At 34.6% G+C, this 129341-nt stretch overlaps 1 long non-coding RNA gene across 1 annotated transcript; it reads left to right on the top strand.

Annotated features, from left to right (window-relative positions):
• Window positions 1-7686: 7686 nt before the first annotated feature.
• On the top strand, window positions 7687-88153 carry LOC149132943 (uncharacterized). Its single transcript, XR_016243789.1, has 2 exons — window positions 7687-8179; window positions 87871-88153. It is a non-coding gene; the product is annotated as an uncharacterized LOC149132943 (long non-coding RNA).
• Window positions 88154-129341: the final 41188 nt, after the last annotated feature.

Raw genomic sequence — 129341 nt, 5'->3', positions numbered from 1 at the left:
GGCTTTACTTAAAGAGATTAATTAGTATATAGCTGCGAAAACTGCGGAGACCTTGTTTTTTGGTTTTTCTAAAACTATCCTTATATGTAGAATTTCTCATTGAGCAATTCATCAGTCGTTCTCTTTATTCCCAGGTGCTTTTTTTTAAATTTCTTTACAACTTATTTCTTCTTTAGTTTATTTATTGTTCTCTCTATTCCTTTTAATAACGCCATTTGTATCCTGTTTCGCAGAAGTTGTCTCTCTTTCAGGTGTTATCTATATTTCAAGTTGCTAAATAGAATTTTGGAATATTCATTAGTTGCTTTATTTAGAGTTATCCGTATTATGTTATATGTTCTGCTGCATATGACGCATGTCCATGAGTTTAGTTATGTAAGTAGCGATAGTTTTATAGCCTAGTTTATATTATTTTCGGTTGCGTTAAAAATTTGTTTCGGTAGAGACCTTGCGTTTTAGAAACGAATGTTAACTGAATATATTCTATAAATTTGGCCTTGAACATTTCACTTGATAGTCTTTTATGATTTACTGCTTTGTCACTCTGGCAACACTGTTTTATTGCAAGCTACGTCATTGCGTAGGTAGTTAAAATATATATACATATATATGATATAATATAACATAAAATAACATACATACATATATACGTATATATACATATACATGCGTACATATATATATAAGTGTACGTGCCTATTTCGTATATGGATATTGTGAATGCATGATATATTTCTTTTTATACAGTTCTATATTTGAAAATATACATGTGGACAAATATGTGTGCATACAATATTTATTTTGTAAAACGATGTTGTTTTCTGCTACGTTACTATCAAACTATTCTTGCATCAATGCATAAACAACACAACATGAAGCAGCTCTATTTTAATAAATTTGGAGTTTATAAGAAAGTCTGCGTTTGATTTACATCCATACAACCACAGTGTGTTCAAACGAACACCAATTAGTCAGGCATTTTCTTATAAATTGGGCAATATTCTAATTAAAACAAAGTAAATATTAGCCTAAACACTCACACACGCACGCACAAACACAGCTACAACACACACAAACACAGCTACAACACACACAAACACACACGCAACATAATCTTAGAAAATTAGATATAAAAACGGCTAATGACGGAGCTTAATTAGATGTTATCTATTAGAATTTCCGATGAGTGAAGCCATAGAAGGATCACTTCCTTTCTGTCTTAGGACTTTGGAATTGAAATAGCGAATGAGTGAAATAAACAAGAAATTTCAGAATGACACATTGATGTTTGGCTCTTTTTAACGAATTTACTGAGAAGTTATATATTGAATGAAGAGGCTGTGTTAGTGTTTATTGTGTCGGTTCCATCTACGAGCAAAGCGAAGTTGGATCCTTTGGCATTTTGATATAGAATTTAGGTGTTCGGTTTGGATAAAAGGTAAGGAGGAGAAATACTGTCAGATCATTGATGTAGCCATACCAAATGACATATTTCCAAGATGTCGCCAGCATCGTCATATTTTGTATCTGTTGTTGTCTTTCTATTAACAAAGGTATGTCATCAGTAAAATCTATGTTCTTGAGTGGAGTGAAAGATGTCTACAGAGAGATTCTGAGTGTCGGAGAATATTTTCTTAATGATCCAGTCTACACTTCTATCACCCATGCTTTATTTTCAAAGTTATTGCTTGTCTAGCTTCTATGATATAATTCTGCTAAACCAGTGCTCCTTTATGAGGCAGACTTCTAGGCCACTGTTAAAACCACACTCTGGCAGTGGAGTTATCCATAACCAGCTAAATACCTCAGAAGAAACCTTTGTATTCGCTAGCCAACGAAGGGCAGCAACACAGATCTGTACCTAAGAATCCGAACAAGAGATAACGGGGAGGTTAGGATGGATTGGATACACACTGTAGAAATCAATAACGAGCTCTACCAGATCGACCTTTCAATGGAACAGCAGAGGGAAATAGAGAAACAGTCTGATAAGTATTAGAGGTGGATGACGCTATAGACCAATATGAAGGTTACCAGAAACATTTGGAGTGAAATCAAAAAGCATTATTCAAGACAGGAAAAGATTAAGAATTATTGTCAATGATCTAAATCTCAGCTAGACAATACACAAATATAAAATCACAATAACTTGTGGTGGGTGTAGCTGTTCTGTGAAACTGATATCCACATAAGATTTGTTGAGTAAATAAGAGAATTAGTTGTAGTTGAACTGAATCCTGTTATTCTCTGCCCTCCAGACGAAAAACTTTCTCTTGTATTTCAATCCTGAGTAAATTGAGTTGCTAAGAATATGAAATTCATTTCAGATATTCCACAATGCGTTTTTGCTGATATTATGTTGACACAACTGCATTGCTGTTTAGCAAATATTAGTCTGTAAAGAATGTGGAAGGGTATTCCAAAAATAACAACTTCAAACTTTTTAACTGTGTATGATGATCAAATACAGGAAAAGTCTGCTAAAAGATTCAATTTGGAGATTTGAAAGTTATCAAAGTTTAGTTACATTGCTTGAAAGTGATAAAGTGAAGGGAAAAGTTTTCAATGAGTTTAACAGGTTTTTATTGCTATAGTTGAGAAGAGTGACAGAGAAACGGGAATGTAACAGATCAGAATGTTCTGCTTGTTTTTGCTTGGAAGAAAGATTAGCTGCGAGAAGGAAAAATCAAATTTTCTTTTCTACTCTAGGCACAAGGCCCGAAATTTTGGGGAGGGGGTCAGTCGATTAGATCGACCACAGTACGTAACTGGTACTTAATTTATCGACCCCGAAAGGATAAAAAGCAAAGTCGACCTCGGTGGAATTTGAACTCAGAACGTAAAGACAGACTAAATACCGCTAAGCATATCGCCTGGCGTGCTATCGCTTCTGCCAGCTCGCCGTTTTGGGAAAATCAAATATTGTCGTTAATATGGTCTTGATCCTTATAAGTAGCTCATCTTGTAAGCTTCTTTCTATTGTGTGCTCATTCAAGCGGGATTTAGACGATAAGGTGTTATGTGATGGGTGATAAGTGAGGCCTTCAAAAGATTTACAGACTGGTTCAACTTAGACATTTTTTGCAATCAGCTCACGAATGAAATGTAACGGAAATCGTTGGGAGATATTTGTGTATGATGGTGTAAGTTGTTCGGCATGGAAAGGAATTTAGCTGTTGTGCTGTTTTATCACCAGTCCTGTTATCTGTATTTTCTGTATAACTAAATATTGTGTGAGCATGAAAAATATTCCGAATATTGGTTAGTCTTTGAGACTGCGTTAATGGATTGTAGTTTGACTGTGTGACCTGGTGAGAATGTTGGTAGATGTATGATAGATGTATTATGTTAGTATGAGGCGCTGTATTATGTTAGTATGATGTGTGTTGCTGATGTTTATGTTATATATTTGCCTTTCCAGTGTGTTACTGTGTTCACTTAACGATTGAGTATCACCTGCAGTACGCTTGTACCGAATATGTTTTATGACGCCTCCGACACATATTGGACGCTTTCTTCTCTTCCAGTGTATTTAGAATGAAGATGCTACAATGGCAAGAGTTAGCTGTTACTGCTGCGTTGTAATAATTATTCTAATGTTTTTGTCTTATCTTTTTTATATTGGTTGTTGCTTGTTCTACGTGTGAATAGTACATTTTATTACTTACTACAGAGTCTAAGAAGGGTGATAATCGCAACATTTTCATCTCTATTTGTTATGTTCTATGATTTCGGATGTATTTATTCAAGTCTTCGATATTTTGTGTTGTCTGTTTAGTGTGGCTGCATCTTTGCTCTTATTCTTTGAAGTATTTTGTTTCTCATTTCCGTAATTTTCAGATTATTACAATCTTGATACTTAATCGCATGGTTTTCATGTTAAATATTTGTCGTCCGACTGCGTTCTAACAACAATCATGACGTCTTGTTTTTGGTTGATTGATTTAAGTATAGTCAGTCTTAAGACGCTAGATTAATCTCATTCAAAATAACCCAACACCACAAACAACAGAGACAAAATCAGAGTCAGTTAAGTAAACAGTCAAAATTACATATATCCGACATAAAATACAAAAACAAGTAAATGTAGAGTATTTACCATTAACGAATGGTATAATCACTCGTCAAAATAATAACTTCAGACAACATAGCCAATTACGTAATATATATCAAACGTTCTTATCGCAAAATATTTCGAAAATCAGTAAATACGAACATTTCTATCATTTAAGTTTGATTTCTAGGATTAGTGTTGTAAAGAACTCCTCTTTACCTAGGTTGTTATCATTTTCAGGGGTTCTGACTTATTTCTTTTTGCCAAAATGGAATTTTCCCTCCTCTGCCCTTCGTACACTTTACATAATAAATTACTGTTTTAACTTTTTAAACATTGACCAAAATATAGAGTCTCCATTAGTCTTGTCTATTGATTTTGGGGTACCTTGACTTTTTTACTTGATACCTTTATTAACAAGGCCAATTGTTTCTTAAGGGAATATGGTTGTTCTCATATTAAAAACTTCATGTGTTTAAAAATAAGAGGCATAGTGGTACTAATAGTATTTTCAGTCAAATAATAAAATATACTGATGAATCCGGCGGCGAAGAGTTTACGTTTTAGTGGTGTAGAAGGGAAAATGCCTGGAGAGAAAATGACTTCTGCTTTCATTATTTACATTTGACGGATATTTGTCCTCATCTTGTTTGTTGTTAAGACAACGTTTCGGCTGATATACCCTCCAGCCTTCATCAGGTGTCTTGGGGAAATTTCGAACCTGGGTTCTCATTCCTAAGATATTTTTCGATGTTATTATTATTATTATTAAGGTTACTCGGAATCTTGGGGTTAGTAGCCCGCGTTCTTAAACCACTACGCCATATTCCCGGGGGCAATTATGGAGTGAATTTTGGGGTTTTTAAATCTAATATTCTCTTATCCTTCCTTAATACCGGTTCCCATATGCTGTTCATATCTGCATTCGATCTGCTTAGGAGGTGATTGTTTTGTCCTAGCATATGTGATGCTTATTTTAGTTTCCATATTTTCCAGTGGTGTTCTCTGTCTATTATTTTAACTTCATCCCACAGGGGGAGGTGGTCTCCATTTTTCCATACATGACCAACTATACCCGATTTATCAATATCTTCCCGTGTCACAGCTTTGCAATGTTCCTCTACCCTTATTTTGAGGGGTCGACATGTTTCGCCTTTGTTTTAACCTACCACAGCTGCATGGGATGAAGTACACGCAGTTCTTGGTCATATTCTCTTCTGTTGGTGGTTTTTACCCGAAGGATATATTTGCGAAGTGTTGTATTGCTTTTGAATAGTGTCCTGATGTCATATGGGCCGGCAACAGAGACCGATAGAATAAGTACTAGGCTTACAAAGAATAAGTTCTGGGGTCGATTTGTTCGACTAAAGGTGGTTCTCCAGCATGGCCGCAGTCAAATGACTGAAAGAAATAAAAGAATATAAAAGAATAAAAGAATTCAATTTTTCCAAAATTGAATTATTTTCCATACTTACAGTTGAAAAAGTCTCAATGACCGAAACCGGTACTGAAATGTTTTTATAAAATTATTTTAGCATTTTCCACCTTGACTTTTTTCCATATATATATCAACTCGTGTGTTCCTTTTCAACCTTCTACACACAAACAGACACACATGCACACACACGCACACACAAGCACACATACACACACACACACACACACACACACACACACACACACACACACACACACACACACACACACACACACACACACACAGATATATTCTTGTGAAATTAACATCTTTGGTTTTTCACTGAAGCACTGGATATAACCAGGAAACTTGGATGGTAACACCCCTTTCAGAGGATTTAATATGTGTTCCCAGTATTCGACAATCTGTAAAATATCATATCACTGAATAAGTATTTATTCACAAACATGAAACAAGGGAAGAAGATTTTTCCGAATTAAAAACTTTTAAAATCTTTTAAAACAGTTCTTGAATATATTCGCTTATATAAATTAATGGATATGAGAAAAAACTGTGTCGTTAAGCAATTTAATTATATGTACGTCGAAATATCTATATTCCTCGGTCAAAAACATTGCAATTCACGAGTTCCATTCATCCTTAATATCCAAATTCAAACTTGAAAGAAATATATTATGTTACTGCTTTTAACGTACGCCGATAATAAAGAAACGGAATACATACATACATGTGTGTGTTCTCTGTGTGTATTTATGTGTGTTTGTTTGTGTATGCTATACGTATGAATTCCAGGAACTATTTAGTAGGAATATTTTCAAATTCTGCATTGACAATAACCATTTTGAAAGAAAACGACGTACATGTGTGTATATGTTAGATGGTATATATATATATATATATATATATATATATATATATATATATATATATATTACACACACACACACACACACATATACGTATACATAAACGTATACATATGTGTGTATATATATGTATATATATATATATATTATATATGTATATATATATATATATATATATATATATTATATATGTATATGTATATATATATATATATATATATATATATATATATATATATGCATGTATATGTACTCTGTTACGCTTATATGCACAAACAGATACATGAATATACCTGCATATATTCACAGAAGCATACGCGCACACACACATTTTTATACATTAATTTTTAGTCTTCTGGAAACCCGTCAAAGAAACTCATGTATAGAATACCTTTTGTACCGAAATACACCGAAGATCAGTCATATAAAACAGCAGACATTAAACCGTGTGTTCGAAAATGTACCATTATCGTTAGTTATTTTTGTGTTGATTTGGTTCTTTCAATATTCCTCATATATTTTGCATCTTTTATTCTTACCAATGCTTAGGTTTTCTTCATACTTTTTCGTTTCTTTGTTTATGCATAACTTCAACAATGAGCAATAATTGCAGAAAGCTAAACCAAGTAAAACCTAAAAAAAAAAATTCGGTTTTCTTATTTTTGCGCTCAAACAATTTCGACTTTTTAATCGACTAATAGCACACGGAATACATATGCACTTAACAACATACAAATGTGTATGTGTATATCTATTTCTGTCTGTCTGTCCGTCTATCTGTCTGTCTATTTGTTTGTCAGTCTCACTGTCTCTTTGTCTCTCTGCATGTGTGTGTGTGTGTGTGTGTTTATGTATGTATGTCTTGTTTTTGGATTATTTTTCAAAATTCTCACCTACGGTTTCTTATTCTTTTAATCTTTTGCTTGTTTCAGTCATCTAACTGTGGCCATGCTGGAGCACCGCATTAACGGGTGTTAGTCAAAGAAATCGACCCCAGGGCTTATTCTTTGCAAGCCTAGTACTTATTCTATCAGTCCCTTTGGTCGAGTCGCTGGGTTACGGGGACATTAACACACCAGCACCGGTTTTCAAGCGATGGTGGGGGGGGGGGACAAACACAAACACACATGTATATATATATATATATATATATATATATATATACACACAACGAGCTTCTTCCAGTTTCCGTTTACCAAATCCACTCACAAGGCTTTGGCCTGCCCGAGGCTATAGTAGAAGACACTTGTCCAAGGTGCCATGCAGTGGGACTGAACCCAGAACCATGAGGTTGATAAGCAAGCTGTGTAGATAAGAAATTCTTTTTCATTAATATTTAATAAACAGGTGTGTAGTTAAGAAGCACTCCTTCCAACCATGTGGTTATGGGTTCAGTCCCACTGCGTGGCATCTTGGCTTAGTGTCTTTTGTTATAGTCGCGACTTAATTTTTTTATTAACCACACAGGGTCGAAACACAGGGGGAACAACGCATGGACAGAAAAAAACACAAAAGTGGAGGAAAAATAAAATCGAACGAAAAGAATGGTAATGATAAATCAAAAGGTGAAATGACGTCTACTCGAACCCCACACTCCAGTTAACGTCATTGAACGTTTTTAGAAAAAAAAAAAATTGACACGTGTTATTTTTGTCTCTTTCTCCTTGTTATGTGTTGCTAGTTCTGTATACTTTGTGGACGACTGACATGAGTGAAGTGTGAGTTGGCCAATGTCAATACAAAATTTTATATTCATTTCCTTTAAAACAATACATATTTACGGATCCATTACCGGATGAAAATTATCGCAGAAGTTGCAAGGTAAGACATAAAATTCTTTGTCTCTCTGTAATAATTACTGTGGCATTTACCGTTAAATTAGCAGTTCCATACATGTGCTATTTCGTTCATTTTGCTTATATTTCATAACTTTACACAGCATACAAAAATACGGACATAATTAAACCTAATTAACCTATTAATATTTTTTAAAACTTTTATCACCCTATTTTGGCCACCCCATTATCATCCCACTTTTCTTCAACGCCCACCTGGCTCTTTCCACCGTCCCCAAGGGGGCAGTACTGCCCACTTTCTGAACCTCTGATCTGAGCTGTATTTTAATGCGTATGGCTTCAATGTCTGAGACGTTGCAGTTTGTTAGTAGCTTACTGTTACGAATATGGCCGCTCGGTTTATGTTAGAGACATAATACTGCAGTCAATGGCTTTGATGATAGCTTATATAACTTGCACACCCCAATCACCATATATCGGTTCTGATAAGGTCTGAGCATGTCTTCTAATTTTCTCTTTCTAAGGGATTTTTGAATTCGAAATGATGAAATATAATCTAAAGGTGATAGTCTTGTTTTCGGAGTTTTATCCCAATTTGTTTGTGTAAGCTTGTAAAACAAATTCAATTTTATTTTACAATTTTTCATATGAGCTATAACACACACACACAAACGCAACTTATTGGGTTGGTGCATAATTATTGCAGCTTTTTTTTTCAACAAATTTTATTCAACAAAAATAATAACAATATTTAACAAAAACCTCTTTAAATGACGGTCTGACCGTCTGCCAAGCAAATGGGGAGCAGTAATTGAAGTAGATGGTGAATATGCTCCGGAATAATAATTTAAAGATGTGTTTGTTACATGTTGTTATTGTTTTTGTTGAAAAAAAAAAAGCCGCCGTAATAATTATGCACCAACCCAATACAAGAGGATATGAAACCTTACAGGTGTGTGTATTTCAGCAAACTTATGCTTTTAATTTCTGAGTGAACAGCATATTTTTATGATTAAAACACATCATGTTTTCTCTCTGTAGCTTCAGAAATTTTCAGAAGAATTAAATGTCTAACCAGTCTATGATGAAGCCGTTAAAATGCTAAATCCTGGCTTGTCGATCTTTCTTTTTTTCCTCCCCAAATTATGGGATTTTACACCAGATCTAATTATCATGGCGAGGTTAAAGCGTGCTTACTTATCACAGCACTTTTCACTTTATATCTGTCTTTATCCGCGCGCGCATGCGCAATTGTGTGGTGGGTGAGTGTGTAAATATATACATATCTGTATACGTAAGTGTGCACGCGTCTGTATGTGTGTGCGCGTGTGTTTGCACGTGTGTGTGTGTATGGGCGGTGTACACACACACACACACACACACACACATATACATGCCTGTGCACATATGTGTGTGTGTGTGTATGAGTAGTTGTGTTTGCGTGAGTGTGTATACATATATACACACCTGCATACATGTTTGTGTGTGTACTCTTCTGTGTATGTGCCTGTGTGCGTGTGTGCATGAGTATATGTCGTTGTGTTTATAAAACCTCAGCTTTTTATTGCGCTTAAGAATAACGGTATAAAATGCAAAACTCCATTGCTTATGCATTTGAAATTCTACAAAGTCGATTTTGGAGAGGATATAATACATTACGTAAAAATAATAGGCACAGCCTTTTTTTACTTTATGAATGATACTTTCCCAAACTTTCTGCATCGTTTTGCTTTTGTTTCATCTAATAAATTCAACCGAGTTATAGAACATTTTTTCTTTGTACTTCGAGTTTCAGTAGACCAGCTCGACAGGATATACAGCTATAGTATGAAGAAAAATATGTTTGCATAACCTCACCGATGCTTTGTTTTCATATGCAAAGCATTTAACCGTGACTAGTTCAATTTTCCTATCTGAGACACAACGATATCAACCCTTCTGTTTATATAAGAATGGGAATAACAATAATATTTTGTTCTTTTATTTCTTGAAGCCAAATTCATCGTTCAATGCTTGTTGTGAGTTACGGAGCTATGTCTAGAATTGATGGAGGCTGCATTAATTTGGTCGTAGAATTTTGTAAATGATGGAGCTGTTAAGGTATCCTATTCTTGGAGAAGATTACTGTAATCATGACATTTGTAGGCTTTATAAACTGGTAAGAATTATGGTGGTAATGTTCCTCGTCATCTCGCGTGATCAGTCGCAGAATGTTGAAACTTACACTAGCTGCCGACTTTGACTTTGTGTGTGAAACTTCAAATAGTGGTCGATTGAATTGCTAACAATTTTCTGATATATTCCTATGTATGAAGGACTCCACTGTCTAGACCAACGTTTGAATGCTTTGTAAGAAAAACAAAAGTATTGTTATTTAAAGGCCTGCACAAAAGTGAAGCGAGTTTCTGGAGAACTTACCACATTCTCAACTTCTAGCTGAGTAACCTGAACTGGTGCCAGACAGAACAGAAAGTCAGCCGGAGATAACAAAGATGTAATATCCAAACAGATTGATGCGATCTCCTTTAACGTTGGTGTCCACATCACAAAGTTCACCTTGCCGAAATATTGTATAATAACACGTCGCGTACACGTAACTTGATCGTAAGCACAAACCGAGATATATAAAATAACACATGTAACCGAAATGTGGCACACCAGAACACATGCTGCTATACTGAATATTCTTAGAGCCTATCTCTCCAAAGCTGCTCTTACATCCTGCGCATTCAATATCTTTAAGAATATCTCACTCCACGCTCTATTGCTAGATTTCTTTCACTCTGTGTTTCGCATGTACATAGCCATACACACGTATCTACACATAAACACACACGTATAAACACTTTTAAACACACACATATATATATCAATTATGAATATATATTTGTGTATGCCTATATACATATATACCTATACGGTGTTAAAATAAACATATTGTCACACGTGAATGCACGTTTACATACTTAATGCACTCATACACAAGTACTCACGCCTAAATGTACAGACATATACAAGAACACATATTCACGCACATAAACACGCACACATTTAAGTACGTATATGTATGAATACGTGTATTTAGGTATCCATGTGTTTGTTCCATCCACCATTTCAGATATAGGAAAAAAAAACAACCTACAACCCAAAATTGAAAACTAATAAAGAAAACAGATACAGAAGCAAGATATATATCTGCCTCTCCATCGCCAACCCTTCTCTGACATATCATCTTTCGTCAATAATATTAACCAGAACAGCTAAGTCTCTACTTCTCCTTCACCGTATCATCTTTAATATACAACATCATCCCGCCACACACACACGCGCTGACACACACACACACACACACACACACGCGCTGACACACACACGCGCTGACACACACACACACACACATTACAAATGAAACAATTACAACACAAAACTCAGCTGTTGTGGAGAAAACTGATACGCAAAAATAAATTCAATTTATGAAACAAGAAACAATAACGACAATAAAACGCGATATAAAAAACAAGTTATTCTATAAATATTTTCATTCTATGCTGAGTCCATCTCTAAAGCACTTTTAAAAATAAATGACCAAGGTATAACGATTTTCATAAAACGTTTTAGTTGATATTTATTTTATTTTAAAATTCTATTAATTTCGTTTAATTTAAGAAAATTATATCATTTTCAATTTCGCTATATTCTATTCGCGCACTTTTTTATTTTTATCGAAAACGTATTTTCGAAAAAAAAAAAAAAAAGTGAAGCTGTAGAGTTTTTCATCTTGTATAAGCACATACACACGTATTCACACACACACACACACACATACACACATTAACACTCACACACGCATACACACACACGCACGCACACTCACACACACAAACACACACACATATATACATATATAAATGCACACTCTCTCGCGTTATACACATGTAGATATGTGTGTGTTTGTGTATGTATAAATGTTTATCTATCTATGTATCTATCTATGTATCTATCTATGTATCTATCTATGTATCTATCTATGTATCTATCTATGTATCTATCTATGTATCTATCTATGTATCTATCTATGTATCTATCTATGTATCTATCTATGTATCTATCTATGAATAATATATAATATATATGTATATATACACACATGTTCCAATATATAATAGAAATACATAGATAAATAGACAAATACGTCTAGATATAGAGATAGTGAAAGATTTTGACATAGATAATGATTCCATTACGTTTCGCTTGCCATGTGTGTTTATGAAAATGCGACTGACGTAAATAATCACGTGTTTAGCAGAAATATTTCCTTTTTAAATGTTCACTTTCATCAATAGCTATAGCTGTAATTAATACAATCAAACTATCACCTGCTGCTTGTCTATAAAAATATTGTTCTGTGGTCATAAATTTACATTAACAAGAAAACGTGATTCCAGTGCATATTATATGTATTATATTAGAACAACTAGAGACATCTGAACATCTATATTTTATGTTATTTCCTTCTAATTTATTTTAGCACAAATAAATGTTAAACCAGGCTTCGCCATTTTCTAGCATACAACGTAGCAGTTCTTTCCTATTATTATCATTTAGTGAGAGAGCAGTGCATGCCATCAAACTGACTCTGGGGTACAAATATAAGAAGCCCAGTATACCCATCATGACTACTGGTCTGGTCAGGGTACGCCAGGCACATGCATCACAACCATATGTGCACGACATGGTGACATGGTGATCTCGTATCAAGATAAAAGCAATAATATCGGCTGAACACAAACGCCACCAAGAGCAACAAAAGCAAGGCTTTTTTCGCTGGAGTGTCCTACCGAAGAGAGTTGTATAGTCTCTGTCTAAAAGATAACCGAGCGAAATGACAGGACACCATTCAATATAGGGAAAGGATGGGGAGAAGGAGAAAGTGTGAACCTCTCCCAAATCTTTAGATGCAAATGCTAGAAAGGCTGTTCTATAGTTCTGCATGAGTTTAACAACTCATAGATCGCGATATATAGCAAGGGCATTCATTATATATCTAGGGCAAGTTAGTTCTGCAGACTGGAAGTCCTATTTAAGATTGAGACACTCGCAATATAGAATTCAGTGGTCGCACGCCGCAGCGAGGATTTCGCTCTCTTCATTACTTATTTGGGACCAGCGCTAAAAATAACAACACTGTAGTTCTAATCAGTGTTGGATCTCTGGTGGAGGCTGGCATGCATAATGTTGGAGGGGAGCGAAACATTACTAGAAGGGAACAGAACGAGTCGGGAAAACTAGATTGAGATCTTATTTTGGAAATCTTTCTCCATGTAGACAGCCTGTGCATATGGAAAAGATCCTGGATCTCTTCTCACTGCCGAATGGGATGCAACTACAAGTAATTGTAGAGAGCACTGAAAGAGATAATGGCTGACATTCAGCATATCTCGAGAGCCAAGAAGTCTGCGGCTATTATAGGGTTCTTCAAGATTGAAACTCTGGCTGCCAACAGTGTCTCCAAGTTTTAAAGGACAAGGAAAGGGAGGGTGGAGAGAAAAGTACTGCACCCTCCTGGATTTCTGCTGAAAGGTGGGGGAATGTGGTGAAGATTGCCGCGTGAACGGAACTACTCTGCACTTATACGCGTAAGCCGGATGGGTTGAGGAGAGAGGTATCCGCTAAGGTCCCCTTCGCAGTCAGTATGACCAGGATGTGTGGGTTTCCTTGTTATTCATTGTTATTGTTTTATTGTATACACGAACTTTTATGCTAATCCCCACTTGTCCCTTGTTTTATATTGTCCCTTTTGATTTGTGTTCGGTCCTTGTGGCCGTTGAAGAAAAAATTATTGTTGTTGTTCCTTTGTCTTTCCTATCTTCGGGGTCGGTAAATTGTGCACCAGTTGAGCAGTGGGGGTTCAATGTAATCGAATATACCCCCCACCCACCGTGTGCTTATTGCAGACATGATTATTATTTTATTGCTATGCAAGGTGGTGATCTGGCATAAACGTTAGCATGTCGGACAAAATGTTTAACAGCATTTCGTCCGTCTTTACGTTCTGAGTTCAAAGTCCACCGAGTTTGACTTTGCCTTTCATCCTTTCGGGATCGATAAAATAAGTATCAGTTCAGTTACTAGTGTCGATGTAGTCATCTTGCCCTCATTTCTCCAAAATTTCAGGCTTCATACTTAAAGTAGAAAGGATTATTTTATTGCTGGTGAGCTGGCAGAGAAAAAGGTTAGTGGCATTTTTTCCCTCTTCTTTAAGATCTCCGTTCAAATATTGCCGAGGTCAAATTTGCCTTTCATCTTTTCGGAACCAATAAAGTAAAGTAACTACGAAGTTGTGGGGTCGATGTAATCGATTTACCCGCTCTCCTGCTGGCCTTTTGCCAATATTTGAAATGATTCTTATTATTGCTTTTGGAAAATATATTATTATTATTATTATTATTATTACTATTATTATTATTATTGTTGTTGTTGTTGCTGTTGGTTTAGTTTATTGATTCTCTAAGTTTTTTTTTATATATATATATATATATATTGGGACATTTTTGTGTTTTCGAATTCCGTTGGGAATAAAATTCCCTTTGCTTAGAGATTTCTTGAAAAATATTTTTATCAAATAAATACTACAAACGAAATAGCTGTAAATATTGTTTTCTTTTTATATCTTCTCATTTTATTTTACATTTACTGTCTTAAATTTACGTTCGAAATTTCTTTAAACAACAAGTGTATCTGTAAAGCTTCAAGATTCTTGCTAAATTCACACAATGTTGACACTGAGTAAGAAATGAAAATCAAATATTAGTTTTGCATATTTATTTCTCTCCTCCACTATGTGTAACCTGCCTCTTTCAATTCCTTTCTCTTTCTTTCTCGTTTCTACCAACCCTTCAAAAGTAATTCTACTGTTAAACTCTCCTTTAGTTCATTTGTCGGTCTTACGCTCACCTTTTGGTTCTCTTGCTTTTCCATACCCCTCTCTCACTATAATAGTCTCTCTCTCTCTCTCTCTCTCTCTCTCTCTCTCTCTATGTAGGCTTCTACGTTTTTGGATTTAGTTTTTACTAGAAGTTGTAACAATTATTTCGATATAAAATTAGCAAAGTTAAAACCTCTCAAAAATTTGTGAAATGAAGCAAATAGAAAATACAAAGAAGAAGTTGACATTAATAGAGGGTAATAAATCTGTTGGTGCCTGGCAAGCATGGTCATTTAGAGAATATATTTTTCTTTTTTATTCTCGTGATAGAATTTCCACTTAACAGTTAAGATAATAGCTGCTGGAACAATTTGTCCATTAAATAACGGTGAACAGCATCTGGTCTCAAATAAATAATTTTATGTATTTTTATTAAATGTAAACTAAAAAGTATTTAAACTCAATTTATAAATAGTCATTGGCTTATTTACATGAAATTTTTGTTCTGCTTATTGTTGTTGCGGTTTTGTTGCTACCATGGCATTTCTGTCGTGTAATTCCTGTTCATGGAATTGCTATGCTTCTACTTTACTACAGAAATTATTTTTATTGTGAGACTTTGCTATGCATTTGTTTTCTACTTGTAACAGCTACTGCAGTTAGTGGAGTTGTTTTTCGCTCCTGGAGTAGATTTTTTCTTCTAAATATGCTGGCTAATTTCCAGTCGTCGTCATCGTCATCGTCATCATTTAAAGCGGCGAACCATTAGAATCGTTAGCACGTCGGATAAAATGCTTTTCGGTATTTCGTCCGTCTCCACGTTCTAAGTTCAAATTTCGCCGAGGTCGACTTTGTCTTTCATCACTTTGAGAACGGCAAAATAAATACCAGTTGAATACTGGGGTAAATATATTCAACTAGCATCCCCCCTCCAAAATTTCAGGTCTTGTGCTTATAGTAGAAAGGATTATTATTATTATTATTATTATTTTTGCCGTGTTTTTTTCTTCTTGTTCTTCTTTAACACGGCGCATGTAACAAAGTGTCAGTTACCCACAGTCAGTTTGCGGAGACAGGAAAAATTGTGCCCGTTGAGATACAAACTGGAACGCAATGATTATAGTTACTTGTGTTTCTAATGATTTAAAAGAAGGCAACATTACATTTCTGGTTGTTACCAAAGTCTGTTAACCTCAGTTTATAGAATGCAAAATATTATCTAAATACGTCTTAAAGATTGACATGTGGATCTACCTCTTCAGGCACTTCCATTACAAGTCAAAAACTTTAGTTTATCATATTAGTAGTACGAGCATCGTATTACTGATTTTCTCTAAAACGAAGTCAACATTTTCGTAGGGGAAAACTGTTCCGTTGGATAGAAATCAATAATTCTTTTTATGTTTTATTGATACTATATCAATGAAACACAAATTTGTCCTGACTGGATGTGAAATTATACAATGTGAAAATGTTTAAAATTCTGAAAAATGTTGTGAGCTTGTATTTTCTTTGAAAAAAGAATGTTCGTTGGTTTATCTGAAATGACCACTTTCAGATGTTATAGTCCACTTACATTAAATTGCTCTTTTGATAAGATCGCCAGATGTATGTTAAGGTACATCAGTATCTACTACAGATTAGTAGATTTGGTGTGTTATATGGTTAGCTGTCGCTGCTCTCATGAGATTGTGCAAATTAATTGCCAAATAGAGAGACAGATTACCTGGTCACAAATTCTCTTGATCTCGATAAATACTATTATCGTAATCTAATTATCATATTGTTCAGATTAGTCAGTAAAAATATATTATTGTATAAAAAGAAAAATGTATCTATGATCTACCGTTTAATCCTTTTAAATCCTACGCATAAACATATTTCTTGACACATACTCACAGACATAAATGTCTGATACACTTACAACATACATAATCATAAATAATAACATATCTCAACATTAAATCTACATTTAATTCCACCACAAAAATAAAATAAAATGTCATACCCGGATACATACTTAAATATACAAACAGATATGGCAGCGCATGCGCTTTCATGCAAGAGCATAAAAAAAACCTCATAAAGACTTTCATATATAACAAACGATGAAACAATAGCATGATAATTCTCTTGAATAATTTTCATAAAAATTTGAATATTCTTTTCATAATATACTTGTATGATTCGTTTTAACCGCTGATATGTTCTCCGAGATAACCAGTTGCCATGCCGACTGTTCAAAAGCTTTTCTGTCATTCTAATAATGACATTATTTTTATATTTTTATCGCGCATGGTGCACTGTGTGCAGACACATATTTCCTGTTATTGTTATTTACTTCTTTGATTTTAATAAATATTCATTTAATTCTTTTTCCTTTTTATATAATGGCACTTCATATTATTTAAAAGTTTGCTATCAACTTGCCCATGTAGTGGAGTTCGCAAGAGATATCGAGAATGATAACTAAACTTCTAATGTTCGGCATTGCGCATAACAATTCTATTTTAGTGATACACGCCTCTGATACGAGTGAATAGTTTTGCAAATGGGTGATTTCGTTGTTCTCGATAAGAAATTAGTCTCATTTCTACTCTAAAGGGAAAAGGATTTACGGAGATGAGAAATGTCTATACAAAACAAAAATATGCTTCATCAGTAAACGACCTTTAGGAAACAAAGCTAATTTTCGAGACCTATTATATGTGAGACTCATTGTTTTTGTATTAAGTTTATTAGACGGAAGTTCTGTGTGTGTGTGTGTGGATATTTACACACACGCACACACACACACACAGTCATCAGCAATCTTTCGGGTATCGAAAATAGGTGTCCACCAAATCATCAAATTCCAATTCTGTGGATCTGTCGCAAACTCTTAGAATAACGACTGATCCAACTGCTCACTAGAACGTCCAGGTGTGTGCGTGTGTGGGGGTACGGTACAAATCTCTGAATGTATTGGAGGATGACAAACCTCTCCGTGTTTTCAGATGGATACTCAAACTGCGCGATTATCTTCTTTAAAGGTTTCTCTGTTCTCGCTGTGAAGCACCTTGAACTAAATGTTATTTCGCCATTGGCGGCAGACGGAATTCTCGACTCACTTCGATTATATTGCGTAACGTGAAGAATTGTTCACTACATGATCTTCCACAAGTGAACCTCTCATGTCTTGTTCTTCGATACTTGTTAACCGCCGGGTCAGTTGGAAACTGCAGAACACTTTATCCGGAATAGATTGCAGGGCTATTCAACGCCACTGGTTGTAGTCAGAGATCGTTTCTCGGCCAATGCTATTACTATTGCGTATCTCTAGGCCTTGAAAAGTTTCCTCTTTAAGCTGTATTCATTTACGAAGATGACCCAGTTCTTCAGTTGACGTATCTTAATGTTTAGCAATTCGCAGTTATCCTGTCTAACCCAACTACTTTTTTTTTTATTATCGTCTGTTGATGAATATATTTGGTGATATTTTCTGTTGAGATGTAATCATCTGTGAACTTCAAGTAATTCCTCAAATACCTCTGTACTGGATAGGGGTCAAAGAGGTCGACTGGATCCGACCATTTCAGCACACATTCTATTCAAGTCGTTGATTATTCATCAGTCGTTATCAATGCCCGGAAATCCTTACTTTTAGTTGACCCGTTTCTTGCTGGTGTCAGTTCTTTCACGTTTCTGCACGGACAACTACGTATTTCAGAATTTTATCTCGTATTATTTATGCATCATAAATATATTTTAAAGTCATAAAGTATGAAATAATTGATAAAATAATTACGTTTGCAAGGTCAACAGAAATTCATGTCTTACGATTTTTATACGTTACACATCGTATATATTCCTGTATAATGTGAATGAATGCCTTTATTAAGAGTAATAACAATTTAGTCTGAATCAATAAAGAGATAAAATATGTAATACTGAGTTCAATGGGTGGTAACTTTAAAAGGATGAGATATTAAGAGTTCACTGAAAGAGTAACTTTGTCTCTTGCCGTTAGTTTTTCCACCTCTTCCCGACAGATTGTCAGGGATAGAAACGTTGAATAAAATGTGCAGAGAGGAAACGTCTGATATCTGACAGACGTTAATAATCTTACATGATAATAACTATATTGTCACTACAATACTGTAGATCAAACGAGATATGTGTTTTAATGGAACGTCTTCTTGACGCAAAGCAAGTCATAAAATTCAATCCTAACGTTGATTACTAGTGCCATTTAAACATAAATAATTTATTTTGTTGTAACAGAGACCCTAGTGGTAGATAAGTGATGCTTATTTTATCAGTATAAGAGGGAAGATATGATCATATCAGAAATTAAATTTGGATAGAAGCGATAGTCTAATATAATATTTCAGCTGCTGAGCTACGCCTTTGAAACGTAAAACTAAAATAATCAAATCTCTGAATGTACAAGGTATCAAAACAATATAGGGAGATGAACTCCAAGTTTATTACCGATATAACTCTACTTTCATTATCCGTAAGAATTACAGTCGAGAGAGAGAGAGAGAGTCGTCAAACACATCTTGGAATATCTCTCAGTGACGTTGATTGAAAAAGTGGCACCATCATAAACGGTGAGGTACTAAAAGACCTCAGATTCGCAACGATGCCGTGACCATCGCAAAAAATTCAGATTATCTGCAGAGCTTGATACCTAGAACTCAGTAGTAAGCTTCAAAATAAACAGCATGGAAACAAAATACATACGTTTCGAAAACAACAGAAAGCCGAATCGTTGGGGAAGCGATGAAACTGAGGAGGTGAAGGAGTTGGTCAACTTGAGAAAGGTAGTTTATATGCCAGGACATGAACGCTGAAATATTGGCGCAGAATACGAGCAAGGTGGAAAATTTAGCATCGAACAAATACATACCCAAATCACAACTGGATAAGACTATCTTTTCAGTAGAACAGTCCTGCCTGTACTATTAAACGCAAGTGAGATGTAGGATATTAACAAAGAAAGAAGAAAAATGATTAGCTACAAAGCAGAGGGCCTCTAAGAGATCCATGCTAGGAATACCATTTCAGGAATCTGACAAAATATTCTGAGAACCTAGTTGCGTGGCCGATGTGATTACAGAATATCGAAAGCATTAAGTAGAACATGTCACAAGGTTCACATGCAAGAGACAGGGTCGTGCAATTGGTGAGTGTTCAGCAAGAAATCGGAAGAAACCACTCCAAAGACATCCGAGAGGGTGGAATGATGATACAGTGAAAAAAAAAATCAGGAATAAGTGGAAGAGCAGGACGCAGTCAGAGTAAAAATGGAAACCCATTCCGAGAAGAGATGTATAAGAACTTTTGATAATTTGGTCGATAGAACCAATATTATCATGTTATTTAATTTATTATCCTTATTCCTGTTTCTACATTTTGAAGACTTCACAGCTCTCAAAGAATGATATCCGAATTTAAGGGAATGCTGAAGCAGCTGATCCAAAAGTAATAAATTTATCTCAAGGAAAGCTCATAAAAAATGAAATAAGACTTTTTGAATATGGACTTAAATTCTCACCAATTCCAAAACCTGACACATCAGATTTTATAAAAGATACTGAGAAACTTTGTCGAAATTTTAGATTTCTTCTAAATGAAATTTTACGAAGATCTATTTCTTGTATAAAAAACAAAAACAAACAGACAAAGTAGGATTAAAGCCTCCGAGGAAAAGAAATAAACAGAAGAATATATGGCGCCTGTAAAAAGATCAGCAAACTCAAACATTCCAACAAAGCGCACACTTTCAAACATTACAAATGAAGAACAAAAATGATAGGAATGTTTATAGAAAGATTCTCACTAAAGAGGCTGACAAAATCCATAGCAGGGAAACGGACATAGAAGAAATGAATGAACAACATTTCTATGAAAATATTAGAAACAAATGCACATAAACAGCTAATGAACAAGATTGGTAATTTACAGACAAATTTAAAAAAAAATAATGGGAAAGATGTTCGATTGTCAAATTAACTTTCAGGAAGAATGAGAAACTTTTATGAATTACAAATGACTCATCAATCTAAAGAGTAATAAAACAGCTTAATGAACTTCCTTACACCATCTGTAATGATTGTCAAACCGTCTGATTTAAAATCACGTCCGATCGTTTCGGGACCAACATCGAACAACCAACAATTAAAAGATTTACTTGGCATCATATTAAAACCATTATACAAATAAATCCGTTGTTTAATCAGAGATGGCATGAACTTACTAAATCACGTTCTAGAAAGATTCAGCAGAGAGATGATCCTGGTTATTGTTGACGTGACAAATTTCGACACAATACCTATGGATTAGATCTGGAGGCAGTGGAATTCTGGACAGACAAAAATCCAAATACAATTCAGGAAAGATTTATAGAAGAATTCATACTTGAAAGATTAAGACTGGTGCTAGAAAACGACTATTTTTTTGATAACCAATTTACCTGCAAATAAAAGTGCTTGCAACACTAATGCTTGGATTTTTAGAAGAATAGTTTATGTCCGATCCTGGATTATTTTGATCAGCATTTCTAATCCTATTCAAAGAAAACATGCAAAAGATTTCTGGATGACTACTTCATGAAATCTGGAACAGGAGTAAGAAAGAACTTGCATATTATTTAATATGGTAAGGGAATAACTAAGGACTTTTAAATATTCCTTCAGAGAAAAATATCGGAGAAACTTAGCAAATTATGTCTCAACTAAAACTAAAGAAATCCATGTCTCTGAAATCTGAAGAAATACTCACAATGATAGGGAAAACGAAAACAGAAACATTTCCTTTGTAGTCACCCATAGTTCCTGAAACCACAATATTTTACATTCGGTAAATTATATTAAGGGATTGTACACGAATCCTTAAATCAAAGAAAAAGAAGTAAAGATTAAAGAAAAATAATGAAAATACATTATCAAAATCCGAAGGCAACCTCAAATCTTAAAAATCTGTCAACAAAAGCAAAATTCACATCAGAAGAAACAATGCAGATAAGAATGTGGAAGACACCGGTTGTGAATTAATTGAATAGAGTGAACCAACAAATTCAAGAATAGGAAGGAATTAAAAGATAATGTAAATATTAACTGCAAAGCAAAAAAAGTCTCATTTACTGCATCACATACTCCCACTGCAATGGAAATTATATCGGACAAACAGGTTGAAAATGAATAGACTGGACAAGTATGCATCAGAAACAAATCAAAGATACGTATGTTAGAAATGTTTCATGCAGTGGACATTTGTGCAACTGGAAAATTCAAAATATTTTATTTCATTTTCAAAATAAAGGAAAATATCAATTACGACATGCAAAAGAATACTGTACGAGAATTCTAAATCCATTACTAGACCGAATTAATCAACGCTACTACTAAAATAGCTACCTTTCTACGGATTATCTTATAATATTTGTGTTCGAAGAACTGAAAATAGTGAAAGCAAAGACTTCCTTTCATAAGGTTTGTACCATTATTTTTTTTCAAAGAAAAATTTACAGAATTCATATTTTTAAATTTAATAATCTTTTTAGCAAATATTGTGACAGTATCGACATTTTTTTTCAAAAAGCCTTTTAAAACTTGTTTATATATATATATATATATATATATATATATATATATATATATAATGAGTGTGTGTGTGCGTGTGTGAATACGTATGTATATGCATAATATACATATGTATATAGGTGTGTATGTATGTGTGCGTGGGTGTGGATGTGGGCGTATGTGTATGTATATATGTATATATATATGAATATGTATGTATGTATGTATGTATGTATGTATGTGAATATATATATATATATATATATATACACACACATATATGTATATATACATATACCTACATATCAACATACTCATACACACCCTGACATGCACATATACTCGTACATAATAGACACACACATACACACATATCCATCCATACGTACACACATACTCACACACAACCATATACATGCCTATATATATATATTCGCATTTTCTCCTTATCAGTTTCTCAGAAATATTCTCCGCTGATAAATTTGAAGTATAGAAGATACGACGTCTCTCAAAAGAATTTCAAAATACAAAGAGAGACAATGGGTTTGTTTCGTTTTAAAAAAATTCCTTTTACTTTAAAAAAATAATTTTGAATCTTTCATATTATTCCCAATTTCCTTCCTCTCTTCATTCAATCATTCAATTTCTAACTTTGTTTGATGTATGCAGTGGTGATCTTTGATATTCTCTGAAACGTTCACTTATCACACACTTCAGTATCTAGTCTATCAATCTTTCCTCTTATTACCATGAGAATATTTTTGCTTTGCTACTTTGAATATTTTGAAACTACTTTGAAATATCTGTCAACGTAATATTCATTACGGCGACATACCAAAAGTCTTTAAAACTCAACACATTGAATTGATCTCCATCTATTTTACGTATCTCTCGCCTTTACAATCAAGGTCTACCCATATTACTATCATCCACCCCCGCACACCTCTATAATCTCTATTTTATTCAACATATGTAATATTGGGATCATTCAAATGACGCAACTTAAGCCAAATTTCAAAAGCTTCGGTCCTATCCATACAAGCATACATGCATTCATATAGACGTACACTACACACAAAAATGCATGTATACATTCATGCACACACACACACACATGTACAAACACACGCATATATGCATATATATTTATACATAATACATATACATTATATGTGTGTGCGTGTATGTGTATGGGAATCGTATGATTGTTACTAATTTCATTCCGTGTGTTATGGTTGTTTCAAATATCTTGACATCTCAAGAAATATATTAGATTAGAAATTCACACCTTATTTTCTTGAATTTATTTTATTTTCCTTGTATATATTTTCGTTTGTTTCTGTGGTGTGTTTAATAGCTAACACCTATATGAAAGCAACGCCATTGCGCACTCTTTTATGTGATATATAAAACAGAAGCTGAAATGTTTACTGAACCTAAAATATTTTCAACTTAACAGAAATTAGATCAGTTAAAGATGTGTATAAATCTTTTAGCAAATGAAAATATTACATTAATCTCCATTAATAAGAAATGTGTGTTTTGTATATGTGACAAGTGAAATGATAACAAAATACACATGCACACATTTCTCTCTCTCTCTCTACACACACACGCACACGCACACGCACATATATATATATATATATATATATATATATATATATATATATATATACACACAGAACACTCATACTCCGAAGGGCATTGAATTAGAGTTTGACAATCGAAAGCGTCGCCTATAAAAACACGAATGTTCACTTTTGTATATGAATAAGAACATGCAGGTGAAGACTGCGTAAGTCTAAACCACCTAAACATATTCCTAAAGTATTCAGAAACATGTATTCAGTATCCAGAATTCAGAAACAGGCAAAACTAAAACAACTCTATAAATGTGTTTGATTAATCGTACAATACAGATGCAAGAGCTGAAAAATTTGTAAGGTAATTTCTTCTCATAGGATATTTTCATACCCAGGAAAATGCAATCATATATACATGCTAAGTCAATCATGCAAACGACCCACTATCTGCTTTGTTTGAATATGCATATATGTCTTACACTCATTCACTGAGATACACACACATACGTACAGACATACACACGCATTAAATTTTATATACGAGCCGAAGCTGTCGTTTGATTAAAATAGCTGACTACTATCGTGAGAATGGAAAGACACATAAGACAATATAATGTCATATATAAGAAAACTGGTTGGTCACTGTAGGAGTAGATTTGATTGGTCAAAGTTGATCGAGGCCTGAATACAAAACAGCTACATATATAAATTCAAGCAAATTGTTATGTGAGGGTGCTACCTGAAGCTGTGATTTATCACTCACATTTGAATTTGTCATTGATGTTTTCGTTTATGGTGTATTAACATTTACACATACACAAACACACACACAAACATACATACATATGTACATACATGTGTACATAAATGCACATTTATAAACACAAACAAACACACCCATATGTAAAATAAGTTAAGAGCGAAGTTTATGGCGTTGTATTTATTCCATTGTTTGCAATTGACTCAACAGCTTGCAAGAATTGTCATGGGTGATAATGACAATTTAGTCATGCGTATTATGCAATTTGTATTACATACTAATATTAGGAGTCAGTTAACCACGGCTGATGAGAGAAACACAATACACAGAACGATTTGGTTGCTCAACTTAAATGTGAAAACTTTTACATATATGAAACAAATATAACAATAATAGCACGTAAATATTCGTTTAAAAAAAACTTTTCTGACAGAAAAATTCGAAAACTGTTCAAGGGACTCGCTTGCATATGACAGGCGCTCCTGTGCATATGATAGGCGCTCTACCACTGGACTGAAGCAGTCTTTCGAATGGTTCCTGCATTTTAGAAGCCTAATTCTTGCCAGCAAGAATTGAATGTTGTTCACATCATAAGAATTTATAAACTTTCTGGAGAATGTGAATTCATTTTTGGGATTCGATCTTGAAACACATATAAAGCTATAAATAACGTTCTCTCGAAATTTTAAAAATTGTCTTGACATCAACAACATGCAACTTTTGCCGGTAGGAATAATGTTTGTTTCGAAAATGACCAGAGGATTTCAAAGCATTACCTTGATCCAGTGGTAGAACGCCTGTCATGTGTCCAGGGGTTGTGGGTTCAAGACACACAGGTAGCCGTCGATTTTTTTTTCTAAAATTCAAAACGGTTTTTCTACCGAATATTTACATTCTCTTATTTAGAGCTTTATCATCCGCTTCGAAATCCAATTCTCCAAAAAGTTATTTTGCCTTCTCTCGAAAGCTTATAAATTCTTACACATTTGTATGTGTGTATGTTTCTGTATATATAGGTGTGTTTGTGTCGTGTACAAAAAGACATTTACACAAACACACACACACACACACATCTATATACCTCATGAATGTTAGAAAATTATGCTCTTAAATCAAATTGTTAATTTTTATAATGTTCGAATATATTTCTATATTTGAAATTTTATCTAAATTTACAATGTTATTCATAGAGCAGATTGCCTGAATATTTTACAAGTAGGAACCATCTTAAATGAGAAGAAATGGGAGAATAAGTTATTTTCTATCTTCCGTAGTATTTGCTACCACATACTAACTTATCGAAAATATGAATTTAAATGAAGAATTTTAATAACAGCAGCATTCCAATGTATATTGTCCTTCTTTTCATATTGTGTGAAGAATCCTTGTGTGTGAATGTTGTTAGAAATACTGATGCAGTATTTGATATAAATCTATACAAATACAAGTATGAATCAACAGAAGATTAAATTGCTTACTACTTTATATGTTATTTGAAACAACCGGTTAAGTTTTTGAAGATAAGATATTTATTAAATTCCCATATTTGAAAATCACACCTTCGGAACGTTAGTAGGGTGTTTCAATCTAGTAATAGGTAGTGGGCTCCTGTGCAATATTTATTGTCTAACCTTATCAATATATATATATATATATATATATATATATATATATATATATATGTGTGTGTAACATGCAATGGAACCTGCTACAGAAAATATCTATTCGAAGATGATGTATGTTGGTATAATACTTTGGAAGTGACTGCTGTTTCATTCTTCGAACAGTATGAGAAGCCTGTTTATTATTATTTTCTGTGCCTGTACACGTTCCAACACTCAGCAACTTTGAATTAATGTCTAAGAAAGCAATGACAGAAGACATTTTATCCAGCATAACGATTGTAAAAAAAGTAGAAGCTCCAGTTAGAGTTACTTCTGACTTCTACAATCAAACACTGATACTTATTGAATATAATATTCGGTTTATGACTAGCAAGGATCACGAACAATGGACTACAAGCTCCTATACGAACTTCAGCCACAGTAAATCATTGGATTAGGAAGAAAGCTGTTTAATGATGGTGGCATCAATATATAGAATAATGTCGTTTTGGGTATCAGGCACGTTCACATAACAATTCGTAGCTTCTGTAATTCAGCGTGAGGCAGGGAACAAACTTGCAGCAACATTTCTTGGAAGTTAGCTCACAAGCGACAGGGCAGCTCACTTTGCTTTATAGTTGCCGTCCAAGCATATGAATGATTGCAGTTCTCTGTGCAATGTTGACAAATGATCTGAAGTGGCAGAGGTTTCGAAATAAGGCAAGAAGAAAGAATGAGATGAGGGCACAATGACTTGCATTTCAGGATCTCGATCTCCCCTTAAAAGATCCCTGGTTTGAATCAATCGTTTGAATCTATCTATCTATCTATCTATCTATCTATCTATCTATCTATCTATCTATCTATCTATCTATCTATCTATCATGCAGGAAGGATTATAATCTCACTCTGTATCTGCCTCTCTCTCTCCATCCCCGTCTCTCTATATATAAGTATATGTATGTCAGTGTGTGTGTAGTGTGTATATATATATATATATATATGTGTGTGTGTGTGTGTGTGTGTGTGTGTGTGTATGCGTGTGTCTGTGTGTGTGCACGTGTGCGTATAGTAAAATTTTCACTTGGCAAAAAAAATGATGAATACAACGAACCTCAAGCGCTCGGAATATCACAGAAACCTCGGAATATTCATCATTGGACTACGTTACACTGAAAATATATATGTAAATATAATTAGAAAGTGTGCAAGACATTTTGTAATAATTATATTTACGTACAACACGTTAAAAGTTGGTCTGTTTATGTCACGGTAAAATAGCGGTTCGGCAAAAGTGACCGATAGAATATAAGGGTTAAAAAAATGTACAGGGGGTCGTTTTATTAGGCTAAAATTTTTTAATGCGATGCCCCAGCATGGCCGCAGTCTAATGACTGAAACAAATAGAAGATAAAAGATACGTCCTCATATCTGTGCTGAAAATTCAAGTGGATTTCGAAAGCACTCTCACCTGTTTTACATTCGGAGTCAATGTTAATCTCACTTTTGAACATTACGCGATTAATTCCATCAACACTTTTGGTCTGTAGTATCCTAAATTTAATGTTGGATGTTGGAGGATCAAACAAACAACAAAAACGATCGTTATTTGATCTTCTTTAATTTAATCTAACTCAAAACTTAGGACCATTCTATTATCGATAGCAAATATTTCCAGTTATTCTAAATTCCAGAAAATTGTGTTACGTCAAAATTGCTTTGATACATGATTCATTCCATTCCAATCCCGCTCCAGATGCAATATTTTCTCCATGTATAAAATTTTATCTATTACCGGTAATTTTCTATCCTTTTTATTGTTCTTCAGAAAGTTATTACAACTGCTGAAACTTTCTACAACACCATAAGCCTGTCAAAGGTCTTCAATGCAGTGACTTGTCGTTGTCTATAATGACAATTGTTGATATATTTAACCAGGAACCCATAACACTGTCGTTTCCCATGTCTTCAATTTCTTGACAGTACACCCTGTGGAAACCCTTTTATGCTTTATCTGATCCTGTTATTTTCCAATAAAGCATTTCTCCTTTATTGGTATCACTTTTAGTGGATCTGGAGGTTCTAAATATTTTGCTTATTTCTCACTTTTACACTCTGTCTATTTAACTTGATTGGACAAACACACACTCTCTCTCCCACTCTCTCTATTTCTCTCATTCTCTCTATATTCTTCTCTTCTCCATATTGATCTTAGTCCTCCTACAGTTGATTGTCACACACTTGATGTTAATGTATGTTCCTAGGTAACCAGGTAAAAGCTGTCTTTTTTTCTTTCTTTAAGGTTGTACATTCCTATCACGCCTTTTGTTTTAATACTAATTCCTAACATATAGATGCCTTTAGTGAAACTCACTCTGTTGAAAGCATTTAGGACCAGGTTCCTGAGCGAGTTATCAGGATGTCACAATAATATACGCTGATGTCCCCTATACATTCTTTAAATGTCCCACACAAAATAACACTAAATCCTCGACAGTTCCTCCCAACCTTTCTCTCAAATGTCATTACATTCCCTTCCAACGCAAAGCCCACACATTCAATATTACCAACATCTGAGCCGCATGGCCTGTTCTAGAAATAAATTCCTCAGTTCTTATAAATACATACGTGCATATATATACACAGCATATATATACATATACACACACAAACACACACAGCCTATGAACTATTCAGTCGACCCTCGAAGAGTTCCATTTTCTCTACAACTCTACTTTCTCTCCTGGATATCAACAACACAATAACGTATCTAGATTACAAGAGCGGTGTGGTGGGATGAAATTTTAACTGCACTACACCCACTACCACCCTCATACGACCACTAGCTCTGGCCTATACGTTGTTATCGGTAGTGATGGCGATACTGACACAACTTCCTCTAGCATCATCTAGAAAACTAGCATTTTCATCGTAAATGTAACAGGTAAGAGAACTAAACAGAAACAAAAGAAAGTCCACCATCGGCAACAAAATTATCGCTACCACAGTAACGCTAGAAGTATGTCTTTCTCTGCACTTCCCCGCAACGGTTATAAGCGCACAACAGCTCTGATGCTAATAGTATTATTAAGAAAAATATAACAATTCCACAACTAACATTAACGCATTGAGCATCCTTCTCTCCATCATCGCCACCAGCAACGACATCGTCACCACTTCCCCAACCAACATATTCACCGTCACCCCAAGAACCAAAAACAACAGCAACGACAACAGCTACAATAAGAACTACGTCTCTATGTCAGACATATTAAGCAAAGTGTAAGCAGCGGACAGCAAAACTCCCTTTGTAACATGGACGGCAAACTGAAAGAAACAAAAGGTACTCCTGAAAGATAACAAAAGGTACTCCATAGCAATTATCTCGAATTTAAAAAGCTTAAGGGTACAGGGAATGTTATAGCGGTGAAATTCTCGAGTGTAGAGAAGCTGACACATGTCTCAGCAGAAAAATTCCTGATGTGCATCTACTGTGACGTAGACGCCCGGTGCGCGAGTGATATTTCATCTAGAAGTGAAGGCAAAGATACACATTAATGTTACGTTTAGGGGCGATGCTTTCACCTAATATCTCCTGGTATATAAATCGACGGGCGGACATATTGGCTACAAAGAGGCATCAGGTAACTGCTGTGGTGAACAAACGGAGAAAGATTAGTTTAAGTAAAGGTTGCGCCAAATAAACTTCTCATAGGCTTCGAAACCTTGTCCAGATCGCAACAGAAAACCACAAGAAGATAGTCGATCCGATAAACCTAAATGTCAAATAGTATTCAATTAGCGGTTATGGTGGCTGGTAAAAACCTTGCAAAACCCCGCTAAGGCTACATGCTTGCAAAAGCAGGTAACTAAAATTTGAAAAATACCTATAATGTAGAAGAATCCCAACCATCAAGATAGAATTACGAAAGGTTATATCCCGACGCCATCACCAAAGGAAACCTTATAGAAGCAGCGCCCTTCCCCCATAAGAAAACTAATACAAATACTGTAGAAGCAAACACAGACAATATATCGCCTGCTCCGACTTTTCTGACACGAACCATCCTCGACAGACTGCACCTGTTCTCTATGGTTACCGTCCAATTACATTGAGCAGCAGAAAGATTGACAAGTTGCCAAATATCCCGCCACAATACACTGCATCACCACCAAAAGAGCATTTCCAACATCATAAACAACAGCAGCAGCAACAACAATAGCAACAACAAAACATATAAGCACAAAAACAAGATCAACAAATGCAATAACAAAACTTACAAGTAGACCAACATCCCCAAGAATAATAACACACAAAGAACACAAAAAACATCAGCCCAACACAAAATAACATTAAATTTTGTTGTTTTAGTGACATTTTAAGAATATATTTTATAGGAAGGTATCTGTTTTGTGTCAGTTAGAGTTGCTGTTGTAATAGTGATAATGTATTTACTTCATCAATAATGTTTCTTTTTTTTTTTCTAAGTGCAGTAAAATAACAGAAATTTATTATTTAATTTAATTAATGTCAGACATTTGCCTAAACATACTTATTTACTTTCCTTTTCTTTGAAATATATTGAAATACATCTTTTCATTCCTATCTCTAACATTTACACCAGACATATATATATGTACTGTTGCGGAGTGAAACGGCAACATTAGGAATGCTCCTGGAATTGAACCTCTGTATTAAATAATTATCATCAATTTTGTATTTGTTACTGCTGCTGCAGCTGTTCAAGTAATTACTTTCAGCTTACATTTAAATGAGAATCAGTTTTGTTCTACTTTATGTTAATGAAAAGTAATTAATAATAATTCTATAACAATCAGTTATGTAGAAGTAAAAAAAGCTTAGACACAAACGTTAGAACGTCGGGTAAATTGCTTAACGGTATTTCGCCGAGGTCGACTTTGCCGAGGTGACCAGCCTTTACCGATAGCGGTTCAGTTTTCGGTAGCCATCTTGGACTTCATTCATCTCTCCATTCGGTTAAATGAGCCCGACGAGGTAGGTTTCTGTAAGATCCCTACGAAACATTAAGTTATATAGATGCATATACATGTGTATGTTTGTGAGTGTGATTATTGAAGTATATATATATATATATATATATATATATATATATATAATATATGTATGTGTGTGTTTGTGTGTGTGTGTGTGTGTGTATCTGTGCGTTTGAGTATGCACACATTAAACGGCTGTAAAATTATACAAGTCATAAGTAACTTAAGTTGATTAAAACACTCGGTTCTCCAATAACGTTTAAAACTTTACAGCTAATGAAAATAACTATGCACACGCGCACGCATGCATACACACAAACACATGCGTGCGCGCTCTTATGTGTGTATATATGTATATATATATATATAAATATGTGTGTGTGTATGTATGTATGTATGTCAGAGTTACAAAATAATGATAAGCAACAAATTAAGCAAAAATCAAAATCAGATAGTAACAATATGCAATGTAAAATATGGAAAACACAAAATAAAATAAGACATAATTACAAAAAAAAAAATGTTAGATGTTAAAAATGTTGAAAGACTAAAAATTATATATGTATATACATATAAATATATATGTATACATGTATATATATATATATATATATATATATATATATATATATATATATATATATATATATATATATATATATATATATATATATATATACGTATATATATATATATATATATATATACGTATATATATATATATATATATATATATATATATATATATATACGTATATATATATATATATATATATATACGTATATATATATATATATATATATATATATATATACGTATATATATATATATATATATATATATATATATACGTATATATATATATATATACGTATATATATATATATATACGTATATATATATATATATACGTATATATATATATATATACGTATATATATATATATATACGTATATATATATATATATACGTATATATATATATATATACGTATATATATATATATATACGTATATATATATATATATACGTATATATATATATATATACGTATATATATATATATATACGTATATATATATATATATACGTATATATAAATATATATACGTATATATAAATATATATACGTATATATAAATATATATACGTATATATATATATATATACGTATATATATATATATATACGTATATATATATATATATACGTATATATATATATATATACGTATATATAAATATATATACGTATATATAAATATATATACGTATATATATATACGTATATATAAATATATATACGTTTATATATATACGTTTATATATATACGTATATATAAATATATATACGTTTATATATATACGTATATATAAATATATATACGTTTATATATATACGTATATATAAATATATATACGTTTATATATATACGTATATATAAATATATATACGTTTATATATATACGTATATATAAATATATATACGTTTATATATATACGTATATATAAATATATATACGTTTATATATATACGTATATATAAATATATATACGTTTATATATATACGTATATATAAATATATATACGTTTATATATATACGTATATATAAATATATATACGTTTATATATATACGTATATATAAATATATATACGTTTATATATATACGTATATATAAATATATATACGTTTATATATATACGTATATATAAATATATATACGTTTATATATATACGTATATATAAATATATATACGTTTATATATATACATATACTTATATATATATATATAAATAAATATATATACGTTTATATATATACATATACTTATATATATATATATAAATAAATATATATACGTTTATATATATACATATACTTATATATATATATAAATATATATATACATATACTTATATATATATATAAATATATATACACGTGTATATATATATATATATACATATGTATATATATTATCTATATATATATATATATATACATATGTATATATATTTATGTATATATATATACATATGTATATATATTATCTACATATATATATATATATACATATATACATCATATATAATATATATACATATAATATATATGTGTGTGTATATTCATACACACACACCCATACACATATACACACACATGTATACACACATCTAGATGACTGTTGACTCACTTGCGACAGACAGAGAAGCATGGAGATTTACGATTTGGAACGTGTTAAAGATTTTGAGTTCGACAAAGTTAAGCACGCTGAAATGAAAAGAAAATTTCGTAACAAAGAGATGAATACCAATAGCGTTGTGAGAGTTTCTCATTCCTTCTTTAAATGTTCATCATGCACAAAAATATGTATGTCTCATGCTGGTATGAGATCGCACCAGCTTGCCCATGTCGCTAAGGCATACACGTCGCATTTAATAATATGTTACTGTGTACAGATGTTGATATGACACAATCTCTGTGATTCCTGATCCCCCATTCTGTCTATTAGCCGTGGTTGTAATCTACGCGATCCTTCTTTCAGTTACTATACAGTGTGTCATATGCAACTGAGTACGACCCCTTGCTTTGCAACCCGTGGTACAATGGCTCTTAAATCTTTAGCATCATATGTTCGAACGGTCTTAAATTTAGCTTCAAACTTACCAGTCATTAATGTTATTTATTACCCAAGTAACAACTCTGCAATTCTTTACGCAGATGAAAAGAGGCATTGTTTGGCAACTTTATTCAAAGAGCATCAACTTTAAGTACGCCACAACAATTCCGAAACCCGTTATCCTTTGTACATCATTTGAAGTTCGTGGGTTACTCCACCCACTCTCTTCATGAGTTTAGTTTACACCAACGCTATAAGGCTCCTTTCATTAGATTCCTTCGCAAAGGAGTACTGATCTTTTTAAACTGAGCACTTCCTTTCTTTTTCCTATCAACGCTATAGATTTCCTCTGTTCGCTTCTCATCTCCTTTTACCATCTCTCATGCATACCGATGCTCGGACATGCGCACTGCCCGACCTCTTCGCTAACACACACACACGCATTGCTGTGTAGGATTCACTTACATTCATGCTAATCAATGCGTACACCGACTCCACTGTTGTCTACTCTTCACTTGAGCGCACTTCCAGCATTTTCCTACCACCTACCCAACGCACTTCTACTCAGTAGCAACATACCTAAATACTTCATTTATTATGATAAATGACAGCACACATTTTCCTTTCCTATCTTCTCTCTTTCCGGTTTTTATAAGGAAAATTAACTGCCATCATACATTTATATTAGGTAATTAGTTTTAAATTACAGTATCTTAAGACAGAGGAAATTCACCACTTTTTCATAATTCAAGACTTAATTAGTATCTTCTATACTTTCGTTTATATACTTTATATATACTTTCGTTTTTATATAATTTGGGCAAGAAAGCCAGTCCATATAACTCTTACTAGCTCTTTGTTTTATGAGAATACTGCGCATGCACAGGTCGCAAGGGAGACGATTCTGGTAAACGGAGTAAATGTCTAGAACTTTAGTAACAGTCAACGCGAGTGGAGGGAGGGGAGACAAATAAAGTGAAGAGGCTCAGAGTTTGTTAATTTAAGCGAGATTAGGGCTTCGTATTCTCACAAGAACGAGAGAAGAATTCTCGCCTTTTGAGAAAATACATGTCAGTAATTGTAGGTTGTATTGGATGTAAGCTGGATGAACTTATATATTTATGCGCGTGTCATTGTGTCTGTGTTTGTCGTTTCCCACCTCACTATCATTTGACAACCGCTGTTGGTGTGTTTATGTCCCCGTAACTTAGCGATAGAATAAGTACCGAGTTTACAAAGAATTGGCCCCGGGGTCGATTTCTTCGACAAAAAGGCGGTGCTCCAGCATAGCCGTAGTCAGATGACAGAAACGAATAAAAGAATAAAATGGTTTAATTAGAGGATACTAATTCCAGAAGATCGATAGAAAATATTTTGCAATATGTTAGAAATGTCAGATTTACCATAATTTTTGAAAGCCTCTCCGTTTGTAACAACAACGAAATATTAATTTCAAATTTTAGTACAAGGCCAGCACTTTCAGAGGAGTGAGTAAGACGATTGCATCGACTCCAGTGTTCAACTGGTACTCACTTTATCGACGCCGATATGATGAACGGTAAAGTCGACCTCGGTGGAAGTTGAATTCTGAACGTTCAAAAAGGGACGTATTTTACCCGATGCGCTAACGATTCTGAGAGTTCACAGCCTTAAACATCAACTAACTATTATAAGCAATATATAGAATCTATGCTGATGTATAATTAGATGTAATGTTTCTAGTCGTAACTTTGTTATAATTCCTGGAGACGACTATATGAATTTAAAATCGAATGCGTCCTAAAACCTGTAGCAAAACGTTAAAATCGAATGCGTCCTAAAACCTGTGGCAAAACGTTAAAATCGAATGCGTCCTAAAACCTGTAGCAAAACGTTAAAATCGAATGCGTCCTAAAACCTGTAGCAAAACGTTAAAATCGAATGCGTCCTAAAACCTGTAGCAAAACGTTAAAATCGAATTCGTCCTAAAACCTGTAGCAAAACGTTAAAATCGAATGCGTCCTAAAACCTGTAGCAAAACGTTATTGAAACACACAACGCTTAATGTACAAGCTCAGAAAACATACAAGGTCACCCAGCTAACTGACCGATGTCCATATATGTCTGGAATCATTAAATGTTGAATGGATGTTGTTACTAAGCAAAGCCGTTCAAATAAGATAGAGATGTGTTTATTTTCTCAATATTTTACTGGTTCCTGCTGAGAAACTGCTATTAGAACAATAGCGGATAATTTAAAAAATAATTTGGTTAAATTATATTTATACTCTCTCCTTTCGACAATAATTTATATAATTGTTATTTAGTGTGAGCTGGTGTGGAGATACGTGATGAATCTTCTGCAAACTGATTGTGCGTTAAAGTGGAGAGATTTACTTCGCAGACGATATGTTTGCAATGCAGCCTTCCTCCATAAAGCTTTCCTTTGTACACAATACACCATTTTAACAAATTATTCAAAGATCTGAATGTATATTTACTAAGATATAATCAAGTTGATGAATCTCAAGAAAAATCTACGATTAATTGTAAATGGAGACACTATTATAAAACAAAACGAGTCAGTGTACATGCTGTGTGGTATAACTGTGTTTGTATAGATGGTGTTGGTATTTGCAGTGGTGACCCGCAGAGTTTCATGTTTAAAGAAATAATGCATTTATTATAAGAAGTAATTATATTTAACATTCCCATTTATCCATGAAATTACCCGAAGAGCTGAACATTTTATTTCTCATTCTACACATGGCTTTTGTTCCTCTTTTGATATTATTGAAGTAAAAAAAAATTCTTTCAAAAATTTGTGAGGGGATTTTATTAGAAACTTAATATGTTGCAGCATATTTTTGGAAAATTGTCTACAAATCGTGATTTCTAAAAAGAATAGAATTCTAAATTTATAAAGTGAATGGTAAAAGAGTTCAAGTGTTACAAGATTTGGAATTGTTAAAAATTACACACTTACCAAACTGCTTTCATTCATTTATTCTTTCTTTCTTTCTTTGTCTCTCTCTGTAAATGTACAAGTTAAACATTTATATACATATATACACATATATATATATATATATATATATATATATATATATATACACACACACATGTATTTGTATGCATGCATGTATGTATGTATGTCATTATTCAGTTTTATTTCAAGATTTCTTGCCAATGAGAAAGAACCGGTTTCTAACCTAGATTCAAAGCTCCTTCATTGGAATTTCAACATCAATAACAGTGTGTGTATATATGTATGTATGTATGTATGTATGTATGTATGTATCTATCTATCTATGTATAACACTTTCAATTAAAATTTTCACATGAAACATTAGAAAGCTGAGGTGTTCTCTTGAGGCTTGCCAACAACAAGTTTTCTCAAATCTTAAGGCTCTTTCTGTAGTGTCCGTGTTGAGAATTACTGTCGTTCTTCATGACTAGAATTGAAAATGTTCTTGATTGTTATTGAAATTTTGAGTATCTCTACGCATTTCTCTATAAAGCTGTGGGCAAGACTGTTAAAAACTAAAGTCTATCCAGGCCATTGAAAGATTTTGCTGTCTTTTGTGACAATCATCAAGAATCCTCATGTTAATTAACAGTTGATCCCTACATCTATATGACCTCATTTCCACTATCTTTGTTCATCAGGGAAAATTGTGTAGTTAATGAACAAAGTATACGTGCGTTTCATTAGGACGGATGTAAGAATATCGTGCATTGTTGTAAGGCATGTTATGGATCCGTCGTTTTTAGGGATTTTTGTTTCATCATGTTTGTAGAACGAGAAAGTGTTACCATTGGTCAGCCCCTCCGGGATCATTTGTATTTTCTTCCTAATTATGTCGTAACAGTCGGTTAACCTTTTAAGCAAATGAAGATTTGCTACTTTACTAAGTTTCCCCTGTGGTGACTTTATATCAGGCTTCCCGACTCCTTGACTGATTGCCTTCGCTACGACTGTCTTGCACGACGAGAATCTCATTCACTCCAATTATTATTATTGCTGCTGCTGCTACTATCATTATTACCATTATTATTGCCTTTCCCCACCGAAGGCGGTGAGCTGGCAGAATCACTAGCACGCCGGGCAAAATGCTTAGCGGAATTTTGTCCGTCTTTATGTTCTGAGATCGAATACTACCAAGGTCCACGTTGCCTTTCATCCTCTCGGGATCGATAAATTAAGTACCAGTAGAGCACTAAGGTCGATGTAATCGATTTACGTCCTCCCCCGAAAATTGCTGGCCTTGTGCTATAATTTGAAACTATTATTACCATCCTCACCAATATTACCATCATGACTTCTATTACTGAGACCACTGCATTGATACCGGAAGCAAATAGACACAGATGGGCAGAGAAATATGGAAGCAAGTGGGGATTACGAGTGAGTGTAACGATGAGTTGGCAGTGTTGTAAATAGGGGACGTGAGGGTAGTGATATAATTAGTAGCAATTACTATTGCTACTAATTATATTATATAATAGTGCTAATAGCGATGATGCGTGACAATAACAATGTAGATGGTCTCATTGCCATCAGTAAACGTCTTCAGTAAGAGTAAATCTGGCCTCTGCTGCTGCTGCTGTTAGAATTTGGCAACATTCCTTAACAGCTGATCAAGAATTAATTATACATTTATTAATAGTAAATAGAAAATTAAGAAATGTAAAACAGCGATGAATGACTAAAAAAATAAATACAAGATTAAACGAAAAAAGGTCAGGAAGCGGTCAGATGTGAACCTGTACGTGTAAATGAATTTAGTGATGTAGTTAAATGAGAATGTTAAACTGCGTAAGTTGAATTATATGTGGAGATATATACGCTAAAGCAAACTATTAAAATATACATTTTCAAACGGTTCATATGACTGTAAAGATCGCTTAATAGGACAAAGTAATAGCTAATGGAGCAGGCGGCGAAGAAGAATGTGCCAAGACGTAAGCTGAAGACCAGAAAGATTTTGATGCTCAGCTCTTCAGGTGAACTCTGGAAACGTGGCATTATAAAGGTAATATTAAATGCTTTGTAAGGCGGCGAGCTGGCAGAAACGTTAGCACGCCGGGCGAAATGCTTAGCGGTATTTCGTCTACTGCTACGTTCTGAGTTCAAATTCCGCCGAGGTCTACTTTGCCTTTCATCCTTTCAGGGTCGATTAAATAAGTACCAGTTACGTACTGAGGTCGATCTAATCGAATTAATCCCTTTGTCTGTCCTTGTTTGTCCCCTCTATGTTTAGCCCCTTGTGGGCAATAAAGAAATAAGAAACGTTAGCACGACGGGCGGAATGCTTAGCGGTATTTCGTCTGTCTTTACGTTCTGAGTTAAAATTCCGTCGAGGTCGACTTTACCTTTCATCCTTTCAGGGTCGATAAATTAAGTAACAGTTGCATACTGGGGTCGGCTTAATCGAATAGCTCCCTCCCAACAAATTTCGGGCCTTGTGGTTTGAGTAGAAAAGAATATTAAACGCCTTGTGAGATAATGTTAAACGATTCTACTGATACAAACAAACTAAAGAATTATTAAATCAAACCCAGTCTTTATTAAAACATTGCGCTGTATTTATTTCCTATTTGCCTGAAGTTAGCACCTTTAAATAACGAGTTAAACTAGACTGGAAGTAATTATAGATATTGTTGCTGGACATACAAACATCTTATTTATAAGGATGACATGAAGTTGTAAACTAGGAATAATGAACAAACAAGCGTTGATGTCATAAAATCAGCTAATCCATTCCGTCTATCCAACTCTGTCTCAACCTCACTTGTTCTCTTGCCTTTTTCATTCTCCGCTCTCTTTCTCTCTCGCTCTGTCTTAGTCTCTGTCTTATCTTTTTCTTTATCCTTCTTACCGTTGCTAACAATATCGCACGTCAACAGATGTAGTCAACTCAACGGTTTTTCTTCATACACACACACATACATATAGTATTACACACACATACATATAGACATTACACAGATCCATTTAGAAAACAGGATGTCAAATCCAGATTGGAAAAACTGCACCAAAGCAAATTGAAGCGTAGAAAATGAATTAAGAATTCAGCTAAATTCTCAAATTAAGAACGTAGTGAATTATACGCCAAATGTCGCGATAATGAATTATAATCTTGCTTTTGCTTGGATGCTGAATTAAATATCGAGATTAGAGAGAAACGTCCACGTGATAAATGACTGTTAAGAATCATAAAATATGGCTGTCACTCGGAATCGTGGAGGATTTGGTTGAATGCTCCATTGTTTGACACTTTCAAGTGTTTATGTAATCGCCAGAAGAAATAGACGCACACTCGGTCCTCGTAAACTTGACTTATCGGGAACACCAAGGATATTATCACTGCAGAGAGAGAGAGAGAGAGAGAGAGAGAGAGAGAGAGATCCCTATGTTGCTCATTTTTTTCCGATTTCCTTTGTATTGACTCTGCTATCATAGGGAATTGCAGAATCTATGATATTACATTGTTTGTTTATTTTGTCTTCTATGATCATATCTGGTCTTCTTGCTTCAACGATATGGTCAGCTTTTACGGGGAAATCCCACAAAGTCTTGTAATTATCATTTTCTGGTTAGTGCTCATGTCACTTTTCTGTTGTTTTGAAGCCAAACTCTCGGTTAACATCCCAATCCTCATCATCATCATCATCATCATCATCATCATACTTGTTGCCGTCAAGACGACGAGCTGGCAGAAACATTAGTACTTTGGCTAAAATGCTTGGCAGTACATTCTGAGTTCAGATTTCCCCCGGGGTCAACACTGCCTTCATCTTATCGGTGTCAATCAAATAAGTACCTCTCTCCCAAAATTTTAAACCTTGTGCCTATAATAGAAATGATGATCATTACTCTAATTGTGTCTCTTTATAATGTTCTCAATGATAACTTTATCCGGTAAATTTTGGCTTAATCTCCCACTTTGTGAGGATTCACCTAACCCAGAGTATATCGCTTTGTCATTCATTGAAATCATTTGAAAAGCAAGTTTATTCTATTACATATCTGACGGTATTCAATTATACGTTTAACCGTTTCTCCTTCCAATAATAATAATACTTGATATTATTTCCTGACCAAATTCGTCTGGATCTCTCGACCTACAAATGTTCAAAAAGAACTTCAAGTACATCAAACGTCATGCAACCGCCTCCTCTTATTAACTCATATATAAAATATACAAGAATCTGAAATAGACGCGTTGGTTTAACTTAGACACAGAGAGTTATTTTTCATGTAACTAACACGTTTAATTATCCGCTGCTTTCAAGCATCTACATAGAAAAAAAAACCCTAAAAAACATTTGTTCTTTGAATGCAAGCATTGAGGATAATGACATATGCTAACTATCATCGATATTCAACCCCAGTTTCAAAAAATAAATAATTCTGTTAGAAGATATGAAATTATCGTGTCATTTTATTTTTTACTTATTCACTAATCAATTTAAAGAAAAACTCAATTTATATCGATAAGTGTTTCATAAACTTGAGACTTACATTTACACATTTACAACAATAAAGACTTCATTAAGATCGCAATGTATTCCTCATATCCAAGCAAAATATACCATGTGAACTGAATGAAGTAAATTTATTTCAGTAATTTAGGTAGAAGGGAATGTACTGAAGATGTACGCAAAAAAAAAAAAAAAAAAAAAAAAATTAATGAATCACATTTATTCGTTTTAGCACATTCAAGAAAATTTATACAACGAAATGTTCATTCACATTAAAAAGACGATATTATTTGGCTGAGCATATCGTTACATTTAATATGCAGCAGATTACCTCCCCTCACCCAGGCCGACTGTTTATAACTCTTATGCTCTGTCTCTACCAATCGCCATGACTAGCAAATATCTGCTTTTAAACACACACACACATTGACGATAACTGAAGTTTCGGCCAGCTAAGCCATCTTCGGACCGTCCGAAGATGGCTAAGCTGGCCGAAACTTCGAAGTCAATACTATTCTCCTTAAAGATTAACTTGTATGTATATATATATATAACTGCAACTACAATATCTTTATATATCTTATTTCTAATTTCATTCTCTTATTTCCCTCTATATTCTATATCTCCTCCTTTTCCACAATAATTCGAACTCAAATATTTTCTCACACCGTCTCAGCTGTATTACTATTTCATTATAAATGTCCTGAAAACTCCTCGCAGCCTTGTTTTTGTTATCTCATTCTAATATATATATGCATGATACTAATACAAGACCCGCATTAGACCACTCACTCGTATCATTATCGAACCAAGAGTTTACGAAGAAGTAAACTTGTAGAATCGATAGATCATTGACTAAAATGCCTTTCGATACTCGTTCTGTTCGCTGCGTTCTGAGTTAAAGTGTTACCACAATCTAACTATGCATATCATTTCGAAACATATCATTTTGAAATACATTGTTGAAATTTTGACGACATAGGTCCAATCCAGGAAGAAAGAGATCGTGAAGAATTGTTCCCTAGTTCTTGTAGTATTAGGGGCAAAAGTTTTCTCCGGGTTTTACCGATAATTCAAAGGTTCACTTTCATTCCGGTATTGTGCTGATCGTGGAATGATAATTACTTTAATTGTCCAAGTCTGTAAAATACTCATTTCGTTATGGATTAATTTCTTGAGTAGCAATTTAGTCGGTCAAACAACCAGATACTCATCGTCGAGACCGACGAAATATCCATCACTAAAACTTACAACAAAACCTGTTTAAAATAGAAATGGGAAACGTTAATATAACACGATATCTGGGACAGTTATAATTTGTTACAAGACAATGTCGTTTCTATGTACCAGCGCAAAAATGTCAAAAGACGCGTTAAACGAAGCCACTTTCTTACTTTGGGAGATTACTGCCAAATGCTTGGAATGTTCTTAATTGATTTTTGCAAATTTCAAGCTCGTAACTTTTATCTTTATAAGAAGTTTAAAAAAATGTTTTCTTTGATCTACAAAAATGCTAATTGGAGAAACGGAAAGATCAGAAGTAAATGTTTTGTTTAGTTCTAAGAAATAGGTAGAAATGTATTCAATAGATCTCTGCTTAGAAGTTCTGTCAAATGAGGAAAGCGTAACTAATACACAGAAGATTTACCATAAATTCGGACCAAATTGGATTGATATTATCAGGCGGCTATAAAATTTTTGTATTGTTGTTGCGAAAATTTGATACACTTGTCTGATTTCTTTTCTTTTATCGGTCATATATGAACTTTCAAAGACTTACAAATTTGTTGATAAAGATGATCATAAACTATAGGTGGGAGTAAAATTTTAATGATTTTCTATACAAGTAGAATTTTCATTGCCAAATATATATCTATTTCCAGAGAAAGGCAGACTCACCCACACTTTGATATACGTATATGAATGTATATATATATATATATATATATATATATATATATATATACACACACACACACACATACATATAAGGGAGACTATCTATTTCTTTCTCTCCCCCCTCTCTCCATATACCAGGGGTGCTGAAAAGTTCCTGGCTTTAAAGATATCGCGGAAGGCCCGGTAGAGGCCCAACCTTCTGTATTCTTTTACAGGGCTTAGAAAAACTGGAGGACCGCTGCAATAAGTGAGTGAGTCTGAGAGGGAAACATGTTGAATAAAACCCTAAATAACTGGTACCCCTGTATTTTCTAAGTCAGAAGAGCCAAATCAGAAGAGTACGGCGGGGGGGGGGGGGGTGACAGTACTTCCCAGCCATGCGTTTGAATGGCTTCCTTGGTCATATTGGCGATATGAGAGCGGGCGTTGTCGTGCAGCAGAAAAACTCCTTGCTGGCGATTAGGTCTTTTCTCTTGAATAGCCGTGTTGAGTCATTTCATCTGTTGAACATAGTTCTACATTGACCCTCTGGTTCCGTTCAAGCAATTCGTATTGGATAATCCTTTCCCAGTCCCACCATACACACAACATCGTTTTACGCGGATGAAGATCTTGTTTCACGCGCGGTGTCGCTTGTTTACCGGGGCTAAGCCATTCCTTACGCTGCTTCATATTGATGTACAGGCACCATTTTTCGTCGCCAGTAACGATTCGGTAAAGAAATCGTTGCTTGTGTCCATGAGTTGAGCGGTGACGAGCAAGCAAACCAGCGGAGATTGTGGCTCGTTGATTTTTGTTGTTGTCACTTAAAGCATACGGAACCCATGCTCCATACGTCTGAACCTTTCCCATCGAGTGAAGATGTTTCTCTACAGCAGTGTGAGAACATTCCCTTTTCTCTGGCAGTTCCTTTGTCGTTTGACGAGAATTTTCGTGCAAAAGTTGGTTTAATCGATCTTCATCGAACTCAACTCGACGGCCAGAACTCGGTGCGTCTTTGAGGTCAAAATTTCCATTTTTGATCTTGGCATACCAATCACGAGCGGTTCTTTCAGCTATGGCACCCTCTCTATACACAGCACAAATGTGGCGAGCAGCTTTTTTGGCCTTAGAGCCTTGATTAAAAGCAAAAAGAAGGTGTCGAAAATGCTCGTTTGACATTCCATTATAATGATCTGAAAATAAACAAAAATTAACTAAAATTAACTAGAAAAAAACCAAAACAAAATAGATTCCAAAATGATTCCAAAATAGAATTCTCGAAAAAAATAAATTCCAAAATTTAAAAAAAACGGCGGGAAATTAGTTGCTAACCCAATATATATATATATGTATGTATGTATGTATGTGTGTGTATATACACATACACACAAATATAATGAGTAGAGCACTAATTGGGATTCGGTTATCGAATTTTTATTTGTTTTAACATCATAAATCTTTTCCGACATTTCACTTGCTTATACTAGTATGTTATGACAGATGGTCCCATAATCCTTCTATTACGCCAGATCATCAAGAGAATATAGTAATTTATTCCACTTTTGGTTATCAACATCAATCTGTAGGCAGGCGTTAACTGAGAACTGTGCATTTATTCATTAATCTTTTTTTTATATATATAAACGGTCGCTTTAAACAATAATTTTACTATTTCGTTTTATCGATGAGATAAAGAGAGAAAGGGCAAGAGAGGTTGGTTCTCATTGCAGCCAGGGTACCTGCGGGAAGAAAATAGATCCGGATCATGAATTTACCTTATCAAAGGAATTCACAAGTTACCGGTGATGCGATGTTTGTTTTAGAAGCTACTTCCTGTAAAATGTGACGTACATACTTTTATTTACGCATACACTTATACAAATATATAAGTAGAGTTATTTCAAGTACTTCTTCATATGTTTACATACACAGTTCGCTTCGACCGTTAATGAATTTTTCGTTTGATATGTGTGTATGTATGTATATATATATATATATATATATATATATATATATATATATATATATATACGGTATATTCTGTTAAGAACATGGTAGAATACAGTATAAAGCTCGCCCACCTTCAGATTTCACCCTGTTCCTATCCAGCAGTAGTATTGTACGTACTTCCAGGTTCGCATTTGGGCTTCTGTCGTGTGTGAACAGATAATTGGAAACGTTTTGAGTCGACAAAAAGGTGTACGGTTGGACATTTATTTTTCAATCACTACAATTGTTTCTACGCAACGTAGTTCTCCAGGTGTGCAGGTGCTTCATTATGCAAACGTTTCCCTGCATTATGAGATCTTGTTGTGTTTCCGCATTTGATATGTAAATGTTGTCTCCGTAAGTTCAAATTCCCGACTTCGAGAACATCCTCTCTGTCGTGGCCTGGAGCTCGTAGTAATCACTGAGTAAACCGAGGTGTGTTGTTGCTGAAGGACCGCTGGCAGTATATATATGCATATATATATATATATATATATATATATATATATATATATATATATATATAAACACATACACACACACACACACATATATATATTTCTGTCTCTCGTTTCAAGCTCCCGTCCATCAACCGGATCCAGCGATCTGCAACACTTTTCTAATTGTTCCCGCTCTGCCAAGCAAACAATCTTTTGTAGAGCCAGAAATTTCATTTCGCTATCGAACAATTTAAACTCTGTGATTCTGCACCAAGGAATCTTCAGAATTGTGATGAAAATGGTTTCATCGCATTTCTAGATTCTGTGAAAATCCGGTATTTGGGATTTTGACGTTGGTTTTCTATCATTTTTGTATTAAACAGACAAGGAACAGTTTCCTTCCTCTTTATTGATTAGGACATCATATAACTTTGAATGTTCTTTTTGCCAATCTTTTTGGATTTTCATATCCTATCATATTTTTTCGCGGTCGTTTTCAAAGACGTTTTTTTTTATGGTCATACCATTTTCCCACTTGTATAAATACATTTATTCACTGATTCGCCAATGTATGGGTCACGTTTTCAGTTCTTATAAACCCTCTCATGAAGCATTTTCATTCAGAAACCACAAGAGCAACTATTTTCTCTTAGTTTGCTCAAACTCTTTTCTTTCAGTCTAACACACAGCCGATATATCTTTCTATGTCTATATTCATCCTGTTGTATCGTATTCAAATTACTCCATCCTGCGTGGCTAGGATCAGGTTCCATGTCTTTCATCACAATCCTCTTGATTTAGCCATTAAAATGGCTTTTGATCTCGATATTCTTCAGTACTATGACAAAATTTCCGTGTAAACTTTTATGTATGTAACGTTCCTGTCTAGTTCCGAAAACTTCACTTTTTTCTCTCTTTCTTCAGCAAATCCCTCTTCTCTTACTGCTATCAAAAATATTGCATCACTCTTCGCAAAGGGCTTCCTTAAACTCCTTCCCTTTACTTCTACACAGTTTTCAACCCATATCGATCAACTTCCTCTATTTTTGGTATAGGAATACAATATCCTGTGGCTGTAAGGCTCCGTAGACTATTGGCAGTTTCTTTATTTTTCGCTTTATTCCGGATCATCCTTTGTTTGTTTGATAATTTTGTTGCTATATCTAATGATGGATACGGCCCTTGAGTTTATGGCAGGGCAAGTGTCAGGGCAAATTTCTCTCCCCGGAATTTGATCCTCCTCTAAAACATACAATAAATTTCAAAGATATTCCTATAGAATAGAGAACAGAAGAAATTTCTTCCCATACATATGCAATATATTTTTGATACAGTTCTTCCAATTTAAATTAGTATTCATGTACATTTACCACCTGCATCCCCCAGACGTATTCAACACCAACTTTTCCTTATGAAAAAGTCTAAAACCTTTATCTACCACACAATAGTGAACAACTTAGTCTGTGGGGGAAACTCTGGGGACACTATCAACTTTTAACATATATATATATATATATATATATATATATATATATATATATATATATATATATATATATGTGTCTATTATATATTTAGTACACATATATAATACATACTATATAAGATCAAAAATTAATATTGAGATATACACATAATTATGTCAGTTCGCATTTGTATGTATTGTACACAAATACATAGATATGTATAATGATATGATGTCTAAGTGAATTTATGAATATATATTCTGAAATGTATCTATGTGTGTATATGTTTATGTCTGTGTTTCTATATATGCACACGTGTCTGTGTACGTACGTCTTTGTGTGTAGACTCAGAAATATGTTTATTTGAATAGGCATATATATATATATATATATATATATATATACCTCTAATGCGTGCTTATTATCATAAATAATACATTTACATATCATACACATGCAGATACGCAAGCGGTGCTTCCTTCCGGTAAAATTTTTAGTTCAATAGATTATCAATTTAATATTGATTTTAAAATATGATAGTATTATATTTTTTGCTTCTTTTAAATTTTATAATGTTTGGCAAATTTCCAGACATCTAAAGATTTTTGCAATGAGCCAGGAAAGAAAATTTACATACAAACACAGGAAAGCAAATAAATATACACACACACACACACACACACACACACACACACACACACACACACACACACACATGTACATGCACATGCACACAGAAACACAAGCACACTCATAGATATAAATTTACAAGTACATGTGTATTGAAATAGTGAAATATAGTCAAAGCCAGAAAGCTAGATACAAAATAAGTATATAACTGTGCGTATATAAGTCGTCTGTTTTAGTGTATGTGTGTATTTTCCACAAGAAAATTAATATTAACGCATACACAACCCGATTACAAATATATTCAGCATACAGTTGAGAATACTATTCATATTACAATTTACATCTTTATAATTAAATTAAAAACTCGCAAGAAACCGGTAAGTAATATGGTGTGGGAACTTGAAAGAAACTGCAAAAATATAAAGCAGACGTTCGGTTGAGTGGAGATGTCATGTCGTTGCGTAGGTACATCAACAAAGCGCTACCTCTCAGGCGTTAAACTTGGGGAAAATAATACATCAGTGATTTACAAAGTGGAGAGAAAAGGCCTTTAGAGTATATATATATATATATATATATATATATATATATATATATACATATATATATACAGGAGAGAATCACAAACGGTGAAGGTAAGTAATATATCCCTCAAAAGCAGCTTCCTCTAGTTGTTATGGTAGCTGCAAGATGAGAGAACAGGAAAATACATCAAAATGTGAGCCTAAATAACTTGATAGCGTCACTGATTGGAAAATCGGTGGCACTGAAGTAAGAAGTTTGTTGTAAGATACGGAAATTATTGTTATTATGTTGATAGCTAAGAAGTGAATGGCCTTCAGTGTAAAGTGTAAGTAAAGTACACATAAATATTTATGTATAAAACTTTATTCACACACATGTATGTATATAGGTGTCAGTGTGTATGTATGAATGTATGTATATGTGTTCCTTTGTGTTTGTTCCTATCTTCCTTACCGCTTGACTACTGGTGTTGGTTTCCTTACGTCCCCTTAATGTGGCGGTTTCGCAAATGAGCCAAATAGTATAAGTACCAGCTTTAAAAATATTAGTACTGGGGCGATTTGTTCGACTAAAATCCTTCAAGCCAGTGCCTCCACGTGGATGCTCTCCAATGACTGAAATAAGTGAAAGATAAGAATAGTATATACATACATACATACATACATACATACACACACAAATATTTGTGTGTGTGTATACATACATACATACATACATACATATATATTTATATTTTGTTCACATCACTTTCCGTTATTGTTATTTCAAAGCCACACACTCTGTTAATATCCCAATGCACTTTTTGCTTACACAGTCATAATTGCGATTATACTCTTTTTGTGCTAGCTTAGTGCACTCATTCAAGGGATGATTGATAGTTTCGTCCCTTTTCCTGCAGATTCTATATCTGCTGTCTGACTGAGTTGTGCCGATCTTTGCCTTTATCAGATTTGGTATGTTCCTGATGGTATGTTCCTTGTTTTTGTTTAGTAATCCCCTGCAGACTTAACTTTTTCACAGTAAGAGTCTGTTTTATTACTTTAGGGTGGTGTGCGTTGTGTATTGCGAGCAGTTTTCAAGATCGTTTGTCCAAGTACTGTCGCTCGATCTTTGTTGATTTTCAGAAAGGGAGCAGAATATCTCAGTACTGGCTCAGCTCACGTATTTATTACTTTAATGATATTCCCTCCATTTAATTTTGTTTCGAATACCGTCTTAATTCTCTTCTTGTGCTCTTTAGAGATGTCCCTTCTTATTTCTCCTATTTTCCTATTGTCTTCCAGCATTCCTAGGTATTTTTTTTACCCCTTTTACCCCACATTATTCCACAACGATTTAATGATTTTAACTGGCGGTAATTTTATGTTAACAATATTTTATCTTACGGTCTCTCTTCATAATCAGCACAGCGCGCATTTATTTACCTTAAACTGCATTTCGATATTCTTGCTGAATACTCTCACAGCCTGGATGAGAAAATCCAAGTCTTTCTCATTTTCTGCATATATAAGGCAAGTGATCTGTTTCCATTTTGGTTTCGGTAAACTCATAAGCAGGCCTGGATTTTCTCAGCATATTTATCAGAGAGATTAAAGCTTGTTTTCATATTTCCTAGCCATTCATTTACACATGTCATCTCTACTTCCCGCACTCACATTGCTTTTTCCAAAAAGCTATTTATCTTCTCATTGACTCCGAGTGTCCTCAGGCATCCCAAGAGCCAGCAGTGTGGAACATTGTCGTAAGCCTTCCTGTAATCTATCCAGCCAACATCTAAATTCTTCTTTGTTACTCGTACATCATTTAATATCCTGCTGTCTCTATACAGCTGATCAGCAGTTTTCCTTTTTCTGCTTCGCTTTTGCTCCTCTGGCAATAAATTCTCCTTTTCCTGAAAATAGTAATATATCTATCAGATATCAGAATAGTTAATAACTTCCCGAGTAATGGTAAACGTGTAATATATCTATAATTAGTGACCATCATCATCATCATCAGCATCGTCGTCGTCGTCGAGCAGCGAGCTAGCAGAATCGTTAGCACGGTGGGCGAAATGCTTAGCGGTATTTCGTCTGCCGTTACGTTCTAAGTTCAAATTTCGCCGACGTCGACTTTGCCTTTCATCCTTTAGGGGTCGATAAACTAAGTACCAGTGAAAAACTGAGGTCAATATAATCGACTAGTCTCCTCCACCAAAATTTCAGGCCTTGTGCTTTTAGTAGAAAGGATAATAATAATGTTTTCCGTTAGATCTATTTAATTATATAATACAGGAACGCTTTGTATTTTAAAATATTTGGCCAATCAAATTGTTTTGACTTTAGTTGATCGATGCTAATTTTCGTTAGGTGTGTGTGTGTGTGTGTGTATGTGTGTGTGTGTGTGTGTGTGTGTGTGTGTGTGTATTTGTAATTCTTGATTATATGTATGTATACAAGGGTGCAAAAGCTTTACGTAAAAATGTGTTATGTATACTTGTTTACATATGTGTATGAGTGAGTATGTATAAGCGTGGGTATATGAATGCGCATGTATGTTTATGTATACACATATATGTATGGTTATTTATGTGCATTCATTCACGTCAACAGATGCACATGTCAGTATTTTCATGTGAGTGTACTTTAGACATACATAATTGTATCCATTATCTGTGTACGTGTTTTGTGTGTATATGTGTATGTAAATTTACATATATGCAAATATTGTTACTTAGATGTGTATACCTATGAATATGTACGTGCGCACACACACACACGCACACATGCACTGTATTAATAGATGAACGTTTTTTGGCCTGTGCTAATATATGTTTTATCTATTTTTCACATTAGTTTCGCTCAATTTTATAAACAAATTTCAAAAGTATTTTTTTTATTTATCTCTCATTCATATGATACTATTATTTACTGTAAGTCACTATATAGCCTTTATCTATTTACTAATTATTACTCTGATTATATTCACATTATCCATTACCAACTAAAACAGCCTATAACCCCCTGGCTCAGGTTTTACCAATATTAGTCATAAAATAATATTCAGTCTGCTTAGATGATTTGAAAATACAACACCTAACAACCTAACGGTATATCTTTTTCTACCCGTCTGATGAGATTTTGCCTAATATAATGATTTAATTATTGCTATTTAATCTTTTAGGCTTAATTGAAACAGCTGTAAGAGTATATGTTGGATTTTTGCTGATAATAAATTATATTAGCGCTCTATCTCGATTTTTCTTGATTTCATTTTGAATATTTATAAAGCAAGATTTATATTTAGACCTATTATTTTATGAATATTATTATTCACAAAAGATATTACGTAATGAACCAGTAATTCATTGGATATTACTATCCCTTAATGAAGCTAATTTAACTTCTAATTTTAATTATTAATAATAATAGTAATAATAATAATTGTTCCCTAGACCATCACAGAATAGCTGCCATGTTTCATTGTTGACTGCAATCTTTTCACGTCAAATTCTTGATCACAGTGTCTCTAGACTCACACTCGACCACTGCCAGGAAATACAGCAAATCTGAACTCATCAGAGAATATGACAGTGTCCCCAAATGCTAGTGGCTCCTCCATCATCTCACTGTTCAGTGTTTTCTCCGCTTGATGTTGGCTGGTCGAAGAAGTGGCTTCCTTCTTCCTGCCCTGCCATAGTAACCAAATTTGTGGAGATGCCTGACAGATGTTTTGGGTCTGACATCAAGTTGTTCTATGTCAGAAGCCTTTTTACGAGAATTATCCTACACACTTCTCTTAGCAAAGAGAAGGGTCCTGCCAGAGGACTCTGGTTGATCTGAGCGAGATGATGTGAACTCGTTCCCCTCTCTGTTGGATTGCACAATCACTCTATTAACTGTAGAAAGCAGGATCGCGAAGTTTTCTGTGATTTTACGCTGACTATATCCACCTTCAGAATGACTCACAATACAGCCTCTTTGAAATTCAGACAATTCCAAGTCTTCTTTTTGTACACGACATGATTAAACAGTCACATAGAACCTGAAACATAAAAATGTCAATTAACAAAAAAATATAAACCGTTACAAGTTAGAATAAACATGAAACGATGTTTTATGGTGCATATATTTACGCCTGTCATGTGTGCGCGCGCGCGTGTGTATATATACATATATATATTTATACACACACACACACACACACACACACACACACACACACACACACACACACACACACACACACACACACACACACATATATATATATACGTTTTGACTATATATACATACACGCACATATATATTAATGTTTGCCTTTATGTTATAATAAAAACAATTTTACATTGAACTGTAGGATAACTCAATACTTCTGGTAGAGTACAAGTGTTTTATTCTTTAAACAAGAATGATATTAACAAACACTTTGAAGTTTCCCCTGGCAAGCCGATCATCGGACACTCCGATGTTGAGTCAACTGGCAGAAACTTCGAAGTCACTGTCAATACTATTTTAGTACAAGACTAATATATATGTATATATGTATGTATGTGTCTGTGTGTGAGTGTGTGTGTCTATATATATATATATACACACACATACACATACACCAATGCTTCAACTCTAACATTGGTGTAACCATGATGTTCTAACGATCTGAAGATCTAACCTCCAATATTTACATCGATTTGTAATTGTGCAATTGCATTGTGCAATATGTAGCATGCATAGTGGTGCAGGCGTGTGAAATAATTTATTATGCACTGGAATTATTATTAAATGATGACGATTGCGAAACGGCCGTAATCCTCCGGATATCAAGTGAGTATATTCACTTTTCACACCCACTGTCCTTTCATGGTGCATATGCTCTTAATGAAATAACGTCGTAGGTTGGACCTCCCAGATTTCGGCTGCAGAGATCTCTACATTTTACTCCCCTCTATTGGACTACTATGTGCTATGGTTACCGGGTCTACTAGAGGAGCATTCTTTGATTGCTACAAGATTCTATATGAATCCATATATTTCACTACAAATCTCTCTCTCTCTCTCTCTCTCTCTCTCTCTCTCTCTCTCTCTCTCTCTCCTCTCTCTCTCTCTCTCTCTCTCTCTCTCTCTCTCTCTCTCTCTCTCACTCTCTCTCTCTCTCTCTCTCACTCTCTCTCTCTCTCTCTCTCTCTCTCTATATATATATATATATATATATAATATATATATTGTGTGTGTGTGCATGCAGAAGAAAAAGGGTTAAAAACTCCTGGCCGATATCAATAAAGCACTTATGTATGCATGCATGCATTTATGTATGTCTGTACACACACACACACACACACATAAATGCCTATGTATATTAACTGCACACACTTGGTTGCTGTCTGGCAATTCTTTGTCTGTACATTATTCCAACCATAGTGTTTATGACAATGAAGAGTACAAACATATTTGAATAGTATTTTTATATCTTATCTTTATTTTATTTTCGTTATATTGTGTAGTCTTGTATTTATTACAAAATTTATGCTTCAATTATTTTCTTTGAAATTTTTGGTAGTTTGGTAAAAATTATCCTATATTGCAAACTTGTAAGGTAATTTTTTCTTTATTTCATGATTTTTTCCCCCAATTCCCATTTCGTTATATTCTCTATCTTCTTATTTCTTAAATTTCCAATCTTCCCACTTCGTAATTTTATTATTTCCGTTTGTTGTTACTTCGTAATTTGATGATTTTTTGTCATCTCGTCGCATATATTGTTATTATATCTTCTTATTGTTGTATATATATTGTTATTGTTGTATATATTGTTATATATCGTTGTTATTGTTGTATATATTGTTATATCTTGTTATTGTTGTATATATTGTTATATATCGTTGTTATTGTTGTATATATTGCTGTTGTTATTGTTTCGGCGTATCTGATACCCTGTTGTTGTTGTTGTTGTTTTCTTTGTTGATATTTAATGACGTTTATAACATAAAAATATCAACACGAAGCGGTTCTTTTGTTGTTTTCGGTCTCGTTTTCTGGCGATGTGAGTTTAGAAGTTAAACAAAATATGCAAAACACGTATGTAGATATTTCGTCACAAATCGAGTAAATATAAAAGTAGTCTTTGTTGTGTAATGAAAACTTCCCCCCCCCCATCATCATCATCATCATCATCAGCAGCAGCAGCACTTGTCAAGAGGATTAACAATAATGTCATATATTAAGTATTGATAATAATAATGATAATGAAAAAAACGGATTTATTGTTTCTAGCATAGTAAGTTAGCAATAAAATTGCTCGATGGCGGTTATTTTATTATGAACAACGGAGGAATGAGTTGTAACTCCCACTTCAGCAGTATTTCTTCTCCGAAACGCAAATTGTCGAATGTAAAAACTATAAAGTTTCCTTTTTTTTTTTTTTTTTCCAAGCGTTATATTACTAAACGTGTTTCTTTTACCTTTTACTTGTTTCAGTCATTAGACTGCGGCCATGCTGGAAGAATTTTTAGTTGGGTGAATCGACTTCTGGGCTTATTTTTTAAAGCCTAATTCTTATTCTATCGGCCACTTTTTGCCGAACCTTTAAGTTACGGAAACGTAAACAAACCAACTCCAGGACATATATATATATGTGTGTGGCGGTATAGAAATTAAAGCTTTGCCGCTCTGAGAGGTCGACAACAATAACTCACTATGTAGATTGTACACTTTCTATTGTTTACGACCAGTGTATCAATAAAGTTATATTTGCCAGCGAGAATTGGTTTCGTGGCTTTCACTTATTTCCATCTTTTTTAGTTAAATTATCTCTATGGTCACTTATTTTATGGTTTATATATATATATATATATATATGGGTATATAATTGTGAATGTGTATATATATGGACAGTTACACACATTCTTTGATGAACATATAGAGATTGTACGTACATACAGGATGTGATGAATAAACTGTCGTCTAAATTACGCAACAATGAAAATAACACTGATATCTCATTTTAACAGAAATGTTTACCAAAATTACATTAAAATATCTTGAAATACTAAAGAGTAAATTTGTTCAATAAAATCGCCATTGGCTTCAACCACAGCCTCCAGACGACTTCGGAATCTCCTGCAACTCTTCTGGACGGTCTCCTTCTTTAAGGTGGTGAATGCTGCCATTATCCTTGCCTTCAGGTCATCTTTGGTGTTACGAGGAGCATTGTTGGTCACTCGCTCAACTGCGCCCCACACATAATAATCAAAAGGGTTGTAGTCTGGGATGTTAGGTGGCCAAATGTTAGGGGTGATCTGGTCGCAGAAATTGTCTGACAGCCATGACTGGGTTCTGCTTGTGTGGCAGGGTGCAGAGACCTGTTGCCAAACAGTCTTCCAGCAGCCACCCTCTTGACCCAGGGTAGCACTACCTTCTCCAGACACTTGACGTAGGCGTCTGTGTTGAGTGTGAGGCCGTGTAGGAAAATGAATGGAGGTATAACGTCGCCATCACAAGTGATTACTCCAAACACCATGCTGTTGACTGGATGTTCGATTTTTATCATTCTCGGTACATGTTTTGGGGACAGGGCAAGTCAACGGTTGTTCTGTGTGTACACCATCTGTTTGTATTGGAGCTTCCGGCGAGTATGCCAAACGGTACAGCATGTCGGTTCCAAATATCTGGCAAAGTGAACTGCGTCATGGTGCTGTTTTTCTCACAGACAATACCCAACTGACCCTACTATACTTTGTAGTTGGCAAAATCAAAAACAAACAACGTACATGCGCGAAATTTAAAATATAAGATAGTGAGGATTTATCCATCGCATTCTGCATATATATATATATATATATATATATATATATATATATATATATGCAATATATATGTATTCCTTTATTCTTTCTGTTACATATGTTTCAGTGTTATTAAAGTAATTAACAATAAGGAGCGAAAACCTGAAATGTAAAATTGTCTTGCATTGAGCGAATAGATTCCTACTTGTGTGTGTGTATGATTGTGTGAGAGAGAGAGTGCGACTTATACATAGATGAGAACACACACGTACACTTACTCACTCTCTCTCACATCAAGAAATAATAAACAAAAATTGTGTTTAATCGTTTTCCTTAATAAATAGAGGTCCAAATATCACAAAACTTTGTACTCCACTGCCGGAGGTAAGTATGAAAATAACTATGCAAACAAAAACTTAAGATAAAATATACTATTTGTTAGATATTTCGGGTGCACACAAACATCTCGAAAGTTTTAGTATTAAGAAATATACGTGGTTGATTGACTGTGAACACAGCTGCTACTGCTTATTATTGCTTATGGCGTACAAGGGAGAGAGAGGGGGAGGGAGAGAGTAAGTGACTACAAAATGAAAATTATTAAGGGAACTGCTTCAGGGTTTCTATCTTATCTTTTATTTTTTGTTTTTCCTCACCTTGAGGGGTCTTTTACCTATTAGTGAATGATTATATGGTGCTTCCATATTTCCATAAAATCTATTTATTGGACATTCTTGTTGTTGTACTTCACCCTTATCCCAGGCTCGTCAATAGAGAGAAAGAAAGAAAGAGAGAGAGAGAGAGAGAGAGAGAGAGAGAGAGAAGGATTTACTTAAGGTGCATCAGCAAAATGACTTAGTATGTCGGAGCTAATACTAAACTATGAAAATTTGTTCAAATCGAAGAGAATGAAACGAGAACTGCTTATAAGTAATGTGTGCTTATAGAAACTATTACATTACGAGTACTCTATGGCTATTTTCGTAATCTTTCCGTTAAATACTTATTCTAAGTAAAAAAGTGGATAAAAGACATAAATGTTAATTGACAGTAAATTGTTGCAATTGCATACGTTACGGGTTAGTTTTTAGCATCATTTTCCATTCGTTTTCTTTAGACGTTGTGTGTGTATGTGTGTGTGTGTATGTGTGTGTGTGTATGTGTGTGTGTGTATATTTGCAGGTTAGTACGTGATGTCACTATAGACACATATACACACTACAAATACAATATATATATATATATATATATATATATATATATATATATATATATATATATATATATATATGCTGTTATACGTATGTAGACACACGTATGCAGGTGTATATTGTGTGTCTATATGTACATTACGTGCATAAAATTTTGTGTGTACACAGGCGAAATTTCTTTCATTGTTATACAGCCTGAAGGGGAGAAGCGTATAGAAGTAGATACTAGAAGAAAAATGAGAAATAATTAAGAAAAAAGCAGAGATAAAAAAAGAGAATAAGATGAAAGAAAGAAAGAAGGAAAGGAATAAGTGAAGAAATGAGTGAGGGTGGAGGTGAAGAAATGAGTGGGGGTGGAGGAGAAACGAGCAGGAAAGTTACGCAAAGCACCGTGAAGAAGATGAAAGACGTGTAATCAAGAGATGAAATCGAAATAAAAGCAATAGAAAAACTAGTATTTACTTCAGCTAGAAGCAAACGTTGAAGAAGTTTGAAGAGATGTTGGGAATAAAAAGGGTAAGATGGAAAAATATATAAACACGATTGAGATGGATAGGCAGATAAAAAATACACAATGCGATTCAGAGATAGTGTATACACACTCACGCACATACCAGCATACAGGCACACACACATACACACACACACAAATTAGAGATGTATATAATTGTATATAAGTACTGTTTATATGTAAGTACATACTGTTGTTGTGTACACAGACATACATATATGTATATATATATATATACACGTGTATATATATATATATATATATATATATATATATATATATATATATATATATGCATACACACACACATATATATAAATGACTTCCTACACACACATGTATTGAGAAAGAAAGACGGACAGACAGGCAAACAGACAGCTGAAGAAAGAATGAAAAAGAGCAGAAGAATGAGAATAATAAAGAATTTAATACAATCTGAAAGAGAATGAAAATGTTTTACCTGAACTGTTTGGAGAATATTCATTCAGTCATTGAATCATTAGCCGTGCCACATGAACAAGAAAAAGCGACTTGAACACAACTTTGTTACAAAAGGAAGCCATCTTAACTGACAAAATGTCGTTCGTTGATAATAAGCCATCATGACATGCCTAAAAATGTCGGCTGTTGAAATGCTAAATAGTGAGTTCAAGTCTCTATCTTGGTATTGTCAGTTGTTTGACCATAACCATTTGAGTCTATCCTTTGGTGGCAGACGATGATATGTGCATCTCTGACCACGAGCAGAAGTAGTGGGGGGGGGGAGCATCATAACCATGTGTTGAGAGGAATTCTTTGAGGTTTGAATAATTCACCTCTGGAAACATGGGTGTTTAGTTCATAATCCTGAAACAAAGCTTATTCAGGGACTTTTAAATAGGATGGGCTACTCGACCTGAAGAAAACTTTAACTGGGTCCCACCTACAAGGTCATGTACTGTTTATCTTGATATAAGATCACTATGTCACGCACACAGGGTTGTGATGCATGTGCTTGGTGCGCCCTTATCAGACAGGTAGTCCAACATTATAGGCAGGTGTGCATATTTAGGTGTGTTCCTTTTTGGAAAGTGTTCATAGGATAAGTTAGTTGTATATACGTGTATCTGTATTTGTGCATAGCTAAAACGGATCCCTGTCAACTGCGACGGTGAGTATGTAGCCTTAACGAAATTCTTTAGTAGAGTCAGTGTGGAGTGGTGTATGACAATTACAGGTACAATACATGTGTTGAGAGAAAAAGAGGGGAGAGAGAGAAAGAAGGAAGGACAAAGAAAGGGCGGGAGAGAAAGAGAAGTGAGAGAGAGGGGGAGAGAGCGTGCAAAATTTTTGTAGCAATATTAACTTTATATGGCGACAGTTTCAAATATTGTCGTGTATTCGTTTTCAATGATTTAATCAAAAGTTTCCTCCTTCGAAGATGTCTGCATTATGGTTCATCTTTGACGGTTGTTTAGTTTAATGCAACGATGAATTCACATATGATAAATGCTTTCACAGAATCTTTCAGTAAACATGATCATTCGAAATGTTGGCGGTTTTGGCGATTTCAGTATTCTTCTAAATTTATGTACGAAGAGAATACGAAAATTAGAAAATCTCAACATTAAACTAATCAACTGGACATATGGTAATTAGTCCAGACTATCTCATGTGTGTGTGTGTGTGTGTGTGTGTGTGTGTGTGTGTGTGTGTGATATATTTATGAAGTCAGATAAACTTAGATATGTTTGAACAAGTCCTTGTATATTCACATAAGTATGTATATAATGTATTTATGTATGTATATACATACACATACATATATGTACGTTTATATGTACATAAATAGAAGCGTTTGTTTCAAACAGTCTGTTCTAATTTCACGTGAACTTCAATTATCGATTAAAGGATTAGTGGTGAGGCTATTCGGTGTTTCCACCAACAGAAATTAGAATAATAGCAGACCATTTTATTATCAGTCACTGATTTAGTAGACAAGAATGACAGACCGAAGCCAAAGAAAAGCTATATTGATTGAGAATATTATTCTTCCAGATGACCCAAGGGCCAGGAAAATATATTTGGAAAATGGACTGATGTTGATATTAGTCTTTTTTTATAGTTTGCTTGTTATATACTTTTGTATTATTTACATTAATGAAAAATTACATCAACATTATAAACTGAATTGTGGAGATTATGTCTAAGGCCCATCAAAATATCTGCCATATTCTAAATACGTTGCGCTCTCTGAATATTTCCCTTTCTTGCTGTATTTGCAACTGTTTATCTCTTTCTCTCTCTCTCTCTCTCTCTCTCTCTCTCTCTCTCTCTCTCTCTCTCTCTTTCTCTCTCTCTCTCTCTCATTCCCTCTCATTCCCTCTCAGGCAGAATCGGCATGAGTCAATGTGTGTGACAAGGCCGAACCTTCTGATTATAATCTGCCTTACAGGCTTTCATATATTCAGCCAATACCACTCAATGTATGGGTCGACCCGAGACAGCAGAAAATTATGTTCGCTCACAATGCCACACAGTAATACCAAACCTGACGCCTTGTGGCGGATGTGCCATTCAAATGACCAATTTTGGAGAATTTCTTTATTCTTGTGATTGTTTCGCCCTTCTCATTTCGAGTTGGTACCAGTTGCCACCAGACAATTAGACTCCCTTTTTCTCGAGCAAAGATAATTTCAATAAAAGAATATCTTTTGTATATTATTTAACATATGCTATGCATTGCTTCGACAATACATATACTGAAAAATTAGAACGACCCAGAGAAGATTTAACATATCCTATACATAGCGTTTTTGTTGTCATTGACGATGTGATGGCGGTAAGATTTTGACCGTGGGTGGGGCTGAAAGAGCCCTCTGACCCTGACTTTACTCCAATTTGTCCAAGCATTGATTTGTCTGCTGCTGGTCAACATCTGATTCACGAAACCTTTCTGGGCATTTGCCATTGCTATCTGCTATCTGTTAGATATTTCACCCCTCAGATTGCGGTCACCCTGGGGAAGAATTTTCGTCGAACGAATCGACCCTGGGACAAATTTTTTTTAAAGTTTGGTACTTATTCTATCTATATCTTTTGCCGAACCGCTCAGTTTCCGTCTACCAAATCCACTCACAGGCTTTTGCCGTTGTCCTGGAGTTCTCTGGCATGAAACTCTTGGTCCTTGTGTTACCAATGTCATTTGTTCTTCATAAATGCCATAACACACGCAGAAATATATACATGAGTATGCACTTATACATGCACGTACGTACAATACATGTAGGTGTGTGTCATTATGTGCGTGGGTGTACGGGCACTGAACCTGTTGTGATTTTGGATTCTGATATAGTTCAGATATTTTTTAATATATTGTTGCTATTGTGGTATAAATTATGTTAGGAATGTTTGAGCAGTCTTATGACACCTGGGCTGAACTATAAGGGCATCGCCCACAAAATCACAGTGTACACAGTTTTGTTGATGAGTGAGATGGCTGCTTATATTTGTTCTCTGCTCTTGCTGGTACAAAGTGATACAGTAGAATTACTACTGAAATACCATCTTCCTGTCTAACTTAACGTGGATGTTGTTGAAACACCGAATACTTAGTTATTTACATTGAAAGGGCCTCTCATATGGAAGAATGGAGCATAAAAGCACTTATATTTATATCATTGGCAGACGAGAATTGTCTAGTAAGGGCGCCGGAAAAACTAGATCACGTGAAACAAAACCACTTCCCTCAGCATTTGTGAACACTCAGAATAAATTAATTTTGTTGCTTTTATTATTTTTGTAACTAATTGTAATTTCACATATTGAGATTTCAAACACCATTATTGTTGCTGTTGCTGTTGGAGAGTCGCTTTATTCTATTGTTCATATTTTAGCCAACTGAGACTATCTACTTGGTTGAAGATTCACTCAAATGAATTATTTCCGTTTTGTCTTATATTTGTTTGCGTCAAAACAATCATATTTGGCAATATAAAATTCAATACGCTTTCCTTTACAAACAATATGATTCACTTTTCTAAAGCATTTTAAAAATAAAAATACCAACAAATTGAACATAAAGTATTAAATAAAAGCTGATTATCAAGCGAAAACAAACAAATGAAGAGTTGGCACTATATCTGTTTCATTTTGACGCACCGGTGGGAAGAGTTCTATATTTCTAAAGGACACAGAAATACGGCGTAAAGTTTAAAAGCGATTTTCAAATTATTTGACCCGATGCTGTATTAGATTTTTCTAGTCTAATTAATTTTGCCACCAACGGAAAGCTAGTGATTATTGCAATCGAACGGTGGCTGGTTTCTGTAATGAAAAGCATCAAAGTGCCAAAACATCAAAGAAGCAAACAGTTTATGCTTACCTAAAAAAGGAAAGACTTACTGTTGATGTTTTATTGCATTTGCTAAGGTCTAAACATTCATTAAACGAGATAGCCCTGAGTTGTTCAGCTACTTTTGGTATTGTTAGCTGGTTTGCTTTAATTGGTTTAACTAGTGATTTGCCAACTCATTTAGTGACCGTTTGTATTGGTTGGTGCCATTATGGCTAATAGCAAAGAAACAGCATTGACTACTTCAACAAATGTTGCTTCAACTCGTTTCTTATTTGGTGTCGCAGGATTAACAAGCTGCAAAATATAGTAGCGTTTTGATGCTGTGGAAAAATTAGTTCTTCGAAATACGACTGTCTTGTTTATGACTTCGGCTTAAATACATGAGGAGATAGCTTCATATATTACATTTTTATCAGCTGATGACTTAACAGCGTAATTATAGACTACATGGTACCTTTGTAATCTTGGAATAAAATTTTGGAACTCCAGTTTACGATGGCAAACTCCATATGCTTTGAAAACGCGAAACACTTTTATCTCTATAATTAAAGTAGCAATTAATGTGGCTTAACAAGAAGCTCAAAGATGCTTAATTTTGTCAGCTCTGATGAGTTCTATAGATGTCTTAATTAGTAAGTTAAAACTAGCATAAAACAAGAGCTACTCGAAGCAGACTGGCTACCATAACAACACCAATCTGCGCATGTTACTACCTTCTCTCACATATCTGAGCAACGGCAGTAGCTTTATTCCCTCTCCCATTTCTCCACATGTCCTGACGAAGGGGTCCTAACTCCGAAATATTGAAGAAATACTTGGTGGAAACTTCGACATTTGTTCTGTATTCACTTTTTGTTCACTTTTATATTTCATTTCGCATTGTTTCAGCATTAACAATTATAATTTGTCTGTCTGTCTCTATCGCTCTCTCTATTTTTCTATCCTTCCATCCTTCAATGTGTCTGTCTGTCTATCTGTTTATATATGTGTGTGTGTGTACACAGAGAGAGAGAGGGGGGCAGAAATGGAGACACAAAAAAGAGAGAGAATGAGTGTGTATGTGTGTGTGTGTGTGTGTGTGTGTGTTTGTTCGTGTGCGTGCGTAAGCGCGTGAGTGCATGTGTGAAAAAGAGATGTGAGAAGAAAATGCAGAACTTCGAAGCCATGTTGTCTGGATTCAGTTGAATAAGTCTCCCGGATCTGTCAATTTTGACAAATTATTAAGTTCCTTGTTGTTTTACAAACAGATAACACGGATTAACAGTCTATATGTTTATATAATAAGAGTAGGAAAGCTGGATGAATTGTGTTAAAAATACAATAAAATGAAGATTTATTAGGATAAAACCTGTCATTTCTATAGAGTCCCCTATGTACAACATGGTTTTATGTGAATATTATATTTGTCGTTACGATATATATATATATATATATACATATATATATATATATATGTATATATATATAAAGACAAAGAAAGGGAGAAAGAGCAGTTAAAGCTGAACTACAACGCGTTGAATGGCCGTTGTTTTTTTTTTTTTTAAATAAAAGTAAAATAAAAAACAAACGGACTTTTCTTCTTGGTACGTAAATGGTGTAAGGCGGGCAAAACAAATGAAGTCTATTTTATTAGTCCCTGTGGTCAATACAAAACTTGTTTCACGATTAATGTACAAGCTAATAAATCAATTTTAAAAAATTAATTTAATGTTGTAAGCACATTTTTCGATCTTCAGTTGTATATACCATATTTTAAGAAAAGTATAAACAACTATAAAATGAATTTACCTTCATTTATTCACATCAGTCCGTAACCCAAGGTATTTAGTACTGAAAAATGTAAGAGAGGGAGAAGAAACACTCCTTCATCGACATTCAAACACACTTCTAATCTGTCGCTGGGCCGATAGCGGCAAATTATATATATATATATATATATATATATATATATATATATATGATGTCTATATATTTGTTTTGCAAGATTCCTGATATGAAATCGTGTGTTGAAACAGTTATTGTTATATTTCAGGTGGTAATTTTTCTTTACAAATAACCACACACAAAACGTACTCGTTTTCCACTTCAGTTTTTATTATTGTCCTTGTTTTAGTGTCCTTCCTCTGAAATCTTTCGTCACACATCCTAGGACATCTTCAGTCGCTCTCTATCCCACGTGTCTCCTGTTCAGGAGGAGACACATGAGAGGGAGAGTTACTGAAGAGGTCACACGATTCCAAAAAAAAAAAAAATAATAAAAAAAGGTTAAAAAAAATAGCCATCCCCAAATATAACAGTATATTTTAGTGCTTCGCTGATTATTTTCAAAATCTTATTTTTGGTACGTTGGGAAAAGCAAATGCAGGGAAAAGCAAATGCAAAATTGAGGCTTTTTTCGTGAACCATCAAATAATTTTTCCTGAGTTCACAATTTGAAAAATTCCAACAAAAACACCTTGAAGCATTATGCTGAATTTATTTTCGTGCGTTGTAATCTAAATTCAAATCTTTTACGATCCTGATAAACTGCACCAGTCTTCTTTTTCAGTTTCCCTCCTTATTTTTATTCTAGACGTTTAGTCCCAAGTTAACAGCAACGCAATGTTTTCTCTTTGCTCTTGCAGGTGTTCTCACAACAATCAATATGCTACACTTTGAATAGAACAATTATCACATTAACCTTATAGATTTGTGTATATACACACTAGATAAAGATAGACTATCATGATATAAACATTGCTACTTCTTTACAGACTGTTACACGCCATTTTGTGGGAAGAAGTTCTATTGACTTTTCGACTCAGTTACGTCGTTCACTACACGTTAATTATCCGTCAGTATTTCCAGTTTAAGTTTACTTGACACATGAATACCTTTCACCAGAAGATTCCAAACTGAAAATGACTTTAGATAACTGATTTAGAACCTAGAATGGAACACTGAATACTTTTATCGACATAGAAAACACTTAATGTGTCTAGATATATGATCAGATGTATTAGAATAATTTTGCCTCAGTGTATCTATCCTACAATTATGTCAAGTTAATAACTGTAACAATGTATTTGTCAATCACTCTTACTTTTACCAATTGTACGGAATATATTTCCCTGGGGAGGTTTAATAGAACTACGCTAGTTTCTTGCGCAAGCTCACTTTAAGGACCATGTCCATTCCCATCTGTATTATCAATATTTACCCAAAACTACAATTAACTGTTATTGGAATTATCATCCACTCACTTCCCCTCACTTTCCTCTATCTCTTCCCTCTCTCTCTCTCTTTCTCTCCCCACATACACAGATATATGTATACACACACATACATATGTATGTATGTATCTGTCTGTCTGTCTATCTATCTATCTTTGTATGTATGTATGTATGCATGTATATAGATAGGAATAATTGGTGAAATTGTGCATCAGAAATGCTTATCTTGAGATGCGAAGGGATTTATAGATCAGTATTTATTCCTGGCTCGAAGCAGTTGTAAATGTAATCTCTGTGCATTGAATACCGGTCAACTCCAAGAAACATTTCCTGATAAATAGACAATTCTGATATCAAGAAAAGCACATCAAAACGCCTGCAGTAGTTTTGAAATTCCAGCATGTATAAGGAGACTTCAGAAACCTTCCATACGTAAATATTCATAACCATCACGCTACTGATGGTTAATTTGCAATACTTGCACGTGTATTCTTTTATAAGCGATTTTCTGTGATTTTAAGGGGCCGAAGTGATAGAATCGTTTATGCGTCGGAAAAAAGATTTTATGAAAACAAAGGACTGGGTATCATAGTTAGTTCAAGATCGGAAGGGCCAGACGTAACAAAGTGATGAGAGGTGGAAAGACGTGTGAGTCAGGGCGCCTAAGTAGAGGTGGTACGAAACCAGCGAGCTCTGAGGATCAGGGACCAGTATATTAGCGATAGAAAAAGAAGAGAACATGCTTGTGAGTTAGAAACTGAAACGTGTTTGATAGTGATTTAATGTCAGTGGTTCGAGTGGCTCAGCAGGTTTGTAAACGTTTTAGCTGCATTGTCACAAATGGCGGAACCAATTTTCCAATACGTGCCTCACTGAGCTTTGTAGATTGTCAGAAAATTGTTGGGGGCTAAAATGTTCCCAAGAGGAAGAGTTAATTCTTTAGGATATAGTCATGGCTATATTAAGGATGCACTTTTCGCTAGGAGGAATCCTCGGTGATAGCGAGTGCTAGAATTTAGATTGAAAGACCGAGTAGCGCTCATCTTTATGGGGAGAGTGGAAGCAGTGAGCTGCTTCTACGTCTTCCTGTCGATATCCCCAGTTTGTTCTTCCCACACTCAGTAACTTCTGCTTCATACCTTAGTTAGCAATACTGCTATCATGTTGCCTTCTTGCTTGATGTTTTCAGTACTTAGTTTTGATTTTAAATCTTCATTCTTCGAAAATGTTTTCTAGGAACATTCGTTATCTTATGATTTTATTACCTTTACGGTATCACAAGAACCTCATTTGCTTTTCCTGCATTTAAAAAGTTCTATATTTTTGCCATCAGCTTCATGATTTCCTTCCATTTCATCTCCATGAGAATATATTTCTCGATTCCAAATGGCGTCCCGATGTCATAAATCACCATTCTAACCGTTAACACCATTGTAGTCCAGTTGTTTCGTGCCTCTTCCACAGACCTTTAAATTGTCTATAAATAGAGAGTTCGCTTTTCCCCTAATCTTCATCAGAGAATACCTCTTCTTATCTTTGATGAGTAAAAGTGACAAGGAACCGATTCTATTTCAAACACGATATCAAAGGGAGAGAGAGAGAGAGAGCGCCCCTTGGAAGATTTCTCTTCTAATCTGTTAATGTTTCCTCTCCAGATGCTAACTCTTATCTCCAATGATTCATTGTATTTTGTTTCAGACATCTAACCTTCTTCGTGATATTTCTAGTTATCGCTCTATCCACGTGTGCCATATGCCCTTCGGTAATCGATCAACACGATTCATATATATGAGAATAGTAGCTTTAAAGATTAACTACAACCGGTGTCTTAATCAATATACCACCCTTACGAAGATTGTCAGCTTTAGCTAAAATAGGCCACCTGCACATGTCGGTCGATTGAAAGGATCATTTGTTGTTACACTGTTGTTAGTGTTATTGTTACCCTGTCGACGAACAACCTTGTAAAGTATACATATATATATATATATATATATATATATATATATATATATATATATATAATATATATATAGGAATATGTGGGCACATGATGTCAAAAAACGTGTACAACAAAAAATTACGAAGCACGAGTGCATGGAACATGAAATATTCTTTCGAACAACGAAAAGCACAAATGGAAACCAAAACAAACAACATAAAGAACGATCTTTCATCAGTTGTTGGCAGTTTATCTAGTCTCGTAATTCCAGCATATATATATATATATATATATATATATATATATATATATATGTGCACTATAATTTTCTCTTTCGTTAAACGTTTTCATTGGCTGGTATCTAGAATTACTTTATAGTTGCCATCGTTTAATTTCGATGGTATGCTTTCAATGGTTGACACCGAAATGTTTATCTGTATATCGTTTCCAGAAGTCAGTTCCGAACAACTTCTATGCCTTTGTATTGCAGATTCGCATCTTGCTTTTCTAACCTGTGGTGCAATATTCTAAATTCCCCCCCCCGCGCGCACACACACACACACACACACACACACACACACACACACACACACACACACACACACACACACACACACACACACACACACACACACACACACACACACACACACACACACACACACACACACACACACACACACACACACACACACACACACACACACACACACACACACACACACACACACACACACACACACACACACACACACACACACACACACACACACACACACACACACACACACACACACACACACACACACACACACACACACACACACACACACACACACACACACACACACACACACACACACACACACACACACACACACACACACACACACACGCACACACACACACACACTTATATATATTTATATTGACATACATAAGTGTATGTACATATATATATGTGTGTGAGTATTTGTGTGTATATCTTTACGCAATCCCCAAATCTACCTAACACACACACACAAACACACATACACACACGCATATGCACACATATGAATACCCTCGTTCATACGAATACACACACCAAATATGAAACGAGCATAACTGTGCCATATTATTTTATCCAATCACAAATGTTATGTATATTAAGTAGGTCATATATTTCGTTAAGTTTCGTGCAACTGTCTTCCATTTCAAGTGGAAACCATAACGTTATCCTCTTTGTCACTAATAGCTTCTTCAGTCAAGAAATACAAGTTGTTTTTCTCTTATGCACGCAATTTCCGTGAGAAAAGAATATAATACACATTATTATGAAAACAAAAGGAAAATAATATGACTGAAGAGAAAAACACTCGCTGTCATCGATTTATCAATTGCTGCTGTATTTGAGAAGAAAAGGAAGACCAACAATTACAAACTCATCAGTATACATATATTTGCATATATATATATATATATAGATGATTGTATACATACGTACATACATACACACATATTTATACATATGTATTATATATGTACATATATATATATGTATATATTTATGTATATATACATGCATATATCTACATATCTATGCATGTATATACACATATATATATATATATGTGCATGTATATATGCGTATACACACACATACCATGTATCAAGATGCTGAGCTGAAATACTTAAACATTAGTGAAATATTAGACGGATGTAAGGGACACAGATGTGTGTACGGGTACGCATCGCACGAGTGTGCATCGCACGAGTGTGCATGTGGTTATTGCACTTTAAGCGTCATATTTTGTGATTTGTATATTGGTGTATCGAGATATATATGTCAAGATATATGTACATACATATACTTATATACATATATGTACATATATATATATACTTATATGCATATATGTACATATACGTATATAACGAACATTCTTGACTTTACATATATTTATGTACATATTTATGTGTGTGTTTCATTCCAAACAGACACAGTCCTCTAGCCTTAGATTTGGCAGTTGATAAAAAGACAAATAAATTAGAAATGATCCACAATCGTTTACAAGGTATGACTCCAGTCGGCTTCATCCCTGTCTTGGAAGTGTAGTCTATTCTTAGATATAATAGTGACAACATGAATTTCTTTCATCTTCTGGCTCTGTTAAAGCGTTTGAGAAAAATTATATTAATGTGTCCAACTGATTAAAATTCTATTTATTTGTGCAGCTGATAATAGCTCTGCATTTAAATTGATGTAATGACTGCATTGTTCAATTAAATGGAGCCGCTTGAAACGGTCGTACTGCATCACTTCTTGATATATATAAAGCTATGGTGCGGCTTCACCTAGAATTTGCATCACTGGTCTGGAACCCCTATCTTGCCCAGGATATATATATATGACTGAAATTTGTAAAAGAGTATATATATATATATTGTCGTTCAATGCTCGAAATGAGTAGATAGACAACCGACAACTAATGAAAGGTCGTTCTTTATGTTACTTGCCCTGTTTTCCATTTGTTCCTCCCCTTGTTTGCGTATCGAACTCATTTGTTTTCGTATATATATATATATATATATATATATGTATTTTTATTTTTATTTATATTTTGATTTCAATTTTATTTTTTATTTTTATTTCTATCTTATTTTTGCTGTTGTTTTTCTTCTGGTCTCTACCACACCTCTGTTTTTACCTCTTGCTCTACATTTGTATGTAACCCTTTGTGAATCTCTGAAGAGGCCTAGAGGTTCGGGCATGTAACCCCATTTCAAAATGTCATCCGATAATCATTCCGGAAAGGAATATTCGGATAGAATGGGGCTTGCTAAAACTAGGCCGAAACAGCTGTAAGATTAAACTTCTGTTCATCCTCTAATTCCTTATGTACTTTGTACTTCTATATGTAAACCATGTTGGCAAAATAACATAGTCTACCATGGACACCTGTGCTTTGGTTCTTTCTTTCTTTCTTTCTCTTTTCTTCCTTTTTGTCACTTTTGCTATGAATTAAATTAATGAATTCAACGGGATACACCGTCTGCAAGTAGTTGGGTTCAGCATATTATCCTCCATTTTCTAATTGTTACACACACATATATATATATATATATATATGTATGTACACGATATATAGAGTAATGTGCATTCCAGAAGTTTTGAAACTTTTTTTTAGGAGAGACAGATATCAATTTTAAAGGAGTACAGTGATCTATTCTCTTTCAATGTGGGATCCTCTAACGTCAATGCACTTGTTGTATCACTCCAATCACTTCGTAAAGGCCCCATGGAGGTCTAACTATTAACGACTCTTGTCATATCCTCCTTCATCTCTTCTTTCAGCTTGGTGTGTGTGTGTGTGGGGGGGCTACTACAAGTTACATGGAACAAGGTCTGGGCTGAGAGGGAACGTGAAAGACAGCTTTGGTGCCCATTTGTGTGAAGAAGTTGGTTAAGTGGATGGAATTGTGGACCGGAACATTGTCTTGGTGTCGCTGCTCAGGCTTTTGAGACGAAATCTCTTCCTGATCTCTCTCAAAACGTCCACAATATATACTAGAATTATGAGCTTAATAAACTGTCTGATGAATTATACGTACCACCTGAGCCTATCTCTCTATGTATGTATGTATGTATGTATGTATATATATATCTATCTATCTATGTATACACGCACATTCTTTCTCTCTGTCTCTGTCTGTCTGTCTGTCTGTCTCTCTCTGTCTGTCTCTCTCTCTCTCTCTCACATATATATATATTTCACCGTATAAAAGAAAATTGTTTTATATTCAAGTTTCCATGGATACATCTGTAGATTATTAGATATGTATGTTAAAAACAAACAAGCAAAAAAACAACAACAACAAAACAAACAAACAAAGAATTCATTACAGTAAGATTAATCACTTAATATTAATTGTAGTATCTGTTCTCATTTGAAAAATGATGATCTAGAATCTTTTCCAAAGTTATCTAGTTTAATAATCTCGCTACATTACTCTCTCTCTCTCCTCCTCCTCCTCTTTCTCTCTCTCCCTCTCTTTCTCTCTCTTCCTCTCTTTCTTTCTCTTTCTCTCTCTCTCTTCATTACACACACGCACGCCCTTCTACAGATAAACACATACACACATGCAAACACACACACATTTATATTTATACACTCGAAAAACTGTCATATATAAAAAGATTTATTCGTAAACGCCCTGCAGGCAGCTATATATGTATATTAAACATGTGTTTATGCGATTATGGGTTCATTAACGATTATGTTGATTTAATTGAACATCACTAATTAATTAGACGATATTTTATTAATATTTGTAAAAATTATTTTTTTTTCATTCGTTGTGGAATTTCAGAAAATACTTAAACCAAATTTATCTAAAGATACAATTTTCATTAAAACAATTAAACTTCCGGAAAATCTCTCAACTAAATATTTCGCTAAAAGAAAAATTGTATTTTCTTCATTTACATTATTAGCGTAGCAACAACAACAACAACAACAATTACAATTGTAATAATCATAATAATAACAACAATAATAACAATAATAACATAATAACAATAACAGTAATAGTAATAACAATAATAATAATATAATTATCATTACTACTACTTCTACTACTACTACTACTACTACATTGTTTAAACGTATATTTTAACTTTTTTTAGTATCAAACATAATTGACAAACACCCGCACCGCGCGCGTACTCACACAATGTATATATGTGTATATACGCACATGCACATATATAATGTACACATACATATGTATATAGTACATACATACATATGATACATACAGACACCTTTCATACACGCTTTCTTTCGCTCTCTCTCTCTCTCACTCTGTCTCTCTCTCTCTTTCTCTCACTTACACACAATATATTCTGTGTGTATATGTGTACATTATGCAGAAAAATTTCTCCGTATTTATGAAGCCATTAGCTTTAAAAATGCTTGAAGATATTCTAAGCCTTTAAAAGCATTGAAATAACTTTTTAAATTTAAATTTACAAAGTAATAAACTTAACAATAACTACAACAACAATGGACCTGGAAGAGTAGCCTTCAGGAATATTTCTAGTTTTGAAGTCCCGTGAATTAGAGAAAAATACAAAAATTCAAAGATTCGATATAAGGCAAACATTAATTTAAAGAAATATAAACATGCACGTATCAATAAACATACTCATACAGACATGCGTGCATGCATATATGTATATATATATATATATATATATATATATATATATATATATATATATGCGCGGATGTAGGCGTTATGTTTATTCTCATATATGCATCATTTACTCTGAAAAGCTTCAGGATCAATTGGAACACATTCGATATAATCGATCTTTGGTTAAAGAACTACGAATAATAACGAAATGGAAACGATGATAGTTATTTAGTGGAGACAGCGTTTTCTACATTAGAAATATGCTCAACAAAGAGAGAATGTTACATAAAACTATAGAAGAGCAAACCTCTATATTATTATACAATACGAGTCCTAGAACGTAACGAAAGAGATAGATCCACATCAACACACACACGCACGCACGCACGCACGCACGCACGCGCTCACACACACACACACACACACACACACACACACACACACACGCACGCACGCACGCACGCACGCACGCACGCACGCACGCACGCACGCACGCACGCACGCACGCACGCACGCACGCACGCACGCACGCACGCACGCACGCACGCACGCACGCACGCACGCACGCACGCACGCACGCACGCACGCACGCACGCACGCACGCACGCACGCACGCACGCACGCACGCACGCACGCACGCACGCACGCACGCACGCACGCACGCACGCACGCACGCACGCACGCACGCACGCACGCACGCACGCACGCACGCACGCACGCACGCACGCACGCACGCACGCACGCACGCACGCACGCACGCACGCACGCACGCACGCACGCACGCACGCACGCACGCACGCACGCACGCACGCACGCACGCACGCACGCACGCACGCACGCACGCACGCACGCACGCACGCACGCACGCACGCACGCGGACGGACGGACGGACGTTAAATTAACAGTTATTTATTAATTACAGAATTGGACATCATCTCTCACAGCTGTTTCTATTCAGGACTTAAGAAATTAATTAGCATAAGTAAAAGCATTTTAAAGTTGGATCTCATCAAGGGTGGGAAAAGATATAGCCTTACATTTTCATATTATTGTGTGTTCAGTGTAGGGAGTTAGTGGATTTACTCCCTATACAATCAACACACAATAACATGAAATGGTAACGGTATATCTTTTCCCACCTCCGATGAGATTCAACCTTTAAATGTTTTTAATTATAATAATTAATTTCTTAAAACTTGAATCGAAACAGCTGTCAGAGATGATGTCCAAATTTGTAATTAATAAATAATTATTAATTTAATTATCTCTCTTTTCTTATTTTCTTAAAAATATATATAAATCCCGGTTTATCCAATTGCAGTTGAATATTAAATGTAATATTCAGTACTTTATGTAATAAGTAATAAACCAATATATTCTTTGGATTTTATTAGACCTTAATGACGTTTGCAACCTTTAATTGAACTTATATACACACACACACATTTATATTTCTGACTTTCATGACTTTCATATCCTAGACACCAAAAGCAATCCTTACAGAGCATCAGCAACAAAGAACACACCCACGCACTTAGCAAGGAATCAGGACAAATACCATCTATGACTTCCACGTGTCTCAGGAGTGGGAAAATTATGGAAGTAGTTGTTCCGACTGCCACAGACGAACGTGATGCCCAAAGAACACGAACAAAAATTTACCTAATATTTCTGGCTCGTATAATTTCGAATCATGACTTATGTATGACTTAGATAATAGTGGAGGAGGACTACAGCGGATCCTCCATTAATTTTTAGCAAGGAATTCCGAGGCAACAAGGCATGCAGTAGCCTGATCAAACGAGTCTATGGTGTTGTTTTTATTGCTTTAAAGCATGCATCACAGAGCAATGTTGCTGCATATTGATTTTCTGCTAGTTGAAGCTTAATCACTAATGCTCGGATCCGTATCGCATAATATTCCAGAAGTTCAGTCTTTATACGCTTACGGTAAAACAATCTTTATGTATTTCACTAAGAGTTGAAGACTCATCAGTTATCTTCAGACTCACTTAGCCAGCTAATGCGTTGCCTAGGAAGCAGCGCCACACATGGAATATATGAGTGTATATTTAGTTTATTGACTGATTGTATATTCAACAAGTAAAATAATGGAGGTATTGGTATTACATTTATTCTTTGGTTACGACCGTTTCAAAAACAGATGGCTCAGATAAACTATTTAGCGTAGTGGAATACATAACCATTTATACAAACAATGATTATATATTCTTAAGCTATATTACATGCAACCCATCTTTCATCTCAATACCGAATGAACAAATCAATAAATATCCATCTACACACACACATACACACGTAATCAGTGGGAGGAGCTTATACTGTTGTAGCGATAAGGAAATAACTTTGAGATTAAATATACGGAGAGGACAACGTATTTGCGTACCAATTGATAAAATTGACTGTGACCTCTGTCTTTGGCTTTTGTACATTTGAACCACACACATACACACACACACAATTACTGTGTGTGTGTGTGTGTGTGTGTGTGTGTGTGTGTGTGTGCAAACAATATTTAGCAAAGAAACAAGAGTAAATCAATTCCACAAAGCGAGCGAGCAAAACGAGGTAAAAAGTAATGCGTTCTTATCATCTCAGCTTGTTCAGTGCTATATTGAGGGAGTATGATATGTTACTGTTTACGCAGTGTTGCTTATTCTCTTATTGTAAACAACTGTAAGTTAATGAAGGAAATAATTAGTATTCCTTTGTTATTTATTCTTAACGTCTAGTTCTATATTTCGTTGTCGTCTGTATGAGCATCCGGAAGACAGTGTTATTTCGTTACTTCTGACTACCCAAAGGAAGTAACCTTTTAACCAAACGGCAATACCGGAAACTCTACATAACAAATTCCAATATATGAGGCAGATAATTTAGAAACGGATTTAGTCTGTCGTCTGAAGATCTCTTTACTTAGACTGAATATTGTAACTTGCAAGTTGCTAATATATTATCACTAACGAAATAAAATAATATTCATGTATGTAAATATGTGTGTATAAAGACATATCTATCTATCTATCTATCTATCTATCTATCTATCTATCTATCTATCTATCTATCTATCTACCTCTCTGTCTGTCTGTCTGTCTGTCTGTCTATGTGATCATCAAAAACAGAGCTTCATCCAGCGAGAGATAAATATAATTTAATATACACCATATTTAAAATAAGAGTTACTTATATTTTCTGGCTATAGAAACACTGAGATTAGGCAAGGTTTATATAAAGTGCCTTGTGTCTCTAAGCAATCTTCAGGCTCAGGGCCTAACTATGTGTGCTGAGCCTCAAGACTGTTTGGAGATACAAGGCACGTTGTATAAGTCTGTCAAATCTCTGTGCCTCTATGGCAAGAAACTAGAGGTAGCTTTTAAATACGAAGTTGGGCTGAAAAGTTGACAAGGTGACTGAGAAGATAAAATTCTCAATAGTGGCAATAGTGGAGATTGCGGGGGTGTATATGAGAACGGATTCTGTTAAGCAAACGCATAAAATTGTTGATGTCAAGTTTCCGATTAAGGGTTTATTGGCAAAAGGAACGATACAGATATTGGTTAAGAAGTGGCGCGCTATGAAGTCAGTGCACAATGCCTCAAAACAAAGAGACCCTGTAGTTCGAATGGCGAAGTTATTTAGGATATTCGCCAAAGGATTACAAGAAATCCAAAGAAATCAACACGTAAAATGGCGCAGCAGTCTCGCATATAAGCAGGAGGTCATGCCTATGAATGTTGAAAAGTCTAAAGCTGAAGTCATATTAACAATTAAAAGTGGATGACAAAGGCAAACAAATAAATTAATGGACATAGCTTCTGAATAGCAGTTAGAAGCAGTTGAAATAACACAATGACACATGCAAATGAAAGGCTGGGCGCTTTGTCGTGTAAGTAAATTTATTTCTTTATTTACACCATGCTATGAAATCAGGGCTACTTTCATGCTCCACCCTGTATATGTGCACATATACGTGCTTAAATGTATATATGTATATATATATAGATATAAATATACATATATACACATACATATACATTCCTAAATATGTTTATAAAAAATATAGTCTTTCATTGCCATTTCAAGGAAAATTTTAGATACTTAAGAAATATTCTGTTCTACTCTGGGAACAAAGCCCGAAATGTTATGGGGAGGGGAGCCAGTCGATTAGATCGACCCAGTACGCAACTGGTACTTAATTTATTGACCCCGGAAGGACGAAAGGCAAAGTCGACCTCGGCGGAATTTGAACTCAGAGCGTAAAGACAAACGAAATACCGCTAAGCTTTTCGCCTGGCGTGCTATCGATTCTGCCAGCTCGTCGCGTTTAAAAGATTCTTTTCCACTCTAGGCACAAGGCCCGAAGTTTTTGGGGAGGGCCCCAGTCGATTAGATCTAATCCAGTACACAACTGGTACGTAATTTATCAACCCTGAAAGGGCGAAAGGCAAAGTTAACCTCGGCGGAATTTGAACTCAGAACATAAAGACAGACGAAATACCGCTAAGCATTTCGCCCAGCGTGCTAACGTTTCTGGTAGTTCGCCGCCTTGATGTTTAAGCTATATTGCAAAGATACTATTAAATTTGAGTTGGACAGAGTGCGTCTCTAACGTGATGAATAAGGGGAAAATGTAGTGGGAAATCAGTTGAGAAGGAAATATTTTGTTAGTGAGTTCGTAGAACTTTGAATATGGATCGTTAATTTTATATTTAAAGAAACAGCATTTAGTTAAACACTATTAAAAAACATTTCCACTCAGTTAAAGTCCGGCAGACAATATGGATAATAGTTTCACAGTGAGTACCTCCTATATAACCAAAAGTCAAAGAGAAATTATAATTAATAGAATAATTAAGTTGTATTAATTTAAATTAAATTATTAGTTTAAATATTATTTTAAACGAATTAATCCGTTTTGACTTTCAACTACGTAGGCGGAGCACCATTTCGAAACAATTATCTGCGTTTACATTTTCAACTCAACTTATGGTCCATGATGTGCAAATTAATTGAATCTCTTAAAATGTTTAATTAATCCGTTGTTGCCAGTCAAGAGACTTAGCTACGACATCCATAAATTCTACAGCACTCTGTCTTAAATTCGCCTCTTCTGCATATCATTATGCACGTATTCTTTCGAACCTAGAATAATTTTAAAAAATCTTTTTCTTGTTTCATTCATTAGAATGTGGCCATGCTGGAGCACCGCCTTGAAGGATTTTAGACGAACGAACCGACCCTTGTAGGTTTTTGTCTGATATTTATTCTAGTGGTCTCTTTTGCCGAACTGCTACGTTACGGGTCGGTAAACACACTAACACCGGTTGCCAAGCGGTGGTGAGGCACACACACACACACACACACACACACACACACGTATAAGATGGGTTTCTATATGTATGTCGTCGGCACCCACTCATGTCCGAGTTTGGTTCATCTGGGGCTTCCATGATATATATATATATATATATATATATACATGCGTTACATGGTTGTTAAAGTCCCTTGGACCTGGTACAGTTCTAGAAGCATACATCGAGGCCAAAGTCAACCCGACTTTATCATGGGCTATCATTGTGAAGTTAAATACAAGAGGTGATTTTATTCTTACACATCGGAAACAATGATGTATTTCAACGAGGGAATCTCTCTGTAATGCCGCTTATACTTTCACTAACACCTTACCCTGTCCGTTTTTGCAGAAACACATCTACTTTACACATTGTTTCTTTGTGAACAACTTGGAAATATATACAAATATATCAACAGTATAAAGAAAAGCTTTGATTTAGTTATGACATTGTCAAGAAATAAACGGGCAGAGTTTGAAAAAGAAGAAAGTTGTTATAAAGCGAGTGACAAAAAGAACGAACATACAGTTAGAGTTTTCTGTAAGAAGTTCAACATAATGGATGCTACGCATAGCATAAGTGAGTCATAAGACGAAGTGAAACCCCCAACTGTGAATGGTGTGTGAAGAAATATGGCCAAACTGTGTCCATGACTTTACAACTTTTGCAGAAGTAGAACGTCTACATCGAATTCAGAAAGATATTACGACACTTGCAAATGATATAGGTATAAGAAGTCCTATAAATTCATGTAGTTGAGTTATTAGTGTTCCACAGAGAACGTTTATCTGACAAGAAGCTGATATAGCTTGGAAAAAAAAACAAGCTTAGAATTCCGATAAGAATATGGAAATTACACCAATTCTACCTAAGTTTACTACAAAAACATTGCTGAAGGGATGGCACCTATATGCTAATAACAACGCTAATCGTGAGTGTATCATAAAAATTACAAGAGAAGTTTATGATGAGCTCGGTTTTTATGCTGAGGTGCACACACTGATAATGCGCGTTAAACATCAAACGATTTTGAAGTTCTTTGCCCCTCAAGCAGTTGTTGATGATGATGAACTAACTATAAGATGGAAGATAGCATCCCTCATCTTCCCAGTAACTCTCAGTTCACCACCACTCTCACATAGTAGTCACAGTCTTTTGTGGTAAGAACGTACCCTGTTACGATATTACACTTCTTATTTATTCCCTGACGAATTACTTTTCAAATGTTTTTTTTTTATATATTTATATATATTGCACAGTGTATGTTGAGAAATTGTTATTTTCGTGAACGAAAGTGGTTGTGCTCATTGTTTGCTGTTGTTGTTGTTGTTATGAGGGAAAAAAAGAAATCAGTCGGAACGCATTATCGCTTTATAACATGAAAATCATCGGGGGAAGTTAATTTCCCGTTACGGGAATTTGCGTTACGATAAGTTTTCAGAAACGAATTATTTCCGTAATGCTGTAGGTCCTTGTACATACATACATACATACATACATACATACATACTCGTGTATATATATATATATATATATATATATATATATATATATGTATATATAAAATACATACATATTTATACATGTATGTATATGTTTATATCTATTCATTCATTCATTATTTATTTATAGGAATCATCTATATATATATATATATATATATATATATTACAAGTATACAATATATATATATATATTACAATATATATATATATATATATATATATATATATATATATATATTACAAGTATACAATATATATATATATATATATATATATTACAAGTATACAATATATATATATATATATATATATTACAAGTATACAATATATATATATATATATTACAAGTATACAATATATATATATATATATATATTACAAGTATACAATATATATATATATATATATATATATTACAAGTATACAAAATATATATATATATATATTTCTTTTTATTCTTTCTTTTGTCAAACTGTTTTTCTCAGTTATTTTTTCTAGTCAATTATATTTCCACTCGTATTTTTTTTTGTACTAATTTATCTATACTTTTATTTAGATCTTGTATTCTTTCTGTTTATTTTTTTTTTCCAATTATTCTTCTCACATTTTCTATATCTTTCTTCCTCTTTCATTTTCGTACACATTCGCGGTGCACATTTCGCTCGTTCATACGAGGTATTCTACAAATAATATACATTTAAAATGAATAAATTTGGAATTATTAATTTCTGTCACCAGTATTAACATCGTCAAAATACCTCGTAATTCAGATGAATGAGAGTTAGAAATACCTAATGATTGCTTACGCACCCAATTTAATACACTGGAAATAACATCTAAAATTACTTGCCACTCTCCATACAAGTGTACATCAACACATTTTGTAATAGATCAGTGCATCGTACCGTTCTTCATTTATAGAATGGTAACTCTTTTTCCTAATTATTATCATTCTAGTCGCGTTGTGACTGTCCTCGGCGCGTTTCTAAAATGCTTCTGTTTCTATAACGTTGTTTCGTTTACTTCCTCATTCATTCATAAATTGTCAATCATATTCATCATTTTACACCCTCGTGGCTGTGTGGTAAGAAGTTTGCTTCCCATCCACATAGTTCCGAGTTCTGTCTCACTACTTGGCATTTTGAGCAATGTCTTCTACTATAGACTCGTGGCAATAACCAACGGGAAACGTTACTTATTGGAAGCGCTAACAAAAAAACAAACAAACTCAAAACAAAAAAAATAAAACTAGACAAAGAAGGATAGGATGGAAGGAAAAAGAAAAAGATGAGAAGAGAAGAAGCAATGCATATTCGGAGGTATCAATATGGAAAAGTATCGATACATGATGAGACCAAGTGTGGTATGTGGTAAAGATATTTCAAATTTCGGCACAAAGCCAGCAAGTGTGGGGGATAGTATGAGTCGATTACATCGACACCAATATTTAACTAGTACTTATCGATTCCGAAAGGATGAAAGGCAAAGTCGACCTTCACGGAATTTGAACTCAAAACGTGAAGACGGGCGAATTACTCCTAAGCAATTTGCCTGCTTAGCCTTGGAAATTTCAAATATTAACAGTAGTATATAACCCTTGATTGACAGCCTTGTTTCCCAACCACATGGTTCCGTGTTCGGTCCCACTGCGTGTCTTCTACCATAACTTCGGGCCCAGGCCGACCAAAGCCTCGTGAGTGGATTTGGTAGACTGAAACTGAAAGAAGCCCGTCATATATATATATATATATATATATATATATATATATATATATATACAGGGTTTACAAAATGAAAGTAATCGAAGTAATATTTAACGCTAGATCGAGTGAACTATGAGATGAATATTGAACACCCAAATATTTAATGCTGTGTGAGGGGGTGAAATTTTCCCACACGTCCAATAATAAGAACTTAGAATATTAAATAATGAAGCTCATATGCAACGAGAAACTTAATAATGAGAATGTAATAGCGATAATGAAAAAACGAATATTAGCAAAAAAGCGGCAATGGAAATTAAAAAAAAATCTCTAATTATTTGCAAGTCACATAAAAAGTATAAAATAGATAAAGAAATGTATAATGGGAACAATGAAGTAAGAGGGTGATAGAGAGAATGGCTCCGCCTGGTAAAGTTCAGATATAACCATTTGAACGAAAATCTGTAGAGGATTTCTGCACAGTTTTGATTAAAATTCAATATCTGTTGATGTTTTTTATGTATAGCAAATGCTATAAACAAGCCCCAACATGTCTCGGAAGAGTTATACTTGGGTAATCGTATGGAAACAAGGTGTTGCTCGATAGCAGTTTCGATAAATGTAGTGTTAAATAGTCAAATTAATCTCGATGAGAAGAATTCTGAGTGAGAATAATGAGAATATGAAGTTGATGAATGAAGGTAGGTGTGTGAGGTTTATGATTGAATAATAGACTCGAGTATGATAAAGTGGCGGCGATTGAAGTGATGGTATGATGGAAATATCAGTTTTTGAAATAGTTCCAGTGGCTGACATTGTGTGTGTGTGTGTGTGTGTTTGTGTGCGGGCGCAGTGGTAATGAAACAAAATAAGGAATAGCAAAAGAAAGTGTTTAGGAAGTGAAATTGGTCATACAAGTGAGAAACCGGCGCATTGTTCACATTGTACACTGAAGGGCTGTGAATTGGTAGAATCGATAGAGCAGGGATTTTCAAAGTGGTTGGTACTACTTTTGGTACCATCCAATATAAGGGACAGTGGAAAATCTAACACAGGTTCTGGAGGGCAAGCGTTATAGAAGCTAGTGATAGATCCACGTGTACAGTTTTTTAGTTCTCGTCTCCTACTTAAATATTGGTTTCAAATTCTGACACAAAACCAGCAATTTCGAGGGAAATCCACACGTGTGTGTGTGTGTGTGTGTGTGTGTGTGTATCTACATGTAGTGCATTTATCTTTTGTGAATCATAATAAGAATATTATTAAAAACGAAAGTAAAAGAAAGGGGTTCATAGTTTTAAAACACTGCTGTAGTATTTGGACAGTAATTGTTTTGATTTTCAGTACCAGCTTCTTTCACAATAAGTTCCAATCTTGCTGTAATCGACGTTTAGGAGCCAACAAAACAAGTAGAAGCCACGTATTAATATTACTATAATCAATTATTCTCTCACCCAAAACATTTGTTGACCTGTCTGATACAAGACCTCGAAACCCACGTCAACCCTTCTGTTGTTCAACCCTATCAAATTGTAAACAGGCCATTGTAGCGGGGTTCTTTCGCCTAAATGTCATTCGTTATCACGAAATAAATTTTTATCAGAAGCTACGTTGATGAAAGAAACCCTAAGACGCTAAATGTATTAATCTATTTAATAAAAGCCGAGTGTTCGAAGATGGGGAATAATATTATAAGGCACTAAGAAAATCTTAAAGGAGTGATTCTCCGACATACATTCTTTTTTTATTGCCTGTCTTTGCTGTAATAACATGGGAATCAGAACTAGATTATCTATGCCAGTATCTCAGATCCAAGTAGTGTTATCTCCACAACAACGGATAAATTAATCTTTTCTCCTTCTAGCAAGACAAAACCGGATGCATCTCTTGTTCTCTTAAATAATGAATATTAAATACTTCGATGCGATGTAAAGCTCAGAATATCGGATAATATTATGTTCTGCAGAAGAATGATGGTGCTCTCGTGCAAACAGAATACAGTATATCATAGATGTCTCAGGCACATAATTAACAACTTGGTGGAGAACATGTACGCATTCCGCCGCCAAAAGGAAAAAAAATAGCTGTGGCTAGAACAGACCTCACAACCCATGTACTCAATGTAAACTACCGTAGTGAAATAAACTTCTTTTCATACGGGAAGAGAAAAAGAAATAACTGTGAGAATAATTGAAAGTAAAAAAAAGATTCTGTTAATTTAAAGAAGCTAAGAAAAATCAACCAGCTGTTAAACAATTTCCATTTTGTTGGGGTAGAGTTGATTGCAAAACAAAAAAATTTGTAATATTCATTTGTCACATCGACACAAAGCCATATATCTGTAAAATAGATGAGTAGTAATTGGGTTTAACTCCAGTTCATCATTGGTAATTAGATTGTAGACAACAGGCATTGAAAAAACTAAAGAGGGTCGATGCGAGAGTCAAACAGAATATAGAAAAAAATTGTTGACCACTATCCTTGCAAACAAGCAATGATTTGGTACACACGGCCTTCATTTTTACAGTACATTATCAAAAGAATAAGTTTGAAAGTCGTCTCCAAGTGTCAGTTTAGTCTATTTTATTGCAGAGGAAAAGTAAAGAAAATAAAAATAGAAATAAATAAACAAACAACTCTGTGTTGTAAGTTTAATTCAAATTTGTCATTGAAATGAAAAATAATTAAGAAAGAAAAGCTCTCCATATAATTCGTAGTAATTAAGTTTAGCACTCATTAGTAATTTGGTATTTAATTGAAATTTATAGACTGTTAAATATTTATTGAGTTATTTATTTTATTAGCAAAGATAGCTCTGAGATTTTAATAGATATTCATGGCTTCGAGCTAGATCGAAAACAAAGAAACATGTACCAATGTTTTTCGGAAATTAGCATGTATTTGTGTGAGCGTGTGTGCAATGATCGGTGGTAACAGCGTGAATATTATTTCTAGCGAGTAAAAGAGAAGATTTTCGTGTACGGCGTCTGGGGAAAGAGTTTCAATTCTTAGCTGCAATCATTTCCCTTCATTTACGCTGTCATTGTCTGAGACAAGTGATCAATGTTATCCAATATAATTTCCTTATCTTTGAATGTAGCAATCTTGTGTCGAAACAAGAAAGCAGTGTTTTTCTTATTAATATTATGAAAGCTGCTGTTCCGCCCAGGTCGACTTTGCCTTTCATCCTTTCGTGGTCGATGAATTAAGTACTAGTTGCGTACTGGGGTCGATCTATTCGACTAGCTCCCTCCCTAAAAATTTCAGGCCTTGTGTCTAAAGTAGAATAGATTATTATGAAAGCTGCTGTTCCGCAGAGGTCGACTTTGCCTTTCATCCTTTCGGGGATCGATAAATTAAGTACCAGCTGAGCACTGGGGGTTCATGTAATCAACTTACCTCCCCACCACAAAATTGCTGGCTTTGTGCTAAAATTTAAAACCGATATTATGGAAGCTGCTGAGAAGCGATCAGTTCCCAACCAATCAAGACATTAAAAACACTCTTCACACACCCACCTATTCTTTTTCTCACTAATTTTCCGTTTCTGTGTTTATCTGAAAAATCTATTTTATTTGAATTTAAGCAATGCCGGAAATAGTAGAACTCATTGCGAAACACATATCATTTCTTTCCATTCTTCTGTGTTCTTTGTTTTCATTCTTCTGTATTCTTTGTTTAAATCCTCCTGGGACCTAGATTACATTTACCCGTCTGGCTTCTTCATAAAACCATTTTCATCGCTCCCAATACGAATATAAGAAATTATTAGTAGAGAAAACAATATCGCGCACGTGTATCTTACCGCTTTCATTCAATAATAGTGGCCGGTTGGGTCGATAGGAACAGAAATAAAATAACAGCAAATTGGGAGTGTACAGTTCAAATTCCAACTAGTATTAAATTTACCTTATTTATGTTAATAAAAATAAAATGTTACTGTAATCAATTTAATCATGCATAATCTACATTTACAAAGTTCGAATTATCCTTTAAAAAATCATTATCCTTATTTCATATCTAATTCAGAAAATCGATATGAGAAAAATTGTTCTACAAATTAATATATTTACTCTTTACTCTTTTACTTGTTTCAGTCATTTGACTGCGGCCATGCTGGAGCATCGCCTTTAATCGAGCAAATCGACCCCACGACTTATTCTTTGTGAACCTAGTACTTATTCTACCGGTCTCTTTTGCCGAACCGCTAAGTTACAGGGACGTAAACACACCAGCATCGGCTGTCAAGCGATTTTCGGGGGGACAAACACAGACACACGAACACACACACACATATACATATATACGACGGGCTTCTTTCAGTTTCCGTCTACCAAATCTACTCACAAAGCTTTGGTCGCTCCGAGACTATAGTAGAAGACACTTGCCCAAGGTGCCACGCAGTGGGACTGAACCCAGAACCATGCGGTTGGTAAGCGAACTACTTACCACACAGCCACTCCTGCGGTAAAATTTTATTAAAATAACTAAATGTGAATCTAACTCCTGTTGTCAAAGAGAGATAAGAAATAAATATACAGGACAGAAAAAGCATTCTTTTTTAAAATTAATAATTGGCAGAAGTTACTGAGTGACTCAAGGGCCGAGAGTTTCGTGCGTTGGAACTTATCAAACTGAAAGAAATATCAGCAATTTGTCAGTTATTATTTGAACGAACATGTCCATTTGAATTGCAGTATGAGCAAACCATTGTTTCAACATGTTTGGAAATGATGTTGAAGGAAGCAGAGCCCGGTGAGAAGAAAATGTTATGACGTCAAGTGTGTGTGTGCTGAGAGGAATTTTGCCACGTCGAAAGTGAGCAGGGATCTAAGTTTGGCTGATTCGCGAATGATATGCTAATATTTAAATAGTGCTGTTAGAATACGTTTCAGTTTATATATGTGTGTATATGTGTGTGTGTGTGCGCGCGCGCTCGTGTGTGTATATATATATATACATATAGAGAGGGAGGGAGAGGGAGAGGGAGAGATGGGGAGAGGGGGAGGGAGAGGGAGAGATGGGGAGAGGGGGAGGGAGAGGGAGAAGGAGAGAGTAATACATAGCGACCGACATGGGTAGAAAGGGAAAGAAAGATATAAACTATTTCTCTGCAAACACTATAAGACTTCCACTGAGGAACTGAACGAGTGAACACACGCACACGCGTACACGCTCACGCACACACATACACACACGCATACATGTACACGCTCACACACACACATGCACACACAAATACATGTACACGCTCACACATACACACACGTACATGTACACACTCACACACACATCTATACACCCTTCCTTTGTGCCTCCAAAGACTTTCCCACATGTTTATACATGTGTGTTAACTTATGTAAAGTTGTTGCTTCCGCCCGCTTTACTAGATAAATGTCGCTTAAATGCGATCAAATTCTGACTCACATCTCTCTTGTGTTTATAAAAGCATGATGCAGAACATAATGAGTTTATTAAATTCAATACAGAATATCAACCATGGCATCGCCATTTATAAGGCTTAATACTGAAGTAATCTTAGATTTTTGACTTGTTGATTTGTGATAATTGAAATGAATTCTTGGAAATTCTTGCGTTTCTAATATGTATCGACTAAAACCGAAAATACAGTCATAGTACATGTGAGAAAAGGTTATATATTCTGAAATAGGAAAGCGAACATAACAGCGTAGGCTACCCTCAAACAATCCACCCCATGTAGGCAAAGAAGCAGAGATGGAAAGGTTAAAAGTTTCTTCCAAACAATCTGTGCACCAGATTCATACTACATATATAGAAACTTTGCTCTTTTGACCTATGAAATTATCTGTGACACACATAGTCTTCTTACGCTTCCATTTCTTCATTCAAGTAGAATGTTCTTTCTTGCCTAAGGACACTACATTAGTTTCGACTGTACTCATTGAATGATATTGCTGTAAAGACATCTACTGCAGTTGCTGTTGCTGCTGCGACTACTACTACTACTACTACTACCAGCACGACCAGTGCCAGCAACAGTATATATATATATATATATATATTTCTCTTTAATGTAAACAAAAACATTTCACCATTTTATTGTTTTTTTTTTAAAATCCTATATTGAAAGAAATATCTTTATCGGTTCTTGTACCGATTTCAGATTGGTGCCGTGTAATATAATTGTCTGGAATTTCATTGAAAACAAGACTGAAAATTGCAAAATATATGAGAGATAAAAATACGGAAATAAAATAAAACCTTCAGAGGAAATCTAGAAACTGTTCAATTGAAAAGTTGATTAGGTGAGAATAAAATTATAAAATGGCGCTAGTGTGAGCGTGCGTGTGTGTGTGTGTGTGTGTGTGTGTGTGTGTGTGTATAGTTATTATTTTGCCATTTTTAGCGCTGTATTTTTAATTTTCTTCATTTACGTTTCTTGTATAGTTTTATTTGTGGGTATATTATTTTCATCTTTGTTTTTATAAGATTCTGAAGATTGATGGGTCTCATTTCAGAATAATATCATGGGATTCTCTGGTGATAAGAAGAGGAAAAATACTCTCTGTGCTTGCACATGCTGCTCGATAAACAACCAAATAATATTGAAAGATATCCTTTTGTTTTGTACAGAGCATATGAGTGTAATGAAAAGTCAAAAGAGATAGCACTACAATATGACCTGCAGGGACTCACAGACGTTACTGTATAATCGAATATGTTCCACTTTTATTGCTAAAATTGATTATCTTCTGCGGAAATGGACATAATTGAAATAAAAGAAATTGCCAACCAAGTTCATTACAACTTTGATTTTTGTGCTTAAAAGATTTCAAAGTTCAAATCTCACCCAGAATTACTTTGCTTTTCATATTTCCAGAAATATTGATAAAATGACTTCCAGTAGCATATTTACAAAAAGGTTGATGTTGTGGTTGGAAATCTACATAAATGTCATTTTGGATAGGTATAAGACTACAGACACTAGCGCACACACACACACACACACACACACACACACACACACACACACACACACACACACACACACACACGATGATTGCTTTATCTTGAGAGACGATAGCATCCCATCAACACACACACCACACCCTATCACACAGTACACTCACTCCGTTGAGGAGAACCTTAGATGACTTTTAAGACCCGGTGCTGACTGACAGGGTTTAAAACGCAACTGACAGATATTATTCAAGTTACTTCTATATCTTTGCCCTTTAGAATCTGATTCTGAAGGAATATTTTTGTGAAATAGTATGTCCTTATTCTGTAAACTGAATAAGGACAATGATAATATTTTCGTGGAGAGTTAGAAAAATATGGTATAGAAGGACATCAGGAAGAAAATATAATCAATGCGTTCGTCTAAGCATTTCAAAGAGAATCGCATTAATGAGATGAGATTCAAAGAAAGAAAACCCCGTTGTTTATCAGTAAACTTTACTAATGTTCAATTTGTAACCAGCTACCTCTTTCTTAGGCTCTTCTTGTTGGCTATTCGGAAGCAAGCTAATAGCACATCATTGCATATATATGTCTGCTAATTACGTAATAGGCCTTATCTTTATAATGGTGACGTGAAGAGACTTATGTCTGTTCCAATTCCATTTGTCATGATTCAGTTTTGTATTTGTCAGAGTAATTACATTTACGTAATATTTGGAGTGAACCCTACAAACCATCATCTGGATTATAAAATCATTTTCTATTTGCAATTCATTAACAAGCTATGGCCATGCTCATTATAGATCCGACACACACACCCGTTTAAATACGTCTGTGTGTGCGTATGCATATGTGTTATCCTACCTAATAAGAAACCCTTGTAGAAATGCATGTTTCGTCAATATTATTATTTCCTCTATCAATGCATCGGCTAAAGCATTAACATCTTGTTGAATTTACTTGACCATTCATTCTCTTTCTGACTTCAATTTGCGTGACTTTATGCTTCTGATTGAAAAGGTGTGGACTTGACAAGACTTTTAAGCATGTTTGAAACATTCTTCTAGTTCACTCCTCGAAGATGAAGAACGCCACGATTATCTTTGGAATTTCTGTCTCAAATATAACATTCCTTTGTGCCAAACAATTAATTATATGTCTTGATAAACGTGTTCTGATCCGATAAATACTGATTTATTTTAACTCGGCACAACGCTAATTTGAAGGAAAGTGCCATATTGTTATAACACTGCTTTCTACTTTAAATGTTGAGCAATTATTCAGTATGTGTAAGTCTTGTTCTATACATACATACATACATGCATACATTATGTATACATATGCATATATGCTTATACACAGACTGGCACACACAAACACGCACACACGCAGATATATCTACATGGGTGTATACATGTGTATATTGTGTCTGCTATGTTATATAAGTCGACAACTTTTGTGACAATTCAACTTAGATGAAGAGTTAAATATTTGCATATTTGAATATAACAATTGCTCAAATGCAGAGAATCACTGTTGTCAAATTAGAAACAAACCGCAAGTCTTAAGATCTAAGTGTATGTGAAGGTTAATCTTTAGACAAGTCTGGTGAATGCAATATGTTTTCTTCGGACCTGTACATAAATAAATGTCATAGTCAACATGTGTGTGTGTGTGTGTGTGTGTGTGTGTGTGTGTGTGTGTGTGTGTGTGTGTGTGTGTGTGTGTGTGTGTGTGTGTGTGTGAGTAAGTAAGTAAGTAAGTAAGTAAACAAATGGTGTGCGTTGCACTACACGGATGCATCAAGGATTGAACAGACAAAACACAAGGAGGAAAAGATAGACTAGAGCAGAGCAAACGGGAAACTACACGAAAATTTAACGGACGAAAAGTATAGACAAATACACGATACACAGAATATTTGCAGTTGAGTTTTCTTCGTTAGTTAAAGAGCCAAAATGTCATATAGTGTTTCGCGCCATTATCATTGAGACCACTCAATCTTGGAGGCGCCAGTGCTGTTATTAAGCTACTGGGAAAAAGCTAGCGAATGTATACTGAGACGGAAACAAACAAGACGTTATATAAATACAACAGACGAAGAGTTTATGCATTTATACCAGTACGAAGCCTTACGGTTCTATAAAACAGAAGAAAAAATAATAATGATTATACAAATACCATAAACACAACAGAAAGAGCTTTGCAGCTATCGAACAAACTTAGTGGAGTTGCGCAAGGGGAAATGGAGTAAGTCCTAATGGACGTAGCAGGAACCCAGACCAGTGTGGTCAAAGGCAGGGCGAACAAGAACAACACGCCTTCACCGGATACCGGTCTCGTGGTAGGGAAGAGGAAGTATATATATATATATATATATATATACAGAGAGAGAGAGAGAGAGAGAGAGGGAGGGAGGGAAAGAATGGCATACGGAGAGAGGGGACAGAATGAAGGAGAAGAGGGAGTGGAGAAACAGAGTTCATATAGTGTGCGTATGTATGTTGTACCTGACATAGAAAGACAACGGTGTATTCTTATAAACTTGGTCTTTTTCCAGTTGAGCGTGCTCTATGATTAATGAATTTCGGGACTTTTGCTGTTGCCTGTGTACATGAAATAACTGGAAACAATCAACTCAAAATGTACCAGATAATCAGAAATACGGATACATTTACCTAAGTGTATCCTCTCTGGAGATTTCAATATAACACACACACACACACACACACACACACACACACACACACACACACACACACACACACACACACACACACACACACACACACACACACACACACACACACACACACACACACGCACACGCGCACACTATTAGGTGTTTATGTACTCATGTATTTGTACAAATTTTCATACGATAGTGTGAATTAAAACTGTGTAAGTGCATATGTTTGCGTACAATGTAAAATAATCATATTTATCTAAATGTGTGTTTTTATACCAACATATTCACGCAAGACCATATGGAAAATGAGATACAAATTTTCAGAACTTTCTACACATTATGCTGATGAAGCGAAACAGAATTCCCAGTTTCTGGAATATCTAAAAAGAGAAAGTTCAAACCATCCCAATAGATACGAAAAATAGTAAAACAAAAATAGATAAAGGTGTGTAAAAAAAGACAAGGAAATAGTTCTGTTATAAGTGAACCAATATCTATTGCCTCACTGCAAAGAAATGGTAAGTTGAATGAGACAAATTGATTATATTTATACGTAGTATCTGAATACAAGATTTGTTTAAAGATACCAATAATGTCACGAACAATGAAATACCATACGGTTTTACAAATAAGAAATATTTAAGACCAAATCTGATATAAGATATCATATTTCATATTGGAAATCTTCAATATTTTTACTTGATATACAAAGAGATAGTCAACTAAAGAAGTTGAGGAAAGGTTAAATGAAAAAAATATCGTGTGCATGTATGGTAGTTCAATGATAAAATGGAGAGTTTCTATTGCAAAAGAATAGATGAACTGAATGTATAAATCTGTTTCAATTTCCACAATTGTAATGATCAGTGATGGAGTCCTCTCAACAAGGACATATACCTTTAGGATATGTTGAAATCTTGGAAGTCATGAACATCTTCGATTCTTGTATTATTTTTCTCTATAGTTATAAGAGAAGTCAAAATAAATCCTTTGTCGTGCTTATTCAATATTTATTCAATACTAATATCTATTCAGCTGTTTTTCTCAAGTAGGATAATGTAGTTCTAATGTAAAGATTTGCTAACAAAGTAACATCGTTTTAGTGGTTATTATGGAAAAGGAAGTGTAGATGTGTCTTCATTTGAATTAATATAGAGTTCTCAGTTTTCATGGACCTCAGATGTTCACTGGATCGGCCTTCATTCCAATTTCTAGTCTGGTAAGCGAATCAGCAAGACATCTTCAATAGATACGGTGACTTTTCGTAAGAAGAATCGACCTCACCAATATCAACAAAGAAGACGTTTGTGAATTGTTCATATAATTCTGACCGCCATCACATTGTGATATCAACTTGCAGCTGGTTATACTGTTCTGCTAATAGTTGTGCCAATATCGTCCACCTGGTAACACAATACAAAGCAAATTTTCACTGTCTTATTTGAAAAAAAAAGCTGCTTTGTTATTCTTTGATTAAAAACAATACCATATATACAGAATGGAAAGGATGAGAATGTGAAGCCTTCATGATTTTCTTTCTCTAATCAGCATCATTAAATGCAGTTGCAACATATTTTAAATGAAATTCTTGGTTGAGATTTCTTCCGCACCGATTTAGATATAGTCCATGTTTAACTTTAAATCGATTCCCTAATTCCTCTCTTGAAATACTGTGGAACTTCGCCACTTTGCCTTCATCGTTTTATTAGTCCTAGTTGTGAGGCTGCAAGCAATCAGGGACATTACCATCAGGAGATTTGTCGATCTTATCAACTCTTATTTATGTTCACCTAGAACTTATTTATCGCTGTTTTATTTGGTACTGTTTATCGTTGTTCAACGTGTTTTACGCACTACAAGTATAAACAAGTGAACACAAACACACACAAACTCAGGCATAGTTACTAGTACAGAGTGACAAATGTACATAAACACACAAAAGTATACATACACACACACACATGCACACATAAACGCCAATAACGCGCAAGAGAGAAGGAAACAAAAGACAATAACTCATGAACATAAAAAACACAAAATGATACAAAAAACTAAGAAGATGATGTTGATAGCCTTTCGAGTTGACGAAACATGGATGTAAAAGAAATACAAACAAAGGAACAGAAAGATGAAGACAAAGAACAAAACATTGACATGGAACCTCTCTTCTTCAGACGTTTACCAATTGCTGTCCTCTTCTGTAAACTTTAGTAGGTTTTGTCTTTTGCATTCGTCTCTTTGTGCATACATTTTTCCACGCACACACACACACACACGTGTGTATACACGGCTGGTTCCTTCACAGCTTCTATCTACCAAATTCAACTCATACACCATTGGTTATTTGCTTAAAAATATCAAATGCTGTAGCTGACAATTAAATTTTATATAATAGTTCTTGTTTGTTATTTAATAATTAACTAATTAATAAATCGTATAATTTATTTTATGCATCCACTTAACGGTCATAAAATCTCGGTCAATCCACTCATTAGCATTTCCTAATTAAATATTCACTTTTCTGTTTTTACGTTGATTTCCTCGCCTCACCCGTCAGACGAATATTTCTGATATAGATTCATAATAAACGGACATCGATTTGATATGAATTTATTTTAATTCATCTTAAAAATTGTGCAGCTACGAATAAAATTTGGTGGCTTATAATGAAAGATTATCAAGGTATAGATGATAAAACGAGACTTGACAATAGAGAAACTATACGTAGGAGATATATTTATTGCGAGATAAGAAATTTCATTTACGCTATGCATGAATTGAATTCTTACACAATATACACAAAAGCTGGTATTTATAAGGTTTTAAAACCTGACTGTGTAATGTTTGTCTTCCTCAATGTTTGTCTTCCTCAATAAGTAGTGTTAGAAAAGAAATAAAAGTTAATCCGGATATATTGATAAACTTGGCAATATCTCAACGTAGAACTATATTTGCGGTCGGCCACTGAAACCAATGATTCAAGCGATCTTGTCCCACCCTGTTGCAAAGACAAGTTTTTAATCTTCTCAGAACAAGACATGGCAGGATTCACAGTAAAATTTGCTCCGCAGTTTGAAGAAAATATTGAATGTTGGGAAGCTAATGTCTCTGTCCACAAAATTGACGGGTACAATTGTTCAAAGTTCCTTTTGGACAAGACTATCTAAAACAGTGGTACTCAACCAGAGTCCATATGACTCTTGAGGTTCTATATAAGATATTTGAGAGTCAGCATAACAAAATAGTAAATTGGGGATCTACAAAAGTATTTTAAGGGCCCCTAAAAATGTTGCTCTAGATGTATGTAGTGAAGATGGTGAAGCTAGGAGCCAATTTGCATAATGGTTTTAATACAATGTTTAGTAAATTGTTTAAACACAGTCTCACGTTTGTCTTGTGATATTTAAGCATAATGTTAAATAAAATGGTTAGAGGATCTTCAAATATGGTGTATGGAAGCCCCTTGAGCTGTTGTTATTGTTATTAATATTGTATTACTACCGAAAGATCTCTGTTAAAGTAGTTGAGTTGTCTAGCAATACAAAACCCGTCACGTCCTCTCTTTCACACCACAAATAAAACTAGAAAATTCAATGGCGGTTGCAACAAACAAACAAAAAAGAAACCCGTAACATTTAGTTTATTGGTGCAAATGATTTTTCATGTCAGTTTAGCATTGGAATGTTGTAGAAAAGAGTAAAGGTGTTTTGAAAAAATAATATTTTATGAGCCTTTCCTGAGATAAAGAAAATATCTTTTTTTAAATGCTACAAAAATTTTGTACAATAATATCAAAAATATGGTAACTTTACATAGTTGAGGCGAGTGTGAATTGGTTGGTCGCAGTTTTTCAGAAGTTTCTACAACAATGTTTCTCAGCTATTTCATCTTTGGAGAATTCCACAAATAAATTTCATCACCGAAGAAATCTCTTCCAAACAATTATTATGTACTTTTACTCTTCTTTTCCTTTCTTTTTTTCATGGAGTTAGATGTCATAAAGCAAAGAATATATTTTTTCTAATAACAATATATTTTAAGCAAAATTTTTTGATCAATTTATTTTAAACAATTTATTTTTTTTAGAAAATTACTATTTTTAAATCTCACAACGGGAGATATTCAGCAACAGTACTTTGTAGTAAAGACTGTTTGCCAACATAACATGGCAGTCCTGGTTTAAGACAAATGTTGCTGTAATTTAGCCCCAGCTGGCTATATCTATGACCTTATATTTTCGAACAAGGAATCTAGCACCCCAACTCAGCTCAGAATAATATCTATGTATCGCGATTTCTGGGTTATTTCTCTTCATCAGCACAGAAATAGCCTGTAGCCGAACAATTATTCTGTGCTGATGAAGAGAAATAACTCAGAAATCGCGATACACAGATATTGTTTCGAAAATATAAGGACACAATCGTGTCGTATAGCCAGCTGGAGACGATGTCTCCTGGGGCTAAATTACAGCAACATTAGTCCTAAACCAGGACTGCCATGTTATGTTGGCAAATAATCTTTATGTATACGTAAGAAATTGAAAATTGCAGAAAAATTTTCATTTCTTTCCTACGGATGTCTGCGTCCGGAACTTGTCCAGCAGTGTGTTAGTTAATGCCGAAACAAGATGCAAACATATTAATTTTTCTATTCAGGTTGAAGAACCAAGTGATCTTACCAATAAATATTATCCCCTAATTTTAGTAAGATCTGTCAATGTTTTCTGTTGCAAAGAATTGCGGGAGACAAAGGAAAAGATTTATTCAGTAAATTGATATGATATCTGGAGCTCGAAAACTGTTGGCATCTATCTGTACTACCGGTGCTGCACACTAGAAAACACAGGTAGAATTGATGGGAAAACAGGGCTGTAGAATCTGAATATACATAAATGGAGAAATGGTTTGGTCCAATCCCGAGGACAGATCAAAGAAAATTTTAATTTCGGTCTCATGTTTTTTAATGTGGAAGTTCTTTTAAAATACTTTCATGTGGTTGTGTCCACACGTGCGCGCGCTTGTGTGTGCGTGTGTGTGAGTCTTTTGTATGTATTTATATATTATGTATATTGAAAGACTTTTAAAAGCTATGTTTCTAAAAATAAGTTGAGAGTTAATTCTCCTTCTCTCACTCTCCAGAAGTAGCGGATCATGTACTGAATTCACCTGGTAAGGAAGAGTCATGATTTCCCAGGCTAACGACTAACCAATCATGAATGAAAACAATTCAATTGGTCCATTATGCTTCCAATATATTTCAAAAGCTTAAGTGAATAATTTTAAACTGGAAATGTTTATTTCCCATGTGATAACTGTTCACTATGGGGCAACACGTGTTTGAAAAACCCTGGCTCGGAATTCTAAACGATCCAGCTAAACGGTTTGACGAACGTTAAGGTGTTCTGTTTATATAGAGATGTCTTTTGAAATACGCAACGAGGGATTGCTATTATGAAATCAGTGTCTACACACGACAAAATACACCGGAAACGGTTTGTGAATTTTGTCTCACGATTGCTAAACTACTAACTTTCTATGAAGAAAATAAAAATATAAATTCCCTAAATTTCTTCCAGGTTGTAATTATTATTTCTATCTATAAGAAATTTCCGCTTCATTAAAAGATTAATTAACACATTACAGGGCATGTCATGCTAATGAGTTCTAAAAAGAATGAAATAATGCTTTACGTGATTAACATTCACTAGAAATTTTATAAACTTCGTAATAAGTAAAGAAAAATTAAATTTGTATTCTATGCGTCTTATTTCTTATTCCTTTATTTCAAACTCCAATTTTTAATCCCATCGAATATTACGAAGAAATAATTTTCTCTTGTAATAACTTTCCACTTGGGGATGACATGTGTAAAAGAAATAGCATTTATGAAAGAAATATCATAAACAAATTTAAGTTCGCTCAAGTTCCTGTTGCCTCTCTTCTTCTAAGGCAACAATAAAGAATATACTTATAATACTTATAAAGCTAATAAATATATTTCATATTACTTTTCTTTTAACATTTTTCGTCATGAGAATTTCTATTTATACTAAAGGATTGAAATGCGGATGCTTTTCTTTACTTTGGCTTAGGTTTTATTTTCTTCTTTTACAGTTTTTGAGTCACAGCTAAGAGGTGAGGATCTGGTACATAATTCGAAGTATTAAAGGGTTTCTGAAAATGTTATGCATAGTTAAAAAAAATGACCATTCTTCAATGTATTTTAGGCAAAATCATCACACGTGTTCACCTTCATTTATTTACTTTTTGTGTTCACCGTCATTTATTTACTTTTTGTTGCTTCATTCAGTGTTGTTTTTTGTATATACTTTCATGATGTGCAATAGTTAACGCCTTGTCAAAGTTTCCGGTTTTTTTCCTACTCTCTCATTTTTATACAAAAGAAATTTTTGATACGTAGATGATTACTCGAGTGGCTTTCTAATTAAGGGACAACAGCAACGATAAAAATGAAGGATTAAATACTTCATGAGATTAAGCAAATTATAAAAAAGTTTAGCAGTGCTAAATGTATCTTCAAAAAGAACGCTGAAAAAATTTCATTTTGTTTAAAACCAGATTTCCCTTCAATTTCACATTAAAAGTCACTTTCCAGTAGGGTCTTCTTACTATTGATAGATTCTAGGATTTCCCTACTTTAGGGAATATTTTGTGCAGATATAATAAAATAACTATAAAACTAAATATTAAAATGACTCCAAGTCCTTTTGTATGTCATTAGCTTATTTATTATTATATCTGGCGGAATCCTTAGCAATCTCACGGAAACTTAGGGCGCCGGCGCACCTGGTTGGGAATGCTTATCTACAACCTGTGTATGTGTGTGTGTGTGTGTGTGCGTGTGTGTGTGTGTGTGAATGTGTATGCATGTGTGTGTATGTGCGCGCATATATGTATAAAACAGGGCATAGTTAGTTCAGAAATGTATTGGTGTGTTTGAGAACAGCAGCTAAAAATAATTATTGTTAATTAAGCAGTTTTCATTATTTTGACAGTTTCATCGGAAAAAGGTGATAAGTTGTCAAGCATATTGATAGAACCATCACCGCTTCTGCACTTCCTTAACTTCAATACTTATCTTTAATAACAACCCATTCCTACAAACAGTTAATATCTACCACGCAGTAATCAATGGTGGGATAAACATTTGATGAATATCATACGTCTATCAATGAATCCTTCCATGATTACAACATAATCATTGAGACAACTTTAAGTGATAAACTAATGGTTTGAAATATTTTAGCCTGTTCTCTTATGAAGCTAAGACGTTAGCAATAACATCAAAAATGTCGCCAGAGTTAAACTGTCAATTCAAAGTCTGGCTCTGTTGGAAACGCTCGCCAATGTAGCAGCAGAAATTGTTGCTTTTGGGAAGAGCGAAATACTAGCAGTTACAAATAATTTACTGGAATAAGTAAAGCCGATTTCATGGTATACGCGTATTTTCCTTCCAGTTGATATAACAACTGTAATGAAGAATTCATTCTCTGAGATGTTCTCTATCATGAATCACTCACTTGAGTGAATCACTCACTTGAGTGAATCACTCACTTGAGTGAATCACTCACTTGAGTTGATGCGATACTCGCAATCCTTCTATAATTTATTGATTTACTGAGGTCCGACAAGTTGATGTTTTCTCACAAAACACGGCATGTATCCACGTACACGAGCTTATATGTTTTATCGACTTTTTATTTGAGAAAAAAAAAATCTTAATAGAGCAACTGATATATCTATGAATAGTAATTGTTACTGAATAGTAAATGTTATATCTATGAATAGTAAGATGCTATAGGTACGGAAACAAGATGTACAGCACGTGACAATGAGGTCATAAATTTAAACGTCAATGTACTCTGAATATAAATGGTAATGAGAAAGAATTTAGAAATGTTTTAGCAGTTGTGCGTTAATGTCTTGTGCTATAAATTTTATATTTGTGCAGAGTCAAGGATGAAGAATCTGAAAGGATTATCTTTCATCTTCCCCAACTTAGTGATATTATTTGGGCTCAGAACTGCTGGTAAGGTAATGTTTGCTACATTTTATGTCTTTGCGAAGAATGTATTTATTAGGTTGGATAGAAACTTCAGTCGCATTTCAAAACTGGAAAGAAACAATGCTTCTTTAGTCATAATTGATAAATTTAATCGAGATATTATTTCCTCTCACTATAACATAATCCCATCTCACTGGGAAATTGCTGACCCCTCAGGCGCAAAATTATTCAAGTTTCGAGGCAGAGAAATACCTAATTTTAAAGCCATTCATAATTAATAAATTGTTTACCTTCTAAATAACGTTGTAATGATCTGAAAAGACGATAGTCAAGTGGATCAAGACCCCCAAAACGTAAGGAGAATGAGGCAAAACTTTGATATGTAGAGCCATAATCTTTTTCTGGGTGACCTGGGCAATATATAGTCTTACATTATTGTGTAAGAGCAACATCTTTTACGACAAACTGGATACTTTTCTGCAATTTTTTTGTGCAATGCTTCCGATTGGCGACAATACTTCTCCGCATTAACTGTTTCGCTTTGGTTTAACACTTCATGATAGGCGACACCTTTCCTACCCCACAAACAGAGAGCATAACATTTTCCGTCGTAGTACTGGTTTAGGGATGGATTTTCCCTTTTCATTGGATGTTTGCCATTATCGTTTTCGTTGGATTTCAATCTAGAGAACCTACTTGTCGTTACTTGTAATAGTTCTTCACATGATGGGTCTGGTAGCAAGTCTCCTCTTCGATTACAAATAAAGGACAACTAATAGATTAAACTGAAAAGCAGTTATATGATGAGGAACACATTGACCAAATTGGGACATGTTTCCTAGCGCATGAGGATGTTTTATGACCGTAGTGTGACTTGAATCGAACTATTTTGTTAACTCTCATGCAATTTGCCATAGATTTTCCTCAAATACGACTTTCAAAAGCTTAATATTTACAGAGCCCGGTTATACTGATCGAGAGGAGTCTGCAAGAAAACCTTTCCGAACAAAACTGTCCAGACCACTGTTTACATGTTCGGACATTTAAAGCTTCATTTCTATAGACAGAACGAATTTTTCTTGTCGCTTCTATTGAAGAAGAGCACCTTTTGTATTCGCGCAACATGCAGTGTCTGATATGTGTCTGATCTAATCTCAGGGGTAAAATTGATATGAAATCAACTGCTGTGCTATAAAGTAATCTGCAAAAAAAAAAAAAAAGGAATAAAACAATGAAAACACTAATGCAGTATCTCAGTAAACTGATAGCAAGAGAATGTAGGAGTGGGAATAGTAATGATTAAGTTAAACGAAGGAATGATACAAGCTTCGAATGTTCCACGATTCATTCCTTTGCACTTGGTAGCCTCACAAAGTTTGCACCCATTCACCTTCAAACTATTAATTAAATTTTTTTCATTTCTGTTACATTTATCATATATTTCCAAATCACATTTGAAATGTCAATCGAAATCTCCTAAAGCACTTAACCCTTGTTTCATTTATTTATTTATTTATTTATTTATTTATTCATTAGACAAAGTTGCCGTATAATGACTGGGGGCGGTTAACACACTGAACTCTAAATAACATTTCTTTAGTTGAGTTCACCACGTTCCTCGTATTTAGGTAAACGTGACAGTTACTCGAATGAAACACGGTACTAACCTACTGGTTAGAGAGAGGTTAGTAACCACCATATTGTATTCTAGACATTTTAACCCTCTCTATCGGACAGTTAAATGCTAGCTGTTTAACCCCAGGTCATCACTGGTGGAGCATTCATTTCTGAAATTGAGTAACTGGATTTGATAATCCTTCTACAAGGTTTAGTTGTGTTATCTTGTATAAGTTTGTGTAACAACACATTGCCTCCAATAGTAGCTTTTTAGAATACAGTAGAACCATGGATTTGTTTTAGTGAAATTATAATGATATTTTATAAAACCTTTGGGAATCAGAGCATTATTTATGTCGTTTATATTTTCGAAGAACTGAATTTCTGAACCTTTAAGCTTATCGTTTACCTCTAGAAATTAGATATCGGGATTTAGATGACTTCCGTTGGTCACTACTCTCATATTTATCGACATTGAGATTAAATCTATTATTCTTTAAAGAACGTTGTGATTTCCTTACAAATTTTGTTTGGCTATTTCACTATTTGGTGCATTTAAAACGCCTTAGAATTTCTTTTGCTTCATCTCTTGCCAAATAATAATCTCCACTCATTTATGTTTCCTTAATTTTTTACACACATACACATTCCTTTCTCTTATTTTTGTCAAAATTCTGAATCGGAAAAAAATGGACATATTTTGATAGTTATTTACAGATTTTTAGAAATTTTTTGTGTTATTTCAACAGACGACCCACCCTCTCCATCAACAGACAATGGATTTCAATGTGTTTGGTAGAGATAATGGTGTTTACATAGATGTTTTCCTTTTATGATTCTATTGATATTTTCGTCCATTTCAAATTTTCTTTTAAACTGTCAATTCAATAGGTATATATCTTTTCTATTTCGGAATTCTAGACTAATTGATAATGCCTTAGTATTGAGTGCTTCCAATATACCTTCCACAATAATTAAATTGCTTGCCACAAACTTATAAATATAGATATAAAATACTTTCGCAAACTAAACTAAATTAGATACAGTTTTCCCTATAACCCTGCTTTTATCGTCTATAAATAAAAGTTAATTATCTGCTAATGACTCAAATTCTTAGAAAGCCAAAACTGTAACTATAAAAGCTGTACATCAAATAAAAATAAAATAATTCTGTTTTAGACATATTGAAATGTGTCTTTTTTATGTTGAACCTCACAATAGTTATTTGTTCAGTTCTTCTTTATCGAGAAATTGAATGCAGTCAAACAGAAAGTTTAATTCTGTCTTGTAAATTGTTTGTTAAATGCTTTGTTTATATTCAGCAAGTTAAAGAATTGAATTTCAATATCGACGGAACGCTAAGCCTGGTTTCCAATAAGTTAAAAAGAAATGTAATATATATATATATATATATACACACATATATATATATATACATATATATATATATATATATACATATATATATATATATATATATATATATATATATACATATATATATATATATACATATATATATATGGAGTGAGAGAGAGAGGGTGGGGGAGAGAAGCGCATAATATTTTAACCGGCTCCTGTATGATGCAGGAATGTGTTAAAAGCAAATTTGGGCAACTTTACACTGACCGTCGCCTCTTAGTATCCATACATGCATACACACATACATACATACGTACATACATACATGCATACAAACATACGCACACACACATATGTGCGCGTGCATATGTATATGTGTATATATATATATATATATATATATATATATATATATATACACATATATATATACACACACATACACACACTTACAGCAGAAGCCCGCGCACACGTACCTGATACACACATATAAATAACAGGTTTATGTACACACACATACACAAACACACAGAGACATATGCACATTCCAGCGAACTGATGCTGCAAGCTAACCAAACCTCTCTTCCTATAGAAAAATGGCGCTCAACATTTTGTCTTAGCTCTATTGCTGCTGTCAACGAACACATAATTGCATACACACATGCGACAGTAGATGGCTGGAAATTGGTGACTGAGATAACCATATATGTGCGTTGACAGCAACAATAGAGGCCTTTAGTTCTTATTTCTAGCAGTGTAGGTGTTCCAACACCCTCAATCATATTTTCTGACCTTTGTTGTTTTTCTTTTTGGTGAAACTCTGCCAACTAGCTGCTTCATTTAATTATATATGAGTATATATATATATATATATATATATATATATATATATTTATATATAAACATGTGCATATTTACTTATATGTATACACACACACACACACACACACACACAGGGTGCGATGGGTAAATTGTCGCCATTTTGTATTTTTAATTTCTCGTATGCGAATTGTTTGGTTTTGATTTTGTCGACTGCACAGTATAGTAGGGTCTGGTGCGCACCGTCTGTGAGAAAAACAGCACCACGATGCAATTCACTCTGCCAGAAATTTGGAAATGAACATTTCAGAGTGTTTGGTTGTCAATCTGAGGACAGTGCAATCTGAGGAAATGTACCAAGAGTGATAAAAATCAAACACCCAGTCAACATCATGGTGTTTGGAGTGATCACTAGTGATGGCGGTGTTATGCCTCCGTTCATCTTCCGACACGGCTTCAGATCCAACACGGAGGCCTACATGAGGTGCCCGGAGGCAGTTGTGCTGCTCTTTGTCAAGTGGGTGGCTGTTGGAAGATCCTATGTTTGGCGACAGGACTCTGCACCCTGCCACACAAGCAGGAGAGCCCAGTCATGGCTGTCAGACAATTTCTGCGACCACATCACCCCTAACCCCCTTGATTATTATCTTAGTCGTTCTACAGTCATCCTTAGGGTCAATTTGATCTGAAAAACTGAAAAATTCAATGAGTTATGGGGTGTTAAAATCTGAGTACAGTTTTTGAGACACTCTGTGTGTGTGTGTGTGTGTGTGTGATATGTTTCATTATAACTTGTGATTCAGTTTTCCTTTTAGCACTGAAATGACAAACAGTGTTAAAATACTAAATGAGGCTTCTGAATCACTCTGTATCTCTTTTGGTATTTTCTGGTGGAAAGGCTTTGATCTTAATCCACAGTTATTGTCATTATATGGGAGATGGGGTTAAATCTATACTATTTTATAGGGCAGTAGATTTTATAGGGTCGAAGAACCACAAGAAACGCCAGGGTAAATAGCTCCATACCCTGAACTTCAGTTCCACAGAAAAGCATTTTGCTTTTCATATTGATGGAATCCATAAATGAACTATCAAAATTTAATAAATACCAAACAAAGTTCAAATACAGAGTCTCCATATTTCCCTCACATTTTTGATTTTCTGCTGCAATAAAAAAACTACTATTATCACAGACTCTTTTTGATGAAATCTTTTCAACGTAGAGAATCTATAAAAAATTAATGTTTACATTTAGGTTCAGTTATAATAAAAACTATTTCACATTAATCTGGTGGGTTACTCTATACTTTTGTACAAATTTATTGTTCTTACACAAGAATGTTGTTGAGAGTAACTCCGAAGTTTCGGCCAGCTAAGCCATCGTCGGAATGTATTGTAGATTGATGTATGCTTATTGCTATTCAAAAATTTGTCGATTTCGCTCGTTTCTACATAATTAACAGTAGCAAAATGTTTACAAATGTCTCTATAAAGCTGCTGAGAGAAGAATGAATCTGCTTTATTAACGGAAAAGCCTTTTTTAAAAATCAATAATTTTAATTAAAAGCATCACTTTTATCATGAAAATAAAAGATTAACTCCAAGCATCGTATTGTAATACAGTAACACTCCACATGACATTGTACAACAAATCTGCGAAAATAAAAGAAAATGGTAAATATCAAAAGCTCAGAAAACAGAAGGGCAAACAAAGGGAATATATTTTATATCAAATTTTTAATTGTTGCCGAGAGTATACAAGCTGATGTTTTGAAATAAGCGTAATACAAATGGGTTATTTATATATTATTAACTACGTACTATATCCTTTTCTACTCTAGGCACAAGGCTCGACATTTTTGAGGATGCTGGGCCCAGTCAATTAGATCGATCCCAGTACGCAACTGGTACTTAATTTGTCGACTCCGAAAGAATGAAATGCAAAGTCGACCTCGGCGGAATTTGAACTCAGAACGTAAAGACCGACAAAGTACTGCTGAGCATTTTGCCCGGCGCGCTAACGGTTCTGCCAGCTCCTCACCGCCTTAACAGGGCGAAACATTCTTTTCTACTCTAGGTACAAGGCCCGAATTTTTTTGGGAGAGGGGGCCAGTCGATTAGATCAACCCCAGTACGCAACTGGTACTTAGTTTATCGACCCCGAAAGGATAAAAGGCAAAGTCGACCTCGGCGGAATTTGAACTCAGAACGTAAAGAAAGACGTAAAGACAGAGAAAAGAATTTTGCTCTTTATTTTAGCAACACGGAGAAATAATTTACTTTCAGTCTTCGAAGGCAGACATTAGAAATTAACGCTTCTTTGTTTCTGTTCACGAAGACATACATACGAAAATAAAGACCTCCCACCCCTATCCATCCATCCAGCCATCCGTCCATCCATACGAGAGAATGCAAATTCTTAATTCATACTCTACAAATGATCCTGATATCTGGGACTATAAAATTCTGCAAGACCTTCTTAAGATTTAAAGGATGATGGTTAAACCAAGATACTTTCCTTCACAACCTTGCTACCAAGGAGGTGGTCGGTCAAAATTTACTCTAGATGAAAAAGAGAAAGAGAAAACATACATGCATGTAAGCGTACTTGCAGAAATGCATACAAGCATGCACGGATATATATAAAGCAAAACTAAGACACAAAGACGCGGTGTCTACATATCAAATACAGCCACAAACGTCTAACAACGAACGAAAGTAGCTGAACACATGCATCCAAACAAAATACGTCTGCAAAACCACAAGTTTGATAAATCTTTTGGAACCTACACATCAAATGGCGATCGCGTGCGCAAAAACGCGCAGATAAAAACAAAACAGACACACATTCATTTATGCAAATAATACATACACAAAACATACATAAACTGAGGCATATACATATCTGATAGGTAACGAGCTCGCCCAAACAAACTACAATCTAATATAAGTGAAACAGACATACAAAGGTACCGACGAATACAAGATGTTGATGCAAACATACATAGAAATACAAGATCATAAACAAGTGATGTACATATAGAAGTAAGTAGACAGCCTTCCGTGAATGAACACTAAGTCCTATTTTAGCATGCGGTTGGAAAAAAAAACAACAAGCAAACAACTATAATATTTGGAGAGAAAATGAAAAGCCCAAACAGAGCAACGAAATATTCTTAGCTCATATGCAAACTATTGAAGCGAGTTGTATGTTGATAAAAAAGAAAATGCTATGAAAATGCGAAACGAGTCTTGCTTTGATCACATCGTATTTATACAAATATAACTGGAAAATTAATTTTAGCTATCGAGAGTATATTTCCCCAAATCATATCGTTTCTAAAAAGAAGAAAAAAGGAAAAGAACGTTATACTTACTTTAAATATACGTTTGTTAGATTCAGTCTCTTCCTTATTCAAAGATATTGCGTTTCATAGTTTCAGTAGTATTTTTTTTCTCTTTCGTCAATTATGGTTTTATCTTTCATTTTTCTCTCTCATTTTGCTTTAACTATTTTAAGTAGTGTATTTATTATACACATGTGTTAACTCTTAAAATCTTTTGTTTCAGCGTGTAAATGTGTGTGTGTGTGTGTGTGTGTGTGTGTGTGTGTGTGTGTGCATAAAAACCATTCTGCTTGTAGAAACACACCAGTTAACAACCAGTGTAGTTGTTTATATCGCAGCAAGTTCAGATCAATAAAATACGTACTTGAGTTAAATAGTATAACTATGATTTATGTGTGTGTGTGTGTGTGTGTGTGTGTGTGTGTGTGTGTGTGTGTGTGTGTGTGTGTGTGTGTGTGTGTGTGCGCGCGCGCGCATGTGTGTCTGTGTGTATTCCTTATCGATTTAAGTTTTTTTCTCATTTGCAGAATTCAAATCGGTCGCTGAGTGGCATGGCTCTTTTGTTTAAACCAAAAGAACTGTTGAAATTTATAGACCTGTGGTTTCATTAGTGTGTCTATAGGATTGTGTGTGTGTGAGTGTTCCTTTAAGGCACACGCGTACAATGCTGTGCGTGTATATTCCATAGGTGCGTGTGCTTCGGCCGAGCACTTCAAATGTAGAAACCCTGGAATGTTTCGCATGTTCTTACTGAGTCGACAATTTTCTGGAATAGACCAAGTTGATTCTCGTCGACGTCTAGAGTTTCCCAGAAAACGTCGTCACTCTTCTTTATCCCTAGCCCTCAATAGAAAACCCACGTAAATGTTTCGCCCAACCCATTGTCCAGCTAGTAAAGGACTTTGAGTGCCTGACACAATTTCAAAGGCCAGGCGTTCTGTTTCGGTCTTCGATTGATCTAAAACTATGGAAATGACGAAGGAAATGATCTCTGAGAAGACGTGCTTGACAAAAAGTTACCAAACCTGCACGTGTGTGTGTGTGTGTGTGTGTGTGTGTGTGTGTGTGTGTGTGTGTGTGTGTGTGTGTGTGTGTGTGTGTGTGTGTGCGTGCGTCTATCTATGTGCGTATGTGTGTACCTGTGTTTGACTATTTGCGCAAATCTATTTGATAATGCTCATGTGTTTGTATGTGTATGCATGTATATTCTGTTAATGGAGGTATGTGTTCTTCCTATATATATATATATATATATATAAACACACACATGCACACACACACATCTATACATGCATATACATACCTGACGACTTGATTTTTTTTATTAATCACACAGGGTCGAAACACAGCGGGGACATTATAAGGACAGTCAAAACACAAAAGCGGGGAAAAAATAAAATCGAATGAAAATATTGGTAATGATAAATGAAAATGGAGAATGGCGTCTACTCGAACCCCACACTCCGATTAACGTCACTGAACGTTTTAGAAAAATAATTTCAACACGTGTTATTTTATTTTTGTCTTTTTCTCCTCGCTGTGTGTTGCTTGTGTTTCAGTGGAAGACTGATATGTGCAGCAGTTACAAGGTAGAGTATAAAATTCTTTCGCACTCTGTAATAATTATTGTAGCATTTCCCGTTAAATTAGCAGTTCCATACATTTGCTTATATTTCGTTAATTTACACAGCATACAAAAATACAGACATACTAAATACATACAACTGCTTACAAAAATAGAGATTAATGTATATTTTTTCTATGTTCATAATTTTTTGTTTACAATATTGAAAAAATATGCCACCAAAGAAAAGACGTAATCTCTCCTTCTGGAGAGATTACGTCTTTTACGTCTTTTCGTATAAAGCAAGGACGGTGACTGAAAATTGAAGGTGATTGTCTCAACAGAGAAAGGAGATAAGACTTTCTCAACATCAGCAGCGCGTGAAATGGAATCTCAAGAGAGGAGGGAGATGAGACTTTCCCAAGATCAGCTGAGGCATGCTGCCAAACTTAATGCCGAGTCATTAGCACAACGTTTAGCACGCTAGATTAGACAGAGGTCCAATGCAATAACTCTCAGAAATAGACCACATACAAATTCGTTTTTCATAACACCAGGTGCTGCTTTCAGATATGATCGATCCATGCCATTCTTATAAAAATGATAATTCTGTACAAACTGATGTGCTACACTCTAATCGTCGTTTCTGCAAAGCTTTCGAATTTCCAAATGAAACTAATGGCATGTGCTGCTCAGGCGGTAAAGTAAGATTGCCACCACTACCAGCCCCTCCTCAATCTCTTTCAACAGTTCACTTCCCCGTTACCGTCTCCCTTTGCAACCCATTTCCAGAATGTACCCATTTACGTACAATATCTCCATTATACCTCCATTTATTTGACTGCCAACCATACGATGGGTCGTGTTAGACGCAGCACTGACCGCCTCAGAGGCAAGTACATTTACTGAAAGCTTTTCGGTGGGTTCGAAAATTACATACTCCCACCCCCAATTTTCCATAAGTTAGGGCATGGAACCCTCCAAACGGACGCATTACATGTCCATTAGTCGAATTAGACCATCACTTACTCCACAACTGTTTTGTCGTCAATGTTGCACTTTCCCGTATCACCTGTTTCAGCATAACTGTAATATATATATATACAAACTATATCAATTTAATCCCGAGCCACGCCGGGTATCTCTGCCAGTATATATATATATATATATATATTTGTATGCATTCTATATATGTGTGTGTGCATATTTATAGACACAAACACATTTGTATACATCTCTATATGCATATTTATTTTATCATTTATTTAATGTTTCATCTTGGCTTTACAACCTCCATTCCTTGTGTTGCCATAAATTATTTTGTCTCTTTGCCTCTCAGTCTCCGTTTAGCTTCGTTATTGACAAGTCAGTTGATTTTTCTCAATACAAACTCTATAGCCTCTTTGAGATAGAGACAATGTGTCTCTACCAGCTTTCAAAAACTTGGTATATAATTACTTCTTGTGATTATTATTGCATTTATTTAATTGTATAGCCTCTGAGAAAAATGACCTCACGAATTTGTATCATCGAAGTATATAAAGGATGATAGATGTAATTAAATTAATCAACCTCAGTGAAATTATCTCCCTAACCAACTTTCAACATTCACCGAACTACATAAGTTTGAGCTGAACATCAACTATATGAGCCTCCAATAAGTAATGAGAATTGCTGTATCCCTTCTGTCTAATTAATATAACGAATTACAAAGGGACAGAAATATTTGAACTGAGAATGTAAACATCTTCTCCTGGACTTTTGGCAGATTTTTGGTGCTAGATATCGTGGCAGAATTTCCCAGCTAATCCGGTAGCTATTCTCAATTGCTATTTTAACTGAGACATGTTCAAGTCATTGCGCTCCTCAAATACACAATGAAACAACTGTAGGAGAATTGAAACACCAGTTTTATGTACGAATCATCCAATGACTAATTGAGCCATTTCTCTTTTATAGAAGGAAAGTAGCAAATATAAATCTACACATTATATCAATGCTTAGTGCTTTTCCACTGAAACAGTACACTGATAGTTTTAATTCAATCTTCTTTTTAAAGATTAACCACAAAATAATTGTTGATCTCAGATCAGTGCAGTAAAATTTTTAGGAATGTTCAGATCATTATAGCTGAAAGTATTAAACAGATAACTGAAAAACCTCTATTCGATTAGGATGCTTATCTTTTGTATGCAACTTTCCCAGTAAATACACATCAGTTTCTGAATATTTATTGAATAAAGGAAATATATAATTACATTAAGCATTGCAAAATACAAAACGCATGAAACAACAAAAGTGCCAGAAACAGACCTAAACTCATGGCAGATGCAGCCTTATCCCTGAAACTATTTCACCTCTACACATCAATGTAGTAATTTGATAGACTGTAAAATAAGTAGTCTGGTTGTCTAGTTTTTGAATATTTTAAGATACTGGATCAAAAAAAACAAACAAGCAAAAACATGACAAGATCGAATCTATTGTCGGTCTTTTATACTGTTTCATTTCTTCTTTCCTTATTTCACAGAAATATTTTAAAGAGTTATTTGATGCGAATGAACAACGAAATTTCTGATTTCAAGTTAGATAGTCTTGCATTTTATTAGATTTTCAAAATAATTAGCTACTGTAGCAGTAGACAGATTTGAGTATGATTTATATTGAAATTTACCTGATAGAAATCTGTCTCTTAGTGTGGAATAGAAATGTTTGAAGTATATTTGTGCTATAAGAGAAGAGCTCTGCAGTTAGCCATATCAAGTGAGTAACTGTCTGTTGCCCAATCACTCAATACTTGGCATTCTACTGGTCTACTTCATAGACATGATACTTCACTCACTAAATCGAGACACGTACTAATAGATACGGGAGGAGAACTACAGTATAACTAATGAATATTTTTATGGTACGCAGAAGAAAGCTAAAGTGCATGATCTTGTTAGAATTGAAGCAGGTGATGTTCAGCTTAGAGCTGTATAGTTTAAGACCTATCAGAGACCTTAGATACTGGGTTAATGGCATGGTTTGGACAATGAGATACGGTAGTGATGGTGAGAGGAGGAGAAACATGTATGGGATGGGATGAGGCAAAAGTGATAATCATCACTGTATTTCAGAGAAACAGACGCCGTTATGGAATCGATTGAAGGAGCAGAAAGAATAAAGAATAAACTGTGAAATCAGTATTTGTCAATCAACATAATGGTTAGTTTGAAGATGTCTAAGATATTTTTTGCTTGTAGCAGCAGTAGCACCAATCTCTGCAGGTTAGCAGTAAAGGGTCTTTAACCGGTAACTTATTAGAGTTGAAATATTTCTGGATCTGTAGAGGAAACATTCAATTATTTATCATCCTTGCAAAGGATATATTTTTCTAGTAAATTAACAAAGATAAACTTTGATACAGTTCTATATTTAAGAGATGAGGAATTATGTACATTATTTACATTTGACGGGCATATTACATAGTGGTTAAGAGCGCGGCCTACTAACCCCAAGATACCGAGTTCGATTCCAGGTAGTGACCTGAATAATAATAATAACAATAATAAGATCGAAAAGGAATGAGAACCCAGGTTCGAAATTTCCCCAAGACACCTGATGAAGGCTGGAGGGTATATCAGCCGAAATATTGCGTTAACAACAAACAAGATGAGGACAAATATCCGTCAAATGTAAATAATATAAACTTTGATATTGCAAATTGTGAAAATAGTGATAATATTAAAGCTGTAGCAAATTATTGTATTTTCTGAAATTGAAGGAAACAAGATATGACGCAGTGTCGTGACACACGCAACGTGATTTTACTTGATGATGGATAGTGTTGTGAGCACTGAAAAAACTTGTTTCGAATTCTTTTGGTTATGATTCCACTTACAGAAATCAAATTTGATAGATGCCGATAGCTGCAGGAATGAAAAAAAAAAGCTTTAAAAAATAAAGACTGTCTGAATAAGTAAAGTTAGAATAAATTCATTTTTATTATAAGACAATTAAGAAAAGTATTCATCTTCAATTATACAAATCATCTTATATTCTGTAGAACATATTGTATTTTATCTTAAAATGTTAATATAATATTTGTAGGAAGGCTTTGAAGTAATGATCATTTAACGATCTTTTAAATATAAAACATATTCTTTTAGGATCTTATTGAAATCTATCAACAGTTTATTTTTATTGAAAAAGCTCTATTTTTATAATTTATTTTATATTTGACAAATTTTCGTATTTGTAGTCCTTTTAGTTCTAAAAAGAAGCAATATATTTCTGTTAGATTAAATCTGATAAAATAAGGCATCGCATACTTATGCTAGTTGTAACCTCACAATTTAAATTAATCTTTGTAAATTTACTGTAGTTCTCTGCGTATCATAGTGTGTATTGCCACAGAAAGAAGTGAGATGGAGACTGAGATTTCTTTTAGTTATTTAAGGCTCCATCTTTGTCAGCTTTTGTTTTGAAATGTTATAATTTATGGCTTCAGTAAATGTGGAAATAGATATTAATTTTCAGCTAACAGTTTAGTGCTTTTAAATCTGATTTTAATCCACTTCGTTCTCTGATGCTATTTAATATGTGACTAGAAGGTGGCGAGCTGACAAAATCGTTAGCACGCCGGACAAAGCGCTTAGCAGCATTTCGTCCGTCTGTACGTTTTGAGTTCAAATTCCGCCGAGGTCGGGTTTGTCTTTCATTCTTTCGTGGTGGATAATATAAGTACCAGCTGAGCATTGTGATCGATGTAAATGACTTACCGCCCGTAAAACTGCTGGCCTTGTGCCGATATTCGAAACTGATACTTGAGTAGAATGAGGTTAAAACTTTAAGATAACACTATGGATAATTCTAATAATGGTTATAATAGCATAGACGAATTACTATAAGAATCACTCAGTTATTAACCATTCCAATTTATTGGCTACTTATTTGCTTTATATTTCTTTTTTCTTTTCAACCTAACATATTTCTTAATACTTCAAGATATCGTAGCTGTGAGTATAAAATGCTGAACTTACTCGAAGTATATCAATTTTTAACGGAACCGTTATAATACCTACGCTATCATGCTTAATTCAGTCTGCCTGACTGACAATGACTGTTTAGTAGTTAGAAAACATCAACACTGAAGCTAATTGCTCCAACTACGTATCAAATTTTCAAAAGATAAAACCATATACTCCAAAGTTGATGTTGACAAATGGAAACACAACCATAAAGATAAAGTAAAAGAAGGAATTTTAATCTTTGAGCTTGGCAAAACGTTTTCAAGTGGTAACTTTACGACTTGGAATCTTGGTATTCACTTCTACTACTAGAGAAGTACATATTTTATCAACTGTTAACACATAAAGCCAAATTGTTATGACACCACATAATACCATACTAAATCATTGCATCTAGCATAAACTACTTACTTCAATACCTAATTAATATTCATAAAGAGATGTCAAATAATCTTCCATTTTATTAGCACAACTTTCATTTATCCAATCATAAACGATACTTTCATTGACTTTTTTTTATAGCAAATATTTAATGAGGTTAATTCTAATTTTAAGTTTAAATCCTCATCGTCTCTACCTCCATCAGCATTAGTAGAATATATTCAACAGCAGAGATCTTGTCATGGTGTCTAGCATGGTAGCGTAACTCTTCAGTACTATTTTGAATATTTTAAATATTTTCATGGTGCGTTTGTAGGTTAATTTATGTTTCTTGGTTGATTTCACCCCAATATTTTCACATCGACTGTTTCTTTTTGTTTCTTTCTTGAGAGCTGACTTCCTTTGTGCAACATTATATACAAATATGAACCGGAACGGATTGTGGCTATTGTGGCGGTTTATAATAAAACCAGTTCTTCTACCTCAGCAGACCTCATAAAATGTCTTATAAATATAATCTATTCGGTGTAATTCATGTCTTTGACTAACCTGAGATTAATGACAACCGACATGCAATGCTTCTTTCTATTCAGTGGTGCTTTACAAGGAAGGATTTGCTTTGCATTGACTCTCCGACTCCTTATTGCATTTTGCACGATTTTAATGGTGAATTCAGACGATTCTTGCTTTAAAGGTTGTTTTATGTTGGCAGCTTTGATTTTTAGAATTTGTATTCTTTGATTCTTTGATTCTTTGATATACTTTTATCTTGAGAGACAATGAATGTGTTCTCTTCGGCATAGACGTAAGAAGGAATAATGTAAGGTATAAAATATCACCTGTGTAGTAAGACCTCACTCATTTCGCATAATGGGGTGTAGTGCAGAGAATAGAAAGTTGGTAACACAACTTGCATCATTGTTACTTTAAGGATTCCTAAGATGACACAATGGACAACACCAGACTCTGCTCCAAAGTTGATATCAGACCTAACACCTAATTTATCTAGAAATAGCAACCTCATATCAAATCTGTCTAAACTGAAGGTGCTAAGTTGGAAATAAATTGACCACTTGATTACAAACTTGAATTTGTGATCAAGTGGTCAATTTATTTGTTTAGATGTGGTTGATAAGGTTGTCATATATTTCCACTCTGATATCAATATTGACTTCTTAACAGTCGGAGGTTATCCAACTGCCAAGTTAATTATTCAATATCACTTGCGTAAAATCTTACCAATTCAGAACATCTCATTCCTTAACACTCATCACTTATTTATATCTGGCATTATTATTATTCGCCCAACCACAATCACCTCAGAGCAGAGTGGGCACATACTACACCCCCTCCCTTTCGTTACTTTCCTCTTCCCTCCCCCACCCCAGAACCACTTCCCTTTCTCATATCTTTCTCCATCCATACTCTCTCCCTTCTGCTAGACTCGATCCTTAGAACCACCACCTCTCCTCATTATCTTCTTCCAGCCATGAGCAGCCCTCGAACGTCTTCTCCCTACTGAGTATTACACATTGTTAATTTCTTTATTTCTTTTTTTTAAATAATTTTGTTCGTCTTGTTTACTCGCAAAACCCTTACAGCAACACACACACACACACACACACACACACATTCTGTGTTTTGTCCTGTACTGTCCATAATGTTTTCTTAATGTAAACCCTTGTGGTTAATAAAGAAATCATCATCATCATCATCATTACTACTACTACTACTACTACTACTACTACTACTTTGAACGCTGGACGTTTGTTTGCTTTTACATTGGTTCCTTCGAATTGGTTCATTTCATCCTCATACAATTTCTCATGAGTTTTCCCTTTATAGGATATTCCATCGTGCGTGTCATAGGCTATACACAATTTTATGCCTTTAAGGGTTTTTCAGAGTTTTATATTATTCTCTCATTCATCCAAGGACAATCTTTTCTGCTGATGTCATTGCATATTGTTTTAGCAACAACATCATGTCGCAGTGGGAAGTAGTATCTTGATGGCATTTCTGAGCAGATAAGAATTGCAGATGTCTAACGAAAAGTGCAACGAAAAGTCACACAATTGAAATTTGTGGCTGCCTCTTAAGAGTCTAAGGCCTTCTCTGTGTCTGTTGCCGCTGTAGATCATAGTATTTGACCAGTTGATTTTCGTATAAGAAATGTACATACATACATATGTATGTAAGTGTTTTTCCCGGGAATGCCTGTGCCTTTGTTATGAAAGGCATGTTTTTTGCGTTTATCTGTGTCATGTATATATGTTGCTTGCGTGTGTGTCTGTGATTCTCTGTGTTTCTCTGTGTGTACGTATATGCCTATATTATACAGATATACGTGTTTGCGCGTTTTTTTTCGCCCCCTTGCCTTCAGAAAGGGAGACAAATTTTTATAGCGTATTTTTATAATAATGAACAAAATTATTGTGTTCTGAAGCACCTAGGGATTAGATTTGCTTCAAGATTTTCAGACACAAGGTTCTATGTTTGAGGGTGCATTGGTCGAAACATTTTATAATGACAGTACTGTGTTTAGTCTAAAACCAAGGAACACATACATACAAATTTGTATTTCAATATTACGTGTGTGTCGTCTGTCTTTACGTTCCGAGTTCAAATTCGGCCGAGGGCGACTTTGCCTTTCATCCTTTCGGGGTCGATAAATTAAGTATCAGAGAAAAACTGCGGTCGATGTAATCGACTAGCCTCCTTCCTCAAAATTGTTGACTTTGTGCCAAAATTTGAAATCAATATTATTTGTGTGTGCGCTTGTGTGCGAGCGTGTCTGCGTGTGTGAGTGTGTCTTTGCGTGTACGTGTGTGTGTGTGTGTGTGTGTGTGTGTGTGTGTGTGTGTGTGTGTGTGTGTTATCCCTCGCAATAAAGAAGTAATGTTTCTGAAAAATCTTGCCGTGATACAAAATTAATTTTCCTATTGATTTTCGTATTATAAAATGATGAAATGCATTCCGAGGGATATTTTCGAAAGAAGAAAAAACAAAACAAAACAAAACAAACAAAAAAAAAAAAAAATCCAAAACAGCTACTTTTATGCATGAAAAAATTTCTAAACATAAGCAGAAGAGAAATACGTTAGGGAAATAAACACGTTTGGGAATAAACAAGAAATGTAATATCATAATAGGGCACGTTCTGACCGCAAAACATGTAAACTAATGTGTGAATGGGGTGGAATGAGAATAACTGGGAGGATGAACGTTATCATCTATCATCTATCTTCTATCTTATAATTCATCTTCATCAACAAATGCCTGAGGGGCGAAGAGCATATTTAAAAAATTGTTCTATGTTTATGGTGCATCATGTATTTGTACAGCTCAGTGTAGAAACTTCGATTGACTGAAACCTCGAAGTCACTCAATAATATTCATGTTTAAGAATAATAAATTTGTTCACTACAAAACTTTTGGTGTAATTCATCAGATTAATGTAAAATAAAATTGTTTTTATTACAAGTGAACATTATATATATATATATATATATATATATATATATATATATATATATATATATATAATCTATCTATCTATCTATCTATCTATTTACCTATCTATATTGGGTCATCCCATAAATAATGCGTTTTTTTCAACTGCATGAGCTAAAAGTCGGAAGGGGACGAGATAAACTATTTGTATCAACTTGCCATAAAAGCAGGTAGTAATTTTCCCTTTTCTCTTAATCTTCGTGCAAGTTTTGAAGAGTGCAGTTCGATTTTAACAGTTGTTTTTCAAAGCTATCATATAATGGAAGTAACAAAGGAGCATATTCGGCATATTTTTCTTTATGAGTTCAATAAAGGCGTGGCTTTTATGAAACTGACTTCGCATTAGGGATCTTGTTTCTTCATAGAATGAATTACAATGCTTTCTGGAACATTTAACTAAAAATCAAAATTGAAACGTCACGTGATAAATGCGTACAAATGCATATTGCTATGCATACACACATACACACACACACACACATACACACATATAGAATATATAGCTATTAAAACATATATGCATATGTATGTTCGTGTATATATATGTTGCATGTCTATACATAAAGAGGAGCACTTTCTTAACTTCCATATATTTCAAAGCATATTCAAAGAACAGACGTTTCATTGTAATATAGGCTTTTATTACCACGTGAATGATTTGAAACGTGTACTCGGTTTACTGGAATTATATGTGACTTTCAGTTATAATCTATTGAAAAATACACTTGTGTAATGAATTCTGTAATTTATCGCTTCTCTGTGACCAACAAAAATTTATATAGATACTTGTGTGTGTGTGTGTGTGTGTGTGTGTGTGTGCATGTGTGAAAATTTGTCGACATCTCCCTCTGATATGCTTTTGTGTATGTCTGAGATAAATGTTTTATCACGGTGGTCATATAACATAAAATATGTATTATATGTGTGTGTTGGGGGAATAAGGTTCTCTTTAGAAATGTATGTATTAGTATTTATGATCGGTGTTAGCTGTAAAAACTAACTCTGTTATGGGCATATCTATTGTGGATAAATGTTTTTAATGAAGTGTGTTTTATGGCCGAACGATGTGTTTTTAAGAATCAACGGGACTTGTTTCCGTATGTAATGAATAAACATCTATGGGGAGTTTTTGTGCTACACAAAAGTTATTCCTATATAAATTCTTTGTCTTATTAGAAGAACCATGCAATTTATCTGATTCATGGAGAAATGTCAAATAGTCATTGAACTTACTTCGAAAGCTTATTGTACACATTACGATACTCGATTCTTTTTTAAATGTTTAAAAGTTATTCTGTAAATTTTGTTATATCTCTGTTCTTAAGTCAAATATGTCCATTTTCACGTTTGTTTTGTGTCTGAGTATACGTGTGTACAGATATATGAAAGTGTATGTACATGAGTATATGTGTATGTGTATGCATAAGATCATATTTAATGCAGTCAAGCTTCACTTCTAGAACACAAATCATTTTTCTTTTCTGTTATTTAATTTTGCCAACTGCAGAGAAGCTCTTCACACTTTCTCTCTTGTATTTGTTACCAAGTCAATGCTAAGAAGTCTAAAATATGCCTTACACTTCATCGCTCAGTTCCAACAAATAAGACAAAATTAAATCTTGAATTCAAACTAGATTTCAACAATCTTTTGCAATTACAAAGTTCACTGCTCACTTGTTAAAGACTCCAGTTCAATACACGTTTCACTCGCACCAATTTTATTCTCTAAAATGCTTTTTGCTTTGAAAATATTTAAGTCTAAAACAATTAACCAAACTACAACATGATTTCGTTAAAATAGGCCACATCGACCTTAGAGCAAAATAAAACAGAGCTACATTTAAAAATTATTATTATTATTGTTGTTATTATCATTAACGTTATTATCATTTGAAGGAATCATTTTAACAACTAAAAATTACACCAGCATTTTGCAGTGTTTTGTTTATTTTAAACATTTTTGTATAATCATATTAAATGACAGAAAAGTAAAGTGAAAAACGTGCATTCTTTTATATTATTTTTAGAATTATTTCCCTTTCAGTAATGTTAAAGTGAATATTATTAGTATTAATATTAATAATATTGATATTAAGAAGATTAACATTATTATTATTATTATTATTATTATTATTGTTGTTTTATTATGAGAGTATTGTTATTAATGAAGAAATTTATTTCCCATTTATTTTACTTTAAATATTATTCGCTAGATTCAATTCAGTTGAAATGGTTCGAGGAACAACTGTTTCATGATTCCAAACTCACATGCATTTTCCAATACCTCAGAGCTTTTATGCATAATTACCAATGTTTATAAGGCCTGTTTCATGTAAAGTTGCAATGACATATTGGAATGGAGAAGGTCCCCAGTGAATTGCAGATTCTGCAAATGAACAAATAACACACACACACACACACACACACACACACACACACACACACACACACACACACACACACACACACACACAGAATATGTACGTGTGTGTATGCAAGGATGAACATACGTATGTGTGCGCATATTCGTTATATGCGTGTAAACACTCGAATGTGTATTTTTGATATCATTATTAAAACATCAGAGATATTAAAGAGAAATAGATCTATTGATTAATTTATGATTTTAGAGAATTCATTTAATTGTTGACTCTAGTTAAACTCGCACATACTTACATAAACAAACATCTGTAAATTTGAATTATACATATACATACATATAAGACGGTAAAGTTTGCCTTTGGTCATGAATAACCATGGGACTTCACCAAGAAAGTTCTCCTCCGAGGCACATCTCCGGGTAAGGTTGTTTTGTGGAGGACCAGCAGTCGCCCATGCATATCAGTCTCTCCTCTCCACGTCACTGATGTTGTTCAAAAGAAAAGCAAAGACCGATACAGCATGACACCATGTGTTTTACGATCAGAGGATCCACACTGCTCTGTCCTCTTCTTACAAGTCTTTCCCTGATGTGTCTTCAAGTCTTTCTGGGTTGCAAAAGTCCTACAGCACAGCTTATATCCAAAGTTTACACTTCGTTCACTTTTCGAAGGAATAGCCGCATTCATGCCCCAGGTCACTTCCCTGTTAACTGGGTTCATGCACTACCTCCCTGATAAAAAACTCAGAACTCCCATATCCCTGGTGATGGACCTGATTGACTTGGAGGGATCGTTGCCAATCATGTCCTGGAACTCACCAAGTTCAAGAATTCTTTTCTTATCAGAACGATCACCACTAGACATTTGGCTACCCTGGTAACTGTTTCTCTGGATCTTTCCTTGAAGATTATAAACATATATATATATATAAAGGATCATTGGTAAATGGACAACGAAGTAACGGAAAAGCTGGGTGGCATTTGGCCCGGCTAATAAAAAAAGTGATTGGGCTAATATAGTTTAATTGATGAGAGGTATAATCATTGTTACCCTTATGATCTCAGTCAGCACTAATCGGGCAAATAGAAGACATTTCAACTGCGGTGATATTAGTGTTTTAGAGAAAAAAAAAGCTAGGATTATCATGGCGGGGATGTTTTTTTTTTAGTGAAGGGTTTACTTCATTACATTAGTGAACCCATTTGTAGAAATAGCTTTTAGAAACTATGTACGTCAGATTTTTATTATGTGTGCTTACATTCAGTAATGAAGATACAGTATAGCAAAGCGGTAGAGTTATTCCTACTTGCTAGACGTTATGTAGATATAAATATATTGGCAAACGCTTTGAATAAATAACTTAGGAATGTTTTGAAAATAGTTTTGGATTAATAGTTTATTTTACAGAACAATGTACAGAGATGCCTTCAAGCCAGAAAGAAATTGTACTAGGATATAAAATACAGTATACAACAGTGCATACTTTTCTCTTTGTTAATCAAATACTGTTTTTCTTTGAAGACTCCATTCAATTAAATATATTTGTGTCCTTCCATACATTTTCTTGACTGAGAAGATTTTTGTCTTGTTAAATAAATCAGGCAAAAAGAGAAATGAATTTGCGAAAGAAAGATTGATTATATTAATCTCCTGCATCGTAATAAGAAGACGGTGTGATATCTCAGTTACTTTGCAATACTATATTAGTTAGACTTATGCAGTTAATAAACAGTTAAAATGAGGTTTTAGTAAATGATAGTTTAACTTGCAAGAATATATCTGTGCTACATGAATCATGACATGTCTCACCAATACGCACACATGCACAGAGAGTTAGTAATGGAAAGTAATGCTATTAATGGTTTTAGCAGAGTTATGACAATGCTACCAATTTTTAGGACGTAATAGCTTAAATGTTGAGGAAAATGTAATGACAAATTGAAAAAAGTGAAATAACTTCAACAGTATTTTAAGAACATTAAATAATAATAGATTTGATTTAGAGTTTAACTTGCATTTTTGTAAATAAGTTTATGCGAAATAAAGGATAGTGAAATAGCAAGAGAGAGTTGAGTACTGCTGTCTTATCAAAATGAACCTTATGTCACAGCTTCCGGCTACAATAAAGTTGATCAACTAAGAGAGCCAATTTCCAGAGTTTATATAAGCTTGTTAAAAGCTTCGAGGAAGTTGCTTTGGATATTTAAGTGCAAAAATTAAAGCTTACATTGTTGTCTGTCAATACCCAAAAAGCTTCAGTAGACATTAAAAAAAAAGTTTAAGGATATAGCACAGCTAGCTTTGACCGACGTTACCAATTATGGTAATGCTAATCACAGGTGTGTTTACATTTAAACGTAGATGTTGTAAGTTCAAATCCAAGGAAGCTATCTGCTACATGCCAATCATTCTTTCTACTATAGGTACAAGGCATGAAATGTTTGGGAAGGGGAAAAGTTGATCACATTGACCCAATGCTCAACGGGTACTTATTTTATCCACCCCAAACTCGACTTCGACGGAATTTGAACTCAGAGCGTAAAGCTGTAAGAAATGACTCACGGAGAAGACCGAAAGTGTCATCAAACGAATGCGCTGGAAAGCTTTCTTCTACGAGAACCCTTCTACAACAACATCTGTGGATGTTTGGCTTTATATTCACAAGGGCTCAAGCTCTCCCCCACCCCGCTATAATTAGAAACCTGGTTTCAGGCATTAGCAAACGGGTGTCTAAACTCTCAGCCAATATGGAGATCTTTAATAGAGCCGCCACCCACTGCAACGGTGCTTTGGCGAGGAGCGGATTTTCTGAGCTCACGTAAGTGGATGGACCCCAAACCTTCTCTCCTCACCCCGAGAGAATTAGGAAAAGGAAAATAATCTGGTATAACCCCCGTTTAACCTAGAAGTTTCTATCACCGTAACCAGGAGCTTCCTGTCGTTAATAAAGAAACATTTACCTAGAGGCCATAAGTATTACAAACTCTCCATCTCCCGTAATTTCAAAGTAAGCTACTCCCGCTTAGACAACATCACATCTAACATCGCACGCATCAACAGACGTAAACACGCACCCACACAATCCACAACCCCGATCTGCAACCTTCCGAAACCCTACTCCCTGCCCTCTAGGAGGATCCTGCATTTCAAGGGCTGTAGTATACAGAGCCACCCTTACACCATCTGATGGAATTACTACGCACTACACGGGCATGACAGCCAATGACTTCAGGGGAAGATATTCTCAGTACTTGCATTCATTTAGATCCAGGGACAGAGAGAACTTCACTTCTTTGTCACGCTTTCTCTGGAGATTTCGTGACCTCCGAGATGAAACACCCAACATCAAATGGGCTATTATCGACAGGGTACCACCATATTCACCCGGTGCCCCTAGCTGCTAGTTGTGCTTCCGCGAAAAGCTGCATATCATCTACCAACCCAGTAAATTTCAAGCCTCTGACCGCCGACAACCCGGAAATACCCACTTTGTACCAGCCACCCCTAGCACCGCCTGCACCAAGGTCACCGTCACAAATTAACCCCCATGAACAGCACTACAAATCACCGATCCCTCAAACTTCTCTATGCCTGTCTACCCCTTGTGCATGACCACACAAGTATATGTGCGCATGCGCGTGTGAGTTAGTGCACATATGTATCTGCTCACCGTATGCATGCGCACGGATGTGTCTGTGCGGATGTACATATGTGCGGGTGCACGCCATATACATGTGCAAGTGTGCATGTATGTATACGTGCTCGCTATTGTGTGAGCGCGTAGCGTGTGCTCGTGTGCATATATACATGGAGATAAAGGTGTGCACACGTGCTTGTGTGTGTCAGTGCGTGTGTGTATGTTTGTGTGTTCGTATGTGCATATGTGTGTGCGCGCGTTCGTGAATGTGTGAGTGTACATCTAAGCACACATACACACATACGGATGCATACACGCTGATATATGAGTACATACATGTACATATATACCCCACGTCTACCACCCCTTCCTACTTCCCCCAACCACACAACCAATTTCTTGTCCACCACGCGGTCGATTTCCTGTTCACCATGTGGTATTTTCCAACTAACTGTTGTCGCTGAAACACCGACATCAAACCGTTATACCCCATGATCTTTCTCGACTATTCGCAGGCTAACGTCCAGTAATAAACATTGATTCCCTTCAATCGGACTCTCATTCAGACCCAATGGCTGAAGACTAGCCACACACTTGAAACTCAGAGTACCAAAGAGTATGTGGGAGTTAGGTGTGTGGGCTATTGCATTATTTAAGAATATAAACTATCTTTAAAAACAACAGTTTATCTTAATATGTTCAGAATATCTCTTTCCAGCATCTGTCATCCCCTGAAATTTAGTGGAGAATTAAAAAATAGTCAATAAGTCAGTTGTGTCTTTTTTGTGCGTGTTTGAATGTTGTTATTTTTGCTGTGGAACAGACAAATAAACTACAATGACAGGAAAGAACAAAAAAAAACATAGGAAAAGAACTTTTTTCCAAGAATATTGTAGCAAGACAGAAGGTAAATAAAAGATCTGGGATTGGCTTGTGTTATAAAAAAAAAAAAGCTATATGTTTGGAATAAAATATAAATTTTAAAAATATCAGGCTAAGAGGAAATTAAAAAAACGATGTGAAAATAGTTTTGAAGTAGGTGTTTTCAACAAATATACTGATGTGCAGCTAATATTTATTCTTGACATACATTTAGTTACACATTTTGAGTTCTAATTTTTACGATAAGAAGGTAAAAAATACGTAGGAAACTTATAGTGGAAAAGCACATAAAAGTGGGAGAGAAGGAGACAGACAGATAGACCGACAGTCTGTTTCCAAAAGTTGATGAATAAAAAAATCGTACAATATAGACTGAGAGAATTTGAATGCCAATGAGAATAACAGAAATTCGAATATATTGTATTTTTTTTGTAAAAATAGAAATATATCTATACTATATGTTTAAATTAGAAAAGCTATCTAAGGAATCATAAGATACTTCAATACAAGAATAATAAAATCTTAATGCATAAAAGAAAGAATTTGCAGAGGGTAGTAAGAAAGAAACGAAAAATATCCTAGTTTTCAGCTGAAATAATAATGTCTGTCATGAGAGATTTTGAAGGAGATCTAGCAAGGAATATCTTCAGATATGAGGGCATTGAATATAGAAGATATTAACGTTAGATGATATTCTGAGAAAAGCCACATGGTTCCATGCATTTGGGGTATATTTCTATTCAGTTGAAGTGGATAGATCCTACTAAGCAGGAGAAATGCAATAATCCATTAATAGTTATCTAAGTTTGGCCTAGAATCTAGAATTGTTTTTAAAGCAATAACTCAGGTATGATACAAGTGTAGTTCATTTTTGGTTCATTGAATTGCTAGCAACATTATCTTCTTACTGTTCTTCTTCAGACAACTTTCTTTCCAGCTATATCTGGCCAAATTCTCTCTTCAAAGTCTGTGAATGCTATTTAAACTTGCTGCTTTGTTTTAAACTTTTCTACGATGGATAAAAATAGTTAGTGTATTTTTCTTTTCTATTCTTTCTTTCACTTTAATGTTATATCATCATTTATATTATTTTGTCTTCTGCAGTATAAAGCAAGTTTCATTAGATGTGAGATGTACGTATTTGACCTGATAATATATATCCATGAGTTCAAATTTGATATTGCTAGTGTGTTGAGCTTCTGACATTAGCACACAGCTAAGAAAATATGATTTTCAAATTTTTTTTCGATTGATAATCCTTTTTGAAAGCATCTCTCTACATTATGAACCTTATGATTATTTCCTTTCGCCATTGCTTGTTCATCAGAGTCTAAAATCTGAAAAGAAGTTGAACAAGGGGGAATTTAAGAATATACAAACAAAGCAAGAAGTGATGGAAGTAAAGATGGGTGAAGAGACGAAAATAGTAAACCGAGGGAGTGGAAAATGAAGAGCAGCCAGATCTAGAAAAGCTGTTTAAATATAAAGACATCCATAAAATATTCATAATTTGGAAAGATAAATATTTAGCAAGGAATAGTAGGAGGGAAGAGTGTAAAGGTTGATGCACACACAGCCGTGCAGATACACACAGACGTAGCAGAACATGTCCACTTATACACAAAGGTTTACATAGATATATATAAGACATGCATGTATGCTCCCGTTTATTTACAGACATATACATACGTGTTCTTTTTTATTCTTTTACTTGTTTCAGTTATTTGAGTGCAGCCATGCTGGGCACTTAAAGAGTTATTAGTCGAAGAAATCTACCCCAAGGCTTATTCTTTGTAATCCTATTACTTACTCTATCGGTCCCTTTTGCCGGATCGCTTAGTTGTGGGGACGTAAACACACCAGCATCGGTTGTCAAGCGATGGTGGTGGGGACAAATACTGACACAAAGACACACACATAGATATATATATATATACACATATGGTCGGCCCGAGGCTCTAGTAGAAGACACTTGCTCAAGGTGCCACGCAGTGGGACTGAACCCAGAATCATAAGGTTGGGAAGCAAGCTTCTAACCACACAGCCACGCCTGCAAGCATATATATATATATATATATGCTTGCATATATATATATATATATATATATATATATATATATATATATATAATATATATATATATATATATAATATATATATAATATATATATATATATATATATATATATATATATATATATATTATTATGTGTGTGTGTGTGTGTGTGTGTGTGTGTGCGCGCGCGCGTGTATGGTTCGAAATTGTACAACAGACAGAGACAAGCGAGGAGTTACAGTAAAAATAGTAAATCATATTGACCCCGGGACGGACGAAACCTAGTGAAACTGTGGGTTATGAGATTCTGGGAGAAGTATAGCACCAGAATCATGTGCAAGTGGATGTTCCAAATGTGGTTAGGGAGAAATAAACTGCTTCTCTATAGGTCGCATATATTTGTGTTCCTTATCAACGAATGGTGGAATGGATACTTGAATTAGCTCATGCGGTTACGGTGATCAGTTGTTATAAGCAGAAGTTGTTATTGCTTCTGCTGTTTGACGTCATGCCAATCCTGGTCAAATTTACCCCAGTTTTGTCTGTTTCGTCATTTTCCGATGCACATTGACAAAAAGGAAGGAGGACATCCATTGTGCTGTTTTAAGAAGACGAGAGATTTAGCTTACTCATTGGCTCGAATAAATGAAAGTTGCCGAGGAAGGGTAGTATAACAGGGTGGAAGGTGAAGAGGGATAAAGGATACCCAGGTGAGAAATTATGTGACAGTAGCACATTCGTCCGGATGATGGTTCGGGTATCTGATATATGTTATATCGAAATTCTTAAGTTTACAAATGACGGTTTTATTCAGTTTAGTTCATACATAACACACCACAAATATCAACTTGAATATATTTACTATCAATATATACACAATCACCATCATTATTACCGTCATCGTCATCATCACCGTCGCCGCCGCCGCCGCCGCCGCCGCCGCCGCCGCCGCCGCCGCCGCCGCCGCCGCCGCCGTCGTCGTCGTCATCACCACCATAGTCGTCGTAGTCGTCGTCGTCATTATCACTACCGTCGTTTTGTGTTTGCATGGAGTATAATGTTTCGTCAATTCCATTTTCTTCTTCTTGAGGTTCATTTTTCCCAATATTAGATTTCACTACTTATTCTCATGTGTTCTACAAACTTCTTCCACCTGATTGGTTGCATGAACTCGTTATCCACTTTCTTTATCCATTTTATATACACAACTCTGGTCTGTATCACCAGCACACTTCATCTTATTCCTCTTACACCAAGTTTTCTCACTTTCCCATCTTTTGCACATCCTGTGCATTCACTGCCTATATTTTATTAATACAAAATACTACACTTCGTACTCAAGCATCATACAAATTTTCTACTCCTATAGAGAGAGAGAGAGACATTTAGTTGCCAGCAAAAGTAACAGTTGCTCGAATATTTTCCAACAAGTTCTTACTCTGGTTGTTTTTCTTTAGGAGCATTCTCTTTCGGTTTCTAATTTTGTCACCTAGGTCAACTACGATTAAGAAACCCTATGAGAATTTCTAAGACGTTTTACATATGTGGTCATACAGTTGATAACTACTGTACATCTACCTACAAAGTCTGTTTGTGTTAGCTTGTTTATCATTTCACTTGATGTGCATCCGTACTTTACATTCGACAGGCTGTATGGAATTTTTGCCAACTTTTTTTCTGCACATCAAGTATGGTCAGTTCTAAGATGGCAAGAGAAACCTCTCTTCTTACTAAAAATTTCGTCTTTGCTAGGCTCTATAACTTCTCCGTATCTCCACCTCATCCAATGATCAGAAGTAAGTCGCTGGCATACAAATTCCTATGGATGGCTGGACTTAAACAGACGTCGGTTGACAATCACGACCTGACAGAAGCCTACCTGCACACTAAATCCTCATTGAAGTCATTGTTGCCCTCGCTCTGTTGACTGCATCTTAGCACATGGCTTGCATGGCTCTCAAAAATTATTCATGTATGCCTAATTTTCTCAGCAACCACCTAACCACAGAGTATAATACCCTGTTATATTCCTTCTCTAGTTTAAAGAATGCTGGATGGAGAAGCTTGCATCTTGCTAAAAGCTTCTGTAATTGTCTCATACCCTGTTCTGGTACAAATCGCATCTTATCAAAGGTAAGTTTCATCTGATTCACTTAAAATAAAACTCTTTTTGTTACTTTCCTTGGCTATTTACATCACTTTTAACTGAATTATTTACATATATTCTATTAGCCTATTTGAGTTATTTCCTTTTCGTTATGCAAATTATTCAGGTCAAAATTATACGTAAAGTTTTTTATGTATATGTAAAAGTTTGTTCACTGATCGACACGTTGTTTTATATATGCGATGTACTATAAATGCGGATGACGTCCAATTGACCAAAACATATGTCCATAGCTGTTCCTTGCTCGTAAACAAAGAGCAAACTGTTCTCTACACATAATCATATAAATTAGTGCTTCAGAAATTTATTTTTAATTTCTGGAAACTGTGTTCACTATTTTTGAAAGCCATTAAAAATTACTACACGCTTTTCCTTTCTATCGCCAACTATGAGGAGAATATCAATAATTCGATATTTTAGTTCTCTGCATCGATTAAATCTCTCTTCAACAAATCGGTCCCTTTGTTTTTGTATGCTTTTACTACAAAGTCATATGGCTATTAGATCATGTCTTCATTTACATCGTTGCGCAACTCCTTGCTCACATTCTGTTAACTCTTCTCAATGCTATGTGTATCTTAGTAACTAGCTCTACACTTTGTACATAGTTCATCTCATTTTCACCAGTTTTATATTAACATTTCACTATTTTCAGCATAGAACGTTTATTCACTCCAATTCGAATGCTTTTGCCTCATGGCAAAATAAACTTTCTACAAAATAGATAACTATATGAATGAGTTATATAGTTATCCTTATATACACATCTATCTGCCATTTTCGTTGACTATATGATCATTACTCACATTTACCTCCTACAGAAGATTTTCAAACTCTATTTTCTCGTTTTCACATGTGACTTTTTCTCTCCAGATTATTCTTATTGATTTCTTACACAAACGCAAATTTTATCTGTTTAAAGCTTCACTATGCTATAGCAAACATATGTGGAGCTTTGTCACGGTGATTTGCCATTATTAATCATACTGCCATAGGCAATTTTGCAGCGTTTCATATTTCCATTAGATAGGGCTACTTAATCGGCACTAACCTTTTCAGAGTAAGTAGTATTTTAAAGTGACATACATCGTTTCTAACAAAGAATGTATACATTAATATAGGAATATAGAGTAAACAATTGCTTGATAACATTTCTCAAAGTCATTTGCTATTTTGGCTGAACTTCCTTCTTCATTTTAGCCAAGTCGTTCATATGTGCGCGCGCGCGTGTGACAGCTGCAACTGGACTTCGAGCAATGCATTTGCTTCCTAGTTCTCTTAAACGTAAGCAGCACTCATCTGGCTTCTCACTTCTGCCAGACCTACACTTTAGGAGAAGGAAAATTCAGATGCAATTTGGGAAAGGAAAGGTAGCCAACTGTAGAAAATCCCTCTCCATAAATTCTTTCCAAACCATGTGATCATGGAAAAGTGATGATAATGGTATCTCTGCTCAAAGCGTCTACTTCTGGTGCTTCTGGATGATAGTATGCAGATAACACTAAAAGCAAGTACCACTCTTTAATGTACTCTAAAGTAACAAAAAATAAAATGCAGACAATGTAGAGTATTTA

This window comes from Octopus bimaculoides, chromosome 12 (assembly GCF_046866305.1).
Source record: "Octopus bimaculoides isolate indiv1 chromosome 12, ASM4686630v1, whole genome shotgun sequence".
NCBI classification, from domain to species: domain Eukaryota; kingdom Metazoa; phylum Mollusca; class Cephalopoda; order Octopoda; family Octopodidae; genus Octopus; species Octopus bimaculoides.
Note: the sequence above shows the minus strand (reverse complement) of the source record. Positions and strands in the feature narration are given on the sequence as shown.